Source organism: Osmerus eperlanus, chromosome 21 (genome assembly GCF_963692335.1).
Source record: "Osmerus eperlanus chromosome 21, fOsmEpe2.1, whole genome shotgun sequence".
NCBI lineage: Eukaryota > Metazoa > Chordata > Actinopteri > Osmeriformes > Osmeridae > Osmerus > Osmerus eperlanus.
In genome coordinates, this window is record NC_085038.1 from 6082956 (window position 1) to 6227134 (window position 144179).

Consider the following 144179-nt stretch of genomic DNA (forward strand, 5'->3'; position numbering starts at 1 on the left):
GAAAGTGATACAATAATCATTGTTGCTTTGGTTTTTAGTGGAGGTTATAGTTAAGACTCAAACTTTACAAACACAGACATGGAGAAGCAAAGTCCACCTGAATATTAAATGAACATGTTTGACTATATATTTAATTGAGTGTGTAGTGTGTTAGATATAACCCCTTGGAGTGTTGCGGATTCTTAATGAATCCACAGTGACATCTTGTGGATAGTGATGCTGACTGCAGCACTTCAACTTTAAGGTCCTGCATCTGCCTGGATAAAACAGCCATTCCAAAGCACATAGCCAGCATAGTGAATCCCTAGCAATGTGGCATATTAAACTATTAATGAGGGTTCCTGCAGGTTTCAGTACGTCAAATTTAAGACCTTTTAAAGAGATTTAGTGGGTTGAGAACAAGGGCCTACACCACAACCACCTACGTTCAAAACCAGCACAGAGCGTAGTGCCAAACACATCCGTGGGCCCAGATCCCTGTAACCACAGCACACTCCCCGACTGTCCAGATCCCATCTCCCAACTCCCTCTTCCAGGTACCCAACTGTCCCACCAGGAAAGGCTCAACCAAGAGTCTAAAAAGATATTTACCTTTTATCCTTTATTTAAGGCGAGTTTTATTTATAAGTCCAAGAGCAAAAATTGATCAGTAAGAAGATCCTTCAGCCAGATTTGGACACAAGACCCCTCACACAGTATTAACCACTGAGCTATCAGGGATCATAACAATTGCCACTCAACATTTATTTAGATTGAACTATCTAGTTGTAACAACCTGCAGTTGGGGTGTCAGAAAACCAGGAGAAAGCAGGGCTCCCCTGTTAGCTCACTGGGTTAGTGTGCGTGCTCCTTCAGACATGCTGGGGCAGTACCGCAACAGCCTGGGTTCAAATCCCAATTTTAATTGGTGTATTTTAATTTAAAAGTTACATTGTGTTCATGTGAGATGTGGAACATCACCTTGACATAGTTTCATAAATATTGTCTCTCCTCTCCGCCAAACGCTTGTTAATCTCAGAAAGATTCTCTTTAGTTTAGTGTGGTCAGAAAGTAGGATTTCTTAATTAGGGGGGTCAATTTAAGGCCTTAAATTTAAAGATCCCACTGGAACCCTGATTAATTCTGTCATGCACTATTCATTCTGTCATGCTCTTTTCCTGTTGATCAAGTAATTGTTGAAATTATTATTTTGAAATACTGTAATAAAATAATCTTCTTAAGGGCAACTGTGATAATATCAAGTATAAAGACAGATGAAAACATGCATAGGAACAACATTTAATTTTATTTAAGCTCGTAAAAACTGTGTACAAAAATATATTTAGTTTTAAAAAAATCCTAAATTGTAACACTTGATTATTTATTTTCTTCAGAGGCTATCCTCCCATTTCTAGTTTTACTAACACCATAATACTGCAGCCACATAACATCATGACCTTTATGTCAAAATCTACCATGTTTAGTGTTTAATTTGGAGATCATTTGGTTAAAAACACATATTTTAGTGTTTGTAAATTGATATAAGGCACAGACAGAAGTAAGGCACAGGAAGAATATATATATATAACAAGTGTAACATTACTGGAATATTAGCACAACACTCAATTCACATGAATCTTCTATGAGGCGAGGTGGTACAAGGCAGTAGTGAAAATTATACTATAAGGCCATGCCAAAGCAATCTTCTACCAGCTGAGAAACTGAGTTAGCATGTTTGTTACTTGAAAACCTGACTCGAAGGTGGAGTGCAGCCTATTCAAACCAAACACAAAGGCAGTTAATACCATAAGCACCTTTTTACTTCTGAGCCTCCTCATGTGGGCTGGTATTCAACATCAATGAGATTTCAGCACGGTGTGAAAAAACACAACAACTACATACAAAGCAGACTTTGATCATTTGGCGCCCTCTAGCTGTTGTAGCAAAGAGTAATACGAATACATACGTTTACAAATAATCCATGCATATTAGGATACAGATATTTAGATTAAGATAAATAAAGCTAACATAACATAGACGTGTTTGACCTAACCAGGTGTATAGTTTGGATAGTAAAACAGACAAGGAAAAAACGATTATGGTTTTCTTCTTAGTGTGGTCCGAGTTCTTTGGCCATTCCATTTCTTCACATGAACCCAGAACTAAAACATAACAGAAGAGCATATGATTTAGTTAAAACATAAACCATGGGTTGAATATATCTTGTCCAACATACAACAACAAAAGGTGACTAGCCTCATGCTGAGAACTAGTGTCTCCCTAGTGTCATGTAAAATAATACGTTTCTGCACAACAACGGATTCACAGCCATGTCACAAGACAAGTTCACTTGTGTCGGTATGGACTCTACACTTGTGTCGGTATGGACTCTACACTTGTGTCGGTATGGACTCTACACTTGTGTCGGTATGGACTCTACACTTGTGTCGGTATGGACTCTACACTTGTGTCGGTATGGACTCTACACTTGTGTCGGTATGGACTCTACACTTGTGTCGGTATGGACTCTACACTTGTGTCGGTATGGACTCTACACTTGTGTCGGTATGGACTCTACACTTGTGTCGGTATGGACTCTACACTTGTGTCGGTATGGACTCTACACTTGTGTCGGTATGGACTCTACACTTGTGTTGATGACAAGTTGAGAGATAACCCAAGCAAGGGATGTGACTCCTTCACATTCTCCTCTATGGCCTAGGGATCCAAAATATGTTTACTTCGGGAAAAATACTTTATCAATCTCTACATTTGCATGATAGTCATTGATATGGTAGAGAGTGGTGTATGGTCAAGATGTTTTAAGAAGCTCTGAAGACCTGGATAAGAGCGTCTGCTAAATGACTGAATGAATGTCATTGACAGGAAGGGGGAGTGGATTACTTTTTGCGGTCCTTGTCCTTCTTCAGGTTGGTGTTGCTGTTGAAGGACTGGCCTTGGAGCAGTTCGGCGGCTGCTTTCTTCTTGCTGAAGGTGTTCATCTCGTCCTCAAGGGACCTCCTCTTCTCATCCAGCTTGGCCTTCTCCTCCTGGTGCAGCCTCTTGAGCTGCTCAAACTTGCCTTGCAACTGGAAATCCAGAAAAAGACACCCCATACAAAATCAGTAGTTCAATCAGCAGTAGAGATCAACAGTAAAAATCAACCAATAAATATAAAACTTGTCTTGTCGAGTGAATCCAAATGAATAATTGAGCTGCAGAGCACTGTAGTATCTACTGCAGACTGCGGTGCACAGAAAGTGCCTGTTATGTGTTGTAGTAGATCACTGTGATATAGTATTAAGATGCAATTACAGTTGTGAGTCAAGAGTTGTTGGTTGGGTGGGTGGTGGTGGTGGTGGGTTAGGGCGTACCTCTCTCTCGGCCTCCTTCAGCTCAGTCTCCTTCTCCTTAACTCGCTGGACAAACATCTGCCTCATCTCCTCCTCTCTCCGCTGCAGGTCCCCTAGGAACTCCTGGCGCTTGGCCTCATAGGTCTCCTGCAGACTGAACACACATTTGCAATTGCATCGACATCTCTCCCATTTACTTTGCATATAGTCTCCTTCTCACCCCGCCCCCAAAAAAACAAGATGGCAACTAAACGCCCCAGTTCAAATGTGTTCCTTAATTGGAGCCAGGTGTATATGGTACCTGACTGGTTTGCTTTCCGGGTCGGTGTCTTTGAAGCCCATCTCCTCCAGCTTGCAGCGGCGGTAGAGCTCGTAGTGGCGCGTGTGAGTCTGCTCCCTCAGGTCCTCCATGTTCACACAGATCAGCATCTCCCTCAGCTTCACAAAGTCACAGTGGTTCTCGTTTTCCACTGAGAAACAAACACACACACACACACACCTTAGCTCTGCTTACTCATCTCACAAAAGACTTTCGAGGTTACGTCCAAAAAAGGGAAACCCTGTGTCACCTTGCACCACGCCCCAGGGGTACTGGCGAGCTTTCACCATTTTATTTCCAATCTTCACCTCCTCTGTGCTCCCCACCACAGCAAAGGGCAGGATACCCTGAGAACAGCAACCCCATCACAGGTGTGGGGGACAGAGACATGACAGGAAGAAGTGCTTGTCAGTCAACTGTTAGGGAAATATGAACATGGTCTGCATCGTACGAGTGTTTGGGGGTGTTCAGGGCTTACATTCATTGCGGTGTTGATCTTGGAGACGGTCTCGTCGTCCACAGGGAACTGATAGATCTGGACACCATTACTGACCAACTCACTCATGATCTTGATCTTGAACTTGTGGAGCTCACTCTTAGAGATGGTGTCTGCTTTGGCAATGACTGGAATGATGTTGACCTATTACACAGAACCACACATGGGTCAAAATACTAGGTCGCAGGTACAGAGCAAAGACATAAAACTATTTTAAATTGTAATTAGAGAAGTCTGATGTTTTCACATAATTTACCCCTTTCTCCTATTATCGGGCTGCTGCTATTACCATGTAGTTCTGATGGTAATTGTTTGGCCAACTCACTTTCCTCCAGAAAGAAAAGCAACCATAAAACTAACATCGAGGACAGGTTCCCCCGGTTTCTAAATCCCTGAGCTGAGTCAACCTGTTTGCTATGCCAGACTTGTTCGGTCCTGTTTCAGTAAAATAACTAGACATGAGACTTCTCGTTCCACAGCATTAAACTCCCATATCCAAATATAGGAATGGAGGAGCAAAAATTGAAAATTGCTTTGAGGGCCAGGAATATGCTGTTTAGACAATTTGGTTAGCCTTTTCTCATGTGCATCCTGGCACGAGACTCTGTTCTCCCTGCCGTGACTCAGTGTTTTGAACCTATAATTAAGCTTAAAAACAACCTCAGCTGATGGCCCCGCCAGTGCATAAAGGCGTTGGGCAACGTTCCTCGATAGGCGTGGACGAGGTAAAGACACCAGGGTGTACCGTGACCCGGGCCGCGCCAAATCTGGGGACATAAGAGAGAGAATGCAGGGGTGTGGACTTCAGTCACAGTCGACTCACTTTGCTGTCCAGCTTCTTCATGGTGACGAGGTCCAGTGATTTGAGCGAGTGTCCTGAGGGGGCGATGAAGTACAGACAGGCGTGGATGCGCGAGTCGTGGTAGTTATGCAGGGAGCGCTTAATCTTCAGCTCTTCCTGTAGATATGACTCAAACTGGGTGTCGATGTAGTCCACCACATGCTGATAGCTGGGAAGGGGAGGAGAGTCAGGAAACAGATCATTAAACACAAGTAAAGCAGTCACTGCTACAAATCAGTAGCATACACAATTATTTCTAAATGTCTTAATTATGTTTGATTAATAGACAGCAATATCCATTCACATAACTGACGCTAAATTGTTTTTTAAGCGGATGAACATAGATACATCTTTGTGACACTTGCCTCTCCTGCTTGTTCATCTGGTCTCCAAAGCCCACTGTGTTGACAATGGTCAACTTCAGACGCACGTTGCTCTCTTGCAGATCGTAGGTCTGAGCTCTGAGCTTTACCTTCGGCTCGAAGTGGGAAGACTCAAAGTTCTCAAAGTTAGTGTTAAACAATGTGTCCATCAGGGTGGATTTACCGATACCTGTTTCACCTGAAAGTAATGACACAAATCTTAAGACACAACACATTTTAAATTCCTTCAAAGCACAGATATTCTTCAAGGAATTACTACACGGTTAGAATGTAATATATTCGAGTACAGCCATGATACTCACCAATACACAGGATATTGAAGCAGAACCCCTGACATGTTGATTTGTTGACCAACTGATGTGGCAAGCTATCAAAGCCAACATGACCAGACAATGACAGTGGCCGGGCATTTTTTTCCTGGAACACAAATAGGCCAATCCTTAAGTAATTCAGGATTACTCGAAATGAATACGTCAGTTCAGTGGTTTTACCAATCATATCCTGCTGGTCCGCCCTGGGTACCAAGACTTCAATTAAGACCACACTAAATAGCATTAATTAAAACCACGTTTGTCTCCAAAATGAAATATTACACTTTAAATATACATGATTTAACTGATAAATATACATAACAACGAAGCTAGTACGTTTAGTAAGACAACGTTAAGAATAGGGATAAAACACAATGAAAAGTTAAGGTTGGTTGACGCTTCGCTAATGAAACTTGTTATACTATATAACAAGCAATAGAACTAGCGTTAGCTACAGTTTTAGAGAAAGGCTACAGACTAGTACAGTAAACTTCCTAACTAGCTACTGTAGCTAGAGCTTTATACGTTTTATTCAGTCATGACAAAGAAAATAACGAATAAACAAACAAAACTTTACCCCCTGACGAGCGACATCCGATGAAGCCATCTCCATAATACAAAGATGAGCTAAAGAAAAATTTAGCTTTACAAGATAAATAAAGAAACTTAAGATAATTGTGCCTCCATACAAAATTTAAATACAACTATTTTTCTACGAGTGAAACGTAGCAAACTTTTTAAAGGGTGAAAACATTTGCAGGTACGTGGGGGAAACTGCAGGATATTTCATTGTTTGTTGATCATAGATTTACGCAACTATGCATATAAATTGTTATACTAGTGTCTACTACATTGTTGCACAATACCATCATTTTTTTTGTTAATTAAAATATTATTCTGTGCTTCAAGTGTGTCTCTTACTGGACTGTCATCCCCCATGTACGGAATAGTATGGACCAATTTTCTCGAAATCGGATGGATACACCCACTTTGAAACTCGTGCCATTTTGGATCAGCCGAAGAATGCCTCTACCATACACGAAAACAAACAGATGGATCCACAATGGCTTCCCAAGCACTGCAGTATCTTGCAGCTTGGTTGCTATGCGGCTGTGGTAGCTTTGATTATAGAAATGTACTAGATAGAACAGTTTGGAACATAACTTGTAATCATTCACACCATCAACTGTTCTATTATTTGTTTTTCTTGTTCAAAGTGCCCTCGTCGGGGTGCTGCAGACCAAGCACAGTTTATTTAGTGATGCGGGACAGGTCCTCGTTTTACATGTGACTAAGCTATAGCTTAAGTTAATATCAAAATAGGCCTATTTAGAAATAGGGTGCTATTAAAAGTAGGATATATTCAAGCCTACTGTCGATATTTTGTTTTCAGAAATCTGATTTGTTAAATCGTATCAATGGCGACTGAATGTACTCAAGAAGCGGTCCTTCAGTTTCTAACGGAGCGAGGGGGTAGAGTGAAAAACCTGGAATTGATTGACTACTTCAAATCTATTTTTCCAAGCAACCCTGAGAAGAGAACTGCTGTAAGGGAATGTTTTAAGGAACACGTGGATAACATTGCATTTGTGAAAATTGAGAATGGAGTGAAATTTGTTTGTTTAAAGAAAAAGTATAGAAGCTCAGTGAAGTTTGTGGAAAAAGACTCGCGCAACGGGATACATGTTGGCGTAACTTCAGTTTCGGAACAGAAGAAAATTACTTTGAGAAACGAGAGCCTTCGTTCAAATTTGGGAACATCTAACAGTTCAGTAAACACTGCAATGAGTGTCCTGTCATGTGGAAAGGTGCGCAGTTTTGAAACCGCTGTAAACGACGCTGCGCAACAAGAAATATTACCTGGCTCAGGTTACGGAACTGACAATACAGGTGAGGAACACCCATACGTTCCAGAAATATTTGTGCAAAGACAATCCAGGGAAGGAGTTGTACTGACACGATCTGTCGGCCACACAATCGAAGGTATTGCATTCGACATGGGAAATAAAATAATAAAAGACGATAAGAAAGCTTCCGCAAAGGCAGTTGATGTTCGGATGTTACCTCCAGAGATTCCTCAAATTTCAGTGATTGAAGCGTCCCCACTACCAGCACCAGGGGATGGATCCATGTTTACAATGCCGGGACAGTCTAGAGAAACTACCCTGGGACAGGTTGACAAGTGGGGCCTACATACAACAAGACACTCTGGAACTCACCCAAAGCATGATGAATCATTATGTATAGCCCAAGGAGGCAAAGATGCCAATGTGGGCAGGACTGAAATTGTGACCAAACGCAGAACCTCAAGAGAATCCCAACGTAGCCTGATGTCCAGTCACCCTTCAGAGGATGGAACAGATGAGGTTCAGATGGATTCCTTAAGTCTGTCGGGTAGCGAGAGCAATACTCCAAAGGGGAGCCGTAAAAACTTTATTGAGCTCATGATGAACAGTTCCCCCCATGTTCGACGGAGCATGGCGTTGCGCAACTCTGTTTACCTGTCTGCCAGGTACAACGACTGTTCTAGAAGTGACAGTGACTCTGCCTCAGTGGTGTCCTCCACTACAGAGGATGAGGCTACACCAGTCACACTGGACCCGCTAGAGCATGAATGGATGATGTGTTCGTCAGACGGGCAGTGGGACAGTCTGCACGAGCTCCTTGCCTGCGAACCCAATCTGATCTTGAAAAAGGATTTTGTGACGGGCTTCACCTGCCTTCACTGGGCGGCAAAGCAGGGCAAACCAGAGCTGCTGGCATTAATTGTGAATTTTGCCAAAAAACACACAGTGCCCATCAACATCAACGCAAAGTCGAGTGCTGGGTACACACCCCTACACTTGGCTGCCATGCACAACCATGTTGAGGTGGTGAAGCTGCTCATCGGTGCCTATGACGCTGACGTGGAGGCCAGAGACTACAACGGGAAAAAGGCCTGTCAGTATCTTACCAACAGTGTGGCTGTGGACATTAGAGATATAATTGGGGCATGTGGTGACTCTGAGTCAGAAAACAAAGATCACATGGATGGGGTCCGCTGGAGGCTGTCCAAGGTCCTCCAGTCCAGCCTCATGCCCCTGAAACTGCTGAATCACAGTGAGAATGATTCTGGAGATGGACTCAGCCAAGAAAAGCCTAAACTTCTTCGCAGGAAGTCTTCCCTCAGTAGCATTAGACCAAAACTTCAGAGGATCCGTTTCCGGTCACAGATTGTTCATAGCACATCGTTCAATGAGGGCAAGGAGTTAGAGGGCTCACTAAGAGGTTCTGTAAAATCCAGATCCAAGACCACTGTGTTTGGATGAGCGTCTGTCCAGAGTCAGTCAAGTATGCTGGTGATCTAATGCCAAACTACTGTGGATTACAGTTTGAGCTGTTTATTTCAAAATAATGTATTGCTTAAAACTGTTTCATTTCTATTTCTCAGTTGGGTATGGCAAGAACGGCAGGGTAGGATATCTGAAGGCGATGGATAGCATGCATTGCACTGAATGTGACCTGTTAAGCAACTGGGTAGATTACCATGAATTAGGCCAAACATTTCTGGCCTTATCCTACAGTAAGCCTCTTATCTTTCACAGGCTTCTACACGATGCCTTCACCCTCAACTAAGGCAGCATGAAGCTTTAGTTGGTGCTTGGGTATCTTCATTAGTAGCCTTGACCTTAGTGAATATATCAAGTCATGATCATTGCCCAATGGTACTGTGCCTTACATTAGCATTCATGATCTATGACTGTCCTAAACTGGAAGAGCACACTCATACCTGCAAATGTATTATAGTATTTCCTCTCTCAGTTCCAGTGGTAGACCTTAGAAGATTGTAAAAGCTTCTTGACATGAGTCTAATCTGGATTGCTGAGATCGCATAGTTATATTGAGTCAACAGTGTCTGGTAACTAAGCTTAGGATAGAGTATGATCATTTTGTTGTTAGTTTAGTTGCACATAGCAGTTAGAAACCCTTGTGAAATACGTGTTTCACATTTGCACTATTGATTTGTAAGGATAGGCATTTTCTGTTCTCGTTCACGTCTCAAAACAAGTTCAGGCCACTCATTGTAAAACATTGACTAATTTCTGTTTCTTTATGCCTCATGGTGCAAACACTGCAGTTGGGTTTCAGATCTTGTTTTGGGTTCTCTTTCTTGACTAGACCACACATGTTTGCATTGTGTGTCTTGTTTCTGTAAGCAATTATATCCCAACCACTGACTGGACATGGACCAATGTGTTGCAATACTTTAGCTTGTTAGTACTTGATGGTACAGCCAAGGTCTCCTTTAGCCAAACATATCTTTTGAAATGGGTCTAAGATTTTATTTGACCTTATTTGCACCTAAAACCAAGTACTATGTAAATGTTAATATAAAGAAGCTGCAATTGATTCTTGCTGATAGCACTTTTGTTCTGTAAAGGTTTACACTGTAATCTTAGTTTAAAGAGGTAACAATACTGGAATAACTATTGAACTACAGAAATCTGAACCTCTTTAACAGAGTTTATTGTATATGCTGTAGACTTACCAGACTGGTCTCTTGACATTCCTTTCGAGTTCATTTCAAATGATTTACTGATGCAACGATACCTTAAGGGTGTTTCTTTTTTTATACAAATAATCTTGTCACATAATTGTCTATTAATTCATGGTGTCCTCTGTCTGTATGTTATGGTTTACTAGAAAATAAAGTATATTTAGCATGTATACATTCAGATATATTCCTTGTTTTCATTATTTGCATCTTCAGCACTGCAGTCATTTGAGGGAGATACTTTTTACGTGTACCACAGGCCTCACTATCAAATGTTGCTTTCATTCCCTGTGCACTGATGTACTGGGGCTCAGGGGCTGGATTTAGAAATGCTACACCCCTACAGAAGCATTGGTCTCTACATCTATTTATACGGAAATGTTAACAGCACCAGGTTTGTTTAGGAATACAGAGAGATGAAGGTGCTTGGATTCGTCCTTGAGCTGTCAGTATGTCCCAGATGTACAGACTTAATCAGACCTGTCAATCTGTACCCGGATGTTGGCCTTTAAATATGCATGTGTCAAAACAAGAACGCAAGATCAATTGTTTCAACTGACCTTGTATATTGGTTTGTATATTTGGACATTTTGATAACCAGCAGGCCCTTATCGGTATGAGGTCCATCCATTAAATGCCAATAGCTTGGTGGTAGAGCCCATCACACATCACAGACATCCCAGATGGACCACACAGATGTGCTGTGGAATGTTTCATCTAGAACTGCAAACTGAGGTGTTTGATGTTAACCCTTGTGTTATCTTCGGGTCGTTCTGACCCATCAGTCATTGTGACCCACCGTCGTATTGCGACAACTTTACCGCATACAAAAACAAAGTGAAGCATTTTCTTTTAACCGTTGGGCTGTCTCAGACCCCCCACATTGCGAAGGTTAAAAGAAAATTATTTTTATTTGTTTTTGTATTGGGTAAAATTGGGTAAACACAACGATGGTTCGTTATGAACCTTTGGGTCATGTGACCCGAAGGCAGCACGAGGGTTAAAACAGCTGACATGCGTGTGAATCCGGATCACTATGAAACCGCATCCCATCTCTCTCTCTCTCTCTCTCTCTCTCTCTCTCTCTCTCTCTCTCTCTCCCTCTCTCTCTCTCTCTCTCTCTCTCTCTCTCTCTCTCTCTCTCTCTCTGTCTCTCTCTCACTATCTCTCTCCTTCTCTGCCCTTTTGAAGTCTGTTTACGCTATAGCTCAAGGCTGATGATCTCACTAAGTCCAGCAAGCAGGGTCAACATGACACACTCCCTCCACATATAGAAAATGTTTACAACTCCAGTTTAAAGCCATGTCTTCCATCTTTCCCAGAATCTTATCTACTACAGTTTAATATTTCCCTCTGTATTTATTTTATCTAACAAGATTAAATCTTGTTACCAATCTTGGCCTTATGACCTCCTTGCAGACTGAATGAGCTCACATAGAACATTATAAATGTATATTGTGATATATATCACAATACTTGCAAAATAATGCACAAAAATGTCTGAATAGATACATTTTCAAATGGAGGTGAAGAGGATGAGTTCCGAACTCGACCTAGGGCGTTCTGAGAATGAGCCACTAGATGGTGCTACACATCTGGAATCAAGGGACCAGTCTGCTATTGTTGTTCCAAGACTCTTGGTTGCTTGGAAGCAGTTTAGACTCAGTAATTTCAATTGTGTTGATCAATGTTTTGCTTTAAAAATGTGTTTTAGCTCGTCCATGATTCATGTCCCCCCTTTTTACTGTGAGATGTCTATCAATCAAAGGAGATCAGCTAAGACATAGCTCACCATTCAAGAGAGCCATTTAATATCAAAGATGAGATGGGACGTTTTACTTCTGGAGACGCGGGTGGTTCGCAGTGCAGTAAATTCCCTTGATTCATTGTAAATTTCCGGTGGCTTAGCCTTCACAGTGTCAAGGCTAGATCCCTCCTGTGTTAATGAGAGCACTGAATCACTCCCTGCAATGGGATGGGAGCAACCATGAATCAACTGCTCTGACGTGGTGATGTAGTGTAGACAAGGCTATACACACCAGTCTGTTCCTCTTTCAACTGAGATCAACTGTCCCTGTTGCTTGTTTGATGGAAACCGGATTCTGGAGCTTTCAATATCTTCCATTCCATGGAAAACACACTCACAGCAAATATCATGTAAATATCTTACTAAACTTTGTGTTTCTTTAAATTCCACCAAAAATCAAATTGTGAGCCTGTCTGGGTGAATATTATCATTAGTGTTGACATACTCTGCTTTTGGCAGAAGAGTGAGAGAAGGGATACATGCTACAATCCCCCTGGTTTGCAAGGCTTTGACCGGCCTAAAAAATGGTAAGCCTGGACGCGCCTGCTCACCAACACACTATGGCTGTCACACATGATGTATTCCCTGGATAGCAACTAATTCTATTTTCCTGTCTGGGGTGTCATCTTGAAATATCTGCAGAGACACATTCAATTTGCCCTGAGATTTCTAAGAATCATTTTCCACCCAGCAAAGACACAGACTTCGTATTCAACATGAACATCCCCATGACAGTTCTATTGATGGCAGAATTACACGTCTTATTAACCCCACTTTTACTAAGTACACACTAAGTACACACTGATCATCATAAATGTATGTTTATTACACAGACACAGTATGATAAATTGAGTGGATCTGAGGCCGTCAAGTTCCTCTCTGGAGAGGTCCTGCAGCATCACATCAGCAAGAATGTTTGTTCTTGAATGAAAGAGTCATTAAAAAGCAAAGGAGAAAATGAGTCATTACCCATAGTATGACAAACCAGGGCACGCATATCGTGGGTGCATTTGATTGTGGAAGCGCGGTGCCGTTTCATTACGGACCGTAAATACATAGGCATTTATTAAGGTTGTCCCTATAATTGAAGCAATCTCTTCATATTCATTTGTTTTTATGTTGCAACCGACAAAGCATGACGGCTGACCTTAATAAGGAAATCACATTTTTGTCCTCTCCAGTCTAGCACTTGCCAAACTGATCAACATCCTCCCCCTTCTCTCTCTTTCTCTTTGTCTCCCTCTTTCTTGCTGTGACTCATTCTGACTTTTTCTCTCTCTCTCTTTCTTGCTCTGTCTTTGTCTTACTCTCTGTCTATTTCTTCTCTCTCTTTCTGTCTCATGCAGTTAAACTAAATGTTGTTGTTTTGTCACATCCTTGTTATACCCAGAAAATCATAATTCCTGTGAAGCATACTTGCTTCACACACAGTAGGAAGCAGAGGTCAGTGCTCGAAGCTCAATAGAGTTGGTGCTGGAAGCTCTTCCCCCCTCCTACACACAGTGGAGAGGAGGAGGGGGGTCATCATATGGGCAATACTATTGGACAAACCAGATGAGACCATGATTAATTGGTGCAAATAAGCTCTTGACCTTGAGACGCCTCACAGTCATGGTGCGTCATAGCCCACGGATGGATTCCTTGTCATTCTTTCAGCGTACATTCTGTAGAGCTCGTACTAACCCTAATGAATTCAGCCGACATGTGAAGGTGTATTTCCCGTGGGTCCTGCTGCATCCCTCATGGTGAGTTACTGTAGGCTCTCAACAATCACATTTTCCAATTTCCTTGAGCTCCTAAACCACACAGTAACCAGGGGCTAAGTTAACTCACTGCCACTGTTCATGAGATAGCTGGAGGCAAACATAATGGGTGATGTGTTGTTTGAAACAAGTGTATCACCATCCACAGAGAATGAGAGAGAGAGAGGATAGAGAATAAGATTGACAGACAGAAAGAGAAAAAGAGATAGAGAAAAAAATATTGATAGAGAGGGAGAGGCACCAGGATATACAATTTTCATGACAGATGTCAGCCCCAGTAGCATCTCACCATGCCTCGTGTCCCGTCAGTCATTCCCCCTCACGCTTATCTGTTTACAGCAGTAGAAGGAGAAACAGATTACACCTCCAAGGGTTCCAACCATGCCCTGTCACTAACTGACCCTGAGTGACCATGACATATAGCTATTAGCCAGCTGAGCAGCTCTGGGACAAGGCACCCGATAAGCTTTCTGCAGCAGTACCTCCGCAGCACTCTGTGACGGGGCAGCAGGGATGCACCCTAGCTCGTATGCATCAACCAACTGTAGTTTTTCCAACTTCTGAAGTATAGGTGGACAGTGGTTTCTGGACACATAGACCTTGGCATGTTTTGTCTTTACCATTTTGTCACGTCTCTCTGTGTAAAGGAAAGACATTGTCACAAAAAAACTGTATCTGATTTCTCCCCGTGGTCAGGAGTTAGATAGTCTCCCAACTGTGCACTTCACTGGGTTTGGATTTTTTACTATTTACTTCTTATCCACCACCCATTGTGTTTCAGACATGGCCCACCGAGAGGGTGGATTCTGGTGAGACGTAATTAATTCCTGCACCGCTGTTATAATACTTTGGTCTTAGATGGGAATCAGTATGGCTTTCTATAAGAGTCTTAACAATCTATAAAATTCTGAGAGCTCTCAATAATACGGAAACAGAAAGGTGATAAGATTCTTTTGTGAAACTTATGAATAAAACATAGGAATCCCATCTTCCTCCATGAAGCTTTGCCTATTCATTGTGCCTCAAGGACTGTTCAAAACCATCTTGGACTGACATTAGACTACACTACTGGATATAAGTGGCACACAACTGAATGACAGATAGGTTAGTCATACATGGCTTTGAAAAAGGCTGATGAATGGCAAGCTATTGGGATTACTTGTGCATGGCAACACAAGTCCATGGTCTGAAAGTGAGTGTCCATGCTTGAGGGACCTAGCCTTTCTCAACAGCCTTCATTTTAGCTTGCAAAAACGATTTTCTTTCCATTTTTTATCGTTCATACAAACTGATAGCTGATGGATAATCTGGTGAAAGCAGGGAAAAGAAATGAGAACAGTAACTCATTTTATTGTATATGTTAAGTAGTATGTCCAAACTGAACATCTTTCTTCATGACAAGAACAATTCAGGTCAGCATTGCTCTCTACTAGTAACTAAAATACCTACAGAACTCAATTTATTGTTACACACAAAGCAACAATACTTGGACAACTTCATTCACAGTGATTGTGGTAAAATGTTTTGCGTGTGTGCAATATAATCAAAAAATATAATCACAATTCATCTGATTGACATTTCCATTGAACATTTTTACATATTGGATGCCCAGGCAAATTTCATCTTTATTCTCATACTTTAACTGGAAATGGTTTGATAGATACATTATACAGTATATTAGCATGTATTAGAAGATCATAATAAGAGATGCTTAGTGAGCTATTACCTTTTCACAGTCCCAGCATGTATGTGCAATTCCTAATACTAATTCAGAAGCATTGACAGTGGTGTTTATTGACTGTTTTTTGGGGGCCTGAACAGTATTTGGTTTGATAAAGTGCACAGACACAGACACAAACACAGAACTGAACACAACACACATGTACTTAAACACAAAGCAGTCATATTTAGTCTGCCTAAGGTGAATTGAACTGTTGCTTCACAGATTTGAGACCATCAGGGTAGAAAACCTCTCCATGTTCCCCTCAGTTTCTGGAAAGTCCCCCACATTAATAGTTTCAGATCCAGAATGTTATTGGTTGACTATTGGATATGACAAAATTAAAAACATAGCAGTTTTATTATAACAAGAAAATTGTAATCACTAGAATATATTGCAGCCACGGTAAGAACAACATTTCATAGCAAGCATCCGTCTGGACACAGAGTCAAAAAAGGCAAAGATTGCTACTGTCAAAGAGTAGGATTGTGATGAAAATAAATTCTGGCATAGACAATTTAGGATTACATATAAATGTTCCAACGCGCCAAGTGAAATAATGTAACTGTAATAAGGCTAAAGTAATTATGAGTCCATTGCCATTTCATTGTTAGCCCTTCATAAAAGCACATTTAATTTTTATATCCAAGCTATGAGGCGTTGAGACTTGTGTAGTCTGGCCTGTCAGTGACAACCAGTATAGAAAATGGACGTGGAAAATTTGACCAGTTCAAATATCACTTTCCCAGTTTTTCTCATCGAGGCACTATTTAAGAGGCATTGACATGTTCAATGTATGTCTTTCCCCAATGAGTAGAGGAAGATATGAAGAAAAAGCTTAGTAGAACTTCTACAATGATACAAAACCTAAATTCCACCTGTTGCTCTGCTGTAGGGGTGCTGGCTCATGGCGAATTGTGTGCATACTGAGAAGGCTTCTGTCATCACAACTAGTTTAGACGGCTTGGAGGAGAGGGACGGAGGGTGAACGAGGAGTGGATGGCAGCGGAGGTGATAATCAGAGCTAATGCTGTGAAGTGGGTGTCGCTGTGTGTGTGTGTGTGTGTGTGTCTGTGTTCAGGTAGGATTACAGGCTGAGGTCCCAGTGATGGCTGGTGTTGATCGGCAAAACTGCTCCCTGCTGGTGAGTGAGTATCAGTGTGTGTGTGTGTGTGTGTGGGCCTGTGGTAAGGTCAACAAGGGGGCCTGGTTGCTCAGGCCTGCTGAAGACCCACCAGTGAGCAGCTCCGTTTCCACAGCTCAGCTTGCTTCTCCCCGTCGTACGTAATGTCAGCTGACTGGGTCTTCCCCCCATTGTACAGGTAGCAGCCTCCCACCCCTTCCAGCTCAGACGCAGTGGCTGCGTAGATGGCTGTGGACGCCCCCTCTGCTGGTGTCTGTGGGGGACACACAAAGAAAGAAGCGCTTAGAAGGACGAAGGACACAAGTGAGTGTTTGAAGTCACACAGGTGAGTCGTGCTTACACAATACTTGATTCACACTCAACTCAAATGCAGTACATTGGGTGGTGCCCCACGGGAATGCAAATGACCATGCCACAATTCACTATTTACAAAACCCCACTATAATTTCCTTGGCTATTCTGCTTCTTATTTTGGACAATGCCCTAGTTTCTCAAACACACACACAGCGCTCACTGTCTGTACTGATAAAGAAGAAAGATTTGCCACTCGACCTTCAGATAAAGGCCTTAAAAGGAAATTATAAAAGTGATTTATATCAATGCTGGTATCGGGGTGTCTTATCTTTATAGAATATTAGTGTCAAGGAAATTGAAAGCAGACGTTTATCCTGATTCATTTTACAATCAAAAGCATTCGCTTCTATTCCCCTCTGGGGTAGTCTAATACAATATAATTTATTATAAGACTATCGGCATCATCATATCAAGCATGCAAAAAGTTAATAAAAAACAATAACACATAACAAGCATTTTGTTTGATCTAGTAAGAGGTGCAAAGTAAGATTCCTCTGTGAACCTCTCCCTGTCTGGTCATAAATTAATCTACAGGCTACTCTCCTATTAACTTCTCTTTGATGTGAGGAGGATGTTGAATGTTGAATTACCGCAAAAGCTTGAGATTAGAATAATAATCATTCTAAAAGCCTCCACTGCAATACGGAAAATAGGAATCCTGGAATATGAGGGTCAAACTTTCCACGCGCATTAACCACTGGCCAGGAATGACAATGAGAGAAGCTTTAGAGAAGCTTAGCAGCTTTTCTAAAACTGGATCAATTTTTGGTGCACTTCCCTCCAATTAATGGCTATCCAAATAACTGTCTTCCACATTTTGGAATATTTTTAGTAAGTGCTTAGAAACTGTACCCTGAAGAGCATTTTGGCCACTGGCCTCTTTGCTGCCTGAGCTGGGCTGCAGAGGTTCTGGTAAAGGTCAGTGTCCACCATTCCTGGGTCCACAGCATTGGCAGTCACATGAACTCCTCCTGCTGTGAGCTTCTCCTGCAGGTGGTAGGTGAAGAGGACCAGGGCAAGTTTACTCTGGGCATAGGCGCCATGTGCACAGTAGCAAGACCTGGAGAACACAGAGACATGGCACGGGTAGGTTATAGATACCATGCTTTTAAACACAAAATGAACTGATTTTGACGTGAACTGCGACACGTTTTGTCTGAGTGTGACAACATGAGTGCATTAACCTACTGTGGCTCCCATCCAAGTGTTCCAAAACAGCCTTCAGAAATATAAACTGCTTTTCATCAGCATTTCCAATGCTAACAGTGTTCAGACGTTGTTTTTTTAAATGAAAGCGACTCTTTGCAGATGCAGGCCTGCGTTCAAGGTCTGTTCACGTGTGCATTATCACTTTCAAGTCTAACAGACCATGAAATACCATAATGTAGTTTTCTTTTCTCTTTACTTTACACACTGAGATTGTTTTCTCGTTTCACTCTGGACCTTCTCTCCACTCATTTACCAAGATGATGATACCATCCATCAAGTCTCAAGGCCCAGGGAGAAAGACACTGCTACTTTGCCCTTGAGCAAAGAGCCTCCGAAACAAAAGACTGCTCACCAGAGTATTACCAATATAAAGTTTGGTTAGTAAAGGAATTGAGGAAAAAAAGCACTGTTGTTTTATATATTTCCTCTTAACAAATGAACCGGCTAATGTGGCAGCAAGATAGGCACATGCAATTCACTACTTACAGAGTGTAGAGACAGTGGCCAATAATGGCAGCAAAAAGAGTGGTTTTGAAGTCTATTTAATGAATAATGGTAGTGGTCAGCCAAAAGGCAATATGTTAGATACAATCACTGCATTTCAATTATAGTCTTCTGTTCCCCTGTGTGCACTTAAGCACTTCTCAGCTCAGATTTACAGGCAAGGGACAGATGCAAGACCCCCAATCACATCTTTTTTGACACCCTGGGAGGGCATAAACGCACACTCAGTGCTGCGGTCCTCACCTGCCCTGCAGGTCCTCCATGTTGAGCCTGCCTGCGTAATGTGTGGCAGAGGACATGGTGACGATGCGGGAGCAGGCCTTTTGCCGGCCGGACCGCTTCAGCGAGTCGAGCAGAAGGATGGTCAACAGGAAATGCCCAAGGTAGTTGAGGCCAAAGTGCAGCTCAAACCCATCCTCTGTTTTTCGTTCCGGAACAAGCATGATGCCCGCTGAAACAAAGTAGAACAAGCATTTTGCCCACTGGTTCATTCAATCTGTTGAGAAAATATTAAATATGTCAATGTCTGGATGTCTTATATAAGACAGAAAAATACCAGGCAACAACTTCTCTAGCAGTGAATGCTGGGAGTTATAGTGGGGGCAGCTGATGACCTTTCTATATCATTACTCTCTCAATGGGGTGGCACAAATGTCTGCGTCCTTCCCCATCCATCAGCTAAGCGTGACGGGTGTTTGCTGTGGAGCTGAACAGTGAATTATGAATTCACCCTTTGCATAAGAAAGACAACCTGACTTTTCCTGACGGCATGCACATGTCCTGAGAGGCCCGTCTCAAAAGAGCTATTTAGTTCGAACAAATCACCCCCGGGAATTCGACTTGGACAGACTCGTGTTGCACTGTGTTATTTAAAGGCTCAAAGGGAGAAAAAAACTGGCGGAATCTGGGAACAAAATAATCACTGTCTGTGCAGAATGAAATAATACATCAACAACAGCATGCCATGTAGTCGAATATACAGTAGGCCTACTGTATATGTTCGTGTCTCTTTTTGGTACATTTTCGAAGCTGTTCTCCAACAGACACTGTGCAGGTATCTCAGTGTGACTGTGTTGGTGACTACTACTGTATTTGGATAAAGAGGCTGGTGTGTACCATTGTTGACAAGAACATGAAGTGGTAGACCCCGATCTTTAAACCTCTGGACAAACTGGCGGATGGACTTCAGGGACGCCAAGTCGAGGAAAAGGAACTCCGCTGTGAACAGAAGACATTATATAAGGGTTGTATAAAAGAAACTATAAAATATGTTCAATGACAGACTACCATAAAAAAGATTTCACTCGGCATTGTGTGACAAAAGGAAAAGAACAAACAATAAAAAGGCAAGGCCACAATTTGGCATGAAACAGACAGACAATTTAGTTCTAGCCTCCAAGGCCAAATCACTAAAGTTGGACAACACATAGGTATAATGAGATAGGAACAAGACAGTCACGCTTGGGTGTCCACCGAGAGATAAACAGATTGAGCTCGACAACAATGATTTCACCGCTTGTTAAAATGAGCTTTCCACTTCTTCCCTGCTGTTGTTAGGAACTACATGTATGGAATCAGTCTTCCCCCCTCTGCAACACTTGCCACAGCTTGTTACTTTACTGAACCGAGTGTTGAAGCACATAATTAAACCAATTACTGTCCAACAATTACACAAATGACTCGACATTACACTAATCCCGAGACTCTCCCACCGAGAGCAAGCAGGGTGTCAAGAGCCGTAGGGACTCCAAGCAATCCACAACATGACTGTAGAAAACTATTTTCTTTCTCTACCAACAGAATCCACCACAGTTCAATGGGCTTTGGCTGTAGTTCAGTATGTTCACTCGGATCTGACACCAGGTTGCAGTCCAGCTGCAGTAACAGCAGAGAGCCAAACAGACTCCATATAATGATCTGATGAGTCACAGACAACAGAGTTTTAATGATCTCGTATCTTTAGAGGGAGACAGCAAAACAAGCTTTGGGCCGATACAGTAGGTTGATAAGGTCACCTAAAGAGTCTAACATTTACACACACTGTTTGGTAAATCATATGGTTTGAGGCTGAAGAAGAGGCTGCTGTTGAACCTTGATTTCTGGGGGTAAGCTACAGCAACGATGTTGCTCACCTTTAAGCTTGGATGTACCCTGATCTTTTTAGGATTATTTGTTCACTAAATGAAGTCAGTGAGAATGTCAGGTAAAAGCATTTGCTCAACTACGGGCTGAAACATCCGTAGTCATGCATATTTACTAACATAGCAAAGCTATAATGGGAGGAATATTTGTGGACCTGTAATTATTCCTCCATCTTGTCTCTGGTGCCAAAGCCCTGCATCAGTGCCAGGGAAAGCCATCTATTATGAGGGGTGAGGAGCGTCGGTGCCAAAGAGGCAGCTGGGTGAAAACGCCACGGTTGGCATGATGCCATCTGGATATGAAACACAGACATCTCATTCAAAAGTAATCTCTTGAGATTCTGTCATCTCTCTGAATGCCGATCTCTGGTCAATTGATGCTACAGTGAGCCGTCAGGACTGGATCCAGGCTGCCCGTCTGTCCCACAGAGGTGGATGTTCCTCAGGAGAAGGTGGCGATGAGCTAGTAAATCTGCAGAGGCTAAAGGGCTGAGATTCATCATCATCTGTCCGGCCAGGGGAGGGGCATGACGAACATGGGGTGATAAAGTTAACAAGCGCCTGTGTCAGCTTGAAAACTGTCCTCGTGGGGGGGGGGGGGGGGGGGGGGGGCTAGCCATCTCAAACATATTCCCAAGTGGGGGCCACATTGCCGTGTGGGACACAAATCCAAACCGTCTCAGCTTCTGTCCCTTTCCAAACAGTAACGTGATCACATTGGATACGACCATCACAGAACCCTAAAAGTAGACCGTCCTGTATAGGTAGGTGAAGGAACTGGAGGCCTGTCTGAACCTGAGGTCTGTGTCTCTGTAGACTGTCCTGCCCTGTGGCTAGCTGGTAATTAACCAAACATGCTCTGACAAGACATATATTCCCTGTCGCCTCTATACTGTGTAAATTAGATCAACCAAGGTCAGATCAAAAGCTCTATTTAACAGTACCCCAAGTGTCACATTAGAGCAACAGTTTAACAAACCAAACATTCTACAACATTGTTATATTTTTATGACGAGCAGAATCAAAGACTCGCTGAGGAAGTTAATAAAACATCAATAAGGCTCACATCTTCTGACTATTATATCAGCTGACCTGGAACAACCCTTTAAACACTGTTGAACACTGAAGAAAATCTTGACAATTATGGCCATGTTGGGAATCAATTCTCTTCAGTTTAACTTCCCTTTTTCAGGCAACTTGTTAGAGGTGTTAAATACTGCTTGACAGTGTATGCGGAGAGAGAGGTAAATCGAGGGCATCGAGAGGAAATGTGTTGATTTAAAACAAGCGCAGTTCTCATTTACACTTCTGTCATCGTTACTCCTCACAGGGCGCTGGGCGACATGATTGAACCCTCCTCTGCAATGTGAACTATTGTCCCTCTCACACACACACACACTCTGCTCTGTGTGTGTGTGTGTGTAAGTGAAAGACAGAAAAGGAGAGGAGGAGAGAGAGCGAACTGCTGGGCATCAGAAGCCTTTTTTTCCCCCAAAACACCCTCCAACATCACATCAGCATGACAATAAGGCTGGCTGGCGAGCATGTCAGGCTTCCCCTCTTGTGCTCGACAAACACCTCACTGTGTGACTGCTGTGACAAAGGCTTGCTTGTTTGCTCTCGACAGGATGGTGAGGAAGACGAGGATAGAATTAGGAGCGAAACTGTCTCCTCACGCTGCCTTCATACATGCCTCTCAACCCTTTGGAGGACAATGGCACGCCAAAGGGATCTCCCTCAGGGTACACAATAGTCCTGTCATCCACATCTGTTTTGTGTGTATTCATCTACAGTGCAAATCCAGGCAACACGGATGATTGATGAAATGAACCCAAAAATTACATTCTAATATCGATTATTTGGATGCTACTGTATATATGCTCGTAGCAACAGAGAAACATAAGCAACAAGGGAAGCCATCACGGGGAACGGTAGTTGGGAATTTACCTTTGCCTTGGCGGCCCTCCTCGTGGATGCTCTTCACTGCTGCTCGGCCTTCCTCTTCAACATTCCCAGCTGGAGGAGAATGAAATGAGAGAGGCTCCATGGGCACTCATCCACCACACCTCACACACACACACAAAGCCTGCATGCAGGCAACACAGACTGGGTTCTGATGTGAGGCACAGTGTCGGGCCCGTTCATTAGGGATGCATTGATAGCTGAGGATGACACTTTGTCACGTAGATTTTAGGATAAACATGATCATTGATTGGTATTCCATTGCCTGCTCACAATTGAGAGAAATTGCCTTATGATATTATTATTAGTCACAGCATGTGTTAATGAGGGTTAGGCTACCGCAATAGCAAAGAGAAAATGATTTGTACTTGCTACCTCTGCCTTAAAATGGTGTTAGATTGGGTGTTTTAGTATTACAACTAAATGGTGTGTTGTACAATACCTATAACCACATGCATGCCAAGGCTTGCCAGGTGTCTTGCAGTCTCAAACCCCATTCCTCGGGCACCCCCAGTCACTATGGCAACCCTTCCATTTTGTTTGGGCAAAACTGTGAGGGAGAAAAGGATATGGTCCACATATTGCGTTGCAACACAATGACGACAAGAATCCTTTGGTCTATTGGTATTCTAATCAAATTATATGAAAACCTAAATGCATTTCAATAACTGAAAGTTATGTATGCCTGGCCTAAATATCCTGTCATACTTTAATTGTCGTTGATTTACTCGTTAACAGAACTCTCTATTGGATGATTTATGAGGGGTAGATTGCACGTTTGCATTGAGTCACAGGTCAATACGTCCTTATCGACCTAGAGTTGCTGAATATGCTGGGAGGGACAAACCATTGTCCACGCAACGAGAGTGTATTTTGATGCTCAACAACAGTTCCTGCCTATAAGATATGACCTTGTACGACCAGCACAGCCAGACTGATTGAAATTAGAGCAGACATCCTGCTTGACCGTGGCTGATTGTGCAGGATGCTTTAGATTACATTAAATACAGCACAAGCGCCAATATAAATTCTAACACTGTGAATGTCACACCAACCAACAAGTAGACAAATGACATAGCATACATTTTTTAAGGTATTTATTAGAATATTCAATTAAATAGTATGGCTCTACTGTATCACTTCACTTGGCACACATAAGCTTTTGGCATCTGGACAAATCGATAATATTATCGATTTTGCAGTGTTTATCTGAGCCCAAAAAAGCCTAAACACATCAGGATTGAGACAGTAGTTAGACTACGTGAATATCCAGAACATAATACAACAACAGCAGCCAGACCTTTTATTGTACTTTTTGTTCTAAATTATAAAAGCTTTGCTCGGTCATAAGTATGCTCCATAATTGTTTGTGTTTTATCAACTGGCATGCAGAATCACAATCTGTAAAAAAGAAAAAAAATGCATAGTTTGCACTCTCAAACAACCACTGAGCTCATGCAATTGGTTCCTGTTCCAGTCTGAAGCTCCACCCTTCCTGATCATCTTCACGAGGCTCCGCCTCATAGTAGCTCCTGGAGTTCTCATACAGAAACACCTGTTGATCTACGAAGGCTGGGGCAAGGCGATTCCTCTTGCTGCACAGAATTGTCCCAGAGGAGCTGAACAGTCTGTGACATGGGACACTGGTGGCAGGAACAGACCAGTACTTTTGGAGCACCTTGGGCAGGGTGGGGAACAAGGCCACATGGTTGGACCACCAGCGTAGAGGGTCCTCATTGAGGCCTAGAACCCTCTGAGATTTAAAATTGCTCAGTTCCTCCACAACCTGAGCATGCAGCTCCTCTTGGTTCTCATCGGTGCCTGACTGGTAGAATATCACAGCTAGCGGGTTACTGTCTGCTGTCCTACATGGACTCGCAGTTGCAAGAGCCTGCTTTTTGTCCGGCGGCTCATCGGACGACTGCGGGCGCTCCACAGGGCTAGGCTGCTCGGCCCTCTGTTTCTCCAGCACGGCCTTGGCCTCCTCGATGACCTTGGTCTCGACCTGGGAGCGTTCCTGTAAGGTGAGGAAGGGCAGCCGCTTGTAACGGGGATCCAGGAAAGCAGCCACATTCAGAAACGTGGCCGTCTCAGCCGTCTGTGAGTAGGTGCTGGACAACACTCGGGAGATGACCTCTTTAGCCATCCCGATCTCTTTCAGATCCCGATCGTTCAACTTCAGGGCGGTGTTAAGAAGCATGTGGAGGACAGGTCGCACCATACTGATGGAAGGATATCTACACGAGGTCATCATATCAGCCACAACTTTGAACGGCTGCAGCATTTCGATCATCCCCTCGACCATGCTCCATTCAGTGCCCTCGAAACTCAGGTGATGGTTATCACTGTCCTCCACAAGCGCCGAGGTGATAGCTGGCTGTTGTTCTCGGAGGCGCAGCAGCATGCGCAGGGTAGACATCCAAGATCGAATTCTGTCGTTGACCAGTTGACACTTGGCCAGTCCGTGCAGCCTTTGCTTTTCTTGAAGGAGACAGATCGCCGTTAAAGACTGATGGAAATAATCCACCAGTTTTCTGCATTTCCCTAAAAAGCTATCCACATGGGGAAGCTGAAAGGCTTCGGCCATTCCTCGATTAACTGTATGACCAAAGCAGGGCATTTGCACTGACAGGTCCAGGAGGGAGCAGGCCTTCACTATATCTAACGAGCCATTAGTAGTAACGCCGCTGACTTTGTGAGTTATCCCCCATTCAACAAAGGCGTCGTACAACGCTCTCGTTATATTTTCCGCTATGTTGTCCTCCTGAACCTCAAACGTTTTAAGGCACTTGCTGCTCGTAGAGAAGACAGACGTCGAGCAGTTTTGGTTCAGGCAGTGCATCGATAGGGAGATGTAGGTCCTATTCTGGGTTTGGCTCTGCCAAAGGTCAGTGGAGACGCCGCAGTTTGCCACGCCGGCGAGCTCACTCAGCACAGCCTCGCGGCTCCGTTGGTACACATGCGGGAGGAATTTCTTTGCAATGTCACTTTTAGTGGGTGGCGAGTATCGGGGATCTGTGGTTTTCAAAAGGGCCTGAAAAGTGGGCTCTTCGACAACAGACACAGGGTACATTCCTTCACAGATAAAGCTGAGGACAGCAGAGGTCAAGTCACTGTGTCGTCTGTTCTCATATCCGAGGTTCGGCTTGGGGGTCTCCTGGGGATGCTGCTGATGAAAAGGCCCCTCAGGTTTTCTCTTGGAGTAGGCTGTGGCAAAGGCCTCTCGCATTTGATCTGTGTTGCTTTTCACAAACTCACAGAATTCTTCCGGGTGGTTCTTCTCTAGATGGTATGATAGATTGGAAGTGTTGCCAGAGTAGGCAATTTGAGTCATACATATGCGGCAGTATATCCGCTTCCAGTGTAATATACACCCATCTGAATCAGTGTCAAAGCCAAAATACTTCCAGACTTTACTTTTGGCTCGTGGATGTGTAACTAGGTGGAGGTTAGATGACGATGCTCCTGTACTTTTATCCTCCATTGATTCCTTTTACAAGTAGTTCCTTTTAGGTGTGTTCACTCATCTCTGAGTACCTGACAAGGCAGTGAAATAAAGCTATGAGGAAAAAAGGTTGAACTTACTTAAAAGGTTGTAACTAAATGTTATGTCACAAACTGTCTGGGAGTTGTGATTGCTGGCTTTTGACAAATAAATAAGTTTATCTTGAAAACTATCTTTAACTTTCTTTCACTAACATTCTTAGTGTGATTAGACTAGGGGCTAGCTCACAAGGATTAAACCAAAGATTTACTAACACAAAAACTGTCATTGTGTCAGTATTGTTAGGTATGACAATATCCCCATGGGCAAGGAATTCTTCTGAAGGGAGTTTCTGGGCTAAAGGTCATAGATTGCATTCTCCCAAACATATCAGACAATATAAGATCACTTCTGAGTCAACTGTAAATTAAAAGTAGTCTATGAATTTAGAAAACAGTAGGCTACAACAGACGTTTGAATATATTAATTTAGGAGCGTCAACAAATGCACGCCCAAAAATATAACGCATTATATACTTTCATTTCGTTTCTGACATATTTTACGTTGAACATTTGCAACAGGCGCCAATTGCCCGCAGATTACATCGCATGCATTCATAAGTCAACAATCAAGTGATAACAGAAAAACCTAACCTGGTAACGCAAACGATTTGTTGAAAAGCTGATACAAAAGTACTTGAACTCCAACCCAATACAGCCTTATTATCGGTAAAATGAAAGACAGTAGCCACATCATTTGCAACGTCCCGACTCTTCCAGTTCTCTGTGTATCAACTTTTAGATTCCGTGCCGAGGTGCTTGTTCTTTCAAGTTCCTACAGTGTCTGAAGCTTGGTCTTGACAGTTCCGCTAAAGCCGCATTACGAGCGAGGCACTAATGCAGATTGCAGAACATCGAGCTCTAATATTTTAACAAAGAACCTTTCATTCTAACATTCAACCTTTGTCATCGCGTAAACCAGACCTAGATCTGGGAGCTGTGAACAAATTCTACCGTATATAGAATTGATATTCTATATAGACCTAGCAGAATTTGATTGAAAGTATCGTGCTGTTGGCCATAAAGCCTATACTTTTGGTTTAAGTCTTTGCTTCACCCGTTGTGGTCCTAGCCAATCTTAATGATTGCCACAGTTAAAAGAAAAATCCCAAGGAATATCCCATCGACGTGTAGCTATTTGACATAAACATAACCTTGTGGTTCGTGGCTGCGTGAGAAGAAATGTTGGTGCGCTGACAATTAACTAACTCCCTAAACTTGATTTCTATACAAATTTGACTGACATGATATTCTGTCCATCAATGTGTAGCCTATCAAAATATTGACCATAATTTATTCAAATGCATGATGCATCGACATATGGTCCTCCTTTTAATTGTCTAGCCAAGGCTGTATCCAATGTGTTGTCTTCATGCGTGGACGTCGAGTAGCCTACATAAACAGGCCTACCTGATTCAATGGCATTTGGAAAATGTGTGTTATAACAGGTAAGTGACCTGGAACGGCTTATTTCTACCTGATGGGGATTCCACTGTCAGGGCTGCACTCTGTCAAATAATCTGATAAACCGCAAAGGTTATCCTTTTTGAAGGAAATAAAGGTGCACGTTTACACCAAGACTCGCAGCAATTGAAAGTTTGATTCAATAACTTTCCTCACAATTGATCTTAATTTGTATACTAGCTTGATAGCCTATTTAAGCAGTTACTGATGTGGCCTTGCTGATTGCAAATTACAACCCCAGTTTCTTATATTTCTCAATACAAGTGTCCTATATCTGACTTGAAAATGTAGTCTATTCCTTTATATTTTAAGGGACACCAAACAAGACAGCAGGCAAGATAAAACATGTGCTCATTTAAACAAAATTAGGAACGCAACATAAAGTATGGTCCTAGATAGGTACATGAGCTAAAATAAAGTAGCCAGAACACACCCATATGGTTGAAAAAAAATCAACGTATTTCCATAGATTAGGGCCTTATTCATTTATTTACATTGATTTAATCTTAGATAAACTGTAGCCTAACTCCAGCAAATGTTTATTAGTAGTATTAGTAGTAAAACCTACATGCATTGCATGTAGGTTTTCATCTGTGTGACATGTTCCAGACGCATGCTTAGTTAAATTGCCCTATCCTTTCTGGATAACCACTGGTTGACTATACGATTCGCAGGCTATTTAAGGTCACCCATCACTTTATTAACAATCCAGTTAAAAACTTGATTTGGAACAAAGAAAAAAAAATGTGTCGAGTTATCCCACAACGAGAGACCATTTGCAAGGGGAGAGGCTGCGATACATTCCCATTCAGTTCGATAAACGAAAAATGTGAAGCAAAGATGCTCTGTACTAGGGTAACCAATTGGTTCCCACTTTACTCTCAGCGATTTGGGTGTTGTCATTGATAAAACTACACGAGTTATGAAATGAAATATAACTAACATGGGTGGACTTGTGCGCGCAACATGTTGAATATCAAATCAAATTTGTAGCCTATAGACAACATGAGCTATCTTGGTTGCACCTGAAATAGAGTCTACATAAATGCCGGTTTAACTATCTGTTAATGTCACCCTACACATCGTGCCCACAGTTACATCTGTCAAAGACGCGGCGATGGACTTACCAGGGTCACCCTGGTGTCTCCGTGAAAGCGAATCTCGGGGTATCCTGGTCGTCTCACGAAGCGCACCCAATTATCCGAATCAAATACCATGATCACAATCCACGTCTCGACATATATACCATAGTATCACATAGAGAATGAGCAAAATAGCAAAAATGAATAACGCCACTAAGATCGTCTTGGTCACCGGTGATATCAGAGACTGCATATCAGCAGTAGGCAGAAGACTGCGCGGGGCTCTGTTTGCTGTGGCTGTTGGGCAATGAATGAAGTGATGGACACGCTCTGCTCTCCAACAGACCTGGTCTTCGGTATCTGCATTGGTGCGTGTCAACTTTGAAGGAATGACTGGCGTGCACTCAGGCAGCTGGTTTTCAGTCCCCTCTCTTATCTTAACACATTAAACCCTTCAAAACCACGATCCCACAAGGGCGAAGTGTTTTAAAAAGAACGATTTGTTTCAACAAGCTCGCAAATTGATTCCCAATTCCCAGTTTCTACTGCAATGTTGAGTGACCTCCACGTCAACATATGGCACTAATCTGAATATAAATCACTATTCCATCGAGACCAAAGTGTCACCGCTGACTTGTGAGCATTTGGACATGGAATGTATTTTCCAGATCATCGTTGGGCCTATTTTTCGCTAGATGGCACGCGCGTCCCACACTGAGAACCGTGCTCGGTCCCAACTTTAGTCTACGACGCACACACATTGGTCTACATATATAAAGGTAATTGCACATGAACCATGTCCCATCGTTTTATAATCTCACAACAACTACATCTACACAATTGTTCTATTTACAGGCTGAAAACACTGACACAAACACAACGTCATATATTTTTTTATAACAATGCAAAATTAGGATGAGGTTTTCTCATTCATGTTGTATGGGATCGTTTTGCCGTGATGTATCGGGTTGAAAGTTCACTTGACTGATCTGTTCAATGGGATTGTATACCTTTTTTAATTGGTTCGACCACAAACACGGGGCTTCAGCAACCACGCCTTTATGAACTACCACATTGCCACACCCACAGTGTCTCCCGGCCTAGTGGAAACTAAGTTGACTACGGCAAGGTTGAGGAGAGTTAAGGACTGTGCATGTGAGCAGCAGTCTTTACAGATCTTGACCCCCGGAAACTTTTCTTTTCTTCTAAACATTTGAGCGAATGACTTAATCAAAGGAAAACAATTCGAGCAAAAACAATTTACAACAGCAGCCTTTAACATTGAAGTTTTATGTAACTTTTCTGCAGCCTTCAGTCGACATGACGTTTTGCTTAAGGATTGCACTGCTTGTAAGTCTTATTATTGGGACACATACACAAGGTAAGACTCTTGTAAGAATATTTGTAAACATATCGAGCGTGGCGCTGTTGTTAACGATGAAGTGATAATTTTGTAATTTTAAAGACCCCACAGGTCCATTCGCCATGTCTTGTTTTACCGTGCCTTCTAAGGTGCTAAACCAAAAGACCCACAGATCCATATAATAAGTTAATTTAAACAGATCTGTTCATTCTACTTCCTTATGTATCCTCATACATTTTAAAAGTAACCAACATGCACACATAGCCTACTTGGCTACAGTAGTATAACTATATTTAAACAACAGGCAGATAGTCTCAAATTAGTTAAACCAATCGTAGTTAGGATTTGGAAAGTCTCAAGGGTGTGTTCATATTCCAAAAATGTGAAACCCCAGTATTTACGTGTTTCTTACCAACTATTTTAAAGATGATGCATAGGCTAATTCTCTGTTTGATAACATTAAAGGTTCATGCCGACATCTGTGTTGCTCATATGCACCCTTAAATTCAACATGTTCTTAATACCTCTTTAACTTCAGTGTCTTCTGGGTCAAGTCGCAAATTGCATTCTAAAAATATTTTCCGTTTCGTGACTGGCTGTCTTCTGGCCTTCGTGCGCCAGCATTGGGTAGAGCTGACCACAGGCATGCTACCCAGAACCAGTCTCAGTGATGTCATGTGATACATAGATTCAAACCGCAGACCCAACAGATGAAACCGCGTTTAATATCAGAACTTTGCCCCAATGCGTTCATATTGGAATAAGTCCCTCAGCATTTAAATACCCCTTAGCTGCAGATGGAGTGTAACTCCATGAGATATAACAACAACATTCATTGCCCTTTTTAAATGTGTAATAGGCTATTATTTTATGAGGTTCACTAGACCTCTGTTTCATCTTTTCTAGCTATGCTTGGTTCTTTATCAGATGTTCTAAATTACTTCCTTTAGTCAGAGAGGAAGGACTGTTGTTAAACCCACAAGAGGCAGTGCTTCAGTTTCAACATGACTCATTCAACCCCAAGTTGTAGTAACAGTTGGCATGGCATTTTTCTAACCTTCCTTACCCAAACTCTCCATAGTAACGGTAGACATTGCACATCATAACAAACACTGAGACCTCATGCAAAGTCCAAACACAGGCTGTATTTTTAATAAGTTAGCAGATGGGTTAATCCCAGACTTGGCTCCAGAACGAATTAAATGGCGGGGGCATTTTTTTTTCACAAGGGGGGCACACATTTACAAAGCATGTATGAGAGTCAAAATAAGAGCAGACCTGCATATTCTGCAGGAAAGTGTAGCCATCTTGATATTTAATTTATAGCCAATGCCAGTATTTTTTATTTATACTTTAACAAAATTATTTTTTGGGGGGCAATGACCCTGGTTAATCCAAAGCCACTGTACTGCATGCTATTCAGATGTATGGCACAAAATGTAGTTGAATTTCAGTTAAAGTTCGGCAGTGGTGCTGCTGACTTTCCAAGACAAATGGAAAAATCAACAGGATCTATACAATTTAAGTTAACTGTTAATCTGTGGTCGTCGTGTGATTCAATCATTTCATGACAGATAATTTCAGGTAAAATAGCAACAGATACTTTCTTTTGTTTACCTGGTATTAATGATGCTCCTTTTCTTCCAGACTTTGATCTGTTGGATGCTTTGGGTGGTGAGTTGCTAGATCAGACTTTATGTGTCTGTTTTGGTTACATGTGTTGTGATTTGTTTATGGGTGCATCCTGCCTTGTTGCTCAAAGTAGTTGCTTCAGAAATTATTAGTCATGGATCACAGGAAAGGTTTCATTATGTTTGCGTTTTATTGGTTACAGATGGTGAATGACCGTAAGCTTTGTCTGTTTTCCTTAGATCCAGATCCAGATCCTACTCCAGCAAAGCCCAAAGATACTGGTATGGGACTGTCAATGCTATGTTACCACTGATATAAAGAAGCTCCCTGTTACACTAAAGAACATAGGACTCGTAACACCATTCGTTTGCCCACACATTGTGTTATCCTATTTTGTTACTCCTCAGAGACAGTATTAATACTGGCCTACTATATTAAGATAAGTTCTACTGTTTACATCGAAAGCATGAAACACCTGATACATCTTGTCAAATACACAAATGATATTTTGATTTCTGAATTTATTTTATTTTTTTCCAGATGGCTTTGATCTTTTCGATGCATTTGGCCCAGGTAAAGCAGCAAATGAGTACATTTAGGTCTAACCTTGACCTTCCTGTTTCTTGAATGACTTTGTATTACATGTCAGATTTTTTTTTGCTCAATCATAGAAAGAGAAGACAGAGAACAAGGCAATGATTGGGCTTGAGTTTTTAAATGTTCTCTTTTTAGACACTGTGACAAAGAAACCAGTGGCCCCACCCCCTAAGGATGGTGGAGCTGGAGGTGGTAAGTGTATGCGTCCATGGTCTGGAGATACTGTATCTATATACACTCACTGGGGTTTTCACTTTAAGTACAAGTACCATTACTAAAATGCTTTTTCATTTTAGATGACTTCAATATTTTGGACGCCTTTGACAATGGTAACACCTTACACACATTTGTATTTTATTCATTTTAATTTTGTACTGAATATTTTTGCTGACTAACACTCGCAGTGATCTTGCATGGTTAAATAATGTTGGATTCATAGAATTTTTAAAATTTTGTTGGTACTTTACTTTAGAATGTCTAGTATGATTAACATGTGTGTTGTCTGACTGTATCACATCTTTCACTAAACATTCCAATCTTAATCTAAACCTGCAACTGTAGAGCCGAAGAAACCAGATCCAAAGAAACCGTCTGGAGGTACGTAAAGCATGCGCTCATGAACAGCGACCGGAGAACAATTATTTTTGTGTCTAGTACGATCAAAATACAAATAGAAAAAAATGACTCGTACACAAACGTGGACCGTAGCTGAGCCATACTTCAGTTCTATACCTTTTGTAGTAAGATCATAACCCCTCTAAAATTTGATCTTAACTCAAATGATCAAAATCCCATCAGTACATGAGTCAGATTTCTATTGTAAGACTACAATATTGAATGCCAGTGATGAGCTTGGATAGGAAGAACAAAGAAGTGTGATGAAATCATACAGCCCCTTTCTCCCCTGTGAAATTATTCATTCTTAGGTGGAATTGATGGCTTTGATCTAGAGGATGCTCTTGGTCCAGGTAAAGTCTTTGCTGGTGACAGGTGACCTAGTGAGGAGATCCTCCAGGGTTCAGGGTTCATGGTTCTTGGTGGTTTGGCTCATGGCTTCACTCTGTTGTATCCTGGCATCATTATGAGGAATACTTGGTGGCGGCTTTCATGAATCTGCAATATTTGTGATTGTGATTTGAATCCTTCCTGTGCTTCTTACCCGTCGGTTGAGTCTGTGATTACTAGCTTGTAGTGAAATATCAGGATACTGAAGTAACTATCATCCATAGACCCAAAGCCTGACAAACCTGCTGTTGTTCCACCTAAAAGTGGAGGCACTGGTAAGTCACAGTTTTCAGATAATAATCAAACCATTGGTCCTTGGTTGATTGGTTAATGAATGATCATACCCTATCCATCCCATCAACATGACTCAACGGATCTTCTAGGAGGGGGCTCCTTTGATGACGGGGACCTTTTTGACATAGGCAATGATAATGAGTACAAGCCTGATGGAGGCAAACCGGGAGGTAAGACCTTTTTATTGATGACAATTACCACAAGCATCTCAATTTCCCTTTCACAGAGCAACACATGAGCGAACTGCTCCTAGGATGTGCATGTGCATTACATCACATCCAATTACAAAACTTCACAAAAAGTGGCTGAGGGATTAAGGGGAGAAAAAAAAAACTGACTTGATTGATTTGGACCATCAGTATCACCTTTAATTGCTGTGTAGTCTCTGTTCAGGTATGTGAACTAAGATTTTCCAATTTCTAATTGGAAAGAGAACCCTCATGGTGTTACTATTGAAAAGTAATTACTGTTCGGTTAATTTATTTTACACCAGAGAATGAAAACACAGCTATTCTCCATTGAAACCCGAGTATTTCTCTCTCTTACTCACTGAAACTGGAAGAGTATGGAAGTAATTACTTGGGCTTCACAAAGGAAAATGGGAATGAAAAAATGTTCCCAATTTAATTGTTCCCATATGCCTGGTAGTCCAATTTGATTCTGCATGATTCTCTAAAGAGTGTGGAGGCTGAACTTCACTAACTTGTCATCACAGTAACTAGGAATCATTCAGCCCCTAAAGGCCGTTTTTATTATAAGATTTGGTGCAAGATTTGACTGACTAATTAGTTAGCATTGCTCTTGACTGTATCTCCACAACATGTGCAGAATATTACACAGCATGCATCTCCATCCACAAAGAATGGAAGTCAACAAAAATGAGATTTAACCGACTCCAAGTGTGAATGCCTCATTTAGCTCTGTGTTGTTTGAATTTCAGGACGTGCCAGTGACCCTGGCTCCAACCAGGGTAACTGTTTATGAAATTATACATTTGTTTGATTTATAATAGAAACTAGGTACTGTTGATGAGATGTACAGTCAGTTGTTGTACATAATGTACAAGGATTTCTATCTGATTTTGCAGGAGGTGGTGCAGATCAACCTCAAGGTAAATTGAGTCATTTTCTCTACTGTTCTGTTGAAGGGCATTCTTGCACTGGTTCTGTCTCATCCTTTCCTTTGTTTTTAATACTGCTCCCGTTATAGCCATAATGTCAAAGGGCAGAACACTGAGTGCTACTATATGTGTATCAGTTGTTTCAGTTGACATTAGTTTTTTAAAATAATTTACTAAAACTGAATCTAGCCAATTAACTGGAACTAGAAACTTTGGGGGCAAAAGTAACTGGAATAACATAAAACATGCTAAATTAAGTTCAACTCTGACATCTGAAAGTAGCTACCAGGGACACTGCAGACATTGTGTAACATGGCCTAGCCCTTCCTAGATAACGTTCTGTGCCAATGGTGTCAGTCATCTTTCCTATCCCGTGTGCTTTGTTCTAAAGATATTCATTGTGGTTGTGACTTCAGTGCTTTCTGTCTGGTGATATTGGTGTATTAATTGGGCTCCTTATACAGCATTCTACAATCTTAACCTGGTGATTTGATATGATCATAAAAAGACCCCATTGTTGACTGTTCTGCCATTAAACCATAAAAAGACAGAATGGTTCGAAAATATGTCACATTAAGATGATGAGCTTTGGGTTTGTATCATCCAGGCCTATTCTGCTTAAGTTTGTTACATTTTTGTTTTGTTGATATTATAAGTTAGTTTGGTTAGCATCCTTTAGGTTTTTGGTCTGATGATGAGCAAAGAGGCTAAATAGGACTATCTTTATGAAGAAATTAGACAAATGGCTCGATATGGACTCTTTGGGAAATGGCATTGGTTTGCATATGGATTTGAACTCTGACTGGCTTTAGTGGGCTGTCCTAAAATCTAGCTGTAATTGTGTGTCATTGCAGATCTAGATCATCTGTGGGGCCAGTTCCTGAAGCTTCTAGATGCTAACATGCCAGCGGAGGTCCAAGTTTGGATAAACAACTTGAAACGTGTAGTGAAACCCCTGTTAGAGAGAGCCAATGAACTGTTTGAAGTGGGCCAGTGAGTCTTGATGGCTCTCTGGAAGCCCTGGCCTTTTCTGTTTGCTCCTTGGGTAGGACTGTGTAGGGTGTATAGTTTTCTTGGGATCTAGGCTTTTGAGTTTCTTTTGAAACCCAGAACAAACTGTACAACTGTGCGTTCTTCTGTTATAATAATGACTTCTGTCAGATATGGAAAAGGGTTTGTTTTCTCTTGATGGACTGGGTGAGTCACCCGTCAACACCCCACCCTTCCTTTTTTCTTTTTGATGTGATTTTTTATCATACATGTTTATCACGTGATTGATTACACCTGAACATGTGTTCGGTCAATGGTTGTTAGAACCATTTATGAGCCATTATTTAAAATATCAGTGAAGCAGGGTTGGGAGTAAAGAGAGAAATGGCTCCAAAGTACTCGTACAAGGTCAAGCTGACTGCTGTCAGTCAAAAAGTTTTTTTTATTGTCTTCACTATTCTACACACTGTAGTTGTTCATGATCCAGTGATGACTACTATTTTCACTGAAGGCATACAATACATAATTGCCCATGTCTGCTGAAGTTGTAAATAATATGCCTCAACATTCCATTTTGATACTGAAGGAAACATCAATGTCTGGCAAATACAGACAAATATTAAGATACTGTTTCACAATGGTGTTAACACAAGCCTTTTAAATATGAAATGCTTGAAGATAGACCAGCTGAAGTGACAGAAATGTTGGACAGCTAAGAAGGCCCTTGGGTTCATTTTGATCTGAAAAAACATCCCTTTCCCTACCATAGCTGCTGTTAATTCTCACTCTGAAGCTACAGCAGCCCTTCCCCCTGTCAGCTCTGGTCTGCAGACATTCCTCACGTTACATGAAGTCCAAACACAGGTGAAGGATTTGACACGTTTTGACAAGTGCAGAACACACCTTGACGTTCTCCACGTGGTGCTAGCTTTAAGCTCCTTAAATCATATGGGGTAACCCTATCTGCCAAACTGGACTATAGTTTGCCTTATGGAGTTGTTTCATGTTCAGTATATTGTGTTGTTGTTATTGATAATAGAGAAATATGTTTGTGGTGGTGAATACATTTGTCTTGCTTGCCAGTCTGTATAATTTTACCAGGATACCTTTCTGTATGCTTTTTTCCAAAACACAATTTGGTGTGGTTGGTATTAGATTGGTTTTAGAAGAGCGGTTGCTTGTGTTTGAGAACTTGAATGAGCCTGGGTTGTCGTTGTGTGTTGTTCTTTTGGTCTTAATAAAACCTGTTAAACGTTCTGACTGCCCTGTGTTTTGATTTATCGTTTTCTCAGTGGATTATGTGTACAAAGCACACACTGGGCGGTGATTAGCAAATCCTATGCTTGGCACTTTGAGAATGTTGCACGCCTGTGTGAGAAAGTTATCTGACTTATGAAGTTAGCCTAAAGCTTTCTATAGCAGTAGCAAGTTACGAGGGATTTTTCCAGGCAACGCCTTGTTTTTGCATAGTGCTCCCATCACAGGACACTGCCCTGTGACTCACCACGTTTTCAAAATGGTTTCCCACTTTGAAAGTACTGTTTTCTTTTGTAAGGAGACTGTGTTCAATCCTGCAAAAAGTGTTTTCTCACTGTGATCCCCTTGTGCATGACTGCATTGTGTTGTGGCCTTGGGCTAGGGCGTTGTCTGTTTTAACAAAGGCTAGTGGAACACTGAGGTTTGGTTTGACCTTTAAAAAAAATATATATATATGTGGAAATTGTTACCAGTTGTCGCAAGTAATCTGCAGATGTTTTAAAGAACAACTCTAAAATACATGTACGTCTCTGCATAATTCACGACAGCATTATTTGCCATTTGAAACAAAGGTTGACTGCCACCTTGTGGAGGTATTTTGCAAGTTAGCCCTGACCAAATAAGCAGTTCTTCTTCTTCTGATATAGAAGCTGCTCCGGGTCAGATTGCAGGCATAGCGAGTGCAATAGGAATGGCTCTTCTTGGAGCAGCGTCTAGCTACTTTGCCTACCAAAAGAAGAAACTGTGTTTCAAAGTTCAGGGAGGTGAGTATTTTTAAATCTTCCTTAAACTCTTCTCTACATGCTATAGCCTGTTGTATCAATACATTTGCAATACACATTTTTCTCCTCCCAGGTGAAGACCCAGAGCGTGGCAAGACCCATCAAGGAGCTCAGTCTGAACCTCAAGGTAGGCCAGACAGCCAGACAAATCCATGCATCTGTAACTTAAATATTACTACTCAAATTGTGTTTGTTATCATGTTACTGCAACAACCGGCTACTTAACTGTGTCTCTGTTTTTACAGTTCTTAGCAACTTGCTGAGGGCATCGTCCTAATTTGCCTTTAGTTGGCACAGCTTCCGATTCTACAAACCAACGTTGACTATTTATGGTTTCAGTGACAATTTTAATTTTAATTTTTAATTGTGTTAGCCTAATGTTTGGAAAATGTTACATTACTTTATGATATTTCTTTAACTGTGTAAACCCCTTGATGTTTATCGCAGAAAGTTTTGAAATAATTTACATGATTTTGTACTAGCATGCTTTTGTGTTTACTGGCTTCTTTACTACAAAATAAGTATGCATATGTCTCTCATTTGACGGTGCAATTTTTGTAACGACAAATATACTCTTGTTTGCAGATCGTTGGTATTATTACATTGTGTAATATGCCACCTGCAGTTTGTTCATTTATGTTGTTTCATTGGTGCACCATAGATGTTTTACCTGTGATTTGCGATTCTTATGTTAAATGACACTCGACATCTGAAATCATATAAAGGGCCTATTTTTATATTTATAAAAACTGGATTAAAAGTCAGTGGAAGGATTTATGTACTATTTTATGTTAAATATGAATTATGAAAAGTGTCTCAATGCATGAATTGGATAGGTAGACTTGTCATTTTGGTGCCTGCCACTTGATAGTGTGGAAAGAGATAGTTTACGCACATGAAACAGAATTTGGCAAAAGGCCATTTCTACTGAGACATGGTTGTGATTTATGTTTGTGTTCACATTATACTAGTTTTAGTTTTTGTTCATAGTGCGTAGGATTGCTTTAGATTTGATGTTAAAACAGGGTGTGTGATGATGATCTCCGGCTGTAAATACTTCAAGATAATTTCTTACGGTTCATTTACCCCTTTATTTACCAAATGCACTCATTGTTTGTTGGCTTTATGGTAAATATGATTGTTTGTTTGTTAGTTTAGTTTTAATTTAGTACTTAATTTCTGGGGAATTTAGAACTGTAAAGCAATATGATTGTACAAGATGCTGCCAATAAATTTGTTTTGAGATTTATTATTATCATTTATTTTTGTTCTTGAATTTGAGCTCTGCAGGGTTAATGTAGCTCTTACACACTGCTTTTGTTGTTATACTGACATGTATAACAGACAGACCTGGGTTACCAGTATACATAGTTTCAGAATGTTAGTGTTGTTTGATGTCTTGCACAATACTTTTTTAAACAGGTTTTGCATCTAGTTGAATGACCAATGGACTGACCACATGACCGAAAACTCAAATAGACGGTCTCTGATTTGCTCAAGCTTCCCCTATAAAAGCTGGAGATGAATCTGTGTGGCTGTGTGCTTAGCCTAGGTGACAGCTCAGGCCACCAATACTGCCTCATACCTTTTGCGTTTGAAACGCTTTTGTCGTAGACGTAATATTTATTTTAATAACAGAAATGGGTTTGACTAGTTTATTCATTTGCATTGTCCCCTTAGGTTGACAGGTATTTGTGTGATTTACACATTTAGTGGACTATTACCATTGAATTATACTATACAGTCTTTTTGAGGTTTGGGGAAACAGTTTTTGGCAGTTTCTTTCTTTCAGAGGGTGCTGTGGTTTTTGTCACCTGGCCTAAAGTTTTACAACAACTTGGATACCAGCCATGTCAGGTATGTGTTGATTCCTGTACTGTTGTCTACCCATATGTGTCAGAATGTTTTTAGGAACTACTTTTAGGAATTGAACAAGAGACCACTAAAACCCCTTTAAGACATTAAACAGGAAGTCTGGTGACTAGATTTTTCTGCAATGCATGCACACTGGAAAACCTCACAAAGATGTGGTCCTGAACTGTTCTGTCAGCCTGACGAGGTGTTTAATTATAGCAAGCTTACTGACCCACATTGGATGTACGGCATTACCTGCCAGAGCAAAGTGTCACAATTGAAATCTGATGCCACTGGCTGAGCCCAGGAGGCAGCGGTCGAATGAAAGGTTAGACGGCAAGCGAATCACAGATGAAGTCGGAGCCTTTGGGACATTAGTCTGCTGTGGCTTACCAAGGACTTCATTTCCAGATGACTTACTCCCTTCTTGCCTACCTGCCCTTCCCTCCCTTTCCTGCCCCCTCCTCTTCCCTGCCCCCCCTCCCCTCACCGTCTCTCCAGCTCCACAGGCCTACGTTACCTTGGCCACCACAGATGCCTACTGCATGGGGGCCATGGCGGTGGGTCGGAGTCTGCGGCGCCACGGGACAACCCGCCAGCTTGTCGCAATGGTCTCACCCAACGTCTCTGTGGAAGCACGGTACAACATTTCTACGTCTAGAACGGCGTTAGAACAGTGGATAGTGTCACTTTAAACTGTAATTCATGTGAGTCTGACAATCATACCGATCCTCTTGTCTTACCTCTCACTGTATCTGCCTATCTTAGGTCTACAGCTTTTTACAATGCAATGTACAGGATCAAAGTGTATGGCACTATTGTGAGATTCTTCCTTCCTTCCTCCTTTCCTTCCTTCTTTCCTCCTCCTCCCCCTTCCCCCCTCTCTGTAGGCGTGCCCTGGGCCAGGTGTTTGACGATGTGCTGATGGTGGATGTTCTGGACAGCAGGGACCAGGCTCACCTATCCTGGCTGGGCCGACCGGAGCTAGGGGTCACCTTCACCAAGCTCCACTGCTGGACCCTCACCCAGTACAGCAAGTGTGTGTTCCTGGATGCAGACACACTGGTGAGTTTACCACATGTTTATTATACTCCACATTATTATTATACTATTATATTTAACCTACTTGATAATTAAAACAGCATTGGATGGACTTCCTGTGTGTTATTTGCATATTACAGAAATTTGTATGGTTTATGATTGATTACATTAACAATTTTATTTGGAATATTAATATGAACAGATTCAATAAATCTGTCTTAACCTAAATTAACTTAAGTTGCTTTTATTTTCATGTAAAAAAAAAAGTATAAATATTTCTGTAACATGTCCTACCTACTTAATAATGTCTTACATTTCAGTAGTTGAGTTTAGTGTCTCATGAACTCAAACACGTGTATGTTTGAATTGATACTCAACACTGATATTAGGACTGACCCACCATGTACTGAGCCGCCTGTAAAGCCTGTATTTGCTCTGTAAAGACAAATAACACAACTTTCTCATGTTGAGCAGCGGGCATGTTTGAATGTCATGGCCAAGTAAACAACATCATCTGGGAGGCCACAAGTTCATGTAAAATGTTCAACTGACGAGTTAGAACCCTCGTCCAGCACATCCATAAACATAACAAACCCCAGGCTATAGATATTCAACTGTCAGTCAAATATACTGTTCTCTTCCTCTTACTTTCCTCTCACTCTCTGTCATATATTTCCCATATGTATTCATGTATACATTTTCAAAATCATCTCACATCCATTATACTGGACACCACTGAATTAAAGATGAGAGGACTTTGCGGGGCTGTTGTTTATATTTTCCCCTTGCACCATGTCTTCCTCTCCACCTGTAGGTGCTTTGTAACGTGGACGATCTGTTTGAGCGTGAGGACTTCTCTGCTGCTCCTGACCCCGGCTGGCCAGACTGCTTTAACTCAGGAGTGTTTGTCTTCAGGCCTTCTATGGACACCCACGCCAGGCTAATGCAACATGCACAACAACATGGAAGCTTTGATGGTCAGACACTCGGACAGTCTGAACTTTGAAATACTTAATTTTTTACTTTGAGGCGTTGACTGTGATGACGCTCCAGGCTACATGTTGGATATTCATTGAATTACAAGTAGTTTGTAGATAAACTAGAGCAGTGTCATACTGTATTTATTTGTTGATTTTTAGGAGGGGACCAAGGACTCCTTAACACGTTTTTCAATGACTGGGCTGTTAAAGACATCAGCAAACACCTTTCATTTCTCTACAACCTCAACGCCAATGCTGTCTACACCTACCTACCTGCTTTCAAACAGTGAGTGTCAGTAAACAGCTCACACCTCAGGACTCACCAGCTGTTGCTTCACAACGTGTACTTTCTGTTAAATCTTGTATTATGATGAACCTTTGATTCCACACAGGTATGGCCACAAGGCTAAGATAGTCCATTTCCTCGGCTCGGTCAAGCCGTGGCATTTACGCTCAACCTCCCAGATAGATGGAAGCATGAGCCCTTCCCTCGGTCAGTTTACCAGCCTGTGGTGGGAGGAATACCTCGACCATACAGTCCCCCTTCTGACCCATACAGAGACCACGCCTAGTCAACCCAGTCAAGACTCAGGGAAACAGAAAGACGTAAGGTTAAATGTCTCATACAAAATAGACATGTGGATCAGACAGATAACGTTTCATGAAAAAAAGTTTCATTTAGCTGTTCATATCACCACTTACACAGACTGCCCAGTTACATACTATTGCAAAGGCCATACAGAGAACATGCCTCTCAGTCTTGCATAATGTGGTACAAAAGTGGGTATGCTACATTGGAACATCCAAGTCAATATTTACACTGTGTTGTTTGAGAATAGACGTCACATGTTCTTTACCGAATATATGCATCCCACATATGCATTGGCTTGTGTGGCACTTGCGTTCCGCTTTTAGTAGTGGGGTCACAGTCCAGTGTTTGTGCCCCACACTCCTCCTACCTGTCCAAGGTAGGTCTCCCCCCTCATACTAATCACTCTTGTTTTGCAGAGTCTGGAGAGAGAAGCTGAGGAGTCCTTCATCGATAACCAAAATATTTCAGACTTGCTGTTCAGAAATCTCACGTTGACCCCAGAGGAGCCCAGTTCACCTGTGAAACTGAAGGAGATGGTGAGTGTGTGCGTGTGTGTGTGTGAGTCCGGACCTGCAGCTGTTGCTTTCCATCCCTCTTTTCATGTCGGCGTGATTCTTCATTTGTCTTGGTGCTCATTTGACCTTTTTCCGTAGAACAGAATATGCTGTTTTGTTTGTCTGTGGAATTCTTTTAACGTCCTCCTTTCTCTTGAATGTATAAGCTTACTTATACATAAAGCTTACTTATACATTCCTGCTTACTCAACAGGAAAACATTTGAGACACACATTGGTGCATCAAACATGAGCAACCATGACCATGACTCACAAAACAGATCGTGTGACTATATATTTTTTTCTGGGCTCATTGTCAGATGCCAGTCTGAGTCACATATGAGTAACAATGTTGTTCAAACAAGCCTGGAATCATACTGAAACTATTTGACTTGAATTACAATTTTACAGTAAACTTCCACAAACCGTTTTTTTTACTCAATTCAGAAAAAGCTCAAGGTAGTGTCTGACTGTGTTGTTGTCTGTAGGGTAAGTTGTTTTGTTTAACTTCTGCAGCATACAGAACCAGAGGACATGCTGTTGGAGGAGGAGGAGGGAGGAGTGGAAGAGTGGACAGAGACTCAGGACCCTCCTGAAAGTGAGGAAAGGTCAGAGGTCACCGATAACAGCAACAAAGACCCTGAAACAGAGGAGGTACAGTATGTTAACCATGAGTTTAACTAAACAAAAAAATAAAAAAATAAATCCCACTGTTGACTGTAGTTCCATATTAGCAATCACAAGTGTTCATTATCATAAACATATACAGTTTTAATTTATCGGTTAGAGTTTGTGTAATTTCTTCAATCTGCATGACAAAAAAAATGTATAGTTATTTCTAATATTCTCTGCTGTTGTATGAATGGCACACAAAGCAACAAGACACCAACAGAATCTACCCAAGGCCCTGTTGGTGATTCCTTCTGATCTTCAAATATCTGCAATGGTTTTTGGCACGCTGACTGTGAACAGAACGTCTCAGAATGCCGAATCCAAAGTCTGCTATCTTTTGGGTTGTTTCCTGACATGGTAGACGGAGAAGGAGGACTTAGAACATCGCAGACTGTGGGAGTCAGGACAGGCAGACTACCTGGGGAAGGACGCTTTCGACAACATCCAGAAGAAACTAGACAAATTTCTGGATTAGCTTGTTATGCCAAAGTCACATAACAGTGTTTTATTGTTAATTAATGTATGCACGCAGTTACCTGTTGGTGTCTGCACAGGTGGTTGTTGTAGCATTATGCAGAAATGTAGATAATGGCTTATTTGTTTCACAAAATAAAAACTGATTATAGCAGACAATTATGTTTTCATTGTGTCCACAACGTGCAAGCTCCAATATTTTCCACGAGAGGGCACTGTGGCACTATCCTTTGAGCATTTTTCTTATAGTAGTACAACTTCACTCCTATAGGCAAGCACTGTGTATGAGTCAGGCTTCTGCAGTTTAAGCCAGTTGGAACAAAGAATGTATTCCTGTGTGCTGCACAATTCTGCCAGGAGATAAATTGCCCACAATTACAGTGTGATAGAGTGTGAGGAGGCGGTATACCGACAACAAGTGACCAACAAGGTCAACTCTTAATAAGTTCACTGGACTACACTGTACTTAGATATTCTGAAAGAGTAAAATATCTCAAGGACTCGATAGTTAACAGCCTCAGTCATTCTCTTACATAAACATGTTTCACGCCTTCTTTTGTCAGGAGAACACAGAAAACCTTATGGAGAAAATACCTGTTCATAATTGAGTTAGGTAAGTAATCAGTCAGACTTTTAATCACATGAGTGGCCCCAGACACCATTATTTTCACAACTAGTATTCCATAGCACTGACTATACAACAACATGTCTAAATATGCTGACATGGTGACCAATGGTGTTTATTTGGACCATTCTAGTTTGACACCCAGATGTTTCTGAGAATTCCTTGTCTGTTTGGTATAATAACAGTGAAACACAGTTGCTTAGAGGAATACCATTGAAGCTACATGTGCAGGGACTAGTATGAAGTGAAACCTGGATTATATTTCGGTTGTTTCTGTTTGTTCACCGCCTTGAATTATTTTCAATGGAGTGGATATTTCTCCCTTGCAGGAAGAGCCCTTGTAATCATTTGCTGGTCCTTTCAAAGATAGAGGACATGTTTTCTATGTTGCATGATATCCTCCCAAAAATAAAGTGTTTCAAGCTGGACCCCTTTTGATCAAGTTATGCTTCATGTAATAGAACACCTATGTTTCGAGGTTGAATAAGTAGAAGGGAATGTGTGCTGTGTGTTGTGTGTTGTGTGTATCTATATCCATATGTAGGATTGCATTGCATTGATATAAATGAGATGCAATGCGATAACTGTCATCAAGCCCTAAGCACCTCCATATGCTTGTGGTTTACTTTAACGCTGCCTTTGAACCTTGTGTCATACTGCGTGGTGGAGCTCGCCTGATCTCTCTGATTCATCTCCACTGTTGCTCTGCTAATTTAATCTATAGGGTAGGATTCAAATAATTCTCCCACAAGGTTAATTGTGGCTGGATTGCACAAGTAATCACAATCAGATGTGGGTTTCTAGGGGTAGAAAGCAGGGGATTTAGACAGGGAGTTATCCAGAGGCTAGTCAGCTGCAGTGGTAGAAGCCTACTGAGATTTCTTCTTGCTTTGTAAAATCCCTCAGCCTATATCGTTTGATTGACACTGTTCAATTTGGCACTATCTGTACTCAGGCATTTTGGTACGGAGGGCTAGCTATTTTGATGTACTGCTAGTCGTTTGATATGGTAAAAAACAAAACATGACTTTAAGATCTTAGTCACAGTTTTTTGTTTGTTTTGCAGTCCAAGGTGCTACAGTATGTTTCCCTGTGGCACTGTAGTAATCTTTGCGCCATATGTTCTCTGCAGGGCCCAACACATGGCCTATCATGTGTTCAAGTCACACCTTGATGTGCCACACACCTGGCTGTCTCATGGCATTTAAAGAAATGATGTTATAAGTCAACCTTGTACTTCACTTGTAAGTAGACATCAGAGATTTCTGGATACTACATTTAATAAGAAAGCTATCGGAAGACTATGGTGATTATAGTGTATGAACTTACAAGGAATGAAAACAGAAGAGACTTATTTTCTGCTTTTACAGGGAAAATCTTGAACACGTTGCGGACTAGACTGTGTGACTGTTTTGGATCCCATTTACTGAACACACACACACACACACACACACACACACACACACACCAATACACAGTGATGATTACAATACGTGGATCTCAGACACTTAATCTAGAAACATTTCGTCAACATTTAAGCGACTGCATAGGAGGTTTGGTTTGGTACAACCCTGTTTTCATAAGGGAATTCTGCATCTACAGTTTCCCTCACTCCCCAAGAGCACATGACATTTTAAGAGGTTGACACACAGGATCTCAACTTTTGTTCAACAACCAGAAACAAGGTGTTGTGTTTTACCCAGAACAATATCATTACAGCTAACTGTGGTGTGTTCTTGATTGGTTTTTGACATCTCTTTAATTATTGTCTGCATAATTATGTTTTCTTCAAAGAACTTTGTGTTCAGTCAAAATGGTGTTGATTTCCTCAGAACGTACTGTAGATCCTGACTGTGAACAATTAGTAGCATGTCCTCGTAATTGTTTTGATACACCTTGCATTGATCTCTAGGCTTTCGTTCTCCGAATGAAATTAAGTCAAGTCTTGATGAGCACCGTCAAGTGCAGGTAATTGAACCTATTAGAACATGTCAGCGCATCGCTCAACTCATTTTAATCCCCCATATTCTTCCACAGTTCTTCAAATCTCAAGTGTGTAATCACATCAAAGGATGTTCTCCTTCCTTGTGCGACACTTCATTAAATGGCTTCATCTGGGTCACTGTTGAATACAAATGATGTGCAGCCTCAAACCCCTCCCCTTTTTTATGATGTCATCTGCCGCATCTGCACAATAGGACATTAGGTTAACTACTGTGGGGAGGAAACCAGAAATGGAAAGAAACGGTTCATATAAACATCTGTAAACATCCCAGACTGTGGCTCTGCTAGACTGCACTTCTTAATGGTGATGACTTTATGGTAATGGGTATGGAGTACTTCGCTGCCGCTTAAATGGGACAGCAGGTGCGTCCAAGATGTGAGCTAGCTAAATGTGGCCCGAGTCAAGAAGAGATGGATCCGTACCTGGAGGAGACAGTGACATCAGACCTCTTTGTTCGAATCCGTCGAAAGTCGTTATAGGCCTCTGTCGCCACACTGACTGAGAAACAGCACGTCTCTGCAGGCTATGATCGTTCATAGGGATGATGGGGGTGAAAGCTTCGCGAAGAAAAATTGAGATGAGCTCTTTACTCTCTCTGAATTGTATTTTGGATAGCTTTAACTCTTCAGGTACCCTCCCATAGCAGAGGTTCTGTACATGGTTATAGAGGGATTCCATAAATGAGGCTGATTACAGTGCTACTTGCTTCGCAGTAAAAACATTCAGACTGAAACCAGTGAACTGATGGGGGATTTCCCCTAGAATACAGATGTTTCTCCTTTCTGGAAGAGAAGACCATGACTGTATAATAACTCCCAGAGCTACAACTGAAGGCTTGACTCCAGAAGGACAAATCCCTTCCCTTTCCTGACCTACTTCATACCCCACAGCCTAAGTCCATTTTTTTTCAAAGACTTATCAAAGTGATGTGTTAAGTCGGATACGAGTGATTCATGTAGCCTTCACATAAACATTTTAGAAATACTTTGGATTCTCACTTCTTCTGTGATATTATTCTACTACATTCTGCACAAGTCAAATGTCTTTCCTAATGAAACACTTACATCCTTCCACATTGACATCTCTATTGATGCTTGTTGTTGCCATGTCAAATAAAAAAAGAAAACTAGATACTATAATTTAAAACTATGTTGAACTTTATTAAAATATGTGAAATTCCAATGCACCAGAGTCCTTTTAAAGACAAATAATTTAAAATCAAGAACATATGACTAATATGAAACACATTTGGACTGGTAGCAGACAACAAAATAAGAATCACAGTTAGTTGAGTAAATTGTTTGTGAATGTTTGTAAATTCTTGCAGTTTTTTTTGGAGCAGGCTTCCGTTGCAAAATGGACCTTGGTCTAATATAACTTTTTGGATAAATAAAAGTGGAAAAAATGAACTGACAATCCTAAATCCAGCAGAAGGATGGATCATAGAACATATTACGGATGATGAAAATGAAATAAAATATAATGGTACCATGGTATTCATGGCTGATATGTCTATAAAACAAGTTCGTTGATCATATACACAAAGTAATAATACATATTTTCCATATCAACAGATAACTTAAAATATTTCCCATTAGCAAATATAAATGTATAAAGCTATGTAAATCTATACAGTTTGACATAAGTTGTCATTGTCAGAATAGACAAAGAAAAGCAGCCCATTTGAAAAGAGCTCTTTTTACAGTTTTTATAATTGCTACAAATAATAATACTTTAAAGGCTTTGCTCTCTATTCAAAATTATCTGAAAATGACTCTGACCAATTATGATGATGACTGACATTATCTTGAGTGCTCAATATATTGTACAAAGTGACTTTTTAGAAGAAAAAACAATAATGGCTATCTATACCCCCTGAAACCATGTTTATAGCTTTGACAGTTCCTCCAATATTTCTGAAAGGGAAGCATAATGGCAGTTATAAGGGCATGTGGTCAATCGTTTTTGTTCAGACCTACTCAGAACACATGAAGGTACGTAGTCTTGGTGTCCACCCCTATCACGTTTCTGGCCGAGCACTTGTAGAAGCCTGCATCTCTCTGAGAGGGGTTCTGGATGATCAGAGAGCCTTGAGGGTGCAGGTACTTGTTACCAAAGAGGCGTGGCTGGGCGCTGACCGCCAGCCGCGTCCTGTCCGGCGTCTCCCACGCCACCTCGGCCCTCGGGATGCCCGTCGCCAAGCAATTCAGTTGCACGGCGACACCGCGCCTGGCGTACGTGGTAGGGGGCGGGCCGCTGGTGATGCGGGGCGGGTAGGCGATCACGATGACGGACACAGGCAGCAGGGCGCTGCCCAGCTCGTTGGCCGCCCGGCAGACATAGGAGCCCCTGTCGTAGACGGAGGCCTGCTGGATGGCCAGGGTCCCATTAGACAGAACGGCATAGCGTCCTGTCCTTTGCGGCCGCCCCAGGACCACCCCACTGGGGAGGGTCCATGTGAGCCTGAGAGGGTCCCCGCTAGCCAGGCAGTGAAGAAGGAGAGTCTCTCCATTCATTAAGGTGATAGGGGAATTGTACTTGTTGTTAATCTGTGGCGTCCTCCCTGGGGTCAGTGTGACGGTACGCTCCACCAGCCCTGCAGCGTTGCGCCCCAGGCATCGATACATCCCGGCCTCCAAGACTGAGGGATTACTGATGACAAGAGAGCCATCTGGCCTGTGGAGGAATTTGGCATATTGGGCTCCGCTCACAAGAGGGGAGCCATTAGGCAGGATCCAGGTGACCTGGGGCATAGCTGCACCTTCAAAGGAGCAGTTCAGAGTCATGGTACTGCCCACAGTCAAAGACAGGCTCTCGGTTTTCGGGCCCCTGAGCTGTGGCCTCTCCACCACATCATTCACTTCCAGGTGCACCGTCAGCCTGGCCTCCCCTCCCTCGTTGCGGGCGATGCAAGCTAGCTGGGACGAGTCGCTCCTCTTGACCGCACGGATCTCCAGAGTGCCGTTCCGATGGACCGTCATCCTGCTACCGTAGTACGGCGCCGGGAGGACGACGTTCTCTGGCAGGACCCACATGACCCGGGGGACGGGGGTTCCCACGGCAGCGCAGTCCACCAGCTTACGCTGGTCCCTGACCGCCGTCACTCGCATGGTGTTGGCCACGCCCCTCAGGCCGTTGATGGTTGGAGGGGTGACCAGGACGTCGACCTGGGTGACTTTCCGGTCCTGGCCCGCACTGTTCCGGGCTGTGCACGTGTAGTTCCCAGCGTCAAAGCGCTGGGCGTTGTGGACCACTAGGGTGCCGTCGTTACGGATCTGGTATTTGTCGGAGGCAGACGGGATGGCCCTGTTCGTCGGGGACATCCAGGAGATGACAGGGACGGGCTCTCCCTTGGCGCTGCACTTCAGAGTCACCGTCTCCCCATACAACACCCTGATGACCTCGGGCCGCTTGTCTCTGATGGAAGGGGGTTCGGCCACGACCTTGACGTGCACCTTCATCTCATCCTTGCCCATCTGGTTCTCAGCGTAGCACGTGTAGTCGCCCCCCTCTCTCATCCCCACGTCGTTGAAGTAAAGCGTTCCGTTGTCGAACACCACGTACCTGCGGCTGCGGCCTCCGGCCCGGTCTGTCTGCTTGAGAGGGTTGACCATGGTTCCGTCCGGCAGGGCCCAGCTGATCTCTGGGTTGGGGTGGCCGGACGCCACGCAGTCCACTTTCAGCTCGCCCCCGTATAGGACCTCCTGGCTGCTCAGCGACTGTTTGTGTTCGATCTTGGCCGGCTTGGCCAGCACGCTGGCTCTCAGCAACACGTAGTCATCGCCCAGTTTGTTACGTGCGACACACAGGTAGTCACCACCGTCTTTATCGATCATCGAATGGATGGTCAGGGTTCCGTTGGCAAAGACTTTTATCCTTGGGTCGAAGCTGCGGAACAACAAACACACAAAGAATGATCATACAGGTGTAGTTCTACAGAACTCATCCATGAGGCCAGTCTGACTGAGCTCAAAGTAGATTCAGTATGTCAGTGGCACAGCTTGGATTGCTCTTCTGTGTGCTTCGATGCTCTGGGTTGCATTACCTGTACTGAGCATCCACCAGCTTCTTGGAGGGCGTCCTCCAGATGATCCTGGGCTCTGGGTCTCCTGTGGCGATGCAGTCCAGATGCAGCTTTCCCCCGTAGACCACATCTGTTCTCTGGGGAGAGGAGGAGCTGATCCTGGCCTTGTTGGAGGAGGAGATCTTCAGGACGGTCAGGATGATGGTCCTCCTGGAGGCTCCCATGGCGTTACTGGCCACACACTCATACCTCCCAGCGTCCCCCTGGGACAGGCTGCGCACGTACAGGGTCCCGTTGGGAAACACAAACAGGTTCCGCCCATTCACGAACTGGGAGGGGAGGAGCTGCAGTCCGTCGGGCGTAGTCCAGCGCGTGACTGGGGGCGGGGCTCCCTTGGCGGTGCAGTGGATGTTGGCGGTGCTCCCCTCGGGCAAGGTGGAGTTCTCGTGGAGGGCCTGCTGGATCACGGGAGGCAGGGCCGCCACGTGCAGACGCACAGAGACAGAGTCGGCCCCGGCCACACTGCTCCCAATGCATTTATAAACCCCCCTGTCGGTGTAGCTGGCTCGGGTTATCCTGAGGGTGCCGTTACTGAGGAGGGACACGCGCTGTTGGGTGCCTCCAGCGGGGGGCGCTGCAACGTGGACCCTGTCAGGCAGCACCCACGTCACCCGGGGTGTGGGGTGTCCCTGGACCTTGCACTCCAGCTCAATGCTGTCACCCAGGTTGACCGTGGCGTCGCGGTAACGTGGCTGAAGCACTCTGGGATGTTGGGCTATGACTTCGAGGTTGACCACCATCTTGTCTGTGCCATACTGGTTCTGCACAGTGCAGAGGTACTGGCCTCGGTCCAGAGGCTGGGTGTTCCGGATGATAAATGTGCCATTGGGATGGACCTCAAATCTCTGGACCCGGGTGTTCTGAGCAACACTTGCCCCTGAAAGAATAGAAATGGAATTCTCTTTCATTAGTCTGTAATGTGAAAAAGATGAAAATACAGTATGTTGCCTGTGAAATATTCATTCATGCCATGAGTTAAAATAAGAGAGAAAGAGATAGAGTGTGTCGTACGTACCAGTGGAGACTTTAGTCCAAGACAGGAAGGGTTTGGGCTCCCCCAGCGCCTCACAGGGCAGCTGTGCATCCATCTCTGCATTCACAGTGACCATCTGAAAATTGACATTAGTGATGCGGGGTTTCCCTCGGGGCACTGCCACCCCCACACTTCCTGGTTGCTGAGACCCCCCTGAAGCACCATAGGTCAGGGGTGGTGTCCCTGTCCTCTGGCCCTCCCTGTGAGGCATGGACGAGGACACGCGGGGCCGAGAGGTGCCTGCGCTCGTTGGAGAAAGTGTCGTAGTGCTGGTGTCAACCTGGGTGTGGGTGTGTGTCCCTGACGTTTTAGGCTCTGTGATCCTCAGTTGACCTCCACCCCTGCCTGAGTCTGACCTGGGGTCAGACTGTATTCTAGCAGTAGGGTGAGTATCAGGGGATCTGTTTGTGTTTACCCTGCCGCTCAGGTCAGGGGCTCTGCTGTTGGGCGAGAGAGGGTTAACCCGACCAGGGAGGAGGATCCTCTCACTGTGACTGTCAGGGATGTGGTTGGGACTTTCCAGGGGTCTGGTGGGGGGTCTCGGCCTGACCCTGTCCCCTGGGAAGGATGCGTGTGGGACGTGGGCGGGAGTCTGAGGCCTCGCTCCGGAGGAGACGACAGCAGATGTCTTCTTCACCGGTGCTGAGGTGACAGACGGAGTTCTGACAGCATTATTACCTGCACTGTTTACAGGGACGGCCTTTCCTCCTGGAGACGTGCTCCCTCTGTCACTTGTGGAAAGCGTTTCTCCCAGACGGTGATCGCCATCAAAAGCGCCGCTCGACTTAATGGTGACTGTTTGAGTTAGGCCAGGCACTTGATGAGAGCTTTCAGATGTTACAGATTTCTTTGTGGTGAGCTGATCTGTCTCGTAGGCTTCATCGTAAAAAGTCGAGTTTGGCGAACCGCCGTGAGCATGCCCCCCCTCCGACCCACTGACTTCCTGCTGAATGGAAGGAGCAGACGAGGAGGAGGGCTGCGGTGGTAACAAGCCATCGATCTCTTTGAAAGCCACCTTTTCAGCCCGGTTGGATTCATATTGATGGTTCGATCCGCCCGGCTCTACATCTGGTCTCACTTCCAGTTGAGTGGGAGGATTCTCAGAGGACTTGTCAGAACTTGGCACGGGCCTAAGGTCTCCAGTAATGCCTCCCTTTTGTGTCTCTTCTAAAGGTTTAACTGCAGGAAGAGGCACGCTTGTAAACCTATCCAGACCAGCAGCCGTGGGCGTACCCGAGGGCTCTGGAGATGCACCCGGAGATGTTCCCTGCCTGGGGCCGTGAGCTGGGACGGTCTGTCCACCTCGTCCACCCTCTGGAGCTCTGGTTGGAAACGCTGGTGCCACTGATGTGCTGCTGAGTGGTGGTCTGGCACGAGGGAGAAGGGCATCCTTTGTTTCAGGAGAAGTGGTGGCGGGTCTCACAGAGGACTCCGAGACTGGGTCACCTCTGTCGTCATACACCACAGAGACTGTGCTCTCTTTGTGATTCATTCCGGCTGATGACGTCGCTTGGCGTTCCATTAATGGAACGGTGGTATTAAATTTGGCAGAAGTGACTCGGGCCTTTTCTGATGCCACTATTTTTACCCCTGTAGTAGAGGGTGTCTCGGTAGTTGCCGGGAAAGCATCCATAGGTGTGGCCGTGCTATTCTCACTTGATTGATTCAGCTTTTCCTTTTTCCTGTTTCTCCTCCGGCCTCCGTGCCTTCTCCTGGAGTTAGGGTTTCGGAGGCGCGTGTGCCCCCGGCCAGGAAGCTCCTTCCTCCCTGCCACCCCCGAGGCGGGCTGGGTCGTGGGGGAGGCTGTGGTGAGCATTATCGGGGGATGTGAGATGTCCAACGTGAAATACTTCAGCTGACTCTGTGTGCTACCTCCGGCTGTTGTGGTCTCACCGACAAAGTCCGAGACATTTGCGGTTTCAAACTCATTTCGAACGGTGGTTGACTGTGGGTGAAGGTCCCCACTGTCTACATATTGTTCTAGTTCGTCATTAGAGCTGTTAACAGTGCTGGGTTTGTTCCCATTCTCAGACCCCTCAGATGTTGATGAGATCTCAGACACTGTAACTTCCTCCCCATGTGAGGAAGTTCTTTGATTCCCTCGTAAAGTACCGTCGTATGAAACACTGCTGCTGGCAGTGTTCACATGACGCTGGCCTTGAGTGTGTGAATGTGTAACAGTGTCACTGTGCTGCTGGGGAGCAGATGTAGGCTGTGTGATTCGTGAGCGACTTGTGAGTGTGCGTGGCTGTGTGTATGAGTGTGTGCGTGCGTGTGTGCGCGGGGGAAATGTGGATGTGTACAGCTCCTCCTCTGCCTGGGTTGTGTCCTCTGATGATCCCTCTGTGTCGTGAGATACTGTTTGTGTACTATGGGATGTCAACCGCCCCTGCTGTCTCCTATTGGTGTGAGGAGCTGGGCTGGGTGTTACATTACTCTGACTGTTCCTGTCTCGTATCTTGGCCAAAATGTCAGCCCATTTCTCCGGGTCTATTTTCTTGTTTGACACGTTCGTCCTCCTACGCATTTCCACTGTGCTTTTCTGGACGTCTACACGCGACCCTGTCACAGGCGATTTTCTCGGCACAGCCGGCCGTCGCCAAGAGTTTCTGAACGGATGCCCGCCGCGCCTGCCCAAGCCAGGGTCTCTCCGTCGAGTCATGAGGTCCACCCGGCTCGTGGGCGCCCCCCCCTGGGTGTCCTCCTCTCCGGATGCCTCCTCCCCCTCCTCCACAGGGACCTTTATTTTGGTATTGACCCCTGAGGCAGACTGAGGCCTAGTGGGAAACTTCCTCAGTGGTCGAATCCCCGCCCTCCTTGTGAGGTTCACCTTCGTAGACAGAGAATCGGCACCGTGTTGATTTGTGGCCACACACTTGTAATATCCACTGTCTGATAGTTGACTCTTTGGGACTCTCAGTGTGCCATTGGAATAGACTAGCGCTCGAGAGGAGTTAGCTCTGAAATTCACGATACCGCCGTCTGGCAGGATCCAGCTGATCTCAGCATCAGGAGAGCCGGATGCCACACAGGGCAGGGTGACAGGATCTCCTGTGAAGCCCTCCACGGATGAGCTTCCACCCTCGCCCCCTGGAGGTGGACTGGAGGATTCCTCCACGGAGAGATAGAAGGGGAGCATACTGAGGTCCCCGCGGACCTGGGCGATACAGTAGTAAATGCCTGTGTCTGAATGGCCCACGTTTTTAATGAGCAGTCTACCAGAGCTGGACACAGACACCCTGTTATCTGGGCTGCTGTAAGGGGCCTCCAGCTGGGAGCCGTCTGGCATCATCCATCGGACAACCGGCTCTCCGGAACTCTGTACGTTACAGTCCATTTGGCTGGGGCTGCCCACCATTGTGCTCAGTGCTGCTCTGGTGCTGTTTGTGGACTCTATCAAGACCCATGTCCTGGCCTGTCTCCTCACCAGCTCGGCCTCCACGGTCTGGGAAAGGTGGGTGGAGAGGATCAGCTTGACGCTCTTCCCTGTGGACTGGGGCCTGTTCAGCTGCAGGTCCATGTAGGTCTGCATCAGCCAGGCAGGCTTCGCTACCACGTTAGCCTTTACCCCCGTGTAATACAGGGCATCTTTCTCCAAGCCCTGCCTGTACCTATAGCGGGGCGCCGGCTCCTTAGTCAGCATGATCTCCCTCTGCAGGTGGGCAGGCACGTCGCTGTAGTAGGCGATGAGCCTCCACAGGCGCTCGTAATTGTCCCTGTCTATGGGGCACTCGACGTCCACTGAGAGGGTGACGTTGGCGGACAGCTGAAGAGGGTTCGCCTGGCTCCAGCTCATCCTCGTGGTCTCTCTCGGTTCCCCCACGCCGCACTCCAGATCCACTTTGTTCCCGTGCTCATCCGACAGGCCCAGGGTGATGTTACCGAAGCTCTCTCTGAACTCCTCCGGGGTCATGACCTCGCTCTCGGTGTCCTCCGGGAGGGTGGGTCGCTGGGGGGTGGTGATGACGGGGCTGCTGCACGACAGGCTGTCCAGACCCTGGATCTCCTTGCTCCTCAGATGCTTGGGGGAGGAGCACATTGGGCACAGTTGACCCCCAGCATAAGCCCTGTCCTTCTTACACTTAAGCACACCTGAGAGACAACAGGAAAGAAACATTCTAGTCATGAGCTGCTTTGAAATGGTGTGTCCTGGAAGTTCACCTGAAAACTACCATGTCAGAAACAACTTGAAATAAGCTACACCATGGTGCAGCTTAGTCTGATACAACATCCGTTTCTGAACGGAACACACACACAATGCATTTCCCCATCATCGTTCTGACAACCGAAGCTCAAACATCACCTGGTGTGTTCTTGTCCCAGTTCAGGAACCACTTCATCCTGCAGTCACAGGTCCAGGGGTTCTCCTGCAGGTACAGGTTCTCCAGGTGAGGCATGCCATCCAGCATGCTCTGGGGCAGCGAGGTCAGCCCGTTGTCGGACAGGAACAGGTGTCTGAGGGTGGACATGTGGAAGTGGTCCATCATGGAGAAGGTGGCGAAGGTGGAAGGGTGGAGCTGCTGTAGACGGTTGCCCTCCAGCTGGAGCAGACGGAGGGAGGTGAGGCCCTGGAAGGCGTCCGGGTGGATGAACTCCAGGCGGTTGTGGTCCAGGTGGAGTCTAGCCAGGCTCCACAACCCGTGGAAAGTCTCCCGGTTAATCTCCTTCAGCTTGTTATAGCTCATCTTCAACATCTGATAAGAAGTGGAGATGATTGAGCCTTAACATGGAACATATCAATTTCCTGGTTATTTAGAATGGGGATATGCGGATCAGATATTGCTGTCGAATGGCTTGGGATCATATGGGATGGTAAGGGAAAATCACGTCATCTTTAATCAGCTGTGGGATTAGGGTACCTGTAAGGAGATCAGATCCCTGAAGGCTTGGTTGGGAATACTGTGGAGATCGTTTCCATGAATCATGAGCAGCTCCAGTTTCCTCAGTCCAGCCAGGGAAGTCCCAGTCATCTTGCTGATGGTATTAAACCTATGCAAACAAAATCAAGCTATCGATTATCTTGGTCTGTTGTAAACTTGCTTCAACACAAACCAGTTCAATGAAAGACTCATGGCACTTTTAGACATTGTTGATGTTGTTTGAACCGCAAATGATGTAAGGTTTCCAGTCATCTCTCTTCCAACAGGATGATGCTTACCCCAGGTTCATGCGCTCCACCTGCCTGTGTATGCCAGCTGGCACGGCGAGGAGGGAGCGGAAGGTGCAGTGCAGCTCAGAGGGCAGGGGGCAGGAGCAGGGCCGCGGGCACGGCAGGAAGGCAGCGGGCAGGGGCAGCACCACTGAGAGCAGGAGGATGAGAAAGGCAGGACGATCCATCTTCTGCTGTGCCGGGGCCACTCTCTGCTCCTCCGATCAAAGCAGCTGGTATGGGGTCACACTGGTTACACACCCACACCCTTGGAGTTAAAGCCACAGTAAACAAGATTAGTCACAATGATTAGTTTACCAATTGTTCAGAAGGTAGCTTAGTGTAGGCACCTTTCAGAAATGCAAAAGTTTAATATTTTAAGTCAAAAGTTTAAAGATTTGAAGGCCTTTAATATTCTAAATTCATTATATTGTGTCTCATACACATAGCAGCTAAACAAATGTTGCATGTTTTACAAATATACCATCCATCAGATAGGATACTTTGTTACACAAGTTCCATTAGTCTAATTATATAATATGAACAATATTCCTATTAACATTTAGTAATGAAACACAAAAATCGCAGAATATTTGAAATAAACCGTATAGCCGTACAGATGGGAGGCTTATGCATTGAATATTGGATATATCAGCGCCTATTGCCTAAGGGTGCCTTTTCATGCACCCTCAAATGTACTTTTGGATAAGTGCACTCCAGCACAAAGGACTCCACTTTGACTGAATGGAGCTGGTTAAAAGCTGAGATCTTAGCCTACCTTAAAATCTTTATTTTGAGCGAGACTCTCTGTGGCCCATTCAAACATGACTTTGCTGTGTCTACGGATGCGGCTGCTCCCTATAGACGCATATTAATCCCCACAGCTGAAGAAAACGAGTTAGTTTGTCCAAAACGAGAAAGACAACGGCAAAGTATTTCTAAAGGTTCGAAAGCATTTCTAAAAACAAAATACTATAATATTTGCAGATGTCCAGGTTATTATTCCAATAAAATATTCAGGGTTACTGTGCATATGTCAGTATTCACAAAAACTGCGGGGTGATGCGCTCTCGACCGACTGTAAGCAGTGACGGGCTAACAGTTTCCACCATACAGACTTCTGGAGCGCGGAGTTGAGGAGGGGCGACAGAAAAGAGAGAGACGACAACTTAAGTGAAGAGCAGTTCCATGGCTACAGGCGTAGCTCTTTGTTCATTGCGGTGTGGACTGTTTACACCTTATTTTCACGCACTGTGAAGTTTCCAATTAAACCCAACGTCAAAGAAATCACCAAAATACTCTCCACTAGTAACACTTACATTCATATTGTAGCTGGGAACCATTAGACATGAAATCGAACTGCAAATTGTCAGAATAGCCTACAGGTTATGTCGGCACAGTCTACAATATCCTTGAAATAACTTTATTAACTGACAAAGTAGACTTTGGCCTCTGCTGCTAAATCCTGCAGTTGCAGTCATATGAGGGACTAAGTGAAGGGCCTGCAGCAACCCAAGGTAAAGGTTATGTTGGTTTCAAAGCCCTGTCATTTACACACATACACACTTACACTCACACAAACATAAACCCTGTCAGAAGAGGCACCAGTATGTTGTCTGCAAGCATTCCATTTACTGAAGTTTGTCAGATTGGGCCTCTACAGTAAATCCAAACAGCTCTTGATCTTGGCAGTCTTTTAGGGACTGTCTCACCTTGATCCTGGGGTCAAGATAGAGGCCTTGAGACTCCAAGCCGACTTGTGTACAGTACACACTGTGTGTAATGATGTCAAGTCTGGAATGGGATGGGTTCAGAGGTCACATAGGGTCAGTGAGCAGAGGGGCCAGTGTGTGTGCTCTGATAGGCCACCTGAGAGGTTACATCCATCACCTTGTCACTTCAAGCCAATGGCACAGCTGCACCAAAAGCACACATAGGTGAGGTTGTTTGCAATGTGCAAGGAGAAGACCTAGAATAGAAAATCGAGCCACAATACCTGGCACAATACCTGGCTTAATTTTAAATATTGTTGTTCACTAAGTTTGGTGTTCAACGGCTTTGATAGCAGCAAACCAACTGCCTGCCATGATCAAATTAGAATTTAAGGAACACAGCATAGTTCAGTCCTTTTGTGCAATGCTATTGTAAAGGACAAAACAAATCTAGGAAATACTTGAATTAATTGCCAGTACAATATTGTTCTCTCTTGAGAAGTAATGTATGTACTTCTGTTGCCAAGTGTGTAAATATTTTACTATGAATTATGACTATGTACTTGCATTGCCTTTGTGTAAATTACATAACAGTGTCATCTCCAGACTCCATCTCAAATTATATCCGCTTCTAATGTAAACAGATAAGATTACAAAACACGTTTCATGTGACATTCTAATTCTGTGCGGTGCATAAACAAAGGCGACAACACAATATTTTTGGTAGACTGAAAAAACCTTGTGGAAAAGTTCTGCTTTGTGTAGTTAAATCTGTTTGTTTTAGTGATTAAAGAATGAAATGATTATTTTACAATGAAAACATTATTTGAATTGTGTTTGTTTGATCATTAAAATAAGAATTCTTCCTCAGGCTTTCTTGGTCTGTGTTGATGAGAAGGTTTACCGCAGGCATCTCAAGTAAATGTTTAAACAACATAAACCCTGAGACTACATTTATAAACTCCCAAATGAAGCTTTAGAGATGTTCAATTGTACCCCAACAAAGATTTTGATTTAGGTCAATCTATAACTTTGATGAAGAAAAACACATCCAGCTTAAAATATTAGCCCACTGCATTGGCATTAGTATACCTATGGCAAACTGGCCTTTGACACGTGTCTTTTTTCATGTCAATGAAATTCACTCTCTAAGTATGACCTGGTCATCTGCTTTCACGTCTCTCCATACATCCATAAGAAAGGGAGAAATTATTTACCGCACAGCAGTGCTATACAAACACGGGTCCAGCCTTAGGGGCTGCAGGGGTCAAACAAACCAGCCCTCACTCATAAAGTATGACTGTTTTTAATGTGCTTTGAATATACTCCTCACAGAATCCAGACAGACTGGGTATCAATGGAGTGGAAGGACGAGACCTTGTGGAATCCTCCCAGTGGTCCTTGCAGGGGATGCAGCCATCCTGTGAATAAGCGGGCTCACTGTACCCAGCAAGGCACCATGACGCCCCAGAAAATAAACCAGGCTGCAGCGCTGCTTCACCCTGACATATGGGCCTCGTATGTGGCCCAGTTATACTTCTCCCAATAATCATTGAAGCTAACTTTTGGTCCGTGGAAAAGGCCTGTTACTGTCGCAGCCTCTTAAACGTGCAATTTTGGAGTGAGATTTCTGTTACATAAACCTCATGGGGGAGGGCTCAAGCTTTGAAAAGCCACAAGAAATCCAGAACATCTGCAGATATCTTTCGTTCCAAATTGTTGACAAGGCAAAGAGGGGAAAAGGATCATTGCGCCATCCCTCTTGTCTTTGAGTAATTCAGAGGGAGTACGTGAAAACAAGGTGAAACAGGGTCCCCCGTGATTTAAAGACTGTGGCTAACATTCTTCAGACACAGACACCTGACTCAAACTGCAGAATCAGCTTAAAGAAGCTGCATGGTTCAAGAGAGAATTTGCATGATGAAAATCATTTTTGTGTAGCATAGAATGTGTGCAGGTCGGTAGACCAAGAAAAAAGCCCTGTTAACCTGCCATGCCGAGCAGACTGTTAAATCATTTAAATCACCCTTTTTATGTAATGGAAAATTCACGGTGACCTCAACTTGTTTTCTGGTGTAACTTCACCTGGTTAACATGTGTTACCTTGTACCCAACAGCAAGGCAGAACTGATTTGCTTCCCTGACACATTCCTGTTTGGAGGTTATGACCCTAATATTAGAGAACTGAACTAATGACCTTTAGTTGTATTGGGTTTGACACATGTCAGTCAAGTCTTAGAAGAACAGGAAACGTTTGTGTAACCTGTCAGTTGTAAAAATGGACAAGCTAATTTAGATTTTTCTTGGAACTTGCCGCAGACTTCACATGGCTCATTTCACATTAATAATGGAGAGTAAGTTGAACATCTTTATACCATCTATAGTGGTACTGTAAATTAAGTATTACCACATTATTTTGATTTAAAAAAATCGACCCAATTACAGTATTATCTTAATTTTACGTGTAAGATCATTTCTTTCTACTGTGACATTAGATTCTTCATAATTGATTGATGGGGTATTCACAGACTGATTTGATTTCCTGAGTGCCTTTCAACCCCTTGAATATGTTCCTCATTTGACCCATTCCCTCCAAACATCAGACAATGGTTGGGTTTCCATTGCCCCTTTGTCCTGCTTGCAGCCTGAGACGATCAACTAACCCAACACCACTTTCCCCTCCTCAATACAGACAGACATCTGTTTCTATGATCCCACCCACCAACCACCCAACAGAGTAATAATAAACACCTCTCTCTCTCTTTAATAGAAACTAATATCAACTGTATCTATTTATTTAGGAATTATGTGCTATTATACGTCAATTAGGATGATATAACACACCTAAAATCAGAAAGATGAACAGATGCTACTATATCACGTTCTGCTATGTGTTATGAAAACATCCCAGAAGAAGTTCCTCCTCGCGGTTCTGTCTAGCTGACAGGTTTGTAGGTCAGTCCCAAAGCTGGGAGATATTCTCTTCCTCTTTCGTCTTCCCCCACTGGCCCACAGCCCTGCCTCCCTACTGAGCAGGCTGGGGGCGGATGGTGGAGCGTAAACAGCTCTCCCTGCCTGCTGCGCACCAGCTGGGGCTCGGCCCCGGTTCGAGACGCCGAGCGGAAAACCACTGTCCCGTCATAAAGGCCACAATCACCACCTGAGGCTGTGGTTCGCCTCCCTCCCTTCTCCCCCACCCTCCAACACCCCCACCCCAGGTGTTGGAGGAAGTTCCATCTCAGCGGTCTTTACTGCAACGAGGGAGCAATATTTCTTTTGAAAATCAGACCAATGGCTGACATTTCCATATACAGTACATTGAACATGAGAAGGATACAAATGTATTTGGACGCTGCTTAAAATCTATTACTCACTGAGAATCATGGCATCTAAATTGGGAAATAATACTATCTGTTCCCTTTGATATACTGGATTATGGATATGTTTTCCAATTGGTAAACACATTTAAACTGTGTTGGTTCAGTCTTCTTTGCATTTTATTCCGCCTAATAGCACCTGTCCTCGAAGTGCTGAATCCCATCCCAATGAATCATCAAACCTCATTGTATTCACAATACTTATCTCTACATGTATTGAAATGTCATTTTGCACAGCTAAGCTACACTTCCCTTCAGTGAGGTTCTGAGCAACTGTTGCTAATCCCCTTGGTAGCAGGACCTCTCTCCCCCAAGCAAGGACCTAGCTCTCCCAGGCCAGGACACCTAGCTCTCCCAGGCCAGGACCCAGCTCTCCCAGGGACCATTTGTCAGCATCAGGAAGGGATACCTGTCTCCTGATGCTCAACATTCTGTTTCCATGCAGGCTGAACCACATTACACCCCCACAAAACCACATGCTGTTCTCTTCTCTTCTTAGGTTGTTTTGAAGGCCCCTCTCATGAATAATATAAACATTTCCTTGAGGTGGAGGTGCACTTGTCTCATATCTAGTGCTGAGGATATGAGCCACTTCAAGCTTCAAACCCCCAGCATCTGACTGGATCATGACTCTGGAGAGGTTTGGTGTGGACATTCTTGCTGGTTCAGAGGTTTTGGTCAGAATTAAGGGCAAGCCAGCTCCTTGTTCCCCCGTCAGGCTTGTTCCCCTAGTGAAGAACATGTGGCTGCATGATCGTTTTTCACTGCTAATGAATCGTCAGGGCCTGTAGAGGTGGGATCCACACCTGAGCAAATGAATAACAAAGCTGATGAAGACCATCTGTTGAACGCCATTTTGATGCATAGCTCTCATTCCTGCTCTCTTCGCATCTGACACAAGAAGTATAGGGACTTCATTAATGACTTTGACTGAAAAAAAGCATATCAAGAATATCAACTTGCTAGAGCAAATAGGGATATTGCCAAGATCACACAAGTGGAAAAGGTGGAACATATTGCATGGAGAAAGAGTCTTATGAGGAAGCTGGCCCATTGAAGAGGACGGAGGGAAACTGTATTGAAATGGACCAAAGCCACTATAAATATGGTAAAGGGTCCTGAAGTACCAAAACCAAAGCAAACCCTTGATCGTGGAAGACTGCCAATGGAACATTACGTAATGGGTATTTGTAACATTAGGCATGACAGAGACAGTACAGTGCATGCCTAATTAATCCTCCAGCTGGTCAGATATGGGGCAGAGTCAGATCCTCAAGATATTGTACCACAGAGCTAACAGCCTAAAGTGCTTGGCCGCTAAGGATATTAGACCCTGGCCAACTTGTGCATTAGTCTGGTGGTTACTGAGGATTCGTGGCATGTTAATGGGATGTTTATGGCTATTTGCAATGCTAAAGCAATGTTGCGTTGGTTCAAAAAAATAAAAAATACATTGAAATAGTATTTAAATGTGTACGTGTAAATGCTACAAGCTGCTTGGAGAGAAAAGACTAAAAGTGGACATGTGCTTACATAACTGCCTGAATTGATGCAGGCACTTTATTATGACAAAATATGAGATTCCAAGAGGAGGCAGATGGAATAGTAGCCCAGTGCATTGGGATTTTAACGGATGCATCTTCTAAAAAGAAACATATGGATACCTTTCGAAGAACACACACTGAAGAAGGGTGGATGACCATATGGAAAGAGGATTGCGGGGCCACCACCAGAGAGGGGGGAGGGAGAGAGAGGACGAAAGAGTGAAAGAGAAAGAGAGAGATGCAGGAAATACTCTGCACAGTTGAACAGTCTTCCTGTAATGTACGTTCTACTTTGGCGACTTTGCCAATACTGAATTCTTAGTTTTTTCCTCCATCTATGATAGTTCCAATAAGACATTTCTGTGATATACACTCCAGTGAGCTAACATAATTAATTTGGAAACAAACTAGCCAGCAATACCTAACCTGTTCTTGTTTCACAGAAATATTCCATAAAATCGACTGGAGTTACATCAACTCAACTTCAACTAGGAAAAAAACCTCTCCCTCCTTGAAGTTTAATCAGCACTGATAAGATATCTTGAGACACACTTCAAAGGCGCAGGGACTGACGGAGCGTCAAACAGCATAGGCTTCATGGCGGCAAATCAGCCAGCCAGTAACAACCGGGTGATGACAGGGAGAAGCGTTGGACTAAAAAAAAACAAGAATCAGTCGGCCTAGACTCACAACAATGAGTTTTGAGTTTTCATACTGCATGTAATGACTGACACTGCTGCTTTCCATGATAATGCCGTTTTTGCTTTCTAGTCTCGAGTATATTTTCATATATTCATGACTCATAAATGATAGAGGGTGGACGAGCAGATGCTGTGATTCTGAGCATGATTTGAATATCCCAAGTGATTGTGCAACCGTAAAGAGAATGAAATCTGTTTGACAATCCTGTCCTAGCTTGCTCCCGAAAATGGACTTCTTTTGGAGAAAAAAAACTCATCGCATTAAATTATACAGGGCTGAGTGCCATTAATCTGAATTTATCTATGAAAGTTCAGAGGTGACCAACGCCTGGTGAAAAAGAGTGAGCGAGATTGTGGGGAAGAGCCTGCTGTGTTCGGACCTGCCTCTGCCAGGAGGAGGGTTCACTTTCCTCTTGTCTTACAGCCATCAGTCTGTGTTAAATATTTCCTTTATCAGAGCCAAAAAATGTCTTCAGGAGATAAACCCCCATCATGCAGAACAGTTCAGTGCATACGAGCGCCAAAGCACCAGCAGAACGTTCATTCGGTGTCAATAGGTTAAAAGGCGAAACTTGATTAGCTTGCAATGTGCATGCCAAAACGATTAAACCTTTCTAAAGTGCTGCCTGAGTCAAACTAATGAAAATAATCAATCAGCTGTACAGAAGTTCTACAATATGTGGGAATACGTGAGGTATTTTGCGGATGCGAATGATAAGAGTTCCAGACGAAGCAGTGCAATATGGGCCGTCACCAGAGGACTGACTCCAAGCTTAGGGACAGAGCTTTGTGAAACGCTCAATCACCTCCAGCTGTTCAGCTGCTGTGTTGATGGATGGTGTGTGTGAAGCATATGTATCCATTTACTAGTGGAAGAGTTTGAGCAAAATAGTTCAAACATGCACAAATGCACCTCTCTCTCTCTCTCTCTCTCTTCTCTCTCTCTCTCTCTCTCTCTCTCTCTCTCTCTCTCTCTCTCTCTCTCTCTCTCTCTCTCTCTCTCTCTCTCTCACACACACACCTCTCAGTTTAAAAGAATGTTTTTGTATGACATCCTTCAATGTTACTATGGAACCAGACCAAAATATTTATGGTCACATACATGTAGGCCCTACTTGCAGTTTTGTCACATTTTAACCTAACATGGAATAACAAACAAAACAGACATTGATGTGCATATTATTTTAGGTGAAACAAAACAGCATAGTCGAATACGATCTTTCAAAAATGACACTGCTTGTGAGGTTTAGAGATTGTCATGCAACACATGAGATGGAATTTCAGCATGTGCATGTGTGTGCATTAAATCCCTCCCTTCATCCTAGGACATTAACCCCGCTGGCTACCGGCCTGACCCAGACTCCATCTCCCCCTCAAATCAAAGTGATCCATGCTTCGTGCCAGTACCAAGTCCCTCCTAATTAGGATCATTGGCTGGATTCGTCACAAGTCGACTTAGTCTAAGATATTCTTGTTCAGTAAACAGACGTGTTTTCTACTTCTAGCCTCACAAACCCACGGTTACACTGTTCTCCAATATGCCAACATTCAGAGTGAGAAACTTTGTCCGCGGTCAGTGGTCATGTGTGTTGGGTGAACATGGAAGGTCGAGGTGGGCAAGTGAGATGTTGTTAGCGCCTCTTGGGAGGGGTGTGGTACATCACAGCTCTGAACTGATGACAGGCAACATCTCCCATGTCCCAAAATGTACTTTAAGTGCTTCTGGAAGCATCTCAGCTTCTCATTAAGGGGTTGCAGCGTTGGTTAAAAGGCGATGGCTTGTTGTTTGACTGGGGTGGGGCACCTCCTTTCAACAGGGAGTGAAGGGGTTAACTGTAAGTCATGTTTTCGGGTCTGCCAAAATTGTAAATGATAGAAAGGTGCTACTACAATTTACAATTTCCTTCACTTAAAGGCATTTCAACTAGATTGGGATTAACCTACTAGCTGTTTTCGTGCTACAGGGTTTAATTGCTTGAATATCATGTTAAACTGCAGAGGCTTTCTGTGTTTGTTAGGTAGTTGATTAAATCTGAACCACACCTGAACAAAATTGCAATCCAGGGGCAAACGACAAGGGCAAAATGAGCTTTTTGTGCACTTTCTACAGCATTACAATGTAAACCTTATCCATCTGTTATTGTTACACCTCTCCCTTCACTTCACCACATGCTCATCAACAACAGACGCACGCGTGTACAAGACTTTCCATACACACACCAAACACACAAACACGCAGGAGACGGCACGGGGGGGGGGTGGATGTGCTAAGGAGGACTGGTGTGTGCTGTACTCTTAAACACAACCCACCACCGCAGCACATTCCCTGCTTTCCTCCGATGCACTGTGGAGTGCAGACAGACTGAGCCTCTAAGGAACTGAGGCAGATCATAAGGGATTCATTAGCTCAACTATTAGGGCTGCGCTGGTCCTCATCTCCAGAGCAGCCCTGGATGTCATCACACAGCAGGATCACAAGCAGGGGCTCCAGACTAAATATGAGTCACTTTCCATTGTAAACATCATGGCGCTCTCTGCAAATAAGGCTGATTCATGTTACCTCCATATGAGCAAATTATACCATTAGATTAATTTGAGAATGTACTTCTTTGGGAGGAAATTAAGGCATGAAATCAATTATCTCACCCGCAGTCTTCTGAAGACATTATTAACCTAAAGATGCAGACTGGGATGAATTTTAAAGTGAGGTTGGCAGATTATTTCTATTGATATAACAGCTAAAAGGTCTTGTCATTTGAGAGCACACAGCTAGCAAGAGGCATACTTCAGCACCAGCATCTTGTTTGCATACAAATATCTATCAATATGGACATAAGGAGAAAATGCGATCGGAAATGTACAGCAGTCAGCTGAAAAGATGTGTTTATTTCAGGTTGTGTGCCTCTTCTATCTGTACCTCAAAATGTTGAAAGAGTAGCAATACATTCTGACATTTTTGTTGTTGTTGCAAGTTCCAGAGTTAAGTTAATAATCAGTAGGGGGTATGTAAAGGCATTCTTGACCAGTACAAAACTTTATAGGATTATACCAATGCAACCAAAAAAATCCATTAGAAAATATAAAAAGGCCAGGGCAAAGGCAAAGGCTGAGAATTATAAAGTAAATTCCTTGGAGAACCACACAGAACTAAAGTGATAAAAAATAACAAACAATACACACATTGTGCAAAATTACACCAATTGACTGGACAAACAATCGAGAGACTGAATGTTCCACTTTTTCCTTTCCTTCAGAACCTATAAAACACCAAAAACATCAGGCTTGTCAAGGCATTGTAAAGGAGTAGTGTTCTCTGGGAAATACTTCCCCTAAAATGAACTACTATAAAGTTGAAGTTACAAGTATTGTTAGAACAAGGGGGGACAATAGCTATCGTTATAGCATTTGTATCTTGCAATAAGATATGTCCTGTTCAACAGAGAGGAAAACTAACAAAGACTTTGGGAGTTTGCTGTTCGGAAGTGACTTCCTAAACACTGGTCTGAGACTACAGACACCTACTGAGGGTGTACAAAAAAACAGTTTAACATCTGTATTCACAACTTTTATACTACATGGACACGACCTACAATGAGTGACCTACTAATGCATATACAGGTTCCCCTCAGGGCTAGTGGACAGTGTGCTATTATGATAACAGGAGGGAAGACAATGAGGAGGCTGCAGGAAAATTACTGCAGGCTCCTGCTCTCTACACTAACTAACTCTACATACACTAACAGTCAAATGTTCAATGCCACACCTCTACAGTACATACAGTAGATGCAGTGAGTTCATCATAAATAGCTGACAAAAGAGCTGCCAGATTTCACGTCGAAGTAAAAGACGCGTCATGTTCGTCAAACCTTATTGTAAGGCACCTTTTCACAAGTGCTTCTGGCCTGGTCAGACATAGGTAGTTGATAGGTGAGAAGACCGGCCAGTCAACAGTTACAAAGTTTGTCACGCCCATTAACACATCCTGTAGAATCTGGCAAGCTACCTTGCAGGATATAATCCCGTAATGACATCTATGTACATTTTAAATATTGATTAAGTTATCCTTTTTGGATTGCACGCAGCGTTGAGTTGCAAAAGTTCTAAACACAACAGTTTTAACCCAACAGAATTTAGTAACCATAATGCTGTAAAAAGAAAAAAACCCTGATTGTTTATATTTTAAACATAATCTTCGGTAACAGTATCCTTTGGTTGAAAAGGGACCATTTTTGTCGTAACTTTTTTGCATAATCTAAGAAGGCTCAGAGAAACAACAGAAATCCCAACTGAGGTTTCTGTTCAAGAGAAATAAAAACGGGTAATCACAAGGCGACAGTTCTCGCTACATTTGATGCTATCGATATTTCGTATTCAATGCATCAGGTGTTTGAAGTTCTTTTCAGGTAAGCCTTTTTCTCCAGCATCAGGTTCTGGGACAACTGCTCCATAGCCCCTCTCTGGTAGATATCTCACACCTCAAGTCCAGTGCAAATTAGAAGTTCTTGAAGATCTCTAAATCCTTCTCAGGCACAGGTGCGTCTTTCTTCCATTCCTCCTCTGGGTAGGCATCAAAGTTGGACGTGTCACCGTCGTGGGTTACCTTGGGAACTACAGGAGGCTGACAGAGAAGAATGGGAGGTGTAAATGTTATTTGTCAAGGGAAAAAAAAATCTTGTTTTTACGCTACACTGCTTTAGGACAAAATTCCGTGCTGCAGGGACAAACCTTGAGTTTTCTCAGGGGCACGGCCTCCCAGTCGACAGTTTTGAACCACCTGTGTTTCTTCACATCATCTGCTCCATTCTGAAAGAGAAGAAATCACTTTGCATTTCAGAATAAAACACACAAAACTAGCAAAGTTTCATCTTGTTTTAGTCCTTCTCATCGTGAAATTCCTCTCATTGCACTTGTATTCTTCATCTGTATACAGACAGAAACACGCAGCTAGATAAATCATCTGGATGTTGGAAACTGGGTGTTGCCCCCCCCACCCCCCCTCCCACCAAGACAAAAAAACACAGACTCACAACACATGCATAAGTCAATAACACCATGACAAGGATTATGTCAATTAAATGATGCTGCTTAGTGGAATTTGTCTCATTGGGAAGAAGGGGCTTTTATGCTCTCAGCATGCTGGCCGTGTAATTCAAAACACTAGGATGTCCTGCAGCCTGACGATCAATGGCAGCGGCACAGGCTCCTTCTCATTGGTGAATCATAACATGGCAGATGACAACAAAGCCCACGCCGGATAAACACAGCATTCTTCATCCCTCTAGTCCCATCTGAAGTGGATCACTGGTGAAGCCAAGCCTGTGGGAATCCGGAGGGACTTGCCACACACAGCGGACCCATTTATCACGTTTCCTATCGACTTCTGAAAGTGTTTAGGACTGGGGGGGAGACAGCTAACACTTCATCTGCTTATCGTTCGAATGGAACCCAGAGCAAACACATCATACATGTGAAAAGGAGATTCTGTCACATCGCAGAAACTTGACGTTATGCTGAGAGTCTGTTGCTGCCATGTCCAGACTCCATGCTGCTGTGTGAAGGCAAGTTCAGTGTTCTTCACCCAAAGACTGGTAGGTCGTAACCCTTCAACTCTGCATCCTGTCATGGCTAACAAAAAGAACGTTCTTGTAAGCAACAGTTTCTTTTCCCATACCGGCGACGCGACGCACGGCACTAGCACGTGCCGTCTGATTTACTTCAGAATTGACTTTACTAACGGTGAACTCACCCTCCTGCCCTACTCTTTTTCAGGGTCAAGCTCTCTTGACATCAGCTACTCTTGTGCATCCTACTAATTGAAAACAAATGCAAACATTCAGTCCCTCTCTAGGCCGTCTTTGCTATTTAGTCTGTGACGTCAAACGGCCAGAAACCTGCTAAGAGTGTAAAGAAAGCAAAGCACAACTTCTCAGAGGCCAGGGGGTGTGTGTGGGGGGGGTGATGAGTCAGGCTTATCGACTCACCTTCATATTGCCTAGCCGTCTGGCCTTGTCGATGACGAGGAACTTCTTGATGAGGTCCCTGGAACATAAAACAGAGCACGCACAAACGCAAAGAAAAAAATAAAAATATGGTGAGCTTATGGAACTTTATCAAAACCTTAAGTTATTTCCCAAACCTGTCAGCAAGACGAATGCTTCACGTTAGTGCTAGCTAACCCTCGATGGCCTGTAAAGGTGTCATGGGTGAACGCGCGGTGCATCACAACAACGTTCTCTGACGCTTTTTTTAATTGAGGAAGACGTGGAAAAATACTTTCCAAAAGCTGTTAAGGGTGCTAGTGCGGACACACCATAAACTGGGGAGGAGGTGGGTGATTCACAGGGCTTTTAAAATGAAAGACTGTAACTTTTCCGAATGCAACACATCATGACAAGAGCGAAGGCTTTCAACAAAGGTGCCATTCCTCACGGGGGAATGAGCTGTCTGTGGTCTCAGAAATACACCGTTCCAATATTGACAATGAACATTTTTCTCAGGTTCACTTCTGTGTCAAAATCCCATCCTTGCTAACAGTCACCACTTCTGGTGTCTGATATACATGGAAATAGACTTTTCTCCCAGAAGTCGCCGATATCCCAAGACACTGTTTGTGTTTTAGTGTGTAAAGGATATGAATGCATTTGGCTCTATGCTGTAGTCTGGGGCGCACATTACACATTACACTCTGCACACCCTGCACTACCGCTTGGGACAGTCCTGCTCTTGTTGATAGATGAGACGAAAAAAACGGGATATATGTGCTGGAAATATATACTGTACGTGTAAATTGAGTGGGCTGACCAAGAGATCGATGACTGAGACATGTGAGTCTCTATTCAGTGTTAGCAGTGTGTGTGTGTGTGTTCTCCTGGGCCACTGTCAGGCCAGATTGAGTGCACACAAGCCCTCCCTTAAGCCTGTAATCTCCCACATTCTCCCCCCCCTCCCCCTCCCCGCTGTCGTAATGGCCGGTGGGATGGCTGGCGAACAAGTACTAATCAGCTGGGTGTGTCATTAGTGACCACACGTCCACCTACCTCCTTCAGCGCCTCCAGGGAGCTAATTGCCCCGGTAGTCGAAAAACAAAACAAAGAGTGACACTCAAGTTGGTGGACACACACACAACAAGACATAGACAAACTCACAACACACACACACGCTGGGTCTGGGTGAGGCCAACGCATGACGGCACTCGACATGACAAAGGGTCCGACGCTTCATTTCCCCTGAGCTTACTTGACGTAGAAATCCAGATGCCGAGGGAACTCCAGCTTCCCCGACAGGATTTTCTGGTAGATGCCAAAGGGATTGTCGTCAAAAAATGGCGGGTAACTGCAACAACAACAAAAAAAACACAAAAAAGAGTGAAGGGGAGCATAAAATAATATATCTACGCTCTCAACTTTTTTCCAAATGTTTGGACCAAGTGAGGCTTTTCCAAACCAAATCAACATGTAAGCTGACCCACAGGAATTCGAGGGTGTTACGGTGTAGGATACACAGTTTTGTCTGGGCCTAAACAGCTGGACCTCCCTCTGACGGTCACTTCCTCTCGATGTTCACCCAAACGCATTCCAGTCGCAGGCGCGTGTGTGTGTGTGTGTAAGACGAGGTGGCACAGGGGCCTGTGTCTGCGCTCCACTCTGTTGACTCTCCGGGTTTGGCTGAGTGATTTCCCAGCTCTCCACTCCTCTCCCACTGGCCTGGACAAGCCATTACCCCAGCCGTTACATAATAGACCAGCCTAAATGCATTACCCATGGAGCAGACAGGCGGATAATCGGACCAGTTTGTCACAAGAGCTGCCAGTGCCTAGGCCAGTCAGAAGGGAGTCAGGGTGGGATGGGGGTCTGGGGGTCTGGGGGCTTGGGTGAGAACTGCCGAATCAGAGAATTTCACGCACGGACCCATGAGCAAAATGTGTCACAGCTCCATTGGGGGGAGCTGGATTGGACTGGGGAAAACTGGGATTGTTTTTTTCCGACGCTGACAGATAAGACGCAGCCTCAGATCCGCCTCACGTCACCAGCATGGCAGCCTGCTTCAGTCCACGGTGTCACCCACCAGAGACAGCTAACAGCAGGAAGAAAGGAACCAGTGCGTCGCCGAGCAGGCTCTGGCCCTGGCGTTTGGTGGAAGCCCCAAACAGACCTTCCCTCTGTGACATGTAATGACTTTAGCATGCCTGGGAGAGGCCTGAGGAGATACAGGAGTCTGTGAATGTGGGGAGCAGATTCTGGCTGGACGTATGGGAGGAGAGGGGGGATTAGAGCACAGCCAAGCATAGTGATGAATCAGCACGGAGCTGTCCAGTTGGAGCCTCCTGTGCCTGGAGGAGGCTAGCCAGGCAGGGAGGGAGGTGGGGGTGAGGGTGGGGCTGGGGAAGAGAGAGGGAGGTGGGGAAGAGAGAGGGAGGTGGGGGTGGGGCTGGGGAAGAGAGAGGGAGGTGGGGGTGGGGCTGGGGAAGAGAGAGGGAGGTGGGGGTGAGGGTGGGGCTGGGGAAGAGAGAGGGAGGTGGGGGTGGGGCTGGGGAAGAGAGAGGGAGGTGGGGCTGGGGAAGAGAGAGGGAGGTGGGGCTGGGGAAGAGAGAGGGAGGTGGGGCTGGGGAAGAGAGAGGGAGGTGGGGGTGAGGGTAGGGTGGGGCTGGGGAAGAGAGAGGGAGGTGAGGGTGAGGGTGGGGTGGGGCTGGGGAAGAGAGAGGGAGGTGAGGGTGAGGGTGGGGTGGGGCTGGGGAAGAGAGAGGGAGGTGGGGCTGGGGAAGAGAGAGGGAGGTGGGGGTGAGGGTGGGGCTGGGGAAGAGAGAGGGAGGTGAGGGTGAGGGTGGGGTGGGGCTGGGGAAGAGAGAGGGAGGTGAGGGTGAGGGTGGGGTGGGGCTGGGGAAGAGAGAGGGAGGTGGGGCTGGGGAAGAGAGAGGGAGGTGGGGGTGAGGGTGGGGCTGGGGAAGAGAGAGGGAGGTGAGGGTGAGGGTGGGGTGGGGCTGGGGAAGAGAGAGGGAGGTGGGGCTGGGGAAGAGAGAGGGAGGTGGGGGTGAGGGTGGGGCTGGGGAAGAGAGAGGGAGGTGAGGGTGTAGGGGCCATTCCTGCTTCCTCCAGACCTACAGGTAGACTAAGATGAACGGAGAGAGTACCACTCTTTGTGTTGCGTAACAGGAATGAGAGGATTTATGCAATACCTGAGGTGGGGCCAATATTCCACTGGGGGATAGGGAGGAGTGGGGAGGCAGTTCATAAAAAAGATTTAATCAACTGGCACAATATGAATAGGCCACACGGCTAACTGTACATTAAGCTAAGGTAATCCCAGTAAGGTTTGCCTACACAGTAGTAGGCTGGGCATGAGTGGCAAAGCACACACACACGCCCAGAGGGTTTCCATGACTTTAATTACGCAGAGCTCTTCCCCTCCAGACAAGATTATCTACAGGAACACCATGCGTGGAGATTACAGGTGACCTTGTCCCCCCCCCCCCCCCCCCTTCCCTCCGCCCCAGGAGTCAGGAACCGGGGGAGGATGTTTTTCCACCCTTCACTTTATGGTGGGGGTTGGTGGGGCTGAGTGGTCCTTAACTTTCTGAAGTCCCCGCTACATTCTTTAAGCGCGGAAGCCCCGGGACCTTTGACAGAAACAGGCCAGAGAAGGAGAGCGTTGTCCTGAAGGGAGCCCTTGTCTTCTGGAGCAGGGAGCCCCTCCCAGGACGGCTCGAGCTAACCGCCGGGGCCCAAAAACATCCCTGTCAGGAGCCCTCACTTCAAAAGGCAGCCTGATGAAGGCTGGAGAAGGTCACATTTTTCCTCCCCATTTGAAGGCCACTAAAACCTTCAACTAGTGCGTTAAGGAGAGCTGAGCGGAGGAGCCGGGGCCCAGGTGCAGGATGGGAAGGCCACTGACGAGCTTCACCACTGGTTTTCCATCCAATCAAATCCAACTTTGTTTGTATAGCCCTGTTTATTTGACAAGCAATGGCCCCGAAAGGTCTTGCCCACAGATCACCAACGACAACCAAACTGCCTCTCAGAGAAAAATCAATGGTCATACGGTTTCAACCCACCGTAACTGATTTAAAAAAAAAAATCCCCTCGCTCCAAATATGCACAACTCACAAATAGCTGACATAAGTTGGAAGATGACTTGTTAAAATGATGTTAAGCCTGGCTCGTGTCTCAACCGGATTCAGCAACATGGTGATGAGGAGGCCATGATGGCTGACACTGCTCATCTAATAATGGTCTGCTTGGGGATGACTGGTGGATACTGAGATTATGGACAGTAATGAATTAAAGACTATTTCCATCCATCTACATTGGGCGACTGGCAGGCCTTAGGGTTCCTTGCTAGAGAACGTACAGTACAAACTATGGTACCAAGTATACCAAGTATTGTACCAAGTAGCTCAGGGCAGCACAGTTTGTGATGATACTGACCTGCCACACCAAACAGCAGACATCAAACCCCCAGGTTGCCTCAGGAGTACTCTGTAACCTTTCTTTAATCACTCAGGCCTCCAGCCTCAAAGCTCACACTGTCTACTCTGGGGATTTTGGCCCATTGAGGATGGAAATCCATTATGTCAACTATAGCTGGTCTACATAGCAACACGCTCCCCCTGCAAACACTACCCACACACTGCAAACAGTACTGGTCTGAGACACTACTTCTTCTCTTGAATCCTAACCATTGTCAACAAACAGTCTCCCATGCTCCCTTCCCGAAACTCTTGCCTCAGTCAGTCCAGTGGAGGATATCGCCCCCTGGTGTGTGGGCCAGGAACACGATGGTAGACAGGGACTCACCCAGCCAGCATTTCAAAGATGAGGATTCCCAGGGCCCACCAGTCGACTGCCCGGCCGTGACCTTTGCTCTGGATGACTTCAGGGGCCAGGTACTCCGGGGTGCCACATAGGGTCCATGTCCTGGGGAAGGGAGGAACAGGAGGAGAGAAAGAGAAAGGAACAAGTGTTTTGAGAGGTGAGTCGGAAAGGGGAGAGTGAATGAAAAAGGTGGGTAACAGATGGAAGCAGAGCGAGAGAGATAGAGCGATAGAGAGAGAGAGAGAGAGAGAGAGAGAGAGAGAGAGAGAGAGAGAGAGAGAGAGAGAGAGAGAGAGAGAGAGAGAGAGAGAGAGAGAGAGAGAGAGAGAGAGAGAGAGAGAGAGAGAGAGAGAGAGAGAGAGAGAGAGAGAGAGAGAGAGAGGGAAATGAAAACAGAAAAAAACACGATTGTTTACCAAGTAATACATTGTGTCAGGCAAGGCACACAGTTTGACTGTCTTTCTACACAGTGGCTGCTCACGTGCTCGACGGAGACATGCTCCCGAGCGATGCACACGCCTCAAGAACGCACAGAAACCACTGACAGAGGAGCGCAAAGAGGGAAACAAAGATAAGCCTTCATATAGCCTGTACACTGGTTTCACCTTGTGATACATCCAACATCCCCCCTCCCGCAGCCCCATCCACTACACACACACACACACACACACACACACACACACACACACACACACACACACACACACACACACACTAGGTCAGGGAGTTTCTCTTGGCTGTGGCCACAGTGGTCATTCCAAGCCTGGCCTTCCTCCCCATGAGGAAGCATCTCTGTGTGCCGTCTCTGGGGTGTCTGCACATTCCATACATGCTGCACTCCCAGAGGTATAGCTCTCGCTCCACAGGGGAAAGACAACCCCGCTTTGGTAAAGTGATCTCCCTCCGCCGGGGAGGGGGGGGGGGCTTGAAGCAGGATCTCTGGAGTAGCAGCCACGGACTGGACAATAGGAAGGTCTGAAGGCCAAACAGATGGGTCTTTAGTGGTTATTTGACACCGCTGGCTGGGTGACATCATGTTCAGGGAAAACCAACAGCTGATGTTTGCTTGTGGCTATAAAAACGACCACAGTACCCAAGATCCTCTGTGTTTCCTCACTGATTTCCAAGTGCTGCCTACTCACTCACAGGGCTCCGTTTCTGTTGTCCGCCTCGGACTATCACCTGGATAATGACCCTTGTGGTCAGTTGCCTAGGAGATGGCCATTTGTATGCAAATGAGTGTCTGTTGAAAGGCAGGGCTCGAGGTCCCTGGGGTGTTTATCTCCAGACTTTGAAAGACGGAGCGGACGTGGGCCAGGACAAAGCCTCGCCGCCAGGAAAATGCCAGCCGCATTAGAATCCCAACGTGTCGCGCGCCGCGGCTGTCTGTTTTTGTCCGCGGACGCAGCTCACCTCAGACCAGACCTGAAGACGGACGCTTCCACAGCCAGGGGGCGCTGTGGCAACACCGGCAGCGGGGGACGGTACCTTTTCTCCAGAACGCAAACACAATGGACCGCCGGTGGCTAGCCAGTTGTCTTCCTACTGCATTCAAGGCAGTCCTATTGCCCTCCCTTTAAATAAGTAGGTCACTCGCACATCAGAGAGATATCTACTCCAAATCTATTTTCCTCTCTGGGCCCGGGGAAAATGTAATCTTAGTCCATTATGTTTACATGTCAGGGGGGTCATGTTGTGCTCCGGCTGCTCTCTGAAAAACACTGCAGCATACTGCACTGCAGACGCACAAAAGCGTTTGAAATCAAGTACAGCTTTTCCAATTTCAGCTAAGGTCACCAGAGACTTGCTCCCACAGTCATTCTGATTCAAAACAGCAATCTGATATGTGCATTTGTTTTGCAACACAATCCCAATTTAGGATTTCTTCTAGATAAAGGCTTCCCTGTCGTTTCCCCTTCAGGAAGGAATGTGTAATGAGAATTTTCACGGACGCCTAATCCAAACAGTGATCAGATGGAGGGGGCAAAAATCTTCCATATTCTTTCTGTCGAATTGAGAGGAGAAAAGTCTGGGGCTCGCACAACGAATGAATGACAACACTACGGATAACGACCGTCCGAGGGACCTGACCTGTCTCTAAAGTAAACAAATATGACCTCTGCGAGATCCCGGGAGAGCGCACCTGTCCGACAGTTTCTTGGCGAAGCCGAAGTCCGTCAGGCGGATGTGTCCCTCTCCGTCCAGCAGGATGTTCTCCGGCTTCAGGTCCCGGTAGACGATCTCCTTGGAGTGGAGGTATTCGATGGCGCAGACGATCTCGCTCGTGTAGAACATGCCGGCCGCGTTGCTGAAGCGCCCCCGGCTCCGGAGGTAGCTGAACAGCTCGCCGCCAGGCACGTAGTCCATCAGCATGTAGAGGAAACGCTCATCGTGGTGGGTCCAGAACCTTGGAAGCCAACACACACACACACATAAACACCAAGTCTACACACACATAAACATGACATTCACACACACAACCTCTCTCTGTCAAATATGAACAAGACGACTGTTCAATAAAAGACAAATATTTGTCGGGAAGCCGCGTTGACATGTTGAGATGGAAAACGAGTGCAAGAGTTTCCTCAGTTTACCTAGGGCATTGAGCCTATTGAAAAACACTGTGGCATGCCAGGCCTGGAAGATACACTGGATATGGGGCTGAAAACGTTATCAGTCTGTCAGCTCCATTAGCAGTGAGCTGCAGGTTGTTGCTAGGGTTTGGGGGGGTTGGGTAGGTAAGAGGCCACTCACAGCCTGATGAGGAAGGGGTGGTTGACCTCGGTCAGGACCTCCTTCTCGTTGTGGACGTGCTGTTCCTGCTTCAGGCGGATCACGTCGGGGATCTTCATCTGCTTGAGGGCGTAAAACGCCCTGCTCTTCTTGTCCTTCACGAGGAACACTCGACCAAACGTGCCCGTGCCTGCAGGGAGAAGACAGAGGGGCGGCCATTACTGGCATCCTGGGCACCTTCGTTACATGGCCCGCTGATAGGAATCAGACAGGCTAAACACTCGCTGCCATGCATTACGGAGCAGACAGAATGAAAGGCTGAGAGTTCAGTCCATCTCTGTAATGAACAAGGCACAGCTGACTGCCCCAGAAGAGGGTTAAGGATAAATTAAAGGCCAGTCTGATACTATAGTACTGGTCCAGAACATCATTTGATTTTTTAATATTCTGTGTTATATCTGAACACTGGAGGAATCCAGTGGTATTTCGTGTCGTCACATGTTTCGTTTAAGAACTGAGAATGGGGCCTGCTTTAATACTTTGTCGATTCATGTTTTAATTCACAACTGTGTCCAAACCTGCCAGCATCCATCACTTTACTGACCTACCTTGCAAACTAGTTATTACAGTGGACAAAGAAGCAATACAAAGACTATTTGGTTTTTAATGTTATTTTTTAATGAATTACCTAGTAGTATAATGTCTTTAATCAGAAATTAAGATTTAGAATCAAAACATAGGACAATAACATACCACATAGGAAACTGGAGAGAAGCAGAACCAAGAGTTCCTGTATTATTTCGAAAACAGTGACCAAACTTGAAACCTGTAGTCAATCTGACTCAGAGCCCTGATGGGGCAACCGTCTAATGGAATTCTGGCTTTTCACGTGTTTGCTCTCCCACCTACAATGGACCTTTGTCTGACAACGCTCTGCGTCTCCATGGAAATCTACTCGCAGCAGTAAACAAAGGTGAAGCCTGTCGCTGTCTCTGTCATTACTCGATGATAGCAACAGCCAGGTATGAGCTGTGCTGTACACCACGAGCGAGGGTTGGACTGGATTTAAGCCAAAAAAAAGCCTTCTTCCCATGAAAGGCTACAGTATGTTGAAGCCTATTTCTCAACAAGGTGGAAAATAAATGAGACAGAAATAGACAATAACAAAAATCTCAAATCAAATCAACCAAAATACAGGGAGGTTTTTTATTCAGTTGGTGTATCAGATGACAACCAGTGGTGTGAGACAGAAAAGGCCATTTGATTTAATCCAAACATGTGATCCAGGTTTTCAGTAGCCTAAGTGGGTCACTCCCTGTAAACCTAGATCTGCCGTACAAGAGCGAAGGCTTGGATCCACAAAACCACAAGCACTGTATTTGTAACGCTTCGATTCCAGGCGGTAACAGGCAGATTCCTTTTGGTGGGCTCAGATCACCAAATTGTTCAAATTTGCAGGGAGCTTGAAAGAAAATAGGCTACAACGCTAAATGTTAAATTTTTGATCAAGGCCTAGATTCAGTATGACAGGAGCAGTGCTTGCTACCCTGTGCATTAGCATGCACCCACTACCTGGATGCAGCGACTTTCCCCTGATCCTATCCCCAAATATTTCATGCGTCTGGGCTAAATGTCACAGGAAGATGAATTGCCTAATCATTTCAATGACTATTAAACAACCCCAGTGGGAAGATTAGAGCTTTAACTGATTTGTTGTAGGCAGTATGCCTAAATCCCTCTCATCAGACAAAAGGCTTTGCAAATTGGATTTTTATACTGTGCTTGTAAGCTTTATGCTTTCCACAACAGCATGGAAATGGTATCATCCACAGTGCATACTTAACTTAGGCTACTATTCCACCATCTTTAGACCTCACATCTGGAGCAGTTAGGCTACCTGTGTTTTGATGACTTCTCAACTGACCTCAAATGTACTAAAACAAGTCAGATGATGGGGTTATAGACATAAATAGCTGAAATATGAACTGTCATAACGAAAGGTCCGACTTCTTTTAGTAAACCTTTGCTGATTTCTTCAGCATGTCGTTTTGTAGCTCTCTGGTCGGGGAAACCTTCCCTAGCACACTCACCACAGACTGGACTACACCCATGACATGATGCCAAAAAGGCTCTTTCAGACACAAGCCCTTACAAGTAAGTGGAAAAGCTTCTTGTTCATTACAAGTTGACTCCCATCCTAATAGCAACTTCACAGTAAATTATTCAGTTAGTAAGTTATGATTGGCAGAAGCAAAACAACTCAAAAGGCCAGTTAGTTGACACAGACAGCACAAAAAAAACTTAAGAGGGTTGCTGGAGAGGGACAGAAGGCTGGGGTCTTTTCCAGTGGGTGTATGGTGGTTATACTGCAGTTGTACGTTGTATTTAATTGAGTTAAAGCCATGTAATGTCTGGGTCTTTGCAATATAGATTCTGTACATGTGAAGTCTCAAATCAAATCCATAAATCAACATAACCATGGTAACCAAGACGGAAAGTTAACTTTGTAGCTAGGAAATGTCCTGTAGGTATCTGTTTAATTAATAAGTTGTCTGTGTGCGGATATAGTGTCTGTGTGCTTACAGTGGTCCTTCTAGACTGATCATTGATTAAGATGCTGACAATCTTAGTTACATTGAAGAATTTTTGCGAGTAGAATATCATGTTTTGCTGTAGGTAGGCTATCGTTAACAGCAGTGTGATGTGATAACCAGGCCCTATATTACAGGTGGAATATTTACAAAGTACCTACATTCTGACCACTGATGCAAAGGCAATGTGATCAAAACCACCTATACTAATAACCATAGTATATTTTACATTATGTAACCATATTGCAAGTGGATTGCTCACAATACTTGCAGTTAAAAAACATGACACCTTGAGAAATACACAAAGTCCTGAAGTGAATTGGTTTAATGGCCCACCATGTCATGTGTGGGCAAAATAATGACATTATATAAATTAGACCAATAGACTACCCTTGGATGTAGATGTTTGAATATTTCACAGGAGAATAGTCACTATAACAAGTGCATTACTGAAATACTTGGATTTACATTTACATTTTACATTTAGTCATTTAGCAGACGCTCTTATCCAGAGCGACTCACAGTAAGTACAGGGACATTCCCCTGAGGCAAGTAGGGTGAAGTGCCTTGCCCAAGGACACAACGTCATTTGGCACGGCCGGGAATCGAACTGGCAACCTTCAGATTACCAGCCCGCTTCCCTAACCGCTCGAGTCAGGTGGCTTGGATAGATACTATAAACATATACACTTAACATAATGAGAATTAGGCCACAGGCTAAATATGAGATGGATTCTTCAATAACTATTCTCCTCGTCTATTGTAAAATCAATCTACCTATATTGGTTCTGCATAATCCTTCATGCCATCCTCTTCCACACCTCTAAACTCAGATTAAAGTGAGTTCACATACACATAGCCTACTCTCTCAATCACTCTGATATCAATGAAAAGATTAGAACTTACAACCTGAATGAATGAGTGACATAAGGCTATGGATACATTTCTTGAAATCTGTGAGCACTGTAGCTACAGCTGTTCCACATTCCTGGGACATTCCCTAAACAATTGTGTCAGTTTTGGGTGTGGACTGAGAACTCCTAAAAACTATGTTAGTTTGCATGTCCTTATAAGAACCATATAGGAACCTATAGAAACTACGGAACCAACAAACCAACCAACACATATGTCCAAAATGGCAGACCATTGGGTAGTGTGTGACTAGTGTAGATATAACTTAATCCATCTTTCAAAATGTCATGAAGGAAAGCACTAAAAGGCCAGTTATGGGAATGTTCTGTGGGATAGTTTCTTTTCCACCAGTTTCATTTCCAGCAGTCAAAAACGGATTGAGAATCAAATAGTACATTAGATTCCAGAACCTGCTTGTGAACCAGCAACGGTGTGACCTTGACCTAAAACCTGTCTTTGAAGTGAAATGGACTGTTTGTGTAGTGTTGTGGCAAGCTTACCAACTGTGGCTATGGTGTCCAGGTCATCGAGAGTGTATGTCCTGTTGTTCAATGACAGTGATGCTGCTCCTGCTATTAATATGGGACTGCTCGCGCTGGTCCTTGCACTCTCTTTGGAGTTGCTTTCATTATTTAGTCCAACCTTTGCCTTTAAAGATGCCATTTCCATCGGCATTAAATTCACCGTAGCAAACAACTAGCAAGAAAACTATTGAAAAACCACTCTGTTCACCATGAAGGCGACTAATTCATAATGTAGAAGAGGAAGCTATCATCTTCTTTGTTTGGAAAATGACCCAATAACAAGTCGTATCCGTGCAGAATGTGGCATAGCTAGCTAGCACTGCCGCAAGTGCAGAAGTTAGCACGCTAGCTACAGTAGATAGCTTTCCACTTTTGCTGGTTAGCAAACTGATGCTCCATTTATCTGAAACAATGTTGCAACAGCAATCTAGCTATCTAAATAGATGATTATAAGACAATACTTCTAGACAATAGACGCTGGCTAGCTGGCTATCAAACGTGCTGAGTTGCAGCTCAGACAGCAGCAGCTCAGATGCCACGTCTAGCTTTTGACTGAGAATGAATGAATAATTGCTCTAGCTTGATAGTTATGTACTTATGCTAGCTGGTTAAATGCTTGTATGAACGACCATGTGTGGATTTAGAACAGGGTCGATAAGATTATCAAGAAATCTTAAATAGGCTATTAATTCTACCTTTTCCCGAGACCGACCGAGCCTCACCCGTCCTCATCAACAAGGAAGAGACGTGCTGCAGTGTGTTGACAAAAAAATCACCAATGAGAATCAACCTATCCTGAAGAGCCGGCCAATGGTTTAAAAAAAAAGGCGGAGCTATATTTGACATAAGGGGCCTGGTAACTTTTGCCCTCGTCCCAGAAAATCCTCCTAGTATGTCCATTAAATATACCCCCCACTACCCTTTATCCCCCTATACTGCTACATAATCCTGCCTATGGCACAAACCATGAGAGAAAAGCATCACTGAAAAGATTCAAATAAGCCAGCCCCATGAGTACGCAATCAAAAGGTTTTGCTTTGGCTACTGTGTAACCCCATTATGTAGGGACTGTACTTAAAAAAAAATATATATATATATGTATTTGTATGTCTACTCTATTTTTGTTTAACCTACATTTGTAAAGCACATTATTGTCTCCCCATCATCACCACGATAGATACATATTTCAAAGTAATGTAAGAAAAGGTACGCTCTGTACATTGTTGCAACTTTGCGATGAGATGACTAGACTCCTAACATCTCCTTGAAGATTGACTGTAGTCATATATTACACTTGTCTTGATGAGGTGATTAGTAACATTTCAAATACTGGGCTCAAGCAGATACCTCATCACAGAGAACAGTGTTCACAACCAATGTTGACATTACCAAAACCCCAAAATATTCCTCACATGGACCGCATCATAATAACTAACAATATAACCGCAAACACACCTGTATAAACACAGCTGAATTACTAATAAGCTTAACAAAATATCCTTCCTAGTCTGCTGGGAATTCCTGCACAGCAGAAGCAGTGGTGAGCAATAGAAACCCTTCTCATTATCACTACAATATGAACACAAAACATTTGTAAAACAAAAGGCATCTTTGAAAGTCCAGCATTCCCACTTGTGTGAGGCAAAGGTAGTGTATTACTGTACAGTAGATGGGGACAGGAAGAGCCTTCTTAATTGGAAAAGGAAACCCAAGACAAGCAAACCATCTTAGAACCTATTCTCAAAATACCTACCACAGAGCAGCTGTGTCTGGTCATCAAATTACGTCACTAGGGCCTCACTAATGCATAGTGAGACACCCAAAGGGGCACCAATGGGATCGAATGACTGAGTGCTCAAGTTGATGAGTAGAGTAGCACACCGATGGAGCAAGACTGAAATAAAAGAGTCATTTATGTCTTGGAACTGGGAAAGTGTGACGCCGTTGGTTTAAAATCGAGATTGAGAAAATGGTCTGTGCATGTCCCGGTTGTTGTTGGGAGGTCTGCACATTTGTAGATTGGTTAGAGCCTGTTTGAGATGACAACTTTTGATACGGACTGAAAATCTGAACAGCCAAGAAAATGATATGGAAATAACGTTTTTCCCCTCACAGTTAGACCAATGTGCTAAATGGTATCATAGGAAAGTATGCAAGTAAATATGTGAGTATTTGGATATACTCAAATGTGATCCTATTTCTGTACAAAACATTTATTCAAGCATTCAAATGTAAAAGGAGTCATTCATAATCACACTGTGTGCCGTACCTTTTTGCTTGTCAGTCTCCTGTGCTGCATGGACAGAATATAAGCAATGCTTCCATTTTTACCTGAAGTGTGAAATCCATTGGGTTAGTCTTTGAGGTTAACATTCGCACTCAGGTCTCCATGCTGTGAAGCTATTTGGCAGTGCACCACAGTACTAGTGATGCATGTCTAAGACCATCAGTTAAATCTAAGTGGAAGCAGACATAAATAACTGATCAAATGCATTAAATTGTATTATGTTCTATCATTACATTCAACATTATAAATCCTGACATCCTGTAGTATTTACTCAAAGACATTTTTTCAATGGGATAAGTAAATAGGTCATCTGGCAAAGTGAGTCTGGTTGTAAGGTGTTGCAACCTAGCCTTGGCTGTTTTGTCGGTTGTGTTTTTTGGAATATCTGGGTGCTCCTTGGGTAGTCATATAGTATATAACACTTTGACACAAAAACCATCAGGACCGTTGAACACTGTCAACTGAGGCTGTCATTACATTTACTGCCTACTCATGAATCATAGAGGCCTTAATTTGAAGACATTTACCATGTCTCTTAAGGGGTTCCTGCTCTTTCAGTGGCACTAGGCTGTGACACACATCAACCCCCTTACCCCGTAGCCATAGGTATCACTGTGCACACTGGTGCCACGAAACAGCAGAAATCCCCATTGTCATAGAATAAACGCACATCATTTTGATGGATAAAGTGTATTTTAGAGACAGAATACACATTTCAATTATTTTGGGGGGTGGGGTGGGAATAATGGTCTTCTATAATTCCTGAGTGGAAGGGGAGTGCGTAAGAGCCTGAAACGAGACAGTGTGAACAATATTTTCTGTACAAGGCATATCAATGTGGTTGCACTTATGTGCTAGCAAATATGGTGTAGATTGCTGGCCATCTCCCATAGTAATAGGTCAGAGGAGTTATATTTGCTGTGATTCATAATGTCCCGATGTGACTACATTCCTATAAGAATGTTTTAAGTACAACAATCCCTCTTTCTCAGATCGCTTTCCTCAGATCCAAGTCCCTCATAGTCAACTGACTATGGCCGGGTTTCCCAGATTCGTTAAGAAGCTCTTAACGCTATGAGCTTCTTAGGAGCGTTCTAAGAGCGTTCTAGAGCGTTCTTAGAACGTTCCTAAGAAGCTCTTAGCGTTAAGAGCTTCTTAACGAATCTGGGAAACCCTGCCTATGTCATTTGCCTCCTCAAACGTTGTGTGTTAGGGCTGGGTGTCTGGAATTTCATTGCTGGCCATATGTTTTGTTGGTGCTGTTGCCCCCTTGTTTTTACAGAAATCACGTACAAAGTTGATCTTGTTAATCGAATTCTGTATGTATCAACTTATTGAAAATATATTCCCACACATATTCATCAATGGATTTAAACTGCACATGATGACTCAAAATATGTCCAATTCACTGAGTACATGAGTCTATTGTGAACATTATCATGCATCATTCTCCCTAATTTTCACATAAGCTTGAATAGGTCACTGAGCAAGGTAGTGAGGATAAATATTTGGTCTAAAGCTCCATGCTTACCCAAACAATATCTGGTGACTTCACTGTTGAAAGAATTAGACTCACATCTTGTTCAGAAGTGCTAAACCTTTTTAAGACTTTATTTTTGTATTTTATGATCATAAGTTGATTTGAATTCCTCTTTTATTATTCAATTCTCAGTCATCTGAAAATAAAGAGTAACTTAACTTACACTCTACTTACATGATCATTATACAAAATTGTGAAAATCAAATGTATCCAGAGATCATGTTTTTCCTGCTCCCACTAACCCTTTCCGTCCCATTTAGATTTTCTCTTGGTGGACGAAGCAGGGGAATGCCTTTCACGCCACTTTGGGCTCCACCTCTTATCAGTGTGAATGGCAAAATAATGGAGCGAACAAATCTATCTGTTTGAGATTGATAAAGGCTCAGACAACTCTGTTTTCCAACACATTTTTAAAGAAAAGCCAATTAAATAATCTGATTTGGAATCATCTGATTTGGAATCATCTCATTTGGGCTGCTGTACCCCTCCAGTCCCAGAACTGCCAGTGGCTCTGTATGTTGGTGGAGCCTTGACCCAGTGCCTCCTACTGCAGATATACACAGTGACAGAGACACATACATACCTGGGCTCTGACAGCATCACTGCTCTCAAGAACTGAAATTGCAGCTTGGTACACAGTGGTACCACTGGCTCTCTTGCACTTACACCTCCACATGCACACACTGCGTGGCAACATTGCCATCAGACAAAGAGAGAGAGAGAGAGACAGAGCGAGAGAGAAAGAGAGAGAGAGAGTTGACATGGTGAAGGACACAGCTGAGATGAATGGATGTTGATGTAAATGTGTGACTTTGCAGCACCTAACATGTCTATTTTACCCTTTGCTCAAGACACACTCAGACAAATACAAACATACGCACACACACACCAAACACACACAGACAAAGCTATTTCTGCATCTTGGGAAATTATTTCCAGAACAAACCTAAATTATACCTTGATGATTCAGACACGTATACACTCACATAGACCAGAATGAGTTTTAAGGGGAAAAAAACAATCAACAAACAGCATTGAAATGCTTTGTTGGTTCCATGGACAGCCATGTTCTTCAGTGCACCCCCTGAGCAGACAACCTCTTGAGACTGGCATTACAGATAAGCCAGAGTATTTGATGGGAAAATAGTCTTCCAGCCTTTATCAATCTCAAACAGATAGATTTGTTCGCTCCATTATTTTGCCATTCACACTGATAAGAGGTGGAGCCCAAAGTGGCGTGAAAGGCATTCCCCTGCTTCGTCCACCATGAGAAAATCTAAATGGGACGGAAAGGGTTAGTGGGAGCAGGAAAAACATGATCTCTGGATTCTGTTTGGACCTGCACACCGTTCAGTATCATCTTTGTCCCAAATGTCCTTGCCAGTCAAAATTGAGGCATGCTATCGATGAGTAGATGTCACCAGCAAGGTGAAAAACATTGAGGTGCCACAATTAAACTGTCATCCAGATCCATGATCATTCCTTTCTAGGGAAGATCCATGTTTACTGTGGTTGTGTTTGCAAGGTTGTGGTGGAGGAGGATCTTACAATGTCCACTCACTGATCAGTCTCTGTTCTCTGATCTCAAGGGCTCGGATCTCACAGACTCAAGATGCTGCCACTGGATTTACAGTTTTTTGTTTTGCAGGCTCGACATGACACAATTGCCAAGCCTGTAGAAGAGCGTTTTCAAGTAATGAGGTGATTATTTTGTTCACACTGTTGCCATTCCTCGCCTGTGCCTCTACGTGAGAAAGACATCCGAACTTGACAGGAGAGCGAAGGATTACGTAAGATATTCAAGTGTTAGAGAAAAAACGGAAGATGTAGAATTGCAGCTCGATACAGAATCTTGTCAGGGACCGTGGAATATGAGTAAGATACCAAGTGCCTCCGAAGTATGTTTTATATCCGCTACCCTGTCACGTCGAGACAAAAACAACTTCATGTATGTGTGGCCAAGTTGAAGTATCATTGTACTCAGTGGTCATCCTTTCATTGTATCAACATTTTAAGCCATTTCTCATGGTACGGAAGAAAATCTATCAGTCTCAAAACAAACAAAAACGGTTTGGTCCCCTGAAACATGTTTATTGAAAACTTCTAGTACTTATGTGCTTACGTCTAAATCTCATAAAAGAAACACCAGTCTTATTCACACAAGCTGGAGTATCTGTCACTGTTTTTACCCCTCTCTCTCTCTCTCTCTCTCTCTCTCTCTCTCTCTCTCTCTCTCTCTCTCTCTCTCTCTTTAGCTCTCTCTCTCTCTTTCGGTTCTTGACAAAACATGTTCATCTAGTTGTCTATTAGAGGTTAGATTTGAGAATTGGAGTACGTAATGTGATGAAGTCTCTTTACATAACAGCTCCTGCAAAAACCCTTTGGCTATGGTTGAACTGTGTGCTTCGCAAATCTCATTTTGTCGGAAGCTTTACCCTACTCCGTCCTGCATGAAACATTTCCCTCAACTCCCAGGTGGGGGTGCTGTGGAACTTTCACTGCTTTCATTGAAGCATCACACCATGTTGATTTTACTCTGTGCTGATGGTTTATATCAAACATTAAACATTTAAGTGAAGGAGGAGAGAGGATGGAAATGGGAGTGTGAAAGAGCAAGCAATGAGAGATAGACAGAGTGAAAGAGAGAGGGACTTCTATTTATTTTTCCCCTTCATCTGTAGGACTGATGGTGCATACTATACCGAATCATTGCTATGTAAGGTGTTCTGAGTTGGTGCAAAATCGAAAACATATCTGTACTGGAGAATTTTTTTTACTAGAACTGGCATTTATGTTGTACTGAACATACATACAGCACTGCCAATGAATGTCTTACAAACTTCAAGAAATATGTTTTTTGTGAACTCGCGTCTGAAAACTTTTCCCAACGATCTACAGTAAAATGCCAACACTTTTTAATGGAATATCATTGCCATCATGTCAGCTGTAGAATGGGTTAGAACAGGTGAGACTGACATTTGTGATGTAATAGAGTGTTACAGCGAAATGTCAGTGAAGGTGAATGCAGCCAGGATCAACACAGTGTTGCCTCTGAGCCATTTAGCCCTTTTCCTTAGCATGACCTTGTCGGCTGAGTGCAAGTCTACACGACTGTCCAAGGGGTTCTGCCTTCTTAGGTAGGGCCCTGGCCGTGTCTGTCTGAGACAGATTCTGCTTCCTGTCAGACTCAGGAGGCGACGTTGTGCTGTTTGGACTGAAACCTGGCAGGAGAACTTGGAAGAGTTCATGTCACTGCACGGAGAGATTAGGGACCATATTCAATCAACTTTAGGAAAGGCTCTTCATCACTGAAGAAAATTCACTGGAAAGGAGATGTTTAGAGGACAGGGGTGGTGCTATCGTCTTGTTGTTAAACTGCAGTGCAGTTCTCTAATAATGACATTAAACAAGAGATAATGCCACTTGACATGAACACCCAATTAAGATTTGCTGAAGCACAGAGAGGACTCATGCCTTTCACAACAAATATGTGACAAAAGTGGTATTCTCTAGTCTCTGATAACCTTGCCTTAATTATACAATTACAAGGCCGTCTTACCATCCCTGCCTCTTTGGTGCGTTTAAAGCAGCCTACACAGTCAAGGCCATTTGTTCAGTATAACGACAGCTTTGAAATAATATGCAAAAATATCCTTTGAAGTAGAGCAAAGTGCGCTTATTAAACAATTAGCATAGTTATTCTGGTCATAATCAGCTGGAGACTAGAATCGGCAAGAGAGTTTAAATAAAGTATTTTTGGAAAATTCCTCAACTGCATTTTTGATACTTGATTGCATGCCCTGGAGCAAAACACATTGATTTCTGTGCTCCTAAACTTCCCCTCGAGGAGGATTGATTTGTCCCTTTAGATGTTCCTGTAGATATGCAGAGCTGGATGAAGTCATATTGGATGAGACATGGACAGGAATGTTCTTCTTGTTGTTCTTCCACATGCAAAGTAAACACAGTTTACTTACTAAAGGCAATGTCCAATCACAGACATCATCGAGGTGGCAGTGCTCAATCCATCCTAGCCAGACACTCCAAAATGCAGTTGGTTTACAGCAAGTATTCAGACCAGTTTTACATAAGAGAACATGCTCCATCTGTTACGTCAAACCTAGTGCCTACTTGATTAACTTCTAACCAACTTATCACTAATTGTACTTTAATGTCCTCCGTATATAGCTGCACTAGTGTTGTATAGTATCTCTGCAATGCCAGGTAAAATCACGCAAGTTCAATATATCATACATATTTCCTCAAGTGCTGGGTTTCTTTCAGTTGCTCTAATGGAGGGGAAATACAAATTGCAGAGTGGTCTTAACAGTCAGCCATTACTCGAAAAATGCTATTGCAGATGGAGAGGTGAGAGATGACAGAGGCAGGTATTCTGGACTGCTTTTAGGCTAAGTACACTTTCCCTTGCTCCACAGGGTATCTCAAGAAATCGTTGATCATTTGAAAGAACATCACAACTGATTAGTGCACAAAAAAAACAAAAGAAAGCCCATCTGTCAAGGAAAAACATTCAATTGGGTGAGCTTCAGATGAATACATATACATGATGGATTGATGTGAGAAAATAGTCAAGATAAAAACTATTACTGTTGTGAAACTACGCTCAAGATTCTTTTTTTGTGTTTACATTTTTATCAAGATGACCTTGGGACGTCTTCTATAACCTGATTCAGAGTAACACCAGCACCAATTACAACTTGATTTCGGCAATTATGATTGTCTGTTCAAATGTTGTTGACAAGTTTGTGCTTTATACACAATGTAGCCCAATGCAGTGAGATTATTTGGCAAAAGCTGCTTGATATCAAGCATGAAGTTCAGGGCTTAATGGCAGCTTAAATCTACTTTTTTGGAATCCTTTTTTTTAAGTAATCGCTTTGACCATGTAAGGCAGACGTACGTTTATACAGGAGATGAATATTTTTGCATTTTTTGCACTTAAACATACTTAAATACCTGACATGTGCTGGGTTTGACATCAAAGAAACATATTGTTAATAAAAGACACTTGTATGGTTGTATTGGATGTATTTTACTCTGGTCCAGTATCTGTGACAGCCAATTTTAATCTGCAGTTCACAGCTTAGCTATTTGTCAATGATTAACCCCATTAATATAATTTCTTATCAAAGCATATGTTCTGTAACTGATATTATGGTTCTTCTCATCAGACTATGTACTAAAATGATGGTGATGCATTGGCTATGGCAAATATAGCACAAGCTTGTAAGAACATGCATCCTTTCTGTACGCTAGAAAACCACTTGGCACTGCAGTAATCAGGGTATGTGCAACTGTGCAGGGACTTGCAGAGAGAAAGAGAAAGAAACCGAGAGAGATGTTCCTTCAATTATTGATTACAGCTATTATCAAACCTCCGCTGGGTTATTTTTGAACCAACATGGGATAAACAGCTTCCAGAAGGACCCACAACACTCTGTTGCTGTGTCTCACAGACATTAGCATTGTAGATGCGACCTTAGGGAACAAACAAACACCTGTCTGGTGATGTATTAGCAGCTTTAAAAAAAAAGTTTCTTTTTTTAGATTACTAGTGTAATGTCTTTCACTTGGGGGCATGCAACAGCGTGCCAGGAAGCCACATTTCCTTTTCATGGGTTTAATTTAACAGGAGTCATTCTGCAAGAAGCTTGGCTGTTATTCATTCAGTGACAAAAACAAATAATTTCAAAAAGATAAATGTGTCTCATCTTGTATTTAACTGTTTTGGTCCGTAGCAGTACTGTACTACTTAAAACAAGCAATTGATTGGAGCAAATGACATTTTCTACCGAAATAGATTGAGATTCCAGACACTTTTACTGAGGTTTTAAACCCATCATGCCAATTTTTCACCCGTTTTACTTTACAATTGCAAGTGAGGAGATGTCCGAGGGTATTGTATCTATGTAAATGCACAGCACAGAGGGGAGTTATCCCATTCACCACAGGACAGAGACTGATTGTAATATGCTACTGCTCAATTGGAGATAAGTGGTTTAGCAAAAGGCAGACTGCATACTACAAGGCTCCTGGGTAAAGAGCGAGAGTGAAAGAGAGAAAGTGGGAGGAATAACAGAGATAGAGAAAGGGGTTGTTTGAGAATTCAATCTCCTTTTGGAATATGCTTAGGACAGTTAAACAGTTAAGTCAAAAACAAAGAGTCAGTGAAGCACAACACAGGAACTGTCACTAACCAAGCCCTAAAGTCTGAAACCTTATTGAGATCCAACAGCTCATATAAAGCAAATTGACCCAATTGCCATGGAGACAGAGGTTCTGGCATTTACTTGTTTTTCTAGTTCACGTAAGCTCATACAAACCCCTGCTTCTGGACTTCTGTCGTACAGTGTCTCTGGAGTTTTTGTTCATGAGAGGACACACCAACTGTGGAACAAGCACTTCAATGATATTCTTGCTCCCCTCTAATGAACAGTGGACAGTTAGATGCTCTTTCAGATGGTTTCTGGTTGAATGTGTATTCCACACCCCCAACCCCCTTCACCACCCCTCTACACCAACCGAAAGTAATTTCATTGAGCCATTACCCCCTCTCCCTTGTGTCTGTGTGGACCTGATGTCTGACAGTATGTGCTTAATCTGCTGGATGTGAGACATTAACTCACGCAAAGTCCCTCAGGACCCTGATATTCCCTCACCCCTGACCGAGGAACACAAGTAAACACTGCACTGCTGCTCACGCCTTCGTCAGCCTAGGGCACTTTGTGCGTATGTGTATGTCGGTGTGCAGTTTCCATATGTGTCTATGTGTTCGATATCGCACAGTACTCTTAGTGCTATACGTTGTGCTGCACTAGCATGCGTGTTTCTGGTGTGTGAGTGTGTGTGAAGAGTGGGGTGTTGGGGGAGGGATGGAGGGTATTCTTCCATCAATGGTAGACCTACACTTCTTGTCACGGACGCCGATTGTAGTTGACAGCTGCCTCCAGCCTGGTGTGTTAACTGGCCGGAGGAACAGAGTGAGAAAAATAGACTTCTGCCCTTCAACCTTGTCTAACGACCAGGATCGCCATGATTTGACAACCTAAAGTCAGACGCCCAGCATGAAAGAGTACATCAATAGAATACGCCAGACAAGACACTCTGCATTCAACACCCTCCCCAAGGCCTTCATAATCCTGGTTGTCTGAGATGAGCTTTTGCAATTGAGACATGCAATAACTCTTTTAGAATGTTTCTAAATTGTTTAAGGCATTTGTATAATGTATTGTGTGTTACAAAACAAATGAGGTGCAACATTATTGGTTGGATATGGATAAGGGGGTGAAAAGTCGAGCCTTGAAAGATTATGTAGAAAACCAGCCAAGTGCACAGATTGTTTATTCTAACCATAATCAGAACCCAATCTTAACCACCAATGTTACATACTCAAATACAACCCTTGATCTCAACCACTCAGTCATTCATTGGCTAATTAATTATTGGCAGACGCTCTGATTAATAGCTAATAGAGTACACAATCTTGGAGGTGCCCTGAGCCCAGAATGTCCAAACTGATTATTTGTTGGTCTTCCAGTGCTTTCACGTTTGTTACAAAAACACAAATTTTCTTTGGTACATTTTACACATCAACTTTAGAGTGGTTACTTTGATTATATTGACTGTATGTACATAATGTGGGAATAAGGAGAGGACTGAAATGAAGCTGTCCATGGTGCTGAAATGAGGAATTTGCTCAAACTCAGTGAAAGATGTAGTCCATTTTGCAACATAACATAATATTTGTGGTATTAAAACCTTACAAGTGGCTGAGGTTTAGGAGGTATTAACCATGAAAAAAGTTATAATCTTCACAATATCATCTTGCTGCCATACTGATTGCCAGCTGTAGCTTTCATGGGAATTCTTGACATTGACAAAGACAAAGTTATCAGTTTTGCTTGGCAGCAAACAAATCACAATGTCACCAGGGGCTTTAGAGGGCATTGCCATCTCCAGCTGTCTTCAGTTCTGTGTGTTTATTCCTCCTCTGCTTTATGTGATGACAGAATGATGAAGCAATAACGTTCAACTGCTATCACATTACATTCTCCCCCGCCCTCCCAACTCCTCTCCTGGCTCCACTCATCCTAAACCAAACGTCCCCCTCCAACATTCCCTCCCTTCCCTCATCCCCGTTCATGGTGATGATATTTACAGACAGACCAGGGGGGTATACACTGAACTTTCTCTGTAGACCACGCCTCGCGACCATCTGTGTTGAAAGACCTTCCATTCCTAGTACCTGTATTTAACTATTTACCTCTTGGTAATTCACTTTGTGTATTAAACTCTGTGATGTGAGACCAATTGTTGAATTTGATTCATTATAACTAAGTAATGGTCTCAAGCCATTATGCTAAACTGACAAAACATGTTGAGATTTGTTTGTGAATCAAGCAGGGATTAATATCTTTGACAGACTAATGTGAGAAGGAAAGGCTTTTCCAGACCAATGAACTGAAAGGTGTAGTTTATATTACAATTATGTAACTTCTATAGAAAATTTGAAAACTGGCTGAATATCGGTGGCATTGCCACTTGAACAGAATTCACATAGACCATTGGATATGTAACCAAAATTCACAAATGATCTCTACTTCTAAACTGTACAACTATCTTTTTCTTTCTTTCTTTCTTTCTTTCTTTCTTTCTTTCTCTCTCTCTCTCTCTCTCTCTCTCTCTCTCTCTCTCTCTCTCTCTCTCTCTCTCTCTCTCTCTCTCTCTCTCACTCTCACTCTCACTCTCACTCTCACTCTCTCCTCTCTCTCTCTCTCTCTCTCTCTCTCTCTCTCTCTCTCTCTCTCTCTCTCTCTCTCTCTCTCTCTCTCTCTCTCTCTCTCTCTCTCTCTCTCTCTCTCTCTCACTCTATCTGTGTTGCTTTGCTTTAGGGTTTATTTATCATCATTAGAACAGGGCACCTTGACAACCAGCTCCCCTTAATGCAGACTGCCAACAATGTGTTTGGGTGTGTATACCTCACGCATGGAACACTAAGTGTTTGTTCGGGCAAGAGGGAACGAAAGGTCACCAAAGAGGGATAGTTTTAATGATAAGTCTTGTTTTGTGTAATAGTTTAAGCTCCAAATGAAACCCCAGATTACTCTTGGCCATCAGTGTGTGTAAATAAAAAGACTGTATGGGAATAAACAATCTTTTCATCTTTGGGAAAGCTCCATAGGGACTGCCAAAGTGTGAGGGGGCTTTTATTACAGTTTTTCTCAATTGTTTACACACAAATACTGGTACTTGAGACACAATGACCACAACATGTAACTCATGCACCAACCCCATGAACCAATTCTGATAAACTACAAGCACAATTCCTGCTTTACACTCAAATTGCAGTTCTAAACACACTTTTTTCAAAACACTACACACAATTCTCTGCATTTGGCACAATTTTCATGAAGAATTTTTTTTGTTTTTACAAGGAACACACTGCCATTCAAATACCTACACTGACTCATCGCATGGACAAACACCTGTCACACAGTTTTACAATTAGCAATTAGAGCTTTAGCATAAAAGGGCAACAGGTGACCTCTTCTGTTTTGGAGCAATGGATGTCAACATTGGAAACAGAGGCAGAGCCAGAGGAGTGAGAGTAAGAGGAGGAGGACGGGGAGGACGAGGATGGCCAAGGACCATAATCTCTGATGAGGTCCGAGCCGCTTTGGTTGACCATGTGGTCAACCATTGGCTAACAATGAGGGAGGCTGGGCAAAGAGTACAGCCAAATTTGAGCAGGTACACTGTAGCATCCATCATCCGGACATCCGGATCATCCGGTAAGAAATCTATTCTCACTATAAAATTGCAGTAGGCCTACTGCATATCAATACAGTACTCAATGAGTACAGTAGTACAGTATTGCCTGTGGACTGTTCTGTAGCACTGTAAAAATAAAGTATGTTTCAAGTATTTGGAAAATGTATTCCTACTTTGTATTCCTATTTACAGTATTTTACTATTTGTTTGGCAGAACTGAAAGATTACCAACACAAGGTGGTCGGGAACGTCTTCTGTCTCCTGAACAGGAAACTGAAATCATGAACATGGTCCTAGAAAATAACGCCATAACATTACGGCAAATACAAAGAAAAATAATAATAATGTAACTGTATACACTATACAGTAAATTATTCTGTTGTTTTGTATGTAGACCACTGTATGTGCAACTTTGTGTTGGTTGGGATGTACACTGTGTACATTGTTTTTCTGGGAAAAATACGTAAAATATATTTGTTACCGTGTATTTCTGTGTTCTGAGTATAAAAACAATATTCTCAAATATTTTACAACACACTTATGTATGTGCTGTCTGTAGTAAGTGTAACACTGAACAAAAAAAGGCCTAACTCACTATGATGAATGAAGAAGAAGTGTTTTCCATTCATCATAGTGTTTTACATTGAGCACATCAGTGTTCAAATGGTTCTTATAAATGTCTATTCATATGATGGTTTGTGTTTGTCATTTGAAAACAAAATACAATTTTGAGATTAAATAACATTGTTTTGAATGTTAAGTTTAATTTTGCAGGAGGAGTGAGGGGTTTTGCCCATTGTGTGTGTGTTTTTTTGATTTGTGTGTAGAGTTCTGAGAGTATGAGGTAGGCATTCAGAAAATGTGTGTAACCAATCGAGAAAAACTGTAAGTGTAACTTTTCATTATATTTTTGAAAGTCATCCCCTGATGTTCACTGAACATCCGGTCACAATAACAACAATACCCCCCCCCCCCCCCCCCCCCACAACTATTGCTACAAAAAGGTCTGACAGTGTGTTCATCTGTGGAGACTGCAGCTGTATTTTTCAGCTTTGTATTTGCCATCAAATCAAGGTTCTAGCTGAAGGCAAGTGTATTCTTAGCAGCTGAAAATGAATCTAGAAATTAGGCAGCTCTGGGACTAAAGGGTTGGTTCTGCAAAAACAACATTTTGGGATTTAGGAACGCATGCATATTTCATATACATCAGCAGGATGGCAATCTCAGCCTGCATCACATACACAGAAGGGGATATTGATCCCCTTGATGCTGTATTTTACATCACAAATGTGCCATGGGTCTCTGTTTGTTGCATCTGGGTTGTGTTTTCTCCTACCGTAGACCAGAATAGCAATGAATAATGTTGTCTTGCTGTACATCTACTCCTAATTCCGTCTAATCGTGTGTCTCATTTGGAGTGGACTGCTAGGAGCCAAAACAGAACTGGCTTCGGACGTCATTGTTCAGAGAATAACACAATACTGACTCTGGAACACGAAGGACCTGACAGACCTGAGCCGACAGTAACTCAAAAGAGACAGTTTGACATTTTATAAAACAGCCTCAAAACACTCTAAAAAACACTGTGTTACAAATATAAAACAAATACAGGAGGATTGAGTTTAAAAGTCAGTTTAGTAAATGATCTATGTCAGGCAATGAGTACACCATTTTGTTCCTTTCCAGCTTCTGCCTTCCCCCCTCAGCTAGTTAAAACACTGGCATAAAAACATGTTGGCCACTCCAAGGCGACCGTATCATCCAATTTTCTCAGTTGTCAGTCAAAACTGAAGGGCAGATGTCACCACAAATTAAAATAAACATTATGATTTTATGCATTTTACAGATGACTTACAGACCATGAATTGTCACTATTTGCATGTTTCCTTAAATTCCTTCCAACAACCCACATTCCCTTTCTGAGAATCTTTTTGTTCTGGATACCACGTCGTTTTATTTTTATTTTTCATGTATTTGCTTCATTCTGGCTAATTTCAGCCTCTGGAAAGGATGTGTCTCACATGAGGAATGTTCTTTATTAAGCATGACATTTGAAGTGTTTCCTTTAAGTTTAAGTTAATACCATGTGAATACATGCCTTAGTTTGTCTAATATATCTGTGAAGGAGGGTCCAAGTCTCTGAGATCTGGATTATGGCCTAATTGAAGCAAATTATTTACTTCATATTAAAAAAAAACTTCATCCGGACTTGAAAAATGTATCGCAACAAGCAGCTTGTATAAACAGACAGATAAGAATCCTTCCAGATAAGTAAGTTGCAACACAATGCATAATCAAGCTATTTCAACTCACATTACGAGAAGATCACATCCCTGCCCAGGCTATACTTTATGATACATGAATAATCAGAGCAAGATAAAGGTGGACTAATCTATCATCAGGCTCCTGGGCTCTGGGATTTCCAGCGGTGGGAAATGTAGGCCCTGAACTCTAGGAAGACTATCCATCATTTAACATGCTAACTAAGCAAGGGATTTGAACATGAAGATAATACAGGTGCAACGTTATCAGCTGCCCTTTGAGACCTTGGTGGAGAGCTTTAGGGCCTTCTCTGTTATCTTTTGCCTGGACTCGACTGACCTTGTGACTGAGGGAGACATAAGCTATGTCCTCTTGAGGAAACATAAACACTTAGGGGTCGAACAAACAGTTAATCAACACAATTACTTGCAGAGTTAAATTTCAATAACATTTTGATCGCTTGTTGGCAGAATTTGCTCTCTCCCTGCAAAATTAACACTTCAGAAATTAACAAAGCGAGGTATTAGACTGCTACGAAAAGAAGTGCAGCACCTTAAATTATCATTAAATAAGTTATTTGCAGTTAAAAGTTGTGAGCTTCAAATGTTGTGAAAAATTCCAAGGACATTATTTTGAGGATGTACTCATGTGGTACTATTCCGTTTCATTGATCGTGGGGAGTGATACCAGCAACGTCGATGATACCATTCCGTCTTGATAGGCTGAGCTTCCCAAAAGTCTGTGGAAAAGATACCTTATGTCTTTCTTTCCCTTTGGCTCTCTCAAGGACAGAGCAGCATAGCAGATGCATGCTGCAACCTGATCTATATTCTGGACAAGCTGTGTACTATATAAAGAAAGTGATGGGCCTTTGTAAGTCTACCTGCCCCACTTTCTACAACTTCCTGAAACCCACTGCTACAATCATGCCTGGATAAAAGGTGGTAAAGGTGATGAATTCTGTACACAAACATAATGCCAGCGTTTTCCCTTTGTGTTTCAGAGTAGTTCTGTTCTACTTGTCTTGTATATTTAATGAAAAGGTTATGTAGTAAAACATAGATCTGTCATACAGCTGACACAACAACGTATAAAGCATATGAAAGCAAAACCACTCCTAACCCACACATAAAATACACAAAGAGCAAAAGGATTTAGGATTGCTGACGTGAATTCGAAAAGTGTTCCGGATTCACTCAATCCAATATCAATAGCCTTTTGCGCTTTGATGTAAAATTCCTTATTGATCTTTGCATCAACAGTTCAAACAAGGAATGTGCATCAGAAACAGCTTAACATTTTTGATCTTCAGAATATCAACATTGCCCATAGTGTTGCTAAGTTGTTAATGACTTGTCCTCCTGTGTTTCCACAGAAATGAATCGATGAGTAAACAAACCAACGTGCCCCAGACTGGTGTTTGTTGCCAGAACCCTGCAGCACAACTTGCATGCCGGTTATAACTATTGAACTGCGATGTGTTTGTTCCTTCAGTCAAAGTCTTCTCGATAGACTCTGAAGATCTTAACACAATCCTATTGCCTGTTCACAGTGAAACACCAAGCTATGTTGCCCTTTAATGGGGGCACAGTTAAGAGCCAATCTTGTCCCTGAGTGGAGAGCATTGTTCTGCCACAACATTCAATTTGCACCAGTTTCATCTTAATACAACACCTCAGTTCCACCACATTACTGATAAAGAATGATACCAGGAGACCATATCCCAGCCCAGACAAACAGTGATCTATTGAATCCAGGAACACACAGATCTAGTTAATTTGACAGTTTCAACACTAACCCATGCATCAGAGTGGCTACATTTGTCTGTGTCTCTTATAAAATAGCCCAAGATGGCCCCCATCCTAACCTGTCCCCCCCCAGGCTCCGTCTGACTAAATGATCAAATACTTCCCCTCTGATGGAGTGACCTCAGGTGTGTCACGGCGAGGCAAGGTCGTTACATTGAGTGAACTGCACCATTCAGCTCCTGTTTCCATGAAATGGGGAGACGGCAAACAGAAACAGGGGAGTCTATGTTGAGACGATGACTTGAGACCGAAATCATATTTCATCTTAAAGAGATGATGCAGTCAAGATGGGCGACGGATCAGGTGATAAGGCCACAACATTGACATTTGGTCTGTCTCCACAATGTGTTCGGTAGGTTGTTGAATAAAATAATCACATTATTTAACTTTCCCAATTACCCTATTATCTCATATTAGATAAAGACTGCAATTAAGAACACCCTGCGATCTTCATGGTGCAGCTAAGCTGTAGGTCATGTCGTTAAACCACTGGGCCTGCATGATTTAAAACGGCTGTCAGGTGAGACAGCTTCACTGATTCGTGTTCCTACCGGGCACAAGTGACTCAACCAGTTAAATGAGAATCCCAGATTGTTGTAAACCCCAGTCAGACTTAACAGACAGGAATTTAATTTGTAATTTGGATATGATTTGCATTTTTGTGAGAGTGTGTGCTGTGTGTGCGCGTGTTCTTGTCTGTGGTGGAAAGAAGAGCGGCCTCTTTGTACCTGAACACTTCCCAAGCCCATCAGTCAGGATCAAACATTTTCCAACAATTTCATCTCCAAACGAAGCTCCAAACGAAGCTCTCTCTATCAGTCTAATTAAAAGACGTGGGGGGGACTGTATCTGCACAGAGACTAGACCCTGCTCCTCTGAGAGGCACAACTTTTTAGTTGACCAGATGTGTCTGCCGCTTTCATCCTCCTTCACGCTTCTTGGTGTGAGATGCTACATCTTGCTTCAGCGCATAAATATACCATTTCAGGCATTGCCCCCCCCCCCCTCCCACCCCCCTTCAAGAATTGCATTACTGAAATTAGTGCATAAACAAGTATAAAAGCCAAAATGTTGCATCGTTTTAATTGCATCCTTTTCGTCTTCGTCTTCAAAAGACCAGTGATTGGTTGCTTCTTTGATCTACATCTCCTTCACTCTGAGATTCAGTTCACCTCAGTGGAGTAGACTTTTACTTGGCAATATTCTCTGTTTGGGGGGGTGGGGACATGTTTATTTATGTGCATGGCAAAGCGGGCACCACATTTCCATGTAATTCTCTTCGATATGAGATCCATAACCTTTTCTGTGGACTCTATCGTTGGAGATTGATGGTAAACAGGAGTCACCTTGGTGTGCTTGACTGTTATGATCAGAGGAATCCAATCCACATAACAGTTGGATGGCTCAGGGTCTGAATATATTCACTGACAATTCATCTGAATTCTTGCATTTTACTTTAAAATGCTGGGAATATGCTCAGGTTTTATTCATGTCTCTTTCGTCACTCAAATGATGGATGTACAATAGTTATTTAGTCACAGGGTGACTAATCACACAGATATTGTCTATGTATGTTTATCTGATTTGAACTGGCTGCTGTCTTCCAGACTTGCTGAGAACCTCATCAATTATTTTCAACTTATTCTCCATTGGGTTAATTTCTTGGTTCATTCAAACCAACTACTTACTCCACTGAGAATTGTCAAACATTGGCGCTGAGTTTACATGAGGCAGAAACACAGATGTTTTGCTGTGATGGTCCAAGAAGTTCATCAACACTTAATGATTGTACAAATAATTAAAACCAGCTCTGTGAAGCAAGTAATGCACCCACAGATAGAGCCACCTGAGCAGTTTCAGTGCTTGCATTTAATGCTACTTAAGATACAATTAAGGAGTGGAATGGGTGCTAGGGCAACGGAGCTCAACATTTCCGCTGCGTTTGACACCAAGCACAACCAAGGGGGAGTTTAAACAGGCAACGGCAGATTGTACTCTGGGTTGAGAGTTATGGAAGAGAATGACCTGACAGTCAGAATGCAACGTTTTATATCCTGGCCCAGCCCGTGCTGCTCTGGTATCATCCCTAACATCTCATAACATTTATGAGATGTTGCAAATATCAGCACCAACAAAGTAAATATCTAGCTTTTACTAAGATAAACTTTGAATTTTTTTCCACAGTCTCATCTATTTGAAATAACGAGCATATCTCCTTTTAATTGGATGCAAGTCAGAGATGCCTTCAATAGATTCTAGAGAGAGAAAGCCTGCCAGTATGCAAAGTAATTAAAACAAAAAATAAAACATGATGGTCTTCTAAAAGCGATGCCTTTAATGAACAAAAAGACTAATTAATTGCACTGTGTCAAGCAGTGCACTCTCAGTGAATTATAGATGAGCTGAGAGGGGGGGCTGGCATAGGGAGTAATGGGAGATATAATAGGTGAAGACAAACAAATGATTCTAATCAGTGATAGCTCTGGTCCTGTTTGTTTGAACCCACCATAGTGTCATATTTGCAAAGTTAACCTCACCCTCAATGGCTGGAACAATCAGACTGGTTTCCCTGTGTTAACCTGGTTAATGCTCACAGGGCATGTGGATTCTGAAGCCTTTCTAATTGGCACAGAAGGCAATGCCACCATTCCTGGCACGTACCCCTGCAGCGAAACACCAAACCATATGGTTTGAATGTCAAGTGTCAGCACAGTACAATTTTTCTGGTCTCTTCCTGCAATTCTCTGGAGATTTGGAGAGATACGTTGAATATAACAGCTCTCATTTCTGATTTCCAGTTGGTTAAGATGAGCCTGGTAGAGGTGGCAGGAGTCTTCAGTGCCTGGGAAAGCGGAGCGTGGAGAGGACCTCATTGCGAGGACCTCCACGTAGCCTCAGCTCTGCCTCAGCGGTCCCCCTTGATAACCAACCATTTATGCACAGTTTGAGTTCCTCACTCCTCGCCCCCCACCACAATGTGTCTGTGATTTCCATTCGTATTAATCTATAACCAAAACCGAAGTGGGAAAAAAATAGAAACAAGGAAATGAAATGTTTCTGCTGCGGATCACGTCTGCTTTTTGTTTTGTGCTTTTGGGTGGCTGAGTGGCGCAGGTTCAGACTGAAGAACTCAGTGATGGTGTTTATGGAAAGTATCCTGCCTCCATAATGAATTATTAAGTCAATCTCCCATGTTCAGATAGTCTACATACTGCATGCACCACATGGCACACACATTTGTGTGTATAAAGCGCAGCTCATATGAATCCCATCAAACATTCCCCCACCCTGAAAGGAACAACACTACCCTTCCTATCCATCTTTTTCTTGCGCCCTCCAAAAACCAATATATGAAAGGAAAGACAGGGTGCAAATGTTAATGCCCCCCCCCCCACACACTCTGCCTCTGTGTTCCACGACGGGCGCTCGGGTGCTGTGACGGGACATGACATGCCAGGTATCTGACTGTGTCGGTTGCCGTGACGGCTGTCTGATGGCAACACACTAGGGTGGCTGAGCTCGCCCAACTTCAAGAGGCAGAGCTCCCAAGCTCTCCTCAGAGGGAGAGAGGGAGAGATGGCAGGGCCACTCCCCGCTTCCCCCCCCTCTTTCCCTGTCCCGTCTCGCACCTGATTCTACCCGGGGAAGGATAATGGTTTCGTCGAGGCAGAATCTAAAGAATTAAGAATATCATATTGACTTTCAACAAACGAGGAACCATAATTATTACAGCTATTGATCAAACGCAGTAGGAGACAGAAGCACCACATTTACAAGACTTTTCATGTTAAGGACAAATTCTGACATTATTTTTGTTTACACACCATGAGAAAAATCTGTGAAACTATGTATAATTCTTACAGTATGCTAAAACAACTCAATGTGCATTCCTGTGCATGAGGCCTGCATGGTTTACCAGACAGGAATTTTCTCTCCATGTTTTTGTAAATATGTATCACCAATCCAACACAAAACACTAAAATACACACTTAAAAATGCATTACTAAACTGTACATTTCTGTGCTTGTTAATCTGAGGCATTTCCCCTGCGGGTTGGGTAAGCGATTCTATTATGCGATCTATGCATATCACGTGTGGCTAGGGTTAGGCTTAGATTTACGTGCTGAAAAGAACACGCTTTTACACCTCGTCTTTCTCCTTGCACAACATTTAAAAATGTCTGACACACAGTTCTGTGTGTCAAAACTATGTGTCAGTTCTGTCTAAACACTTAGCGAGGACTTAAATAAACACATTATATTTAACAGTTTTCACTTATGATTCCGCCTTAGGTTTCATCAGGCTTGCATGCGTGTGCAAAGGGGTGACAAATATGTCCCAGAACATTGCAACCCCATCACACCTTTAACATGCCTCATTAGGATACTATGTGCACACACACCCACACACACACAAACATCTGTATATCTTGATCTAGAAAACCAGGAATACAGACAGGTGCATACTATTCAGTACACAATATCTCTGTACAGTGTTTGCATGGCTGTGGCATGTTTACCCAACAAACAATTGGACACTTAACTCCTCTCAGCATGTTCACACTTCATAATTAATGAACAAACTCAAACAGCAGCCTTTCAACTATTTTTGTTTTTGATACAGTTAAGTGATATCATCTTGGGTTACGAGCCAGCAGATAAGTTGCCGTTGGTGGCCTTTATGCCCTTGATTTCTCCAAACTGTAAAGTCAGCCAATTTCTAGGCAGCTCTAAGGAGATGATTGGCAGGGTAATCCACTTACTGGCTGAGGTGAGGTGGGCTAATAGTAAACATAAAGAGGTTAATGTAAACAACATGCCCCATTTCCATGCATTCAAAGAGATGGAGAGAAGGGCTCGGGTTAACTGAAAGGCCTGTGAAAAAACAAACTCATAAACTGGGAATCAGAATTCCAAAATGTAAAAGAATACTTCCTCAAAACTAACTTTATCCCTCATAGCATCCTAATACCAAGACAAACGCCAGACATTCAATGGAAAAACAGTGAGCCAGGCTATTACTGTAATAGACTTGTTTTTCAGACTACCAAAAACACAGCAAAACTGTTCTAAAAGTCTCTTTGTACCTGGTCAAACGAGGACACGAGGTGTAGTGTATACTGTTACTCAATACCACAGAAGATCAGTTTGGGTTTCAGAGAGAACCCCAGTAAGATGGTCTATACAAACGCAATGCATATTGATGCTTGAACAACACAACCCCCCATCTGGCTTAACAAGATAATTAAACAGTCCTGACAGTCCAGGGTTGGGCAGCTGCTTTCATTAGGTGGTGAGCAGAGCACAAAGGGCTAAGGGGCAGAAGAGACACTATTTACAGGAAAACAAGGGAGAGAGAGAAAGAGAAAAAGAGAGCAAGAGACAGAGAGAGAGCGAGAGAGGGGGGGACTGAGAGAGAGTGAGAGCTAAAGAGAGAGGGGGAGAGCGAGCGAGTGTGGGAGAGAGAGAGTGAAAAGAGAGAGAGAGAGAGTGCGAGAGATAGAGTGAGGTGTCTGAATTATCAGAGTGTGACTATTGGGTCAAATGGAGATGGTTTGCGGTTATGCTTCAGACGAAGGGCCTTGTGACCTTGAGGTGTTTGTGTGTGTGTGTATGTGTTTATTGATGTGCAATTGTAAGTCAAAGGTGTTGGTATTGTACATACTGAAAGGAACGGGTTTCATCATAGGTAGTATGCTTTTGTACAGTACGTTTATTCATTATTCACTGTATTTTACAACAGCAAAGAACAAACAGCAGGGGATCAACTTAATGCCTTGCAATCTCCCAACAATCCTCTTCACTGCACTGTCTGTTTCATTTTGTCATTCCAATAGAGAAGGAAAGCAACCAGCCGTCTCCAAAGCAAGGATTTTATTTGGGGGGTTAAGGGGTGGTTTGCATGCTCCTCAATGCAGGATTTTTCTAATTGATCTTGTTTTACATTGCAAATGACTCATTCATATTAGTGTTGGCTCTCACTCAAAGCTAGGGCGCACTGGTCTTATCCCAAAGCTGCAGGAATTGATTAGCATTGCACAGAAAGAAAGTCCTGGCAGCATCCAACACAGCCATGCAAATGTAAATGAATAGTTAATGTAACGTGGCAAGGAGGTTTGTTTGTTCTATGTTGGGGATTTCTGAAGGAGAGCATATTCCATGACTACCAACATTGTGTATACCATCACTGTTTCTATTTTAAGTGAGAAGCACCTCTCAAGGATAGCTTACACTCGCAAATTCATTTGGAAACGTTGAGCAATGTCTCCGATTTGTCTGGAGTATTCCACATTCCAATTCAAATATAACTTCTGAAGCAACATCTCTGAATGCAGATCCACTGAAATATGATGAATTTGGAGTGCATCAAAATATTCTTTTTGGCTTGTATGATTCAAGACGTACCGACGAGACAAGGGCATCACATTTGGCACATGCAAATCATATTGGCCTATTTTGACCACTGATGTCACTCTGTACAGCCGCATTCCCCATTGACTTCTTAGTGAGGCCTGATTAGGGGCAAAGGCTGACATGGGCCCATCATTCTCAGAATCATGGCCTCGGGCCACAGGAGACCCCTTGCAGATACGCCTCATTGTTTCACAGAAGTGAGATGGGATCTGGTGGTATGCCAATGCCAGGTCAGGATTGGCTGCACAATGACTGCCATTGCTGGTGATCATGAGCCAATAAGGCCAGCGGCAGTGGGATCTTGAGCGGAGATCATGAGGTGTGAAGGAAATCCTCCCCGACTCATTACCATGTCAACAGCTTGGCAACGACGGCCATCGCTGGCCTGTTTCATTGTGCCATTGTTCAGATGTGCAGGGTTACTTACTGGTCATGTTCATTTGCTCAGTAGTGAATAATCAGAGGCATTGCAGTTTTTTGTTGTTGTATTGAACTATTAAAATTGCATTTTTGTATTCAATCACCCCCCTCACCATCCCCATCTGTCTTCGATATTGAGACTTAGCAAGGTCCCAGTCTGATACATAAAAACAAATGATTGTGATTGCAGACAGCAAATGATCCAGGACATCCTACTTCAAAGACATTACATTAAACCAAGACAATCCCCATCTACCGTTTTACCAGTAATCAGACAAAGCCCCACTTAACCAGAACAGTGGAACATTCTCTTTTGATTCCCTTGTTTCTCCTAGTGTCACTTCAGCTAGGAACCATTAGCACTTCCTGGTTTAACCAAGGACAGAACCTGTTTTCACAACAAGAGTATGTGGCAGAGCTGTAATGACTTTGGGGGCCCTGGACCTTTCTCTGATAAGTGAATTTGGACTGAGCTGACGGTTTTCTAGTCAGTTTTGGAACAGCTCTTTGCTAAGGCTGTTCCTATTTGGAGATCACATTATGTCGTCTCCGTAAACTCTACTTGTCAGATGTAAGAGCACGTATCTCGACACGTCTCCTCTGTGGCAGAGAGGAGTCTCAGTCTGGCCTAGTGTGGGTTTTTTCACACCTTCCTTGGAAAGCAAAATCTGGTGAATGTTGCTCCATTTCACTGCCCTAACAAAATCAATGGCCTTCCAATTAATTTGTGTGTTATTTGTGGAAACCCTAACAAAACATAACCCAAGAAATAACTCAACGAGTAATTCAAAGATATGTTATTAACTAATTAATTCTGGAAACAGTAATAAGAGCAGTATATTTAGTATACAGCGGAAAAAAAACCTGCTAAGGGTCATCAATATAATCTTTAGACTGGACAAATTGAAAAACAAGGACCAGAAAAATATTCCTGTATTCTGTCTTACTGTTGCAAGCCCACACAACAAATGCCCTGCTGTGCAAGAGCGCCATTGGATCTCACGACACAGCATAATGTGTCATTTTGAGTATGAACATTTAAGTGCATAGCATTCTCCTCCTCACTCCCTCCCTGCGCCACTTTCAACATTAAAACCTGCGTTCAAAATCCTTTACTCATGTACCTACACTACATATTTAGTGCAGTGAAGGGTGATTGCTTCGTGCTGCTCTGTTCATGCTTTTAGAGAGCTTTTTGGCTGCCAGTCTCTCTTTGGTTCCCCTGCTCTAAAGGCTCAAGCAGTTGGGCAGAGACTATCAACCTGAACCAGACATAGGGAGTTTGACTCCCTGCCACACACATTTAGCTTGTTGTTGCCTTTTAGATTCACTATGGTAATGAGTTCAATAAGTTGCTGGAATGTACATAAATCAATAATTTAGCAGGATGAATGCACATTTTTATTTGATTGAGGAGGCTGTAATTTCCATGCAAGTGTGCACAGACAGTCAGCTACCTATTCACTGTGAAAAAAGAGCAGCACACCAGATGACTGATTCAACAATAAGCTTGTACTCAGCTACATGTTACTGCATTTATTTGTGAAGCTGAAAAAAAGTGCCTTCTCTCCTTGCCCGTGTCCAATCACATCTCTTTAATCTTGCCTTCGACAAGCCCTTACTAAGCGGCAGGTGTAATTTTCCTCAAGCACACATAACACGAGGAAACACACACACGCACACACATAAACAAACACACACAAAAGTGGTGACTGTCTACTTTTGTGTATGGCTACAGGTGCAAAATGTCGAATCCTGATTTGGTGGCTTCATGAGCTGTGAAAACAATAGCTCCAAAATGTCAGATTTAATCCACCCATCCTATGTCTCCTCATGCCTGACCGTGGTGCCACAGTATTGTATCCTGCGGTCCTCATCCTTCCCAGTGGGCCCTCACAGTTCATACCAGTGAGTACAATCCCTATCCCAGATGTATCATCTTATATGTAAACATATTGCTGCAGATCTGTTTCTCTCTCTTTCTCTTTCTCTTTCTCTTTCTCTTTCTCTTTCTCTTTCTTTCTTTCTCTTTCTTTCTCTCTGTCTCTCTCTCTCTCTCTCTCTCTCTCTCTCTCTCTCTCTCTCTCTCTCTCTCTCTCTCTCTTTCTCTTCTTATAAAGCTACTTCAGGGAAAAGAGTACAGACTTGAAGTATGTACTGCAACACACAACACATCCTGAATGCTATCTTCGTCAGTTCAAGCTATTGGCATCACAGTGACTTTGGCATTGTCTGCTATTGTGGCATTGTGTGCATTCATTTTAAAATGGTGTTGCTTTGCATTATACACTGATAATTCCCTTTACCGGTAACAGTCTGATGTATTGAATGTATTGTCAATTGTTTTGATGTATTGAATACATTATTCTAATTTGATTACAACTGCTACAATGCCTCTTTCTAACAGCAATTTCTCAACTTTCAAATGATTAAGTTGACTCTGTGTCCTGAGATGCAGTGATAATAGAGCTTCAGTGTCCTTCTCTGATTCTGATTGGAGTTCTGATGCCCTGACAGCTGGAGTGTGAGAAGATGGGGAGAGCTGCTGTGTGATGGGTTTTACAGTAACCACATGTGACAATGATGGAGCTGCCCTCCCCTGAGATCCCCCTCGAGACACCTCCACCCTCTGCACACTCATAGCTGAGGTCAGGTTTATGATACGGGTATTGTTTTTGTCACATACCTTACAGTTCAAACCATGGAGAAGAAAGGCCTACATACTTTTGTTGTACCGGTTAATTAGATTAACATAAATAATGCTTAGAGGAGCAACGTCAAACTGCATGTAAATAACCACACCCTCTTCCCTCTCCGTGAAAGCAAAAACCCCAGAGCACTTTGGGTGCCATATGCCGACTATTAAAATACCAGCAATCAGAAACCATTTCTGTCAAAGAGCCAAGCTTTGAGTGAAGTTAAATATTTTTATACCTGTGAATAAACGCTAATTTCTCCGTATCGCGCTAAGAAATCTAAGCTATTTGGAGAACATCTATTTCCATGTGGCAGCTTGATGATAATCAGTTACAACACTCCATTGCTAACAGCTGGCTTCTGGATCAAACGGCAGTAAATAAAAATGAAGCATGTGTTTGAAAGCCTGACAAATGGGGAAGCCGAGGGGTATCAAAATAGACATGCTTACCTCTCATCTACAAACCCCAAAACCAAACAAATTAACTCATAATGCCTCAAAGCAATACTCAAATTTGATTACAGACAGTAGATGTTGTGTTTCTGTGTCTGTGCAGTAAAGTGAGCATACACTGCAACACATTAGCCATATCTTGAAATATCCATCCCGACCGACTGAAACCGATTGAAACAGTTAAAAAATAGTAAAAAATATCAGAAACATTTGGCTGAGGTGTGAGAATAAATAATTTGTCAGGCCATGTCAGGTACAAGTTACAAGTTAAGAAAAACTTTTTAAACAAAACATAACCAGCTTTGATCATTTCTTTGTGACAGAACTTCACATCAATAATTTCAGCCTCAATCACAACAACAGAGACACCCAAAACTCTCCATCTCAAGCCTTTACTGCTGCTAACTGTGCTGGCACTTCTCTCAGTGTGTTACATCAAAGAGTGACATTGTACGTGGGATGCATTACGGTTAGGGGCCGACAGGTAACCTGCACAATCTCTGCGAGTAAACAGCATTTGGCTGGCACCTAGCTCTGCACAGCATTCTGATCACCCTCTGCTGACAAGGAACACCTGTGGACGACTACAGAAGATAAGAGTTGTCAGACGTGGCAAGGAGCTGGACTGCTGCTGAATACAAATGCCTCAGGACAAATAACATTGCAAGGTAATTCTATTCCAAGGTCCTTTACCGACAGCAGCAGAGAAATTGTAATTAGTTCTGATAATGTGGATGATTGAATGAAACCTGGTACAGGTAATCCTTGATGAAAGGACCCTATAAAGTAACTCTAAAGATCTTAAACTAAGGTCTTCCCCACAAAAGATGCCTGGGCTCTAGATCCTCCTATCTGTTTGTGACCGTTTTACATGGTGAACAATTAGACACGATAGAGGACACCTTTATGAAGCAGAACGATTTTTATCATTTAACATAAACTTCATTTTTTAAAGTTATATAGTAGTTGTGTTTTTTAGGATCAGCTCACCTTGCTTGGATAGCAAAAGCACAAACACCAGTACAACATACGGATCTGAGAAACAATTTGCAATTGCAATTAGGGAGGAGAACATTTGCGGAAAATTCGAGTTGCTTTCTAGCAAGCAAATGCACATCTTTCATGCATGCAAACAGACATTCTATCTTTCGGACTCAACGATCAATGATGAGATTTAGTTACCTGGGAAACACATCAGTGATGGCATTCTTTTATGTGGAGTATAAAAGCAAACTAATACAATAATGGGTCTTTCAAAAAGCCCATAATTCAGAAAATACAGTAAATCACCACGTGTTATTTTAATGAGTGGTCTTCTGAGCAACTATAGCTGATTAAAGGCAATGCACTTATATTTTGATTACATTAAAAACTAACTCAATACATTAATGCTGCAATTATAATCATTGAATCATTTAAGTACTCCATAGTTATGCGTTACCATTTATAAAGGAGACCACGTTCTTCAATCAAACAAGAACTTTGTCCAAAAACTGTTGCCAAGTTGCAGCAGAGCCAATGAACCATTTACTCATTCACAGGCTGTCCTTATATGTAAATGTGGAGATACTTTCTTCTTTCATTACAGATAGGGGTAATGAGAAACAGGGAGAAAAGCATGTACTTGTCACTATTGGCTGGAGCGTGTTGATAAATAGTCCCAATTAGCAATAACCTTCACAGAGTGACCCGGGCTTCACCAAGAAATCAGCTTCATTTGCTTGTAACAAGCCCACGTGTTGAGTTATGGGGCACATACTAAAATATTGAAGGCAGGTGATTGTCTCCTTTTCTCCTCATCTGACTCTGCGACATCAGTGTAGGAGGTTTTTTTTCTAAAATAACATTTGCAGTTTTTCTAAAAAGAGGAGGAGCCTTATTTAAGGGTCATGTTGTCCACTGGTGATCCCATAACTCCTTGATAACATACAATCATATATCATTTCCCACCTATTTCACCCTATTTTGTAAACAGACACTTTTGAAAGCTCCTTCTCAACTTAGATAACAAAGTAAGTATTGATAGCCTAACTCTAAAATTAGCAATAAGATTGCAAATTAAAATTGCTCTTGTTTTTCAAGCAGACTTGAAGTCAGACGTGAGTGTGAGTATTCATGAGTTCTTGATTACGGCTGTAGTTCCAATTATATCTGATTTTCCTAATGTCACGCAAATGACTTATGTCAATAAAACCAACGAGCTAAACACTCAAGATGTTTCTGAGGGTTGTGTTAGAAGCCAGGACCAGGTGGCATATTTTCAGCAGGATTTCCCATCCTTTCGCACTTTAATAAACACACATTCTAATCTCTTCCCTCACCAGACTGAAAAGGAATGGCCCACAAGCGCTGAGCAACCATATTCAGATAAGACTCGTTGATGCCTCAGCGTCTTTCGTCGACACAATGTGCGGGCGCTCCTAAAACGCAACACGAGCGCAGTTGTCGAGGCAGCTGCTTAACTGCTGAGTAAACCCGGACATCCAAATCGAGAATTCCCAGTTTGTGGTTCCCAAGCTGGCCAGAGTGTGAGTGGAGAGAGCCTTGACATCAGTGGTTGTGGGAGGGAGATCCCTGTCCAGATGGCAGTGGTATAGGGCACCCTGCTGAACACAGCACAGAGGAACCACGAAGGGTCGGCCCCGTACTGCTAATGAGAGGGGCCGTCTGCTGGGCCCTGCCTCGCATGGCTGCAGCTCCGCACACACACACACACAAACACACACACACACACACGCACACAAACACACACAAAGACACAAAGACACAAACACACATACACACACAGAGACCCCAGATCGTATGAGACAGAGGAGGCATGCAACCATTCTGGAGAATCTGACCTGCAGTCATCAGCAGAATTTCTATTTAATGGGATAAGCGCTACCTTCATTGCGAGGACATGGAAGTTCCATAATATTACAGTATACAAATACATTTCAGTGATGAAATATGACTCTTTGTTTACCTTTGAGTTCAAAATGACACATACTGCATCATGTGCTCATCTACATCATCAACGGATGAATGGAATGGATTACTGTGCTTTGAACATAATGCTCAAACTGTATTCATGTTAGGGAACGGTGTCTGTAGTGGCAGTATCAAGGGAAGCAGCGTAGAGGTTAAGCTTGTCTCCAGGCAGGAAAGGGAGGTGATGTTGACATTTAGCCAACTGAAAAACCTCTGGTCTGCCCTCAGCACCTGGGATGAGATGACTGACAGAGGGCCCTCTCCCAACCCAGATAAGCCAGGGGATGTCTGTCAAAATGTCAGGGTCAGGGCATTTCCTGTTCTAACCTGGTAAGTTATGTGAAATGTATGCTATCCTATTCACCTGCAGAATGATAGCAGAGGAGCATATCAACAACAGATTATGTTTGACTCCCACCTTTAAGATTACATTTAAACTGAAATTAAATGTTTGGTCTGGAAAGTTCTTGTCTCACTGAGGGTAAGTTACCTGAAACTGATGAGCTTTGTGACTACTGTGTACCCCATTTTCCTGCTTCTATTGGCTGTTTTCTTCTTGGAAGAAAACTGCTTGGCTGGCTGCACCTGTTAATGCTGACCAAGGACTGATGAGTTATGAAGTCGCTCTGATTTATGTGGCCTCTCATGATTGGCCAGAAGGCTCTGACAGTTGCCTGGCTATTGGATGTATCAGTTGGGAGATGCTTTTCTAAGGCTAAATGTGGACGGCTAGAGTTTGACCTTGGCAGCTGCTCCCCAGAGAATTAGTCACTTCTACAGCCTAGATGGAGCACATTAGATGAGCTCCACTGTGAACTTTTAGACAGCTTCAGGGGTTGACAACTACCATGTACAGTTCACTGTTGACACCTCAACATCAGGATATATACATATTTTAATGCTTCAAACAGAGCATGTTCAGTCTGACACAGTTCATGTGGGGGCCAATCATTATTATAACAACCCATGCAAAGTTCAAACCCACTAGCCCACCACACATAGAAGCTAAACATCCAATGTGCACATGCCCACTCACACACTACACACACTCGCACGCGTGCACACACACACATACAGTCCCTGTTGTGTAGCACAAAACACTGATAAATGGGGTCATACCATGACCCCATTAACCAATCAATATGAACACCCATTAATGCATGCATGGATTTATCTCCCATCGAGGGTCCAGGGTGCGGGACATTTGATGCACTTAACCACATGCTTTTATATGATCATAAACCTGTCATGTGTAATAGGTGTAATGAAGACTTTAGCGTTCCAGCATGTTCCAGTGTTCCAACGTGTTGTATGGAATGAAAGGATTTTTGAGACTCTCACTTTATTTGACAATTTCACTGACGTTTATTTGTGCCTCTCCAAGTGTAGTTTTTGCAGAGATAATGTAGGTATGAAACCAAAGCCCTGCATCTTAAAAAACAGCATTGTCACAGCGTTTCTTTCATGACATTGTTGACACCACTTGGAAGAAAACAACAACCCAGTTCTCCAGTGCTGATGGTGGTTCCCTTCACCCTGTCACTTAGAAACAGACAGTTTGAAGCACAGTGACGACAAGAGAAAAGGGATGAAGGCGGTGAGAGGGAGAGACTTCATGTTCTCTTAAAAGCTCCTAACATTTGAAACCCTCCATCTACTTCATCACTTCAACCTCGTCATCTGCTCCGCTTCTTGGTTTTAAGCACCTTTAAACCTTCTTAGCTTCTCACTAAATTATTTCTTCTCTCACAGTTTGTCCTTGTCTGACTGTGTCTGTGTTCATCTCTGGTGCCGAGCTGAGCTGGTGCTTCTTTCAGTATTTGACATGCAACATCAGACACAAAGGTACCATGATCCAATAAGTCATATGTTGCATTTGCTCTCCCATCAGCCAGGAACACAGACAGTAACACACACAAGAGCATACGTTGCTTGTGAACAGGAAACAATTCCTTTCAGTCACAGCAGATTGACCAATGCAGCGGAATAGGCTGGGATTGATGGCTAAAGGTTAATTGGTGGCGAAAATTGAAGAACAGATGTGAAGTTTCGACCAACTCACTGCCACTGTTCATCTTTTAACTCAAATCTTCTAAATTATTATGTGTACATAACAAATCAATTATGCCAATATTATTTTCAGACATTGGCATTAAAATGTACTTTCATCTCAGTATTTCATTTGAGCAGCTTTAGCATTTTATTTAGCATTAGAACTGTAAAGTTCTTTAGAAACTTTCAAAACTTTCAATTATCAATTCTATTTTTATTACAAAAAACTGCCAGATATTGCAAAGCAGTTACTGAGCTGATTTTTGTGTGTTCTGTTCTCCCTGATTAGGAGAAATTCATCAAATCATAAATGCAAAATTTTATTGTAAGACAATAACAATGACCTAGTTCAAGTGTCTATTAAGGAGTGAACAGCAACATGAGTACTTCCGTGCACTAATTTATGATTTTGCATCCCCTTTCAATTCTCCTGTGTTTGGGGAATCAACCTCATTTTTCACTGTCATATCTTTTCCCTTACTCGGCTGTTTGTGGACACCGAGGCTCCCCAAGACAAACTCCTTAGCAGCCTTTCACAGTACAATTATCGACGGCAGCGACATCCTGATGATTTATTGTCATTATTCTAGCGGGGGGTTAAATGTAAATCTGGATAATGGCTGTCATTTTCAGGTTCAGCATGAGAAATTTAGCATACAGATTGATTCTCAGCTGTCTTGGTCAGACTCAGGAAATTAAGCAGTGAGTCATGTGCTCAACGTGGTGGAAGATCTGCTCTGACTGTCGGTTAAGAGCACGTCATGACTCGCTCACTCTAATCCAGTCCCCCCTGGACTCATTACACCAATGGTAATGGAAGGCTACTTGAAAATTAAGGAGAATAACATGTACTTTAGGTCCCCACTGGACATCTGTGAGGGTGAATGGTAAGACATCTTTTTATCTGAAGAAGTCAGTGAATCCTTCAGAACTTCTGTTAATGTTTGCAAAAGGTAATATTGGCCTGCAGACAGTAATAAAAACTATACTGTCCTCTACCAATGTAGCTGGCAAATGGCGTGTTGAGATTCAATTTATTATTAGAATTACAGTTCGGAGAGAGAGAGGATAAACTCTATGTACACAGTTTCATCTCCCCAAAGGTAGCCTATAAGGTTTGGATTTAAGAGGGGAGGGGGGATGCTTTGCTTTATCATGATGCATGAGGTCATTTTGTGGAGACTGTGGAGGGTGTATATCCCAGGCAGTCATCTCAGGATGACATTATGCATAATGCCGTGAGATATATGTATAGTGAGCCTCCCATACTGTGTGGGCCACGTGCATGTTAGAGTACCAGCATGTAATCAGTTATGACAATGAGTTATAACTCCTCCTCAGTTGTCAATCTCCATTTAAATTGAATAAATGAAAGGGCTTTCCCAGTTTCTGAAACCTGTATCTTCTCATCTCTCGGTGAGCAAACAAGCTGGTTGGGTGAAAGCAATCTTAATATCACTGTTGCATCCCAGTCTTAGTTTTGTTTGCACCCAAGACTTAATCTCGGTAATGATGAAAACGGCAGGACAAATTAGAGAAGCTTTAATGAGAATGCAGTCGTCTCTCACCCACGCTGATTTGCTATGACTACTCATATATCCTCTGTTGTTGCCCTTTACATGACTTTTTGGTGCACAGAATTCATTATTGTGGAACTGAGCAATTTAGGACTAAATAATATCGCTAGCCATTTTTCATTTCAATATCCTCCCCCTCGTTTAATGATAAAAACAAATAGAGTTTTATTTCTCACACTAAATTCACTGTTTCATTCGCGGTTCCCCTCTCCTCTGCTCATCTGTTGGCAAATGATAATGCGGCTATGAAAATATGCCATCTTCTATTTATAGAAGGTGGCTGCCTGCCAAGCTAATAACTTCTGTCTGACATTTCTGAGAGAACCGAGATTGTCAATTTACGGCTCATCCAGCACACTGGTCTCCTCAGTGTTTTGTAGAGTAGCCTTGCTCATTTGTATAAAGAGTGGGTGAAAGGAGACTGCTTCTGGGGCCAGAGCCCTGCACCTTTTACCAATCCCCCATTGACCACACAGAGCAAACTGTAAGAAATAATAGAAAAGCACAGTGTATTTTGAATATTTGACTGGTCTCAGTTAACTGTCTAACTAAAGTATCAAGGAGTGTCCATGTGTGTTTCTGTGTGTTTCTATCTGTCTCAATGTTCTTAAGAACTGGGCATTGTTTGGAGTTGAATTTTGTTTGTTTTATAATTTAGAACCCAAGTATGTGCAGTGTCGACTGTGAAGTTATTTAGACGAGCGCTATGTGACAAATAAACATGACCGTGTTCTCCGCCATGTTGAACTCCATGAGATCACCTCGGATCTCTTGAGAAAAATATATAAATGAGTTTGCCCCCAACATGCGCTGCACTAGTCCAAATAACACTGGAAGCAAATGGATGTTAAAAGATTGCTTACATGAAAGGTCACTGGAGGCCTGTTGCTATAACTTGTATTACATCCCTTCATTGTTGACACTGAGAAGTGTGCTATTTTCTAGTCTCTTAGTAGTTGGTTGGTAAGATTTTGGTTTTCATGTCAAATTTGTACATAAAAATAATACTACTGTACAGATATCACTGTCAAGTATTATATATCTCCCCCCTTCCCCACTGAAACAAAAACAACTCTGACACATGTATTCATCCTTGTAATCCCAGGGCCCGCAGTAGTTCATCATCAGATATCAAATCACATGCTGATCCACGTTCACAGAGGCTGACATCATGAGAGCTTCAAAAGCAAATCAATATTAGATATCTGGAGTGGTCAAAATGTCCGCCTACTATTCAGTCTTCTGCCAAATCGTTTGGTGTGCTGGTTATGGATGGGGCCTTTTGTGGCATATGGAAACACGTGAACATTTATCGGTGGACTTTTGATGATGACAGTCTGCCTTTGGAAGGATGGTCCTCGTGATGAGAGAATCATTGAGGTTTTTAAAGTAGATAAAGTGACAGGGGGATACAGATTGGCACTGCAGGCTTTGCGATATGGCAGGAATTGAAAAAAGATATAGGAAACAAAGTACTCTGTGAAATATGTGGAGTAAAGCATGTGTTTTGCAAATAATATTTTATGGATATTACAGATTTGGATGTGTTAGAATTGTCTGCCTGTGGTCTGAAGTACCATTGCATTTAAAAAGAGTCACTTGGCATTGTCTCCATAGTAGTAATGAAAGGTGTTTATGATAATCAATCAAGCAGAATCAATATTTTGTCACCAAATTGTGTTGAGACTAACAAAGGTGTATCTTTTCAACCCAGAAAAAAAAAACATACTTGAGAAAAGACCAGTTTTCTCATCCCCCCCCCCCCAATCAGTATAAATGATTATGAAGGGGTGTAGTATTATTGCAGGTTCAGTCATTTGCGTCCCCCTTTGATGAAATGAACTCATTTTATGGTCCACTGCGCAGTCTCAATCCCTGAAATAAGGGAGGATTGTCACTCGCCCAGCACTCAGATGGATGGACGCAGACTGTGAGATCAGGGAATTTAAGAAATTTGAAAATCATGCCCAATAAAGCTCTGCCACACCACACACGAGTGCTCAGACATTTGAATATTGGCACGCCTTAGTTCACTCAATGTAAAAGAGATAGATATTTCTCTGGCTCTTTTTGTCTCTAGAGCAAATTAAAGGGCCGTAGCTGTCAGAGTTGCCAATCCACACTGGTGATAAGTCCCCTATAGGCTCAAGTGCAGATTCATGAACTCCTCAGTGATATTGTTTAACATTTCTCCTCAAGCAGTCTCCCTTTTCAGTGCCATTGAATCTATTTTAGCTGAAAGAAATGTATACAGTCTGCACTATCTTGACACATAATTTTGACATATTTTGTGGCTACTTTTAATGAGGATGGAAACTGTGTTTTCCACAAGAGCTGTCTAACAAGCCCAACGAGGCCTGGACAAGGCACAGGACTCTCTTTCACCCTGTCTGACTGTGTGTGTGTGTGTGTGCGCGCGTGTGTGTGTGTGTGTGTGTGTGTTGAATGGGTTTATGTGAAAGAAAGAGGGTAAAAGTAAAAGAGCTAATCGCTTCTTGTCTATACTGAGGAAGATGAGCAACAACACAACCCTCCAGCTATGAACAGAGTTGGGGACATATAACTAAACATAGAAAAGCACCAAGTACTGTACAGAAGTCCCCCTAAACAATGGCCACTGGTTGGTTGTTGCTAATGGTTGAAAATGAAAACATTGATGCCAGACGTCATGTGTGATTAATCGTTTAACAGTACGATATTTGGACTCTACCCTCACACAGAGTGTATTTTCCCCAGCCCCCCGATGCTTTTGCCATGTAAAGGAAATCCTGAAACTTGCCAAAAACAAATCCAAAGTAACCCAAGATAATCTAGGAGAATGTAGCACTAGTAATTATGTTGTCCAAGGTTGTCCATTTTATTGTACTCTATTGTTAGTTGAAGGAGGGAGTTGCAATGAAAGTTGGAGCCCAGAGTCTTAGCCTGACATAGGGTGGGAAAACCGAACAATGAAAAAGAAGGATATTTGACTAAAAAGACAGCAGAGAAAGATTTCAGAGTTGGCAGCTACCTCCAGGGGCTGCTGTTGCTTAAGCTCTGATGTTCAGTTAGATTGTTCATCTAAGTATCTAGAATTTCAGTAAACAGAACATGTTAATTTGGTCTCACTCAGAAACTGTATGTCAAAACATCACAGAAATTGAGGATCATAAAAAATTGGTTTATAAAACAGAGAAAAATTGTGTGGTGCTAAAAGGTTCATGGAGGCGAACCATGAAAAATAAATCAAATTACAATCCCACTGTTATTGCTGAATGTGCTTTGGCATCTTGCATCCATTTACTGAATGTAGAAGGTTCAACAGAAACAGGTAATCTGAGATTTAAATTGTTTTAGAATAAGGAAATACAACAACTGGAACAGAACATACTGTATTTATACACCAATTTTATATTTTAGTGTCCGATGATTCAGATTGCTTAATTTATTACATGTAGTGTACATTTTGTCTATCTACTACACTAACCACTACAGTATTTAAGGATGCCTTTAATGCTGGATGAATAATACTCTGGAATGGATTTTATGTAATCAAATTTATCATCCTCAAGACACAGGCAAAGTGGATGAAATCATTATTGAATTTCCCCAAGGCAGCCAGATAGTCTCATTGTTTTATTAGAGGCTGGAGCAGCAACCACAGACATGCTCCCCCTTGCTCACATGTTCCTTCTCAAGGACAAGCTTCTTTCCGAGACAACACATCATATTGGTTATGATGCATCTGAGAGCAAGCTGTTCCATGAGTCTTTGTCACATAGATTCAATACCATAAATGTGGTCTATTCCAGATATAAATTGATCTGTTATGGCATAGTCCAGAAAGTATAGAGATCTCCTGTCATGGAAAATATTATCATCCAAAGTCACATTGTATCAAGGTTCAGCAAAACATCAATTTTTTTATGTTCTCGTCCTTTCCACATTAAGATTAGATCATTGATTGTGTCTGGTAAAGTTCGGAAGAGCTTCATGAAAAATGTTGACAGTGGACTCAACCATTTACCACAAGCAGGTGTGCTGTGGCCATTATATAACAGCATTTAGACCTAATAAATGTCTGTTTGGAATAAGAGTGCGCACAATAAAACATTTCATAGAAACATAATTGCAATTTATAATGACTAAGGAAACAGCTGATGAAACTACACTAAAAATAAACTTCAACAGCGGGCGATTGGTCTCAGAATCTCTGTGATTTGATCAATTGTGACAACAAAGCTATTTTGTTCTTACACCTATTGACATCGATAACATCACAACCGGTGGAGGTCCAAACATACAATTTCACATTGTTGCCCCCTCTTGTAACTGTTATGCTCAGTAGGCTAATATGGGTACATGATGCTGTATGGTGGTGTAGCCGTGGCAATCATGTAAGGACAAGGGTTACCAGATCCTTCCCATCCGCCCTCTGGTAATGGGGCCTCTCTAATAAGCCCCAGCCCCAGAGGTTTTCGAGGAAGAGAATCCAGCTATGCCGCCCATCCCTGTTCTCACCCACGCACATCACAACAGAGAGAGAGGCCCATACAAACCTCTCATCTCGCCGTGATGCCACTGCATCAAGGTTGGGATAGTTCTGCCTCTCGTCCCCCTGACTTCATTTACCCATTCTCCAATCTCTCACCCCCCACTCTCTCTTTCTCTCTCTCTCTTTCTCTCTCTCTCTTTCTTGTGCTGCCTTTCCATATGGGCAACTTCTGTTTCCTGTGTACTAGGTAAGTAAAGGTATTCATTTTCACCCTTTGAAATGTATTTGTTTCGCTGAGATCCGTGCAAAGCCACATTTGTATTACTGAAAGTGCAACAAACCTCCTGACACAATCAAATTTCTGTCCGAATAATATTGCCTGTGAAAACGTATTTTTTGAAAGTTTCACGGGTCTTAAAACTCTCTCTGTAACTTGCTCGCTTAGTCAGAAGATCCCTTTGGTGGTGAGGGAATCCGTGTCCTCGGGCTATGAAAATAAAGGAAACTCCACACACGAATCTTAGCCAAAAACATGTGCTGTGTTTTCTACTGTGACTGGAAAATAGCCAAATGCATCAAGTCTAATGATAAGATGGATAACTTAAGCTGGACCAGTGTGAGAGTGAGCAGACAGGGACAAACACATAATGTGTTCCTTATGAATCAGAACTGCTACAAACTGCTGAACTAAAGCCTAGGCACTGGCTTGGGGAGCTCAAATCCTGAGCTCCTGTACGGTCAAAATTATACTTCTGAGAGTGCAATCAACAAAACACCTCTGGCCCAAAGAAGGGCACTGTGACATTGGGTGGCCCCCTAAATAATACAGCACAGGGCAAAGAACCCTGAAGTGAGTAGAAATGAACACTGTGCTACTTGTCGATAGGCTGTGGAGATGCAAGGAAAGACTGCAAAAAGATGAGACAGAGAGGGAGAACAAGATGGATGGATAGATGTGCCGATAAATAGATTTTCTCTGTGTGATTAATTATGCAGATGGCAAATTTTTGACACACAGTCTTAGAGTTTTATAGAGACGACAAACGGGTGCACACTGCCTTCTCCCCGAGTGTGGTGCCGTCCTTTCTCTTTCTGCTTCATTTACTCCCTGTGGCTCACCTGAGATTGATGCGCCTGGTGTCTGATTGCGGTAATTACCCCTGTCCTGCTGCTGCAATACATTATTCACAACAGACTCACAAAACATGGGGGGCAAGGCCAGATTGGGGATGCTATTCATTTCACTCATGATTCATGCTGTGAGATGCCTACCTGCAACCTGGTCACACATGAGAAATTGTGTTTTTTGGTGTCGCGGAAAATCTAGAACCAAGGTCTGAGGTTTGGCTTGCCTCAATTACCCACTATTTGCTGCATCAGATTTTTAGCACTCAGTCTTTTTCAATATTTGGTGCAATGATACTCAGACCTTAGGACACATTACAGCCAGTACTGTATTCATCTCTGAACAAATACATCCAGATCTAACCAAACACTAATGTTTAACACAGCCTGCACGCTCTCCAAGTTCCCTTTAAAAATCTTTTTTTATTGGTCTTCTTCCAAGCTCCAGTTATGCATATTCATTATTATTTTTCTATTTTATGACATAAAAGCCGCCCAGATAGAGACCTTTTCATCCATAATGTGGTACTTGACCCTTATTCGCAGACTGGAACATTTTGCATATTCTTTTTAGTCTTCCATGATCACATAATTCCATTTTGCCACACAGCAATTTTACAAAGATAATTATCAGCACATTTAGAACAATTAATGTATGCGTTCATCTCTGGGGCTTTTGCTACAGCTTTGGTAATTACTATCTTTTCCACCCTTTTCTTTACTGAAAAAGAAAAAGGTATGACTCAACATTTTTCCCCACATGTTGAGGTGAGAGACATTTAATGAGGGGACTTGTGCTTCACTGTTGCATTGTGTGACCTTCACAGGCTTTCTGCTGTCTCAAACCACCCATATATTATACTACCTAGGCATGTTCTAGGTATTTTTCCATTGAACAAAAATAGTCTACTTCAGATACGTAGTACATACATAGAGAAATTCTGACTTTCAGGTATGTGGTTGATTTTATGCATGTTAGAATTTCCACTTGATTCATCACAAAATGAGATGATGGCAACTCAGTAAGCTGTGACAAAATTAAGGATTGCAATTTGACACACTGTCTGGTAACTGGCTTTGTTGCCATGTTGAAGTGGTCATGAGCACTTCAAGCAAATACTCAAGGATGTCCATTAAATGTTTCAGAGACATGTCATAAATAAGATGGAAAACCTGCATATTTTGTCAGAATATAATAGAGAAAACGACCCCAGGAGGTCTTAGCAGAAAGATAACAACTCTCTTTTAAGATTCACAAATTTACATCTAACAAGACTTCTGAAAATTCTTTGAACTGACTAATGCACTGAGTTTATTGGAAATGGTCAAATTGTAGTGCTTGTAAGAAATAACGAGAGAATTAGAGAAAAAAATAAAAATAAACAGGACCATCGAAGTTATAGCCCCAGGACCTGTTGTAAAACGTTAAGTTTACTGTTGCTCATGTAAAGGGTAAGTGATTTAGTGTGGAGGCAGATTGATGGCGTGGCGGCTTGGCATGGACTGACCCCATGCAGTCAACATTACCTCTGTGGCTTGTCATCTCTGATTAAGACACCTTACAAGTCAAGCAGCTGCTTCTCAATGTGCTCCACTCCCACCAGCACAAAGCCCAGGCATTCCTGTGTCTGCTGTTTTCTGGCTTTTTTATATGTTCTCAAATCCTGTCAAACGATAAAAAAGGTAATCAATCTGTGCATCTCATTCGGGTTTATACAATGACACTATAACCATAATTAAAAAAAAGATGATTAATAGCATCTTTAAAATGTGACCTACACAGGGTACAGTGTAGAGCTATTTTGTAAACACTGGAACTGAAGTAACACTATTTAGAGACTAATAATGGAGAGGATGATAATTAATGTGCAACATTTCACCTACAGCTGACCTCCTTGTGGCAAAGAGTTAACTGGGGACAGGCACTGCAGCAGGGGGGTGTAACTAATGTAGCAAGATTAAGATACAGTCTCTTTATTACCTTCACATGGTAATGAATCATTTATTTTAGATGGATATGTTAATTATGCATATCAGACAGCAAGAGGCATAGTGTACATATACTCACGTGCCCACACACGCACAAACTCACACACACACAAACACTAAATTAACAAACAATGTACTTTCACAAACTGATCCAAGCCTGAGTGATAAAATAACACACAAAGGTAGTAATGTGCCTAAGATATGGCAGTGTCTGACAAACGTTTATGACTGCATTCATGGGATAACAGACATAAACTAAGTGTCTCTGAGGTGATGTGTAACACGGGGAGCAGAATTAAGTTTCTGACCTCTGTCCATCGGTGACTGTAGCCAGTGTCTGAGGGTAGTAAAGAATAAGGCAGTGCCTGGCAGCTTGAGTTCACCCTGAGAAGTGATGTAAACAGTTTGGGGCTGCTCCCAGCTCCATGGGCAAAAGCCAGGCTTGAAATACAGATCTCTCCACACAAGCGACCATCTTTACATTAATCCTGGTGTAAATCTATCACTAAAATGCTGAGCCCTTGGCTGAGAGGAAGAGATAGACCTCTCGCTTAATATTCAAGGCAATAAATAATCTTCTTGTTGCCACTTTAATATCAGCTCATATAGCTGTGCTGCAGACATGGCCCTGATGGAAATGTACGACGGACTTTGAAGTTTGTTTTAAAACATTCTTTTCTGTCACGTACAGTACGTGAAAATATCTCTCTCCCTGAGCGGATTGGTCAGTGCAAATCTTGGTAAGACAAGTCTGATTTCCTTGACCTTGGAGTCTACGGGAAAAAAGATTACGAATTGCAGCATCATTTTGTTTGGTTGTAGTTACAAAGCTTGTAGGCAAGACACTTCCCTTCTGCAACAATTTTGTCTCACCCCCTTTATATTCTTCCATTGTATATATTATTCTATCAAATTTCATTTGGCATCATGCCCAAAAACAAAGAACAAAAGGAAAACACTAAAGGATTAAATATCTAATTCTAAGTTATGCACCAGTATGAATATTCTTGGCTCTCAGAAATATTATTCTGAAGACACAGCATTCACTGTCCTATCTTGGTTTCTGTGCTAACAAACTGTGTTCGGATCCTTGGAGTGCAGTAAATGAATCTCTGTGGAAGTATGCTGTTGAGGAACGACAGCAGGCAACCTATTCTTCGTTGTTACACTAAAAAGAGTCTCTCTTTAGTTGAGTCTGGACCCCCAGAATTGTGAAGGCAATAAAGCATGTTGGGCTGGGGCATGTTAAGGACACATGGCAGCATGTAATGGAGGATATCCACTGTCTGCACGCTGAAGTAATGCTAAATACTTCCCCGGTCTTAGAGTAGCAGACCATACTCAAGTACAGATCCCTCTACCCTCCAACATGAGCCACTACCCCCCCCCCCCCCCCCCAACTTGCTACCCTGCATGAATTATGCACTATTTTTCAAACCATTTCCCACTCACAATCTTGCAGACCACATCAATTCCCACAATCAAATTCTTGCTGATTTTTAAAGGTGTCTAGTTTGGGGAGGAGGGGGCAAGTGGAAAATGCAGTTGCAGAGGGAAGGAGAACAAACGCACAACAGTGTTGCATTTAACTATGAAAACCCCAGTCCCTATGCTCCACATATATCCTGAAAAATATGCTGACCCTCTGCTACTTGGCTATTGGCTCTTTCCACACAACCAGCTTTCCCCACCCTCCCCTACACCCCTCCATCTACCCTGGGAAATAACCCTGGATGATCAAAAGTAGGTTGTGTCAAGAAGTGTTCATGCTGCAATGCTACATTAGTGGGACTGCCCATGGTCTCGGAATAATGATCCCAATCTGCACTGGAGCTGCTATTTCTGTTCTTATATGTCATCATCACCCCATGTTGTCTCCCTTATGATTTCCATGGGCCTACTGTAGTAGTCATTTCCTCTGCAAAGTGTAGAGACATGCAAATGTGGACAGAGGAGATGCCAAATACCAAACCCATATAATAATTGCTGTCGTTACAAAAAAGAGAAAGCTTTTTTTGTATTTTTGCAAATTATATACTGTATGTGTACACTGGTAAATGTGTTTCACAAACCAGGTTACCAGGTTACTAACCCTCTGGTTATCACCAGAGGGTTAGTAACCCCATGTCTAGGTGATGGTCCTTTTCAGGAGAGGTCTCTCTGTGCTGGGTCAATCTAGTCTATTGTACAATCAAACAAGCGTAGCCACCACAGGAGAAAGGCTAAAAGTCGTTCAAGCAACTGGAGCATTGGGCACTGAATCACAATTTGTTATACTCACCAAAGGTAACAAACACAAATAATGACCATAGTCTGTTAAAGAAAACTCCATGGTCTGTACTTGTTTTGACAAATAAAAAGCCCACAAAAATCCCTAGAATGGTGGCACACTAAACTAAACCCCTGAAATGGACAAACTGAATGTAATTACATCTAACACAAACCAAAAGGAGGCAGACAATTCTGCAGGGTAAAAATAAACTCAAACCACTGATTGGCAAAATGATGAAAATCAAACTTACGTTCGGCCCTCTCGTCAGTGTCTGCTGTGTCCAGAAAACAACAACATACTAGATTGAATAGTTGCATCCTCCTCCAGCCTATTTCAGGAGTCCCTGTCCTTTTCATTCAGTTGAATGCTGAATTGGAAATGGGTCAGTCCCATTCCTAATGTGCTTTTATTGTGCCAATTCCAAACCCTGCACCCTGTCCATCTGCTGGGCCTTGTTCTAATGCATCAGCTCTGTAATGTCATTAGATGAGTCCCTGGAAAACATCCAAGTGTCTCCAAAGACAGCTACTGTATTTTAAAAGGTCTCTTTTTTGCTGGTAGGACCATGGATATCCTTGTATTTTCATGATTTATCTCCGTAGTTAAAAACAGTACATAAAAAATGTTTCATCATATGTAATTTATATTTTTGGGTAGTTGTTTAAGAAGAATGCAACTCGTTTGAGAAGGAGCTGGTAATGGATCAGCAACACATTTTTGTGATTCTGGGTCATGAGAGGTTATTCAGTTCATGTGGTGTAGCTCCTGGAAGGTTTATTGGTGAAGGTGGACTTTCAGCATCGTTCACTTCTGAGGCCACTGTCAGCAGCAGACCCTGGCTCTGCAAGCAAAGCCAGGCCCTGCAGATGTTAAACAACATATAACAATAGACCCCATTACAGGGGCCATCAGCTGCACAATCTGTGACCAATGATCCGAAGCTCTCCTTTGTCCGTAGCACATTTGGAGTGAATTGTTTGGTATGGACATCACTTGACACACACACAGCACAGGCGCAGGCACAGACGCACACACACAGGCACACACTCAGACCTGAGGCTATACGAGAACAAGATTGTTGTCTTTTTTTATGCAGTAATATCCCTTTTAAAGTTTCGACTGCAGTTAAATAGATTATCGAGCAGAGCTGAGTGACGGGGAACGAGAATATGGAGAGCAAACTGATGACAGCCATTATCATCTCCTTGTCACACGGCAGCTTGGCTCTCTCAGTAGCCGTGACTGTCACATTGTCTGTGGAAAACTGGTCTTGTTACTGAGAAGCCAACCTGAAAGCAGAGGCATAGCTTCAGAATCATTTTCACACTGGCCCACATTCTAAATATACCCAGCCTTTACCCTGTCAGGATATGAGGTTGTTAAACAATGTCTCATTTCCATAAATGAAGTAGACTTGGAACGTTTATTGTAATGCGTTATAATCTGTGCCCTGAAGTCAATCACTCATACTCATCTTTCAGATCAGTGTACAGGTACACAATATACAGTAGTTTTTCTTTTTCAATTTTGTGCTGTTACTTTCCTCCATGGTCAGTGCAGAATATAAATAAGCTTGTCGCTTACCTTGTTGTGCATGTACAGTATAACTCTATCTCTATCAGGGAACACGGGCAACCTTGGACAACCTTGTCAACTGATGCTCCCTTGTTAGCAATGAATGTAAACAACAGCAGGCCGTCGGAATCAAAATACTCTACTGTGGCAACCTGTGAGCATCTCATAGAGATAATGATATCCACATAATTAACAATGTATCAGACCATAAGCTCAGCAGGTACTGTGGACACCCTCTCCACAGTTCCAGTTAAGACTCCCGATAGGTATCTTTGAGAGAGAAGTTTAATCATTACTTTGTAGTCCTCCAAGCCTCCTTCTGGCCAGGAGACGTTTCTACCATCCAATCTCCATTTGGGCTCGGTTTGCTCGCTTCTACGATCATTAATCTTCATTTTGTGGGTTGGGATTTCTTGTGACGGTCCTCTCTGTTTTTTTGCGTCTTTTTCTCTCCAGATGCAGCAACAGAGTGGGCCGTAAACTAAATAGTAAATCAAAAGCCCTGTGCCAGAAGCTAGCATTAAAGGCATGGGACATCAGAGCTGGGATTTCCAAAGGGTTTGACTCACTAAATTAGAAAATGGACGAGGCAAATATTCAACACACTTAGCGAGTTGCATCGCATATAGAGAGTGTCTCCCCCATGGATTCATGGGTAATTACATGCCCAGTGGACACACACACCAAGCTCTTATACGAGCGTCTGTGTAATGAAGAAGGACAAAAAGGATTTCTTCAAACAGAATACTCAAAATCATACCTACAGGAAAATAAAGACTTAGTCTGATATTCAAATGGAAGGATCTGCTATCAAAAGCTTTTTTTTCCACCATAAATCAGCCACTGCTTTCCCCCCCAAGGTTTTCTTCATCTCTTCCATGTTTAATGTCCAGCCTTCCATGCAGTGTATGTGTGTGCAAGTGTGTGCGTGTCTGTAAGTGTGGATAAGTGTGTGTGTGTGTGTGTGTGTGTGTGTGTGAATGTGTGTGTGTTCTTACATTTGTCAATGGGTCTAGATGCATATTAAGACATTCAAGAGTGTCTCTCGTATTGATGTATTGAGCTGTGTGCCTTGACCTGGGTTGGACCACCAAATTGAGTCATCATCAGTTTAAAGTATCTGTGAGGCCTTTCAAATGAGGCCGATTCGTTGAGACATCAATAATTCACGTGACTGGCACACCAATGCAGGGACAAGTGCCGTATTGATAAAGGTGTCTCATGGGTCACACCAAATGCCAAATGAATTGTCCTTGTTATAGGAGCTGTCTCACATGTGTCTGTGGTGTCTCGTGAGATGAGGATCATCCTTGTAACACACACTTACGTTGATCAGCACAGCAACAACCTCCTCTACCTTCCTTAGATCCTTAACCATTACAATCCCCCATAGCTAACATTGATTTACACAATATTCAATGTCCTGTTTATGTAAAGACATCCTTAAGAGGACAGGCCTCTCCCAGTCCCCTTTAAAAGAGTTATATACCGTGTATAACTCATTGTGCTTTCTTTCTCCCCCTCCCTCCTGCAGTTTCCCCCTCTCTTCACCTATCTGTTCACCTCCACGCAACCACCGCCCTCCAGCATCTCTTCTCTCCCAGCTCTACATACTATACCCTAGAGATCCCCTAGCAAAGCTACCCTGGCAGAGTCTATAGACCATCATGACGCCATTTTAATTTGTCCCTTCAATATCTTATTTGCTAAGGAGAGACCCCAGAGGGCCCACACCCAAAAGAGCTCACATTTTATATTGAACCAGCCAGGGATCACATGAAGGGCTTACTATCGATGCCGACATGGTGTAGGAGAGGGGAGATTCAAAGGGGGGGGGAGGTGGATGTGCGGTACGAGATGTAAAAAAAAAGTGGCAGAATGAGAGAACAGGAGAAGAGTGGTAAAGTGGAATAAATGGAACATAGGAGCTATGCAAGGGGGAAATTGTGCAGTTTTTGCAAAGTGCTTATCTTGGTGAGGACAGCCAGAGACTGTATAGGGATGGGATCAAGAGAGCCAGACCAAGCTGAGGCTAAACAGTCAGAGACCAAGACATCTGGACCTGTCTTATATGTACAGTACTCCAAATGTATTCTCATTATCACAGCTCTTTTACCGATTTTCAGACCCAACGCATGAATCTGTTTATCTCCAAAGAATGTCTCACAAAAGAAGAGCTCCTCTGTATGTTGGGCATTACCTTCTCTGAATGCTCCTCTGAGGAGAGACTCGCGAAGGGCCCTCTGCTCTGAAAGTCTTACAAATGCATTAAAATTCATTAAAAAGCTGGGAGAGAGTTGATTGAGGAGGAGGGTTAGATGCTGGCACATAATAGGTTTCTTGACCGTCCGTTCCTCTACCGGATGGTGAGGAATACCAACTTGAACGTGCACCTCAGTGTGTGTGTCATTGTCTGTGTGAAATGTCATCTCAAATGTATGTCACCTCATTATGTATGAAATGGCTTTCACTTGTGATGACAGGTCACACGTGTGGTACGGCTTCAGGTGTACCGGAGGTACTCTGTCTAAGCTGGGTTGTGATCCTGTCCTGGCTTGATATGTCATGGGTCACAGGCTCAACTTTGGGGATGAGAGGGGAGGGGGGGGGTTGTTTGAAGGACTATTGGACCTGAGATAAGACAAAAGGTCTCTTCATGGCCTCCTCCCTCAGCCTAGCAATACAGAATGGCTGAAAACCATTAGGGCAGACAGATTGCTGACTCTCAGGCTGCCTAAATCACCATATGCAAAGCCTTGGCCTGTCGTTTTCATTTTATGGGACAGATACGTCAGCATGTGTATGTGGGAGGTGGGGGATTGTGGGTTGGGGAGGGGGGGGGGGGATTGTAGAGGACCGGAGGAGGTGTGTCACTTGGAACCTGCAGGAATGAAATGTGTCTGACCACACAATTGATGTGATAATTCTTTGACCACCAATATTCCATTCTGTTTGAGTTGCTAAAAAGATAACTATAGGAACACAGTAAACATAGCAGACATCTATGATCAGGCCAATCACACATAATAATGTAAATTATATATATATATATATATATATATATATATATATATATATAATACTAAATATTGAGTTGCTTATGAACATAAACAGTTAACATTAATTTATCTGAAATTTTCATGGCCCACACACATAGCATAGTCTCATATCAGTGGTTCACTAAAATAGAGTACGTTCTCTACAGTTGTATTTTCTCTCTGTATCATTAGGGACGTCAGCAGGTTTGAGGGAAGAAATGCAAAAACAAAGATAAATCGAAGATCTATCCATCGTTGTTATCCAAGCCATGCCACTGAATTGTGTAGCCCTCTCTCAACAGAATTGAGAAATGCTCTTTGTGCTCCTTTAAACGTAAAATAAAAAAATAAAAAAATCTCACCATTTGAATATTAGTATTTATTTGCTGGCAGCATTTGGAGCCTTGCCCTTCTATGATGATACTACATTTGGCTGTTAACAAGATGTTCTCAGACTTTCATGCATTCCCGCTTTCAGGGAGGAGGACACTAGTTCAGAATACTCATCGACAGAGTGAATCAATATCTAATTACCAGCTACGCATTACTATGCTTCAGCAGGGACTGTGAAGAGGCCCTCCTCTCCTTTCCAAAGCCCGGGCTCAATAACACCTTGTAGATTATTTCTTCACCCGCCATTTGCATGCAGCCTCAGTAATGGCCCACCGTTTGAGAATCTATTACCATTTCTGTCCCAAAGTCAGCACTTTTGGGGGATGCAGATTTGTCTTGCTCCAGTCCATCACTCAGCCTTAGCTGCATTCGATTTACACCGCGAAAGGTAATAACATCTCAACTGAAGGTATGTTTGTCTTGCAGAAATTAAAACAGTGTTCTCTGTTCCCTTATGTTTGAATGGGGTGGACTTTATAAGTGCCAACCGGTCCCGGTGACCTCCATAGCTCTGCTCCCTGTTATATTTTGGTCTTATTCCATGGCCTAGCTCTTGTGGGGATATGATCAACTCTTACCCTGTGCACCTAACAAAGAGGCAACATGAATGGTATTGGGCACTGGACTCGGCTGAAAGCGCAAAGACCTTTGTTTCCATAGATGCATGATGACTGACCACTGCACGGAAATGGAATAAATCGAACTTGTATGCAGATCCACCAAGTGCACAGTATATTTTGATTGGCCGCTTGCTGATGTCTGTCCATGGGGATTCACCACATCTGGTGTTCTAATTAAAGAGGCGGGACATGAAGCGACCTGGATCTTGCAGGGTTCAGTAAACGATCCTTAGTGGTGCACTCAGAGCAGCTGCAATGTTGAAAAAGAGCACTTTTCAAAGGACCAGTGGGAGCACCATATCTCCGCTGTTCTCAGGTAAAGGACAGGTGCTTTCTTTTCAAGGATGGACTCTCCTCACAAGGATAGCAGCAAAAGTGGAGGGTGTAGAGAGACAAAATCATCCCTTGAGATTCAACAATGATAACCTTGTGCCTGTTGCAATACTTAGAGCATCCAAAGACCATTGCTGCAGCATAGTCTGTGGTTAAAGTTAGTGGCAGTGCAATGAATGTGTGTGTGTGTGTTTTGTGAATGAAACAATCTGGACCCAAACTATACAAAAGTGAGGAATTGCTTATTTGTGTTTTTAAAACACACATCAAACAATTGATATAATGTTCTGCAACAAGTAGAAAATATTACAAATCTATGATAATTTAAGATAACACTTCAGTTATCTCCAGGTGTGGAAACTTGGGAACAATTAGGTCTATAATTCAGTGCTGTAGCACAACTTAATGTGTTTTGGTTTTTGCCACCAGAAATTATTATTTTTGTGTTTCTCAAAAGGTTTCTGTTGTTAAATGTTGAATGTAGACAATTACATTAGCTGGGTAGGATTGACTAGAGATATCGTTTAGGCCCTTGACTCCTTGCAGCCCATTATCAGTTGGGACATGTAAATATGACTCTTATGCGTGTAACTATTTCATTAATAGTCAATCACCTATTCCAGTAAGTACATATATAGTAGTCAAGAGAAGTAACATCCAATGCTTCAGGGTTATAAACTAGCTAACTAAGTAAGTAAATTCCTTTTTTGCAGTACTGATGTATTTTATTCAACTGAGGTTAAGACCTGATCTGACACTTGTACTGTGCAATTTGTAAAAACTGTTCAGTTTAGGCTACAACCTAGTGTGGTCACAATTGAAATGAATCAAAGAAGCTCCCACACAAAAAATATGACAGATCCCCCCAAAATAATTCTGACCAGTACAGAAATACTGTAGGGTTAAAAATAATAGCGATGACAAAATGGATGCACTAGTGTGTGCTTTGGAAGGGACTTGTACTCATTACTGAGTCTGACCCAGAGCACTGTTGCATATTATGTAAACAGCCCTTGACACACAGCAGGGTAAGAGGTGAACCCTCGAACCCTCTACTGGAGTCTTAGGAAAGCTATAACCCCCAGAATACATTACCAATCATTTTCACTCCAAGATATCTGTTAAGTAATGGCCTGCCACTCAAGTGAACACATCCCAAGCAGACACATGTAGAGCAAGTCCACTTCCTATAAGCGCTGCAGGATCACCATCTGATTGGACACATTTGCAGTGGTTCATTGCCAAATTAGTGACCGCTCCATTTACATTTGAGTTCATTTGTGTGATGTGATGTGATTTAACTTGTTTTGACAGTGTAATCTAACACTTGTATTAGTCAACGCTTTCACTATGTTTCATGGGACTCAGAGGATATGAATAATCTTTAATACATTGATTACATCGTTCAAAAGACATCATCAGCATAAATGCTATCTAATAGGCTCTACTATGGAGGCATGCATCAAAATACTGTGTCGTTACTGTAAAATCTTCCCTAGATATCGCTTACACCCGAGAGACTATAACACAGGGCCCTTCTAAATATGTTTTATTGTGTAAGGTGCAAGAAACAGGGCAAAGACATTCAGACATTTTCCATAGGTCACAACTGTCAATAGAAAAACACATACAGTTCAGACACAGTGTTTGCCAAGGATAAAGCTGGGTACAGTCATTTTCAGAAGGGTCTATCTATCAAGTGCTAAAATTGAACCAGATATGCATTGGGTCATCCTTCTCCTTGTCGCTGTAAAAAAAGAGAAGGGAAGCTTGTATATAAATCTTTGGCCTGTTTGCCACAGGGAATTAGCTCGACACTTTACAATAATCCACAGACAAAGTCTGCTATACCTGTAAATAAACGATTATGTATTTACATATGAATCTTATTAGAGTATTTCAATACTTACTAATAGTTGCTGTGGTTGGGTTGGAATCAGTAAGTAGGCTTTTTAAGTTTGAACTATATTTGTGTCTCTGTCCATGATGAACAGACTACCTCGAAAAAAGACAGAAGCAGAATAAGATGTTTATAAAGTGACAATTGCATGGTTGGGGTTCTATAACTATACAGTATACGTTTCATTCAGGATCAGAATATTTCAAAAGGAGTTCACAACACTATTTACAGTTGTACAGTGAGTTTTACACTCAAATAGTTTACACTTATAAGCATTACACAATCACCAACAATGACCAATGTCAGGATACAGAGTCTGAAGTGATGACGAGAGAGAGCCCAATGCTCTAAACCAAGGTTCCTCTTGCAAAGCTTGAAACGGGTTTTAAAAATAATACAATAACTTTCATTTTTTCTGCAATACTTTCTCCCTTATTCGGAACTGAAAGCAGATACTGCATAAAGAAACACCAGGGACAATAAAATGTTCCAAGGCTAAAAGTGCAGGTACAATACTGGCATCTATTGATATGTGTTCCTTACATTGGTTGAGCAACACTACACAGAACTGAAACATCTTTCCAACTTAAAAAAAAAATGGACGAATAAATAAATACCTAGTCCTACTGATCTTTTGAGACATTGTTTTCCAAGTAACCTCATTAGCATCCTCCCCCCCAACTCAGATTGGACTGGGACTGACTGACCTTGTTAAAGCAGCCTGTGTTGTGAGTGCTGCAGGCCCCAGCCCCCTGATATGGTCAGCACTTTTGCCCACGCTAATCCATCCATATCTCTTTAAGAGGCCGAAACTCGGAGCAAATAAGCAGCAAAACAGATGAATGTGTGAAGTGCTTATTGTGTTTCTTATCTATTTCTTCTGCTTTTCCCATCCCTTATTTTCTTTAACTTGAAAGTTAGCAGTGTGCTTGTTGAGGTTAGTTTGCAATAAAGCTGCTGGAGAGTCCGAAAGAAAGGAGAATATGTGGGTTGGATTAGAAACAAACAAACAAACAAACAAACAAACAAACATAAACAAAATGATTTAGGCTACCAATTAGAAAACCTCAGATACTGAAGGTATACTTGCAATTATACTTGCAGTACTTGCAATTAAATGCATATTTCTAAAACATGGTTGAGATAATGAATTTTAACATAAAAAGGTTTGCAAAATATCTCCTCTGCAGAAGCATAATTGTTCTTGATGTTCTCATGATGGTGTAGATTGTATTTTGTTTCTGGTACATTTGAACATTTGGAGAAGGTGTGAATCGAGCATTTGTGACATTTGAAATCAATTGTGCACATTTCTTATGTTAAACAACAATTGCACATTGCTTAATTCTCTAAATGTAGTAATGACAACACAATTAAGATGTCGTTCTTCAAAGTCATCACCACAGAAGTGACTTTTGGGTTCCAAACTTGCTGACTGTTTTGGAGTGTAGGGCTTCTTAGAGGATGCTTCTGGAAGCATCCTAACTCCATATGCAGAGGGGTCAGTCACAATCCATGGGGAAAAAGCACTATTCAATCTCTCCAACTAAATTACCTTGGCAGATATCAAACAGAGTCCTTCACTCGTGCTGAATGATAATTGTAGCTGGCTGCCAGGACCAATACTCTGAGGGTCATCTGTGGCAGAGGCCTGATGCTGTGAAGGAATTATTCTCTCTCTCTCTCTCTCTCTCTCTCTCTCTCTCTCTCTCTCTCTCTCTCTCTCTCTCTCTCTCTCTCTCTCTCTCTCTCTCTCTCTCTCTCTCTCTCTCTCTCTCTCTCTTTCTCTCATATATATATTTATCTTCCTGTCTCCCCACTGCAGTGATAGAGGTAGCTCAGACAAGCACACATCAAAGGCTATGCTGCTATGCTGAGATGCTATACAAAGCTCTGGTATCAGTTTACAGTAATAAACAGAGAAAATAGCATTAATAAGTCACTGATTAAGAAAGATTTACGTAACACGATCACACAGAATATCACAAGTGAGGACAGAATGGCATTATTGTAAACAAAATACAGTAGTACGTACGTTTTTGCGATATCATAATGTACAAAAGGGAAGACAGCCTTCTCATTGCTGGTCTGACACCCAGTGAGGCTCAGTTTAGCCGTATACTACTTGGCGTCCTTGTAATCTGTCTTTATTTGTATTCTGCTCTTGAGCAATCAGTTTTTAGATTTCACTTGCGCCCATATTTAGCTAACTTTAAGCCAACCTGACAGAATGAAAAGGCACTCTCATTTCAACTATATAATAGGAAGAGACCCTAGCTAAATGGAAAAATGAATCTGCAATCGACCGGCGCCACATTAGCGCTCACAAATGCAGTCCAGTAACCAAGCCTGAAACCAAAAGTCTATAGCTGTTACACATCCAATTTATAAACATCAGTTGTTTGCCCGAGTAGGTCAATAGAAAGCTGTGGATCACCTTGTGACATGTAAATGAGGCTCCTTTACACTGAAAGACAGACATGTATGAGGCACATAATCATATCTCCACCTCCACCTGATCCCTCCCAAAACAACCCTGTTGGCTGGATACACGTTATCTTCATCCAGAGATGGGGTGCACTGACTGATATAAAGTCAATATCTATTGTATCTTTCTGTTTGTCTCTATCTCTGTCAATCAACTCAGCATATATTTACCTACGTGCAGACATACAGTGGAACTGGAAATAGCAAGGTTGTGTGCTAGAATGGGCTATCTCCCAACATGCTTTACAATTTCTGCGGTGTGCTATGGCATGTCTTTATGATTGCTCCTACCAGAAGTGGTAACCTAGCAATATGTAGTCAGTAATGAATTCTCAATACCATGAATTTTTAATACCATGTTTTATTATATAGCAGACAGAAATGCATTGGGACATCTCCTCTGACCTCCAATGCACATGATCCAATTCAAAATGTAATTCTGACTACAGTATATGTGCATGTTAAGACCTGGCCTTGTAACTGTTTTACTAATTAATTCAAATTGGCCATAAACCAGGGCATCGAACAAACAAGTTGTCTCTGATAACAAAACACTAGAATTGTGAGTGACAACATATTGTAATTTGAATATGTATAACACCTGTCAATTGTATCAATAGTGTCACTCCTTTCTGTCAATTTTTTGACTTATTCATTTGAATTAGGTAATGTGTGTTTGGATTATATTGATGTTGGAAACAGAAGATATGTTATTATCAGTCTTGAAATCTTGGTTCAATCAACAACAACAAAAATAAAGAATAAAAGCCAATTCCAAATTACATGCTTCCATTGAACAAAACAGTTGATGTTGTTTATGACAATTTGGTTGTATTCTACATAGTATGTTTGTGCCAATGTTGAGTTATGTCAGCATTTCTTAAGACTATAGGAGTGTTAAATTTAAAACATGTAAAAAATAATTTTCAATACTGCCAGCAAAGAAAAGTGAATGGCCAGGCATCAAATCACAGAATATAATTCTAGAATGAGAAATGTTTCTGTTTGACTGATTTTAGGCTCCAGACATTTTGGCTTTCGAAAGCCTGTTAAAAGCACTTGAGATATTATTTTGTTGCAATAACACTTCTGTAATGGCAAATACATCAAATCAATGTGTACTGTACACCAGCAGCTCAATGAAGATGGGATGGCACTAAGGCACACTGACAGAGGATAGAATACATGTTTTTTTCAGTTGCGAAAAAGTCTGGGACATTTGTGTAAACAGAATCTTACAATCAATTTGTGGGAGAGGGGAAGTATGTGTCACAAAGTCACACACATAGATGTCAATATCCAAGGTGTGATTGCACACCTTGGATATTGACAGTGTAAAGAAGAGACAAACTGCAGACCAGCTGTAGGGAACAAAGCACATAAAGCACCCATAAGGTCTGGTTGTCTGCAGGTTGTCTGGTGGAGGTGCAGTGAACGAGAGCCTTCATTTATAAATAGCTGTGCATGAGTGAGACGTACTGTTTATACAGGGGTGACAACAGCACTGTGAGGATTCCTGGGCAGGGTGGAGAAGCTGGATGAGCTGTGCAAAGACTTTAAAGCATTGTTTTTACAAGGTGGGTCAATACTTTGATTGTCCTTCTAAGTTATAAATACATGTTAAAGATAACTTGATCGGGGATGCTGAAGTGACGAGGTAAAGACTAAACCAATAAACGTCCTACCAGTTGTCCATTAAGATTAAAGAACCAAAATCCACAGCTGCTGCTTAATCCAATCGATTCAATTTTTAATTAGGTTTGAAAGCAAAGATCTGGTTGGCCGGCTGCGTGCTGATAAATCCTTCGCCAGCACCTGTCCTGGCAGTGTTAGGTGACATTGGAGGAATCTGTTAAATTCTTAAGTGACATACCTTTCTTTGTCTGTAATGTGTCATCTGAAAAATGATGGGACATTTGACATTGCATTGCTTCTTTACTCTGTTTGTCCAACACTTCTATTTTTACGAGAGTATAACATCAACATCATTTGTATGCACTGTTAGTATCTGTTTACAGGGGGATGCATCTAGTCTGTTCAACTGACCTACTACAGAGTGTTGTGGGTTGGGACTTTAACTACAAATCCAGTCACATTAGTCATTCAAAGTTATCGATTTCAAATATATTTTCAAGGGCTCTCAGATAAAGAACTTTTCCAATTTGTGCTGAAAATAGCCCAACTTGTCCTTCAAATCACACAATTTGCCTTTCATCTGTACGGTACCAGCACAGTTTTTCCCCAGGCAGCCCTCATTTTCACACTCGTAAAATATTGATCTTTAAATATTTACCTTTGCAAATACCCTCTGGACCTGACCCTAATTCCCCCCTCATTTGAAATATTCACCCCTGTAAATAATTGATGGTTGCATCCTTGTCTCCATCCGGCTTGAGCCCCGTGCTGGCCAAACAGAATTAGCTGTGCATGCTTTATTGGAGAATCAAGTCTCCCAACATTGGCAGAGTCTCGGCAGTGACAAAGCGGTGGCTTGTTTTAATTGGACCCTGGGCTGAGAGGCAAGGGAGGGAAACAGCTCACTGTCTGAGAGATACTCCCCGATTCAAGACACTCACGCACACGGGGGCACAGCAAACATCAGAGGTTGGAGCTCTGACCTGGGATCCGCTGATGGGTTGTTGGTGGGTAGAGGTCTGGGTAATGACCACGGTAAGAGGAACAACCGAGGGAGGGAATGGCGAGAGGGGGGCCCTGATGCACTGCCTTCTGACCCTCGTCCTCGTCTCCCGGGTGAAGACGTATCGATCTGCCGCGCCAAGGCTGTGCGAGGCTATGTAGTAATCCTTCCAGCCGTGGACACAGAAATCATCACTCTAGAAACAGATCCTACTGGGCTCTCAGGCATGCTTACATCCCCCTGTGTTACCTGGTTAGAGATTAGCTCTCAATGTGCTCACAGAATCATGCGGTGTTCAAGGCTTTGGGTACAGCTGCTAAGAATGTTTGCAAAATGATACAGTCAGTCTCTGAAACCTTGATAGCTTAATTTCAAAGTATTCAAACAGAGGAGTCTTTTATATTCAAAATGGTGTTAACGTGCCCTGTTTTTTTTGTGGGTATGATTAAACATTGACATTAATAACATGTCAGTGAACACTATCTGCTGAGATAGTGAGACAGGAGCACAATTCGACACGTCAAATTCCCACCAATCCATCAAAGCTATTTATCTGCTGTCCCACTAGTATCGCTTGGTCAATCATCCTTCCTTACAAGTGCTGGGCAGCCTGTTTCTCATATTTATGTGTGTATAATAAAGACCTGTGCATACTATTATAGTATAGAAAAGCATTGGTTTTGTATTGTAAAGTTGTGCAGTCTTAACACAGAGTAATGATAACCACAGCATATAAACATGTGGTAATGGAAGAGGGACCACTTCATGACATTCAGCGACTCAACTGTACATAGACAAATGAACGTATGTAATCCCCCCAAAAAAGATGTAGCTACTGACAACAAATCAACACAAACGGCCTCGTAGGTAACAGAATTGACGAGGAAAGAATGGAGCATACACCCAAAGCACAGCCACTGAGTCCTTCTGATGTGTAGTTATCCATCAGGCTGTGAAGCTACTTCCTGTACTTTACCACTTGTGACTTTCAGCAGCTACTTCGGAGGTCATGGGCTGAAAGGGAAATGTTCCTCGCTGTCTACCATACGTGCATATTACGGGTTATTTATAGCTCCAATCAGAGTCACTCAAGTGTGGACAGGTCATATATTCCTGCCACAAGAGACCGTATGGCAGGAAGACTCCACAGGTCTGACAGAGGGAGTAATGACTTGACCTCCGGGGCATTAATGAACACTGACGGGATCAATCATTAGGATGATTCTATACATCTTCATACCGCATAAATTCTCGCATCAAACATTGCTCACACGGTGTGCTGCCGCAACATCGCCTGTTTCCTTTTTTAAATCATTTTTTTTAACTTCTATTGGTTTGGCACCATGTGTGGCAAAGTGTTGTTTGCGTGACCAATCTGTGCACCAGTCTTATATTCTGTCTAAGTTCTAAAAGGCACAGGTTTGAGTTGCACAGTACTTAGCCAAATCTAATGGAGTTTACCTGACAACCCAGACCACACATTATTTCAGACATGCATTTGCTGTCAGCTAAACAGAGTTTATATGCTATTACAGTGTATTGTGGAGTCTTCACCCAAATAACAGTTCAGTATATCTGTTCCAACTCCCAAAACACAAATATGTAATATGTAAAAGGCCTGGTCAAAAGTCTTCTTTGTTGCTATAGTACTCCAGTCCTTTGATGTTTTTAGCCTCTCACACAGTCCTTTTGGAAGTCCTGTAATGTTAAAGCTCAATGTTAGGTTTTCCTTTGGATTTTTGTCTTTAATGCATCCCTCTTTTACAACTTTTTCCTCAGAGAAATATCTGCTTCTCCATTCCCTTGGTTCTATTTCTGCTCCTGTTCATTTAAAGTTCATTAGTTCTCACCTACACCATTCCTGCTACATGTGCAATAAATCATTCATGTTCTCTTTCCTCATCTCAGAGAGGACTTATGAGTTTATCCAGGAAGGCTGCCCACCCACTCATATGACACCAAAAATGAATACAGATGGTACTTCATTTTATTGCCAGTGATGACTTTTTGTATTTTCATCTCTTGTACTAATTATATTTCAGTCATGTGCGTCATAAATGCTAAACACACTTGACATATTTAGTGTACATTTTGCACTTAAAGTTAACATGAAAGACAAAAGAGAACGATAAAAGGGAATAACATACTCAAAAAAGTTTAGTTCAGGTTTTCCTCCAGAGAAATAAGTATCATGTCTGGTAAGAAAAATCCCATCCTTAGAATTAAAATTTCAAGACAGAATTGAGTCTCCCAGCCCTATATTCTATAATCAAACAGTGTGAAAGAATAATTTCCAAGTCCAAAAATAGTACCAAATCAAATGCTTCAGTGGAACAAGACGAACGTTGCACTCTTCGACCGGGGTGGTGGCTAAGCACAGAGCACTAAGGGCAGATAATTCTGCATACGAATTTCCTTGCAAATATTACCACTTCATAGCACCCATCTAAGAAATTCATTTACAGCCACTTACAACAAATGGATATTCTGAGGGACCGCACAAGTGATTACTGTACATCGGCTGGTCATGAATAATTTCCTTGAAATGAGCCCTCAAAAGGAGAGAGAGGGTGCTCCTCTATGCGGCGATCAGGCTGCTTTCACACGCTGAAGAGCCATCTTCGCTCGCAATCGCAGAGACAGAAATGGCACCCTCATTGAGAGCCAAGGGCTGCAGCCTCCCCGGCATGGTAATTTGAGTGGAAACAAGGAGCCCTGTCATTAGTGCATGTCATCTCACCCACTCAGAGCAGGGAGCCGCTGCTGTCTAATGAGATCACAGGCTGACGCTGGGGTTGGGTTGGTCGGCCTATCCCGGATAGAGGAGAAGGACACAATGCCAATACCCATATAATTAGAGGGGTGCAAAGAAAGGAAGGGGGGTGTTGATTGACAGGCAGCCTGGCTGACAACAATCATATGAAAAACTGACGCGTCGCAACCAGACGAGTCGGTTAGCTCTGGGCAGGACAATCAAACTTGTCCGGGACAACGGGAGCGCTTAATTAACGCGATAGAAAACATCACTGACAATAATGTGGTATCATGAGCTCTCTGCGGGCCCTGCGATATTCTGATGTGGATGTTAGGGTGGCTGAGTCAAGGACAGGAGCACCAGTTGGCCAGGCCAGGCGCTTTATTCAAATTAATGAGAAGGTGACTCACCGTGGCCCTCACCTTGAATGACAGCGCAGCTGACAGACAGACAGGGACAGTGTGGGGTGGATGGGGGTGGGAAGAGGGGGTTCAGGGTTGGTTGAGGGTGTGAGGATGGGTGGTGGGGTTGAGGTTTGTGAAGCGAGAATGCAGGGTTGATGTCCCACCGAAAGGTCAAAGGAGATAATGGAAAAGAGCGTGGAACCAGGAGGCGCCCCCCTGTCACTGACGAGGGTCTCCCCACACCTTGCTCCTTTCAACGACGGGCAATTATCAGATATGCTGACTCGGAGCTCACCTCAAATCTGTCAATCACGCGGTGGTTTTAACTAGCTTCTCCATTCTCCCCTGTGTCTGGGAGGCGGAGCTCACTCTGGGCTTCCACGGCTGCTCTTTCAATGGTATCTAAATGCAGGTGGATCTAAACTGTGATTCCACCATGGCTTTGAGAGTCAAACTTGTCTCATGTCAAACGTTTTATGTCCATTGTCAGAGCTGTCAGCAAATAGCATGTGTTTGTGCAGCACCTGTATTTTCTGCATTGTTCAGTTTTCTCTTCACACATTTGAAAATGTGCCTGATACAGAAACACGCCAATATTCTGCACTGTTGTCAAGGCAACAAAAGGAGAATTTGCACAAAAGACGAATGCCCTAAAATACGTGGGTATTGTCAGTCATCGGTTATTTTCTATAGAGACTTAAGCAGACAACAGTTTGATACATGTATCAGTGTTATTGATGTATTAGTCATATATCATTAAGGTCTAAATGTCTGAGTTGATGCACTGCTAATAGAAACGGGAAGGAGTGTAAATCTTTTGTGAATCGAAAAATGTATACTTCAGTCAAAATTTTGAAATGCACCCATTGTACACACGCACAGACACATGCACCACACTACTCAACTGTTGTTTTCATGAGTAGATTATATTAGCCACCTGTTGGTGTCTGGCATTTTGACAGGCCCTGACAGTGAAATTGCTCCTCATAAAATCCCTAGTCAGGTACACATCAGTAGCATTCTGGCCGAGCCAGAAAAAAATTTGAAACAAGAAGGGTATTTCAAAAGATTAATCATGCAATCTACATCTGTTTTTATGCTCTAATCCTTTAAATGTCACTGTGATGTATTATTGGAGGCTACAGATGGTTAAATGCTCCAAACAGCATTTTAATCAATTTTTGTAAACAAATAATGTATGTTGCTGAGAGGTAATTGTAGGCCGACATATCATGCTGTGATGATCATCATGAAAACAAAGACAAACCGAGGACAACTCTCCCTGTGAAACAGATGACCGTGTCACCGCAAGACTATTCATTTTCGGGTACCCTCTGAATCACGGCGTGATGACTGCTCAGGTGAAATGTGGAAGTGCTACCTACATTACAGAGCACAGGTCTATTAGACACAAGTCTGTCACATGCCATGACAGGAAGAGTAATTGTTGGGAGGTTGGGAAGTTGGGGAGAGGGGGTTGAAGCCTGGGGTGTCTCTTTAGTTGCCATGCTGAGGGACAGCTGAATTAGGTGTCTGACTGGAGGCTTGTTATGCCTGCTGGGTAAATGCATGGCGTGCCCTGATGGAGTCCCATAGGGACTAATTTACCAAAGCGCCGTTTACAGACATGACTCCCAGAGATCACACAGCACCCTGAACAGCGAACAGCAGCATAGAGGCTTCGCCAGGCGGGACCTGCATGGATCGATGATTGATTGGCGGATTGATTGATTATGATTTATTCATCTGCCTGCGACGTTCATCCCCCGTGTCTCTCCCAACAGTGGAAGCTCATTTGTTTGCATTAGAGGCTTGTCAGAGTAGTGTTACATTTGCATTTTAGGTGGCCATCAGTCACCTTGGTCTACTATAGTAGTTATTTCCTTCTGGGTGTGGTCACCCAAATGTGTCTATTAGGTACATCAATACAAGATCCCTATGGTTGTCAATGGAGGACTCTCAACTTCCTGTACTCCTGTACAATCACA

The 144179-nt window shown here is 42.9% G+C and overlaps 8 protein-coding genes across 15 annotated transcripts; 3 read left to right on the top strand and 5 right to left on the bottom strand.

Annotated features, from left to right (window-relative positions):
- Positions 1-1262: 1262 nt before the first annotated feature.
- LOC134007209 (septin-10-like) lies at positions 1263-6416 on the bottom strand. Its single transcript, XM_062446469.1, has 10 exons — positions 6260-6416; positions 5674-5788; positions 5354-5549; positions 4971-5157; positions 4130-4291; positions 3902-3998; positions 3634-3802; positions 3354-3486; positions 2884-3068; positions 1263-2141 (listed from the first exon to the last, which is right to left on the bottom strand). The coding sequence occupies exons 1-10, from the start codon at positions 6293-6295 to the stop codon at positions 2126-2128; spliced, it is 1296 nt and encodes a 431-aa protein (XP_062302453.1). The 5' UTR covers positions 6296-6416; the 3' UTR covers positions 1263-2125.
- Positions 6417-6757: 341 nt separating this feature from the next.
- On the top strand, positions 6758-10397 carry LOC134007207 (ankyrin repeat domain-containing protein SOWAHC-like). The gene has a single exon (XM_062446468.1). It carries the CDS (start codon positions 7101-7103, stop codon positions 8988-8990), a length of 1890 nt encoding a protein of 629 aa, XP_062302452.1. The 5' UTR covers positions 6758-7100; the 3' UTR covers positions 8991-10397.
- Positions 10398-15120: 4723 nt separating this feature from the next.
- dhrsx (dehydrogenase/reductase (SDR family) X-linked) lies at positions 15121-29221 on the bottom strand. 2 transcript variants are annotated; one of them, XM_062446848.1, is made up of 7 exons: positions 28955-29221; positions 23263-23370; positions 22806-22874; positions 19834-19935; positions 18961-19168; positions 17857-18064; positions 15121-16903 (listed from the first exon to the last, which is right to left on the bottom strand). In XM_062446848.1, exons 2-7 carry the CDS (start codon positions 23315-23317, stop codon positions 16721-16723), a joined length of 825 nt encoding a protein of 274 aa, XP_062302832.1. In that variant the 5' UTR covers positions 23318-23370; positions 28955-29221; the 3' UTR covers positions 15121-16720. The 2 variants fall into 2 exon arrangements, with proteins under 2 accessions (XP_062302832.1, XP_062302831.1); XM_062446847.1 differs by lacking the exon at positions 28955-29221 and adding an exon at positions 26958-27094.
- Positions 23392-27091, bottom strand: LOC134007406 (E3 SUMO-protein ligase ZBED1-like). Of its 2 annotated transcripts, none has more exons than XM_062446846.1 (2): positions 26958-27087; positions 23392-26379 (listed from the first exon to the last, which is right to left on the bottom strand). In XM_062446846.1, exon 2 carries the CDS (start codon positions 26302-26304, stop codon positions 24274-24276), a length of 2031 nt encoding a protein of 676 aa, XP_062302830.1. In that variant the 5' UTR covers positions 26305-26379; positions 26958-27087; the 3' UTR covers positions 23392-24273. The 2 variants fall into 2 exon arrangements, with proteins under 2 accessions (XP_062302830.1, XP_062302828.1); XM_062446844.1 differs by having other exon boundaries at positions 23926-26357; positions 26958-27091.
- A 762-nt stretch (positions 29222-29983) lies between the features above and the next one.
- Positions 29984-39198, top strand: cd99 (CD99 molecule). 5 transcript variants are annotated; one of them, XM_062446338.1, is made up of 16 exons: positions 29984-30064; positions 30218-30290; positions 31920-31946; positions 32144-32185; positions 32445-32477; positions 32637-32693; positions 32798-32830; positions 33063-33098; positions 33428-33469; positions 33731-33781; positions 33890-33970; positions 34741-34770; positions 34888-34911; positions 37815-37931; positions 38023-38076; positions 38195-39198. In XM_062446338.1, the coding sequence occupies exons 2-16, from the start codon at positions 30230-30232 to the stop codon at positions 38224-38226; spliced, it is 720 nt and encodes a 239-aa protein (XP_062302322.1). In that variant the 5' UTR covers positions 29984-30064; positions 30218-30229; the 3' UTR covers positions 38227-39198. The 5 variants fall into 5 exon arrangements, with proteins under 5 accessions (XP_062302322.1, XP_062302323.1, XP_062302325.1 ...); XM_062446339.1 differs by lacking the exon at positions 34741-34770 and having other exon boundaries at positions 29993-30290; XM_062446340.1 differs by lacking the exon at positions 33428-33469 and having other exon boundaries at positions 29994-30290.
- A 377-nt stretch (positions 39199-39575) lies between these two features.
- gyg2 (glycogenin 2) lies at positions 39576-44238 on the top strand. Of its 2 annotated transcripts, XM_062447477.1 has the most exons (9): positions 39576-39806; positions 40305-40443; positions 40694-40868; positions 41659-41821; positions 41984-42110; positions 42217-42430; positions 42833-42952; positions 43486-43623; positions 44003-44238. In XM_062447477.1, the coding sequence occupies exons 1-9, from the start codon at positions 39800-39802 to the stop codon at positions 44114-44116; spliced, it is 1197 nt and encodes a 398-aa protein (XP_062303461.1). In that variant the 5' UTR covers positions 39576-39799; the 3' UTR covers positions 44117-44238. The 2 variants fall into 2 exon arrangements, with proteins under 2 accessions (XP_062303461.1, XP_062303462.1); XM_062447478.1 differs by lacking the exon at positions 39576-39806 and having other exon boundaries at positions 40362-40510; positions 44003-44236.
- A 3638-nt stretch (positions 44239-47876) lies between these two features.
- mxra5a (matrix-remodelling associated 5a) lies at positions 47877-58080 on the bottom strand. The gene is made up of 7 exons (XM_062447139.1): positions 57790-58080; positions 57021-57279; positions 56722-56851; positions 56166-56556; positions 51845-55954; positions 50791-51706; positions 47877-50633 (listed from the first exon to the last, which is right to left on the bottom strand). Exons 2-7 carry the CDS (start codon positions 57197-57199, stop codon positions 48725-48727), a joined length of 7635 nt encoding a protein of 2544 aa, XP_062303123.1. The 5' UTR covers positions 57200-57279; positions 57790-58080; the 3' UTR covers positions 47877-48724.
- A 9131-nt stretch (positions 58081-67211) lies between these two features.
- On the bottom strand, positions 67212-82666 carry prkx (protein kinase X-linked). The gene is made up of 8 exons (XM_062446795.1): positions 81890-82666; positions 77908-78076; positions 77297-77560; positions 75136-75255; positions 71582-71677; positions 70327-70384; positions 69071-69148; positions 67212-68963 (listed from the first exon to the last, which is right to left on the bottom strand). The coding sequence occupies exons 1-8, from the start codon at positions 82062-82064 to the stop codon at positions 68838-68840; spliced, it is 1086 nt and encodes a 361-aa protein (XP_062302779.1). The 5' UTR covers positions 82065-82666; the 3' UTR covers positions 67212-68837.
- Between the last annotated feature and the right edge of the window lie 61513 nt (positions 82667-144179).

Bases quoted from the DNA above. Each gene is read 5' to 3' on its own strand.
- LOC134007209 (XM_062446469.1), bottom strand. From the start codon at position 6,295: ATGGAGATGGCTTCATCGGATGTCGCTCGTCAGGGG. The intron at 5,789-6,259 runs GTAAAGTTTTGT...TTTGTGTTCCAG, and splicing joins CGGATGTCGCTCGTCAGGGG to GAAAAAAATGCCCGGCCACT. The intron at 5,550-5,673 runs GTGAGTATCATG...CATTACTTTCAG, and splicing joins CTTCAATATCCTGTGTATTG to GTGAAACAGGTATCGGTAAA.
- LOC134007207 (XM_062446468.1), top strand. From the start codon at position 7,101: ATGGCGACTGAATGTACTCAAGAAGCGGTCCTTCAGTTTCTAACGGAG.
- LOC134007406 (XM_062446846.1), bottom strand. From the start codon at position 26,304: ATGGAGGATAAAAGTACAGGAGCATCGTCATCTAACCTCCACCTAGTT.
- dhrsx (XM_062446847.1), bottom strand. From the start codon at position 27,060: ATGATGTGGCTACTGTCTTTCATTTTACCGATAATAAGGCTGTATTGG. The intron at 22,875-23,262 runs GTATTGTACAAC...ATTCTCCTCCAG, and splicing joins TGGCATGCATGTGGTTATAG to CTGGGAATGTTGAAGAGGAA. The intron at 19,169-19,833 runs GTACACACCAGC...ACTTTGTTTCAG, and splicing joins TCATGTTCTTGTCAACAATG to CGGGCATCATGCTTGTTCCG.
- cd99 (XM_062446338.1), top strand. From the start codon at position 30,230: ATGACGTTTTGCTTAAGGATTGCACTGCTTGTAAGTCTTATTATTGGG. The intron at 37,932-38,022 runs GTGAGTATTTTT...TTCTCCTCCCAG, and splicing joins GTGTTTCAAAGTTCAGGGAG to GTGAAGACCCAGAGCGTGGC. The intron at 38,077-38,194 runs GTAGGCCAGACA...CTGTTTTTACAG, and splicing joins AGCTCAGTCTGAACCTCAAG to TTCTTAGCAACTTGCTGAGG.
- gyg2 (XM_062447477.1), top strand. The intron at 42,111-42,216 runs GTGAGTGTCAGT...GATTCCACACAG, and splicing joins TACCTACCTGCTTTCAAACA to GTATGGCCACAAGGCTAAGA. The intron at 43,624-44,002 runs GTACAGTATGTT...CTGACATGGTAG, and splicing joins AAGACCCTGAAACAGAGGAG to ACGGAGAAGGAGGACTTAGA.
- mxra5a (XM_062447139.1), bottom strand. From the start codon at position 57,199: ATGGATCGTCCTGCCTTTCTCATCCTCCTGCTCTCAGTGGTGCTGCCC. The intron at 51,707-51,844 runs GTACGTACGACA...CTATTCTTTCAG, and splicing joins TTGGACTAAAGTCTCCACTG to GGGCAAGTGTTGCTCAGAAC. The intron at 50,634-50,790 runs GTAATGCAACCC...GTTGTTCCGCAG, and splicing joins CTGGTGGATGCTCAGTACAG to CTTCGACCCAAGGATAAAAG.
- prkx (XM_062446795.1), bottom strand. From the start codon at position 82,064: ATGCCGATGGAAATGGCATCTTTAAAGGCAAAGGTTGGACTAAATAAT. The intron at 70,385-71,581 runs GTAAGCTCAGGG...TTTATGTTCCAG, and splicing joins CATCTGGATTTCTACGTCAA to GGACCTCATCAAGAAGTTCC. The intron at 69,149-70,326 runs GTGAGTCGATAA...CTTCTCTTTCAG, and splicing joins GACGGCTAGGCAATATGAAG to AATGGAGCAGATGATGTGAA.